Source organism: Cibotium barometz, chromosome 18 (assembly GCF_041138505.1).
Source record: "Cibotium barometz isolate CiBa-2024 chromosome 18, ASM4113850v1, whole genome shotgun sequence".
NCBI classification, from domain to species: Eukaryota; Viridiplantae; Streptophyta; class Polypodiopsida; order Cyatheales; family Cibotiaceae; genus Cibotium; species Cibotium barometz.
Window position 1 is genome coordinate 43117764 of NC_141063.1, and position 144179 is coordinate 43261942.

Here is a 144179-nt window from a genome sequence, read left to right on the forward strand (position 1 = left end):
TCGCATCCATCGGTGAACAATTCTTGAAATTCACAAGATAGCGACCGGAAACTTTACCTCGTACCTTTCTTTCCTTATGTGCCAGTATCTGCTCGAGAATAAGAACTTCATCAAGTTCCTCCACTTCCGTCTGAGCCTCATCTGATACATCCTCGAGCACCCAAAACTTGCTTGCACTCCACCCAAGTGGTAAGCACAAGTCCCTAATGAAGCTTAGTAGACCACCACTGCTAAACATAGAAAGAAACTGTCTTCCGAACCCATGAAGCCTCCGTGAAGATACCACTAGTGACAAAGTGTTGAAAGCCATAGCCTTGAACAGTCATGCATCCATCCTGAAGATAGCATCTTGCTTTTGTTTGTTTTCTGAGGTCTTTTACTTGCTGGCAAAGCTTGATCGGTAGTCTCCCCATCTGCATGGACTTGACCTTCTTTATGTACTTGAAAACCCTTTGGAGTGCTCGAAGCTCGATGGGTCTGCTGCCTATTTCAAGCATTAATATAGAGTAAGGTGTAGTGGTTTTGACTCCTAGGTGTCTTGTGAGGAACGCCTTTTGCATCTTCTCAATGTCATTCCATGTTGATGGTGAGATACGTCCACCCCATACCTCTACTCCGTAAGCACAGTTTGTACGACATAAGCATCAAATAAGATACGTCTGATGTGCCATCTCCTGATGTTACTGTTGCTGCAATCATTCTCAAAGCGGTAATATTTCCCCCATCCAGCATCAATCCTTCTTTGTATGCACTGATTCCATCTGTGGTTTGCTGGAATATCAACTCCCAAATATTTAAATGAGTGCACCATTTCAATTTGCTGACCATTGTACATAATATCTGGAGCTTTGGTAGGCTACAGTGTTTTCACTACCATTATTTTGGTTTTGTCAACATTTACTGCAAGACCACTTTCCTTGCAGAAATTTTGAAGCGTGTGCATCATTCGCTCCATGTTTTCTGCTGTGTATGAGAAGAACACTACATCATCTGCATATAATAGCAGTAATATTGTGTTTTCCAAGAGTTTGGGGCCTTCAATCTGTTCAGCAGATGCTGTTTGCTTGATCATCTCTTCCAGCCTGTCAATGCATAAACCAAACAATGTTGGTGACAACGGGTAGCCCTGTTTAACACCCATGTTGCTGTGGAAAATGGACGACATCCCATTTGTGGAAAACTCAACTGTCACGGTAGAACTCCTGAAGCCTGCAAGACCCTGCATCATGGCTTCTTGTCCACTCGGCATCCACAAACAAATCCAGCCATTGTTCTCATCAAAAGACTCTCACACATTGAGTCTACATACAGAAGCTTTCTCCCATGATCAGGGCTGCCACAACCATCCATAGCCTCTCACCCTATGAACAGCATCACACCCTGACACATCCAGTGCTTCTGCATCACAGCAGAGACTCCCAAACTATCTCCCAAAAGAGAACTCGCATCATAGCACAGCATACCATACAGTCGACACAAATGTACCAACCCTCTCTATCTTCCAAGGACACTATCCATCTCTCTCATGGATTCCTTGTCAGTAGCAAGGCTGTACCAAACATGTGTCCATTCCTGCACCTTATGCCTGCATGTGACCTATCTCCTGGAGTCCTGGAGAACCATAAACACATGCTTCCACATGAAACAAAGACCTGTTTCAGCAAGCATCGGGTGACCTGTTCCCATGAAACATCTGGTCTAGCCAAGCATGAAACCCATGTCATGTTTCCACTTGAAAACATTCTCGGCACATACTCAAGTGTCCTGCCAACACAACACACAAACAAAAGATAGAGCTCTTACTGAATATGTCTAGCTGTATTTCTGCCCCACAACTATGTTGTCATGTGCATCATAGATGCCATGGACATCTTCAGGGCTACATCCAAAAGAGGCAGCCAGATAAAGAGAAGAACCAGAATTTAGGAACCTCAGGTGTAGCATCTGTGGTGGACTTGGAGCAGGGCAAATTGGGATCATGGAGGGGTGATGCAGTCGGCTGGCAGCCAGAAAGGACTGTCGGCTGACATCAGCAGTGCCAGAGATGTGTCGGCTGCAGGACAGGTGGTGTCAGCTGCCCATAGACGTGGTCGGCTGAACCAGCAAATAGGAGCAGCAGCACGCGCGAGGAGGAGGACCAGTCGGATGAATTAAATAGCATTTAAGGCATTTATGACTGGCCGACCAGCAGTCGGCCAGTTCCCCATGTATTCCAAGGGCTATAAATAGGCCCACTTGCTCATCATTGAACTCATTCACTCCCTCTAGGGGTTTGAGTCATTAGTGTAACGGGAGGCGGACGCGTGTATTGGAATCGTATAATTGTGAACAAGATTCTGAGCACTTAACACTTGAGCATTACAACCACAAAGCTGAAAATGACAGTACACCACATAAAGGGGCCGATGATAGGCTGACCCCCCCCCTTTAGGTTATATTACCAAAAGAGTCTGCAAGTACAAGTTTACGGGTGCCTGGGGATTCACCACCAGCCTGCACCTGATTCTTCCAAATACATCATGAATGAATACATTTCAAACAAGAGAATCTGTAGGTACATCCGCCCTACACACAGGTACATCCGCCCTGCACAAGCCTCTTCACAGGTACATCCGCCCTGCACAAGAGTATCACAATCCTCACAGGTACTCCGCCCTGCACAAGATGTAAATGGATCTTTAGGCCCTGTTTCCACGCGAGAAACTGATCCAGAAACCTGTGTTCTCCGCGAGCAAGTGTTCCCAATGCTTGCCCTAAACACCTGGTACACCAAGAATCCTTGAGACACATCCATGCTCACATATTCCATTGCTGTCCGGCCTGTTTTATGCAATAACCAGTCCAAAACAGCAACTTTCCATCGCGAGAATTCCACCTGTAAAGGGTCCTACAGCCCTGTGGAGGTCCCTAGAGCTGTCCTGTACTGTCCAAGTTGGCTTTGGACACCTGTAACCAGCCCAAAACTCGCAATAACCAGAAATTACAGGTCTGAAATTTACCAACCAGCCCTTTAGAAGAGTGTGGGGATCGATATCCAAGCTTGTGTGAGTCCGGGAAGCAAGCAACCAGCCCTGTAGCAACTCCCAAAGCTTCAACCAGCTCTCCAATGTGTTGAGTTATGAATAAAAACAGCCCAAATGACCTCTTGAAGGAGGCGCCTTTCTCCAGTGCCACCTATGGGGCTTGGTGGGTTCACATACAGGCTGACAAGTGTCCCCATAAGGTGTCCAGGTAGGTGTCCAGCCCATAGTGCTCCATTTGTCCTGTTTGTATAAGTTTAGGTCCAACCAAATGGGAAATGGCCATAAGCTGTCCGGACTTCATTAATTTTGGTCCAACCAAATGCGAACGCATTATAAGTTGTCCGGCCACTTATTAATGAGTGTGGACCTGCAAACCAATAAACTTTAGTAGTAAATGAAATAAGCTGTAAATTGAGTGTGGACGCACTTACCACCTGCAAAACCCATAAGCCCACAGTTTTAGGCCCAAGCAGGAGTGCACACACGTGTCCACAAGGTGCCCGGGCGTCCCCGGTCCCTCGGACTTCACAAGCCAAAATAACAAGCATTGTCCAGGCAGCAAGACAATGTCACGCAAAGTAAAATAAAGTTATGGCATGCATCATTTATGCATTGTGCACATGTAAACTTGGAGAACCACCTATCATCATTCTTGTACTTGACAATATTCCGCCTGCCATCATAACACACCATGTGTGCATGGCCGGAATCCACACGGGCACCGCCCGAAAGTCCACAAATGTCCTGCCATGTCCTTGGACTCATATGCATCCACTCATATGATCCATACACATACCCAAGTATAATACATACATGCATCCGCATGTTTCTAGGCCTCACACGCATCCGCATGTCCCTAGAATATAGGGATTTGTGACATCCCCCCGGCTTCTAATCAGTTGACCGCAACTGAAAAGCCTCCAGATAGGCCTTCAAAAGATCTGGGTAATCCTCGAAGTAGGCCTCATCCATTCATTTCGCATCCAAAGCTGAATAATTCTTGAACTTCACAAGGTACCTACGAACAAGTTTGCCTCCCGCAAGCTTTCGTTCCTTGTGAAAAACAATCTGTTCAGGTTGAAGAATCTCTTCCAGCTCATCCACCTCGGGTGGGTCTTCCAAAACCGGCTCAAACAGTGTCGGTCCCACATAAGGCCTCAATAGGCTCACATGAAAAGCATTATGCATGTTCCAATGATCTGGGAGTACAAGCCGAAATGCAACATCATTGATCTTCTCCAAGATCTGAAAAGGTCCATAATACCTGTTGGAAAGCTTAGGGTACTTTCCCTCTTTCCCTGGCCTCTTCCGAAGGCGTGCCTTTTCAAATTTCAGCAAGACCCAATCACCTTGTTTAAATTGTACATCCCTTCTATGCTTATCAGCTGCCTTTTTATTCTTAGTTTGAGACCTCTCTATGGCTGTCCGTACCTGTGCAAATGCAGTATCCAAGTCTCTGACATACTCATCTGCTGCAAAAATCTCATCCTTTGTACGAAGGATGGGTGGTAGTACCACCTTGCCATAGATAATCTCAAAGGGCGCCTTGCCCGTAGAAGTATGTACCGTATTGTTGTAGGCAAACTCCACAAGTGGCAAATACTTCTCCCAATCCGATTTACGGTCGGATACATAAGATTTCAGCAAGTCGAGGACGGCTGAATTTGCTATTTCACTTTGCCCATCTGTCTGTGGATGGTAAGCTGATGAGAAGTTCAACTTTGTACCCATATTGTCAAACAATGCGCGCCAAAATAAGCTTGTGGTTCTAGGATCTCTATCCCCCACAATAGATTTAGGCATGCCATGGTGTTTGAATATCTGTGCCAAAAACATCCTAGCCATATGATCTGGCTTTATTGTCTTGCGCACGGGAATGAAATGTGCCTGCTTGCTAAACCTATCAATAATGGTCCAAATAGCATCATTTCCCTATGGCGTCCTTGGCAAATCCATAATGAAATCCATAGCAATGCTTTCCCATGGTTCATTTGGTATAGGCAAAGGCTGAAGCAATCCAAGTGCTTTATGTCGGTCAAACTTGACCTTTTGACATACCATACATTCACGTACATATGCTTCAATATCCTTGCGAATATGTGGCCAAAAGAAATACCTCTCCAAAGCTTGTGCTGTGGCCAAAATGCCTCTATGACCTGCATATGGAGGAGCATGGCACTCATCCATAACCTTATGGCGAAGGTTCTTTACCACACACATACGATTTTGCATCATGAGATATCCATCTCTTATGACATAAGATGGGACAGCAATACCCTCTTGCAAATCAGCCCATACATGTGCAAAATCCTCATCCAGATGATAAGTATTACGCATATCCGATAAGTCCTCATGGTATGCAACTGTAATAGCATGAACCTGTGGTCGTCTAGATAAGGCATCTGCCACCACATTCTTTTTCCCTGGAGTGTGTAAAATCTGAAAATGAAACATTGAGAGGAAATTTGCCCATCTCATATGCTTCTCTGAGAGCTTACTTTGAGTCAAAAAGTATCTCAAACTTTGATGATCAATTTTGACCATAAAATCAGCCCCTAAAAGATAGTGTTTCCAAATAGTGAGGGCATGAATTACAGCCAACAACTCCTTCTCATAAACCTGTAAGTGAAGCTCTACATGTTGCAAGCGTCTGCTCTCATAGGCAATGGCATGTCCTTCTTGGTTCAAAACAGCCCCTATGCAGTCTCCACTTGCATCACATTCCACGACAAAAGGTTTGTGCAAATCCGGAATAATGAGTACCGGTCCCGAGATGATTGCACTCTTCAACTTTTGAAAGGCATCTCTCTCTTCTTGTGTCCATTTAAAGATTGCTTTCTTCTTCGTTAAGTCATGTAACGGAGCGGCAATGAAAGCAAAATGCTTGACTAACCTCCTGTAGTAAGCACATAAACCAAGGAAGCTCCTCACTTCATGGACTGATTTCAGCTCTGGCCATTCTTGCATGGTTTGTATTTTTGCGGGATCCATGCGCACACCATCCTTTGATACAATGTGACCAAGAAAGTGAATTTCTGGGAGGAAGAATTCACTCTTTTTTGCATTTATGTAGAGCTGACTTTCCTTAAGCTCTTTAAACACAATAGCCAGGTGCTCACGATGTTGGGCTTCATTCTTTGAGAATACAATAATGTCATCAAAGAATATACCTGTGAACTTTCTATGCTTTCTGAACACCCTGTCCATCATCCTGTTGAAGGTAGCGGGTGCATTTGTAAGGCCAAAAGGCACCACCAAAAACTCACAAAGACCAAAGGCTGTCCTGAATGCAGTCTTGTGTACATCTTGAGGTGCCACTCTCACTTGATGATACCCACTCTTGAGGTCTATTCGGCTGAAACATGCCGAACCTTCAAGCTTGTCCAAGATGTCGTCAATGCGCGGAATGGGAAACCGATTCTTGATGGTTATCTTATCGAGGGCACGGTAATCAACACACATCCTGTAAGTACCATCCTTCTTTCGAACAAGAAGTACGGGCGAGCAATATGGCGAGGAACTAGGCCGAATCAAACCCTTTTCCAAAAGTTCATTCACCTGTGCCATAATCTCTTCTTGTTGACTAGCACTCACCCTGTATGGTGGCCTATTAGGTGGAGAGCTACCGGGAATTAGATCTATGCAATGATCTTCCGGCCTCTCTGGTGGCAACCTTGCTGGCAAAGCATTCGCAAAACAATCTTTGAACTCATTCAAAAAGTCAAGCTTGTCTTGATCTAATGTACTAACATCAACACTAGAATGTTCAATGGTATCACGTACAAAAACCAAGTAAGAACAAGCTGATTTCTTTATTGCCTTATTAATTTGTACATGGCTTACAAGAGGTATGGTACTTCCAATAGTACCAACATCTATAGAGTGCTCACGGCCTCTATGTACAAAGCTGATTTTCTTCTCTTTGTAAGCCTTAATAGGCTCTAAACGGTGATGCCAGGGCATCCCCAACAAAACATCACAACCTGTAAGAGGAGCCACTAAAAAGCTCTCATAGTCGAGGTAGTCCTGTATATGTACACGGAGCTTACCAATGACCGGAGTTACATCAACCTGTTTGCCCTCAAAGGCGGCATCTGCATTCATTTGCATTCCCATGTCTTCCACATTGAGACCTATGGCGGCAGCCATCTGTACGGATATAAAGTTATCTGTGGAAGGATAATCAAAAAGAAACAAAGCGGGCTGATCCTTCAATTTGCCCCAAGCCTTGCATATGACTCTACTCTTGGGCTCATGCCCTGTATTACCCTGCACATCGGGTACAACATTCACAAGAGGCTTTTGCACATTAGGCTCAGCATTCTTAGGATTCTGTGGGCATTTAGGATATATATGATCTTTACTGCCACACTTAAAGCATTTTCCAGCCTTCCTGTACTCTTCCAATTGCTGTTTTGAGAGCCCAAAATTGTGGCGTTTACCCCCCGGCTTCTTTTCGGAGTCATCCTTTGCATCTCGGCCATCTTTGGGAGCATTCTTAGGTGGCTGTCCACCCTTTTTCTGGTCATAACCAGCCCTGAATTTGCTCTTGTTTTGACCTGCAAATGGCTTATTTGTGGGAGCTTTTATGTGCAAGTTCTCCGCAATCATGGCTGAGTGTATAAGCTCTTGTATGGTCTTATTTGGGTACACTCCCAAGCTTTGTTGAATGATGTGATGAAGCCCCGATTCAAACTTTCTCTTCTTCTCGTCCTCTCCAATGTTCATGAAGGGAGTAACCTTGAGAAGGACTTTCCAAAACTTTGCTATGTATGAAGCAACGGACTCTCCCTCATCTTGGGACAGCCAGTCCCACTCCTTGCGTACATCCTTTGCAAAGTTTGGTGGTAAGAATTGATCATAAAACTGAATTTTGAAAGAAGACCAAGTTGGGGCAGCACTTCCATCAAGTATTTTTGCAAGCCACCAATCACTTGCCATATCCTTGAGATGCATTCCCACATGCCTGAGCATAGACTTTTCCGAAAAGTCTTCATTGCAAAAAGCTATCTCAAACTGTCTAATGAAAGCAAGTGCTTTGGTAGAGTCCATCCGTCCCTGAAAGTTTTCAAACTTTACATCCTTGTCACCGGACTTGAACTCTCGAGGCTTCTTCCTTCTATATGCATCCCTGTGTACATCCTGTTCATCTGCATGATGATGATGCCGCGATGAAGATTCACGATCCCTCTTCGTTCTCTCTTGAGCCACACTCTCCAAATGAGTGGAAAGCTCAACACGAGAACGGACATGTCTTCTTGGAGCAAAGCGGGAATGAGTAGAGGATCCCTCATCCTTACTCTTCTCTTGACCTGCATCAAGCCTAGCACCAGGGACTCTTGTCCTTTCAGCATTTGGCACTTGCTGTGCTCTTTCTGCTTGTTGTGCATCATGTGCATCACCACGGGCAGCCATGAGGGGTGGCTTCTTGAAAGCCAAACTACCATCTGCTTCGGTGTATACATCACCCTTAACCATTAGGTATGCAAGTGCAAGCTCTCGGGGTTTCTCAACATCCATTTCCTTTGCAATTGCTTCAAAAGTGACTTCATGGACCGAAGCCTTTGCCTTCGCAGCCAACACCCTTTGTACATCCGGGTCATTTTTCAATGACCTAAGCTCTTCGGTTTCAGCCCTATAGCGTCGCAGTTGACGCCTCAAAGATTCCAAATCAGAATGCATAGTGTCATGAGTACCTGCATCTCCATAGACATCATTGCCTGCAGCATCTCTTGCATCCTTTGTACCATGAAATTCACGGTCCTGTGTGTTCTCCACACTGTCAGAAATGTGGCTGTCCATGACACTCAAATCAGGTCACCACTTATGATTCCAAGCCTCAGACCGTTTTCCAATGAGGGGAAAAACTGAGCTCTGATACCAATGTAACGGGAGGCGGACGCGTGTATTGGAATCGTATAATTGTGAACAAGATTCTGAGCACTTAACACTTGAGCATTACAACCACAAAGCTGAAAATGACAGTACACCACATAAAGGTTGCATCCGTACGTACGTACGGATCGATCCGTACGTTTATTTTTTTTTAAAAACCCCTTTTTGACCTTCGCCGTGCGATTTTGGCCTTGTTTTGGAATTTCGCCTGTTTCGCCTACAGCGCTCTGTTTCGCTCCGTCTCTGCACACTGTGCACATTGCAACCAGGTAATTCACACGCTCTCTCGCTCATGGCCTTGGTCCCTCATGATGCATCTCTGTCTCGTACTGTACTCTCTCTCTCTCTCTCTCTCTCTCTCTCTCTCTCTCTCTCTCTCTCTCTCTCTGCCAATGTACTACATGATTAATCTCGTCTCTCTCTCACTCCCTCCCGAGTCCGAGGTCCCTCTCCCTCTCTCTCTCTCTCTCTCTTTCCTCCTTTGGAGTATGCTCTACGCTCTCCCTCTCTTTCTTCCTTTGGAGTATGTACTCTGCTCTAAGCTCTCTCTCTCTCTTTGTTTGTGTCACAGAGCTTCCAGGATCCAATATGCCGAAGCCATGCAACCCCTACTGGCAAGAGCACACGAATGTCATCCGTGTTATTAATACGCCGACCCAAGCTGGTTCTGGCACGCGTAGATGGCAGTGCAAGTATTGCAACTTCGAGCTCACGAGCACAATTTCTCGTGTCGTGATACACTTGACAGGTATTGGCACCACCGGCAATTGTGGTGGGTGCAAGCAGGTGCCGCAGGATATCAGAGACAAGCTCATTGCTGAGAATTCATCAACAGCAAAGGGTTCAAAGAAGGTAAGGGGCAACCAGCACACTCAAGATGCACTTCATGATGCGCTTGTGGGGGAGATGGGTGATTCTTCCACACAGGATAGCCAGTCTACAGGGGGCAGAAAGAGGGCCCGTGTCATGCAGGAGGGTGATGAGGATGATGATGCACATGTGCTGCAACAGAGTACTTTGCCTTCACGTGTGTCATCTCTTTCGTGGGTGAAAGAGAGACAAAAAGTGGCTGAGATGGAGATTGCAAGCACTCTTGTGGAGTGCAACATCTCCTTCAATGTACTGAGGACTGATCAATGGAAGAGAATGGTGAGGGCCATAGCAGAGGTTGGCTACACAGACTCGTGGTCCGGGGTGGAGTATAACAAAATGCGTACCACGATGCTTGAAGAGCAGAAAGCCTTGATAGACAAGGCATTGGTACCTGTCAAGGCAGGATGGCAGTCTTTTGGGTGCACCATCATATCTGATGGCTGGAGTGATATGCGTAGACGACACATTATCAATATTTTGGTGTCCTCATGTCTTGGCACATACTTCTTGCGGGCTGTGGATGCAGGAAAGGCAGGAGAATCCATCAGTGCTGAGTTTATTTATCACCACATCAGACAGGCAATTTTGGATGTTGGGCCAGAGAATGTGGTCCAAGTGGTGACAGACAATGCTTCAAATTGCAAGCGTATGGGTGAATTGGTCGAGGCAGAGTTTCCTCGCATTGCTTGGACTCCTTGTGCTGCACATTGCTTGGACCTGCTGATGGAGGATATTGGAAAGTTGCCATGGGTGCAACCTAATGTTGCAGATGCCATGAAGATTACTACATTTTTCCGAAAAAAACATCAGGCTTTGGCCATCTTCAGGAGCCATAGTGCACTTGATATGGTGCGACCCTCGAAGACCAGGTTTTCTTAAATGTTCTTGGTCTTGCAGAGGCTTTTTAGATTGTGGGACCCACTACTACAGACTGTGGTGGACCCGAAATGGAGGTTTATGCACCATGCACAGACAGAGGCCACTAGATACATTCAGCGGAAAGTGCTTGACGAGGCCTTTTGGACAGAGGTACAGAGCTTGACGGTGGCATTGCAGCCTATCCATGTCCTCCTCCGAATCACAGATATGGAGGGCTCTACTCTTGGACTGGTCTATCATCTCTTCATGGAGATGAAGCGCCATATTGCCACTTGTACGACATTGACGGAGTCTCAGTGAGTGTACACTTGGATATTGTTCTTGGTTGATTATATTAATATTAAATAATATGCACATTGCAACAATGAACAATATGTTTAAAGTTATATTATATAATGACTGTTGGAATGTTGGCTTGTCAATTTGTAGCCGTGGTGACATCCTGGCTATTGTAGAGCGGCGATGGACATTTATGAGCCGTCCCATTCATGGGATGGCTGCATTGCTTCATCCCTTCTACAAGAAGCCAGATCTGTTTAGTGAGAGCACTCTGCTCACGCAGAAAGACCAGTACATCAACATAATGTACGACGAGGATGAGCAACTTGAGGTTGATGCAGAGATGGTGAGTTTTATGAACAATCTAGGACCATCCTTTGCTAGAGCGGTGGTTTTGAGAGAGGAGGCGACAAAATTTCCTCTCACGTGGTGGCAGAGCTATGGAAGACAAGGTCTTCCAAAGCTGACTCATCTTGCTCTCCGAATCCTCTCGCAGGTACTCTTGACTCTTTCACAATTGCATCCATCTTTAAAGTTTGATTCATTAAGGGTTTTGACTCCGAAATCGTATCGTGATTCGTGATCGTAAGATTGTTCTGCTGGTGCTTGTGAGCGCAATTGGAGTGCCTACTCCTTGGTTCACACGAAGATCCACAATCGACTTAGTACCGCTCAGCTGGAGCGATTAGTGTATTGCCGAGCTAACATGAAGCTCGTGCGAGATTATCATGCTTTGAGGGCACCCAAGCAGGTATATTTAAGTTTTAATTGTCGTACGTCTTTTGACACATTTCAATATAAGTCATTTCTTGTGGTTCTGACTTGTCGGATTTTGCTTTTCCACAGGCAGATCCGACCCATGTGAAGATGGTGCCAACCTCTACTGAGGGCGACGTGGAGCAGCGTGTCAGAGACGAGCAGGCAGATATTATACGACTCCTTCATAGAGAGTTGGAGAGCATCGATCGTCGTGTCACAAGGTCACGCGCACGGGCTTTGGCGATACCTTTGCGTGAGGAGGCTGCAGATTCAGAGAGCGCTAGACGGAGGAGCATTCGTCGGGGGAAGCTGCCTGTTCGTACGCAGCGGACTCGGGCGAATGAGGCTGTCACTCTCATTCATACTCAGAGTGAGCCAGGAGATGATGATGTAGCACATGGATCTCATGATACATCTTTCACATCATCACATGTGCCCGTGATGGCAGAGCCTGAGTATGACGACGAGGGCAATGTCTTGACAGATGGGGACTTGCTCTCTTCTGGTGCATCGTCATCATCATCATCTGATGAGGAGTTTTGACTCTTAGATCATGTTTCATTGTGGAGTCTAGACTCTGGACTAGCCCTTATGGGCCTTTTGAGGACATTTCTATGATGTAGTGTTGCAGCTTGCTATGTAGTATGTGCATTGTATTCAGTTTGTTTTGAATCTTGATGCATTTGCAGCCTTTTGACATGGATGAGAGTCGAGACTTTTGTTGTGTGGACACTGATTCATCAGTTTATATAGAGCTAACTTCTAAGAGTGGTGATTGGTGATTGAAGATTGATCTCTGTCATCTGATTGAAAAATGGTTTTGGTATCTGATGTTTGATTTCTGAAGTAACAAGTTTTACAACATGCGGCAAGGGTTTTGTGATTACTAATCAAATGCGTATTAGCAAAGACCTTATTAGATTGTCTTGTAGGTCTCTCTCACAATTTAAAATGTATTTGGATCTTTTTATGTTTATTTTGATATGAAATGCCATATAGATTGATATTTTTTACAATGGTACGTATTTTTACGTACACAAAAATTTTATCTGTACGGAACAACGTACAAATACGTACCGTACATTACGTACAGTACGTACACATCAACCTTGATAGACTGACCCCCCCCTTTAGGTTATATTACCAAAAGAGTCTGCAAGTACAAGTTTACGGGTGCCTGGGGATTCACCACCAGCCTGCACCTGATTCTTCCAAATACATCATGAATGAATACATTTCAAACAAGAGAATCTGTAGGTACATCCGCCCTACACACAGGTACATCCGCCCTGCACAAGCCTCTTCACAGGTACATCCGCCCTGCACAAGAGTATCACAATCCTCACAGGTACTCCGCCCTGCACAAGATGTAAATGGATCTTTAGGCCCTGTTTCCACGCGAGAAACTGATCCAGAAACCTGTGTTCTCCGCGAGCAAGTGTTCCCAATGCTTGCCCTAAACACCTGGTACACCAAGAATCCTTGAGACACATCCATGCTCACATATTCCATTGCTGTCCGGCCTGTTTTATGCAATAACCAGTCCAAAACAGCAACTTTCCATCGCGAGAATTCCACCTGTAAAGGGTCCTACAGCCCTGTGGAGGTCCCTAGAGCTGTCCTGTACTGTCCAAGTTGGCTTTGGACACCTGTAACCAGCCCAAAACTCGCAATAACCAGAAATTACAGGTCTGAAATTTACCAACCAGCCCTTTAGAAGAGTGTGGGGATCGATATCCAAGCTTGTGTGAGTCCGGGAAGCAAGCAACCAGCCCTGTAGCAACTCCCAAAGCTTCAACCAGCTCTCCAATGTGTTGAGTTATGAATAAAAACAGCCCAAATGACCTCTTGAAGGAGGCGCCTTTCTCCAGTGCCACCTATGGGGCTTTGGGTTCACATACAGGCTGACAAGTGTCCCCATAAGGTGTCCAGGTAGGTGTCCAGCCCATAGTGCTCCATTTGTCCTGTTTGTATAAGTTTAGGTCCAACCAAATGGGAAATGGCCATAAGCTGTCCGGACTTCATTAATTTTGGTCCAACCAAATGCGAACGCATTATAAGTTGTCCCGCCACTTATTAATGAGTGTGGACCTGCAAACCAATAAACTTTAGTAGTAAATGAAATAAGCTGTAAATTGAGTGTGGACGCACTTACCACCTGCAAAACCCATAAGCCCACAGTTTTAGGCCCAAGCAGGAGTGCACACACGTGTCCACAAGGTGCCCGAGCGTCCCCGGTCCCTCGGACTTCACAAGCCAAAATAACAAGCATTGTCCAGGCAGCAAGACAATGTCACGCAAAGTAAAATAAAGTTATGGCATGCATCATTTATGCATTGTGCACATGTAAACTTGGAGAACCACCTATCATCATTCTTGTACTTGACAATATTCCGCCTGCCATCATAACACACCATGTGTGCATGGCCGGAATCCACACGGGCACCGCCCGAAAGTCCACAAATGTCCTGCCATGTCCTTGGACTCATATGCATCCACTCATATGATCCATACACATGCCCAGGTATAATACATACATGCATCCGCATGTTTCTAGGCCTCACACGCATCCGCATGTCCCTAGAATATAGGGATTTGTGACAATTAGGGGTCCCATAGGGGACAGATTTTGGTGTGTTACCACCTTTTATGTAAGGCAGCCCATGGCTGCAGATTTAGGTACCTTTTTGTACCATAGAATATACTGAATTTCCAGCACTTCTCTCTCTCTCTACTCTCTCTCTATATCTGCGTTTTTGCATCAGATGGTTTTCAAGAGTGTTTAGGGCTCAAAGAAGACTCCCAGAGCTTCTGCGTGTTACATTGGTATCAGAGCATCAGGCTCAGTCAAGCTAATCACTGATTGAGTCCCAGATGATGGTGTACAGGTCCAAGGTACAGGAAAGTACACGGATTCAAAGCCCAAGGAAAGAACACAGATCGGGAAGAACTCCCAGGAGGTTTGTTGGTGGTGTTCCATAGTGTGCCAGAGGGGATGGCAGTTCCGTGAGCCAGATAGGTTCTCAGGCAACGGTCCCAAGGGAGGTTTATCCTCCAAGGGTGATGTGAGAGTGCCAGACTCATTTCTCAAGAAAGAAGACCAAGACGGTGTTCAGCGTCAAGGCAGGAATGGATTGTGGACTAGAGGACAACCGATGCATAGATCTTCATCAGAGACAGAGTGGTTTGGAGAACAGGCCGGGTTTTCAGAGAAAAGGGTTTGCCAGGGATGGATGATGACAGAGGGACTTCAGGAAAAGGATTCCAGAAGAGGCAACCAAATAAAGAGAAGAACCAGAATTTAGGAACCTCAGGTGTAGCATCTGTGGTGGACTTGGAGCAGGGCAAATTGGGATCATGGAGGGGAGATGCAGTCGGCTGGCTGCCAGAAAGGACTCTCGGCTGACATCAGCAGTGCCAAAGATGTGTCGACTGCAGGACAGGTGGTGTCGGCTGCCCATAGACGTGGTCGGCTGAACCAGCAAATAGGGGCAGCAGCACGCGCAAGGAGGAGGACCAGTCGGATGAATTAAATAGGCATTTATGACTGGCCGACCAACAGTCGGCCAGTTCCCCATGTATTCCAAGGGCTATAAATAGGCCCACTTGCTCATCATTGAACTCATTCACTCCCTCTAGGGGTTTGAGTTATTAGGGGTCCCATAGGGGACAGATTTTGGTGTGTTACCACCTTTTATGTAAGGCAGCCCATGGCTGCAGATTTAGGTACCTTTTTTGTACCATAGAATATACTGAATTTCCAGCACTTCTCTCTCTCTACTCTCTCTCTATATATCTGTTTTTGCATCAGATGGTTTTCAAGAGTGTTTAGGGCTGAAAGAAGACTCCCAGAGCTTCCGCGTGTTACATATGTTACATAGGTTTGCCCAAAACTGCACGTTCCTCTGTTCCTTCCAAGCCAGAAGAAAGCAATCTGCTCCATGGGTATGCAGCCATGAGAGCTTGCGTCGCTCCCATGCCAAGAAACATAACCAGGTGACCTTGTACTTACAGCCAATAACCCATGTACACAGTGTACTCGCAGCCAAGCAAAACAGCCCATAAACAGTCTCAAAACATCCCTATTGCAAGGACGATCAGCACACTTGTGCACCTCTGTCCAGCAGCCACCTATGGGTGAAAGGAGTTGTACACTACAATCCAACTATCAAATCCCCATAGGATCTCCTCGTAGAACGCTCCTGGTACAAGACTCGAAACCTGCAAACAAACCAAACAAACATAAAAGGGGTGCATGCCTAACTCACCTCCCAACCTTGACAGCCGTGGGTAAGCCAACAAGTCTTGGTTGTCCCCACCGAGCCACGAGCTGAGCTAACTAGATGGACGTACCGACCAATCTCTACCTCGTGACGTCCCATACCGCCACAAAGCTGCCCTCGCGGGCCTCGAGACTGCTGCCAGCCTCGGCTGCATAAAGCAGGTGCACGTCTGCACTAGATCCAGGCTCCTGACCATAGAGTTCTCACAGAGACATGCGAGACTCTATGAACTAATGACTAACCTTGGCCACCCTTTTATAGGCTCTTGGCCGGTCATCGGGCGTCCACACTTGGGCGCCCACCCGTCCATACTTGGGTGCCCGTCCGTTAGTCTATCCCTAACTCAGCTCGCCAATCAGCCTACCTAGCTCCAAGCTTTCCCAAACCTCGAAGCTAGTCTTGTGTGCGTGTTGCACACAGTGATACACACTGTGCACATGACATACTCCCCTTCCTCTAAGAGTTCACTCCTGAGCTCACTAAAAAGCCAGGGTAATCCCTCTGAAGGGTAGTCAATGTCTCCCATGTAGCGTCCTCCTCAACACGATCCTTCCACTTGATCTTGTATTCCGTGATAACTGTATTACGCAATCGTCTTTCACGAAATCCAAGAATCTTTTCAAGTTCGTGTGAAACAATTGTCATATCCTCGACATCTATGATTTCTTGAGGAGTAACTAACTGGTCTGTTCCACCCAATACTTCCTTAAGTCTACTGACATGAAATAAAGGATGAACTTTCACATGAGAAGGCAAATCCAATTCATATGCGACTGAACCAATCCGTCGTGTAATACGAAATGATCCACAATATCTAGGGAATAATTTCGGAGATCCACCTGTCCGTAAAGTCTCGGAATCTTTCGGAACTCGCAAGTATACCATCGTTCCTTCAGAGAACTCTCTGGGTGAATGATGTCTATTAAAATAAAATCCATCTCTGTCTTGAGCACTTCTAATAGATTCCTTCGCAACTTGTAACATTTCTTGCATATCTTGCAAAAAATTACGTGCTGCATCATGCTTAAGTCCTGAGAATCCACTGTAACAGGTGATCTAGGTTGAAAACCATACATAAGCATGAAAGGACTAAGACCTGTACTCGTATGCTTAGTACTATTATATGCAAATTCTAACATAGGAAGATAATTCTCCCATGAACTTTGCCTTTTGGATACATATGCTCGAAGCATATCCTCCAAAATCTGATTCACTCTTTCAGTCGGGCCATCAGATTGAGGATGACCTGAGAAACTCAAATTCAAAGTTGTTTCCAACTTTTCAAAAACAAGTCTCCAAAAGTCACTTGTAATCTTAGAGTCACTATCACTGACTATGTCCTGCGATAACCCATAGTCTAAACAATTGCTCAATGAACTGTATTGCTAATTGCGTAGCTGTAATGGTCTTCCGTGTCGGTAAAAATCTAGCCATTTTTGTCAAGCGATCCACGACAACCTAAATAGAATCGTGGCCTCCCATGAACTTTGCCTTTTGGATACATATGCTCCCAGAAAGATAATCCTCCCATGAACTTTGCCTTTTGGATACATATGCTCCCAGGAAGATAATCCTCCCATGAACTTTGCCTTTTGGATACATATGCTCGAAGCATATCCTCCAAAATCTGATTCACTCTTTCAGTCTAGCCATCAGATTGAGGATAATCTGAGGAACTCAAATTCAAAGTTGTTTCCAACTTCTCAAAAACAAGTCTCCAAAAGTCACTTGTAAACTTAGAGTCACTATCACTGACTATGTCCTGCGATAACCCATAAAGTCTAAACAATTGCTCAATGAACTGTCTTACTAATTGCGTAGCTGTAACGGTCTTCCGTGTCGATAAAAATCTAGCCATTTTTGTCAAGCGATCCACCACAACCCAAATAGAATCGTGGCCTTGACTTGTTCTTGGCAATCCAGTAATAAAATCCATGGAAATACTTTCCCATTTATTACCTGGGATTTGCAAAGAATGCAACAGCCCAACCTATCTAAAGAGTTCAACTTTGTTTGCTTGACAAACTTGACACTTGAGAACATAATCTTCTACATACCCCGAGAAGTCCGGTTGCTCGCTGAAGCTCTCGCTCCCCCCAAGACTGCTCGCGCTGACTGCACGGCCTCCCCCCCTTTCCCGCCTTCGCGTTTGCCCCCCCCCCCCCGCCTGCCCTCGCGTTTACCCCCCTCCCCCGCCAGTGATGTAGCGCCGCCGTCCCCCTGCTCCTGCTCCTCTCCTTCGCGCCCTCCCGTCTGTCTTCAGCGCCCTGCCCCCGCTTCAACCGCCGTCGCCTTTTCTTCCCCCCGCCCCCCCTTCTACGCGCTGCTTCCGCCTCCCCCCTAGGGTTTTTTTTTGTCTTTGCCGCCTTACACCCCCCCCCTTTTTTTTTCCTTTTCTGATTTTTCCGTCCCCCCTGGGGTTGCTTCCTTTTTGCCTTCCGCCTTCCCCCTCCGTCCTTTGTGTGCAACTCAGTTCTTGCAAGACTCCCCGCTTTCGCTCCGCCTTCGACATAGCTTCAGACACTGATGAAGACTCCTCCCGCCCCGCCTCAGAGGGACTCCCCCGCAGCCCCCTCGCCCGCCCCTGAGGACACCCCCATCAGGCTTTCTCTTTCGCCAGAAGAGGAAGCGAGCCTCGCCGCAGAGGTGGAACGCCTCCAGGCACATTTCACCATCTGCCGTATAGTCGGCACTCGCCCCAGCAGAGGGGAGATCCGGGATCTTCTCCAGGCCCGCCTTCTTGCAAATGTGGGCAAGATCTTGGACGTTCAGCTACTGGGCCGTGGACATTACCAGATCGAGTTCAAGACAGCCCAGAGCGTGGCCAAGGTCCTAGCCATGAGTCCCCTTGACATCAGGGGTGCTCGGGCTTTCTTCAGACCGTGGCAGCATGGCTTTGACCCAGCAGCGGCCGAGCACGGAGAGCGCCTTTTCCATGTTACAGTTTGCTTCCCTGGACTCCGCCGGGAGTACCTTCCGCTCCTTTCTAGGCTGGGAGCATTGGTGGGTTCGGTGCTAGAGACTGGCCCCATAGCAGCTTCAGTGGTGGCCAGAGCAGCTGGGCTACCTTCAGTCAGAGTTTTGGTGTCTGACATCTCCTCCCTTCCGAAGGTCATTCAGCTACCTAGGATAGGGGGGGGATGGATTGATCAGAGAGTGGAGTTCTCGGGGCTCCCGAACCAGTGCTTTATTTGCAGGCAGGTCGGCCATCTGGCCAAGGCCTGCCCTCGCAGGAGACCCCGACCTTCACCGCAGCACAGCAGGCCCCTGATGGCCCACCCACAGATGCGGCTCGGCAGGCAGCCTCCGGGACACCTGCTCAGGCCACAGAGACCTCGGAGTGGCAGCCTGGACAGGGGCGTCGTCGAGGGAGACAGCCACAGCAGCACGCCCAGAGACCGTTGCAGCAGCAACCACAGTCTCAGCATCACTGGGTTCCCGTGAGGAACAGCTTTGCTCCCCTCCAGGAGGAGACCCCTGCGACGACTGAGGACCAAGAGATGCTAGCACCCCCTCCTCCCCCCCCCCCACCCCCGTCCCCCCCTACTGCCTCGCTTCCACCTTCGCCTCCTCCCGTTCCCGCTCCGGTTTCGGCAGCGGCTCCTTCTTCACCCCCCTCACCCGCCCCTCCTCCCCCCCCCCCCCCCCCCCGCCCGCCTCAGCTCCCCGGGAGGCCCTAGCAGTCCCCTGGCGTTCACCTGTAGTCCGGAGGGCTCTGAGCACCGACCTTGCTCGAGCACCGCAGAGGAGACTTACCATGCCGATTCGGGCTTCACGGATATCATCTATCCGCAGTCGGCTGAGTCGCCTCGGCACTAGACAGCGCTCGGAGGCTTTTGATTACTCCTCCACACGGCTTTTTGGAGCAGAGGGCCCCCATGAGCCAACACCCATCCGAGTTCATGTAGTGATACCTCCGGCCCGCGGGGAGGAGGCACTTGATTCAGCGATGGCCTTCTCGTTCCCTCTCTGTGGCCCATGCGACCAGGAGTGGACTCTAGAGCTCGCTCTTAGCACTTTGAAGACTCAGGCAGTTGAGTTTTCTCACCATGTGAGCGATCTGGAGGTGACAGATGTGATAGGCCGGCTCTGGGAGTTGGCTCATTTTTTCTTGGATCCCGGGAGTGTGGATGCCTCAAGGATTCGTCATTTGGTCGTTCGCATAGTGGCAGACTTAGCACGCGACCCTGGATATGTATGTATACACGAGGTTGCTTTGTCTGAGCGGGAGGCAGTCGCCATGGGACACAGCCAACTGGCGCCTGATCCGTGATTCTTGCAGTACACCGGGTGGGCAGATTCGTAGCCGCTCGGATGGGGACTACTCTCCATCCAAGCCGCTTGCGAAGGCCCGTCGTACAGCTGAGACAGCATCCACCTCAGAAGGTCATCCATGAAGATCATGGAATGTACAGGGCCTTGGCGGAGCACATTATATACGCTATCGTGGCTGCTTGAGACAGGAGCTTCAGAGATGCCTGGTTGGTGGCAGCATTGATATTTTGATGATGCAGGAGCACCACTTGGGTGAGAGCAGGATTCGGAGATATGGTTCGGTGATGCCTGGTAGATGGGACACCTTTTGGTCTGCAGGGTTTGGTCCTTTGGGTGGACAGGGAGGAGTATGCATGGTCATTGCAGATGTATGGCGGCAGGCCATTGTGGATCGAGGGATCATTGTGCCTGGTAGAGCACAGTATGTCATTCTAAGGATGCATGATGAGTTATTGGGCGTGCTCAACGTCTATACGCCCAACCATGCTAGTGCCATAGCAGAGTTCTGGACCCAGGTTACGGATGCATTGCCAGAGGCCGCACATTGGTGCGTCGGGGGAGACTTCAACATGCTTGAGGACCCGGCCGATAGGGTGGGAGGCAGTCATGTTACAGTGCACGGCACGGAGCTTGCAGCTTGGGAGCGATTTTGCATGTCACTGAGGATCACTGATGCATGGCAGCATGGGGCCTTCTCCCGCTCTCAGGACAGTCTTAGCTTCTCTAGGTCGGATCGCCCACAGGGAGGGACTAATCTATCACGGATTGATCGCTTTTATGTGGGCGACTGGTTAGGGGAGCGAGGGGGCTCTGTTGGCATTCTCGCTGGCACCTCATTTTCAAACCATGCGCCAGTTATTTTGACACTTGAGGAGAGGACACGGGAGCTGACTATTGTTGACAGGTTCAGCAAATTTGTGATGCTTATTCCTTGCAGGGCCAATGTAACCGCCGAGGATGTTGCCCAGCTATTCATTCGGCATTGGTACCCGATTGGTGGAATTCCTAGGACCATAGTGTCAGACCGAGATGCCAAGTTTACCAGTCATTTTTGGAGAGCATTGTTTGATAATTTTGGTACTAAGTTGAATTTTTCCAGTGCATTCCACCCACAGATAGATGGCCAGACAGAGATATACAACCAGTTGGCCTTTGATGTGCTGAAGTGTTATGTCCACGATCAGCAAGGTAAGTGGGAATCGTTTTTGCCTTTAGTTCAAGCTGTGTTGAATGACTCTTTTTCTTCAGCTATTGGCAGGACTCCATATGAGGCAGCGTTTGGAAGGCCTTTCCAATCGTTGTTAACCAGGACGTCGTCTTCAGTACCGGAGGCGAACAGAGTGACGGAGTCTTACCAGGAGATACTAGAGTCCGTCAAAGACAGATTGGCTAAAGCGCAAGAGGCCTACACTCGACAGGCCAATAAAGACCGAAGGGACATGAAGTTTTCGGAAGGAGATTGGGTATATCTTCGGATTATGAAGCAAAGATTGAAGCAGGTGGGCAAGCGATGCCCAAAGTTGTCTTTCAGGAGCTTCGGACCATTCCCCATCCGGAAAAAGATTAATGAGGTGTCTATGCAGTTAAAGCTACCTCCGAGTTGGACTATGCACGATGTATTTCATGTCAGTTGGTTGAAGCCATATGCAGGTCCACCCCCTTCAGAGGTCAAAGACGAAGCGGAACCAGACATCATTGATGAAGCAGAAGTAATGGTTCCAGAAAAGATCCTTCTGCACCGTTTCAAGCATGGCTCAGGCCGAAGACTACGACAGTTTCTCACGAAGTTTCAAGACCGAGGAACTCATGAAGCGGTATGGCTCGACAAAGAATTTTTCGAAGACTATCCGGCATTATTGACGGATTATTTGGAGGCTATGCAGCTTCCGTCAAGTTAAGCAGAAGGGGATGTCACGTGCATCCCGCACTTGGATGCCACGTAGACATTTCTGTACAGAAGGTGCAAGACCTGGGATGGTGAACTGGTCCCATGTGAGCCCAGTCCGGGACGAGTCAGCCAGGGATCCATCTCAGTCGTCCGAGGTCAGGTGTGCATTGTCCTGCACATGAGTCCAAGGTCAGGTGTGCACTGTCCTGCACATGAAACAGTGCCAGTCCGCACTGTGAGTCTCCCTCTAGAATGATGTCAGTGGTTCTGGGTATCTGGTATGGTACCGGATGCCAGATCACTGAGTAGATTATGTTTAGGACAAGGGGCCAGCCCATAGGGCTACCCCGGATCTGAGTGTGGGCACGGGAATGGTGTAGAACCACCCCCAGGAAGGCCCAGGCTGAACCCACCAGCCATGGAGGGGCTGTAGGACAGCCCTAGGGCACAGATCAGGCAATCTCCAGGAGATTACAGCCTTTATATGGCTGTAGGGCATGTATGGGGCAGCCCATACAGGCTGCCCAGCCCATAGATTGTGGGCAAAGGCTATGCCCAGCCTTCTAGAAGCAAGCGCCTACCTCCCCAGCTTGCTAGGAAAATTATGCAGAATTTATTAGGATTTATTAGAGCATTTAATGCTGAATTTACTTAGTCGTGAGACATGGACTGTTTTTCAGCTGGCCGACTGCTCATGATGGGAAGTATAAATAGGCCAGCCCATAATCCATGTTTCCATCTCATAATTCACCAAGAGCTCCAAGCAACCAAGGGCCAGGACAGCCAAGAACATTGCTGAAGCAAAGGGGTGAAGGACTGAAGGTCAAGGGCAGGTTTTCCAGCCAAGAAAAGGTCAAGTACTTTTGTATTTGTTTCAGATTTACATCATTCTAATAAAGCAAATACACCATCCGTGGTGGGGGCCCTACAGAGGGTAATTGGGACCCAATACTGTGTCCATCTCCCCCTTCTCTCTCTATTTTTCTGCACATCGTCTTTCAGTTGTGCGTTAATTCCGTCGCGAAAAGAGTGCTTTTTTCTGAGTTTTGAAGTACCGATCCTTCTCCGAAGCCTCCGCATATTACAGTTTTTAATTTTGTTTTGATTCTTGCTTGCATTAGGTCATTCTATTTGCATATTTGAGAAGGGGAAACCCCTTATTTCTTTGGTGATTTTGAAGCCCACGAGGCTTTTGATCTTATTGCATTGAATCAAAAAAAAGCTTAGCATCTATGGTTAGCAGTGTAATCCACTCCAAAAACATAAGCCACAAGCTCCATTGGGTGTGGATTAGAGTGAAAGTTGTGAATTTTGTTCATGCATTTAATAAATTTTTATGCATTGCTGGAATTGGTAGCTTAGAGCATCTAAAACCAACCAAAATCAATATAGAAATGTTGGTGGATAAACCAACAAAGAGTTCGCCTTTGCTTTTCAGTGCAAAGCGCATGGAGGCTGTATTGGGCCATGCGCTCATCATGCAAGCAATACAAATGCAGAACCAGGCTGTACAGCAGGCTGTCAGACAGCCGTACAAGAGAACCATACAGCAGTTGCTGCTGTGGCACTGAGGACGCAGTTCGTACAGACGCTGTGCAAGCTGTACAAGAGCTGGACAGTGTGCCGTAAAGTGCTGATAATGGCTGTACAGGGCGCGCAGCTGACCCAGATACAGCTTGAATTGAGGCTGACTTGTCTCAAGACCTGTCAAGCGTCTGTAGACTCTAGAGCCAAGAATCATGAAATCACATCCACTATAAAAGGAGACCAAGAGGGCCCAGAGAAGGCCACGAATGAGAATCATCGATATGTTCAAATGGACAAATGGAGGGTTCCCTATCAAAAGGTAAAATTCTCTGCCACCTTTGCTTTGACAGAGACTAATCTTGCAACAGGTATCTGGCCAAACTTATTAGTGTTTTCTAGCATTCTCTGAATTCATTTCATTTTATATTTCTTGCTCTGGGCATCTCCGATTGCCAACAGTTAGCCTACTATAGCAAATTCAAAGCGGGTGATAAATCCCATCATAGCAAGCTGTTCACAGTGGACAATGGAACCCACAGTAGCAAACTGTCTCAAGTTCATTTCATGTCGTTTAAAACTCATTGAGAACACGAACTTTTCTTCACCTGTGTGGCTAAGCTCATCTGAGATGTGCATTACATACCTCGGGTTCCCTGATGTCTTCGAAGTCGGGAGGAACGCTGAGAGCGAAGCCGTCGCCCTCAAAGCGGTACCAGTCCTGCGTGTCGTCGGCCAGCGAAGGGGGGACCAGGATGGCGGACGAGGCTGAGGCCAGGCAGCCATGGACAAAAGCATGGCGACCAATCAGGGGTAAAGGCAAAGGAGGAGGTGGGGGTAGGGGTAGTGGTGATGCTGCTGTTGATGAGGATGCAAGGGTTGCACAGGGAGCAAGCCAAGGTATGGACGAGACCGGGGTAGCCAGGCGTAGAAGGTTTAAAGCTATCATGTCGACCTACCTCCCGTGTGGCTACCTATAGCTCGCTCTCGCACAAAACCAATTTGCCATAATAACGTATAGCAGATCACTAGGATGGTCGTACCATTGGCCCTCCAATTTGCCATAAGTATATAGCAGATCGCTAGGATGGTCGTACCATTGGCCCTCCAATTTGCCATAAGTATATAGCAGATCACTAGTTAGAACTAAAAAATAACTATGGTCATACCATTGGCCCTCCATTTTCCAGTCATTCGTTCGTCGATTCTCAAGTCGTTCGTGTTAATGAACTTGGGAAGGTCAGCTAGGGTTGCCAGTAAGAAGTAAACTAGGGTTGCAAGTGATGAGTGAGGATTTCAATGGGTAAAATACGTAAACTGGTAAACTAGAGAAATCAGTAAACTATGAAAATTGATAAACCGGGCAATGGAGTAGACCTTGTAAACTTGAAAGGGTAAACTAAGAATTACTAACTAGGGAGATATGTACCTTCATGTATGTTTTGAAAATTCAATTATTCAATTAAAAATAGGGCTAGCATTAATGACCACTTGGTGAGATGAGATGGCTAGCATGAACATTTTAAGGTAATGCTATGTAGGTCTTGGGTTTGAGTCTCAAACCCAAGACCTAGAAAAAATACACAAGTGGGATTTTTCCTCTTATCTTCAAACTTAAAAGAGGGATCTTATTGACAATGTATGTGCAAAGATTAGGGAGCGATAAGGAAGGATGGAAAATCTGCATAGCGACGATAAGAAAGCCGTAGTTATGCATGAAGGGCGATGCATGGCCCATGCTAATGAAGAAGTAAAAATTATACAATAACATTATGCAAGGCTCAACAAAACTTTATATGTTAGCTTGAAGTGGGGTCTTGAATATGGATGATGGATGGAATCTCATCATCGTTTCCACCATCGGGTTCTAGTAAACTAGGGAAGGTAAACTAGGATTACCAAGGAGAAGTAAACTAGGGTTACTGGTGGCAAACAACTGTGGATTTGGGACAATGAAAAGGTAAACTAAGTTGCTACGCTAGTAATTTTTATAGTTAAAAACTTAATATTTTTCGATTATACTATTTTTTGTTGAGATATCCAGCTCAACTAGTGTGGATATGGGTGACATGCTAGGAGGACAGCTCCGCACTCATGCCACTAGCATGGTTGGTGAGCTTATGGGTGATATGTCGTCAATGGTTTACAATCTATGTAACAATCATTTTGGTTTACTAGTGTTGTGGCATGATAGGACGATTGCTTCGTACTTATGCCACTAGCATGGTTGGTGAGATAATGGATGATATGTCACCATTGGTTTACAATCTGTGTAACAACCACTTTGGTTCACTAATGTTATGGCATAGTTATAGTGCTACCTTATATAGTCAAGTTCACACTATGGACTTTCCCTTTAATGTTTTAGAAGGAGAGTATTTTCCCTTATGATGTGTACTCTTATATTTATGTTATGGTTAATATAGAGAAGAGAAGAGAAGAGAAGAAAATTTAGGCAACCATCTCTCTTATGTGCTTGTATGCTCTTATGTATGTGTGTTTGCTTCTACAAGAAGCTCAGCTCACCCTCTCCCTCGCATTCTTCTCATGGTATCAAAGCATCGGTTTGTGTAAAGAGGCAAGCAAAGGAAATGGTACATGAGTAAGGGTAATTCCACCTCTTTCCCTTTGATTGGAAGCAAATCTCTGTGGTGTCAAGAGTAGTAGGCAGGCACAATAGTAAGGTACACTGTCACATCTTGTCGGGTGAAGCAAAGGGCATTATCAAAGGGGCATTATATTGTGTGGGAGAGGTGCATGTAGGACCTTAGTGTTTTCAAAATTTAGATTCAAGACTATTTTGGGTCCCGTTTTGGCTTTGCCAGTTTTTTGTAGGCACGTGGAAGTATTGATTTTGATTGTGTGTGCCCAAATTCTAGTTCGATGTGTAGGAGAAATTAGGTTGTAAGACATTCTCTGAAGAGAATCTAATATTTGTAAATTTACAAGTTGTTAATAGATGTATGTTTATGTGACTAATTCACATTGATGTACAACAGGTTTATAGTATCGCAAGAGGTAGCGGTGTTGGAGATTACAAATTTGTTGTAGGTGCAAAAGTTTATACTAGTAATGTTGTTAGTCATAACCTCTATGGGGATGCCCATTATTTACGAATGTTTATCGAGGATATTTTGTTCCTGAATGCGTCTTATATTTATATCATTTTCTAGGATTCAATCAACTGTGTGCGACGCTTGTATGATATAGTCAAGATTAATGTGTTTAATCGAATTTGTGCAGTGACTAATATTATTTTGATGTAGGCTAATATTATTAGTCATAGTAGAACATTTGTTGGACCAAAATGAGATATTTTGGAAGAATGAGTTAAGCTTCTCTAGAAAATATTTTTTGTATCTGAAATGTTAGCTTTTGAATAAATCAAATCCTCTCATTCCGAGGTTTTAAAAAAAGAGATTTTGGAAGACATGTGAGCACCTATTATGGTTACATATTTTGACATTAATATTTTTGGAAGGCCAATGCCTCAAACCTTTGTGCATACCAAATAGTATTTATACTTTTGGTAGGCCTAATACTTGATAATTATAGCTTGCTATATCTTTTAGAAGAGCTTGTACGCTTAAAAACTCAAAAAGCTCTTTAGCTTTATTTTTGGAGTTGCCTTTTTGAAAAGCAAGCTTTTAATATATATAAATATGGATGAGTGGTACAATGGGCAACACTCATTTAGGGGAGATTGAACGTGTCGACAATGATCTCTTTCTTACTTTCAAGATTTCTTGTTTATTTTATTTTATTTATGTAAGACTCATGCTTTTAATTTGTTTTATTTTATTTATGTAAGATTCATGCTTTCAATTTGTTTCAATTCTATGCTTTACTTTAATTTTTGTGTTTGAGAAATAGGATTCTTCTCCAAGTGTTATAACGGTCTTGACAACAGTATTAGAGCTTTGGGGACCAGTCAAGGAGAAGAATTTTTTGAGACAAATTCAAAAGTAATTTTCTATGGGGCAAAGGGGGCTAAGGAATCAAGGAATCATTGCACAGAAAGAGGCAAAAAGGCTGCAAGCCATCGTCAATAGGTACATATGAATTGAAAGGTTAAGTTACATGGTTGTGGGAACCTTTGGATAAAGATAAAGGAGTTTTGGACCATTGGTTAAACCTTCTTCACCACCTCATCAAAAGCCACCTACCAAAACCACTCTCAAGCTCCAAAACCACATTTCTTTTCCCTCAACCTCTTCAAGAATAGAGGCTATGGATGCATTTAGCAAGAATTAAACATTACTTTTCTTTTATCAGAATTGTAGAAGCTTCAGAATTGTAGAAGCTTCAGAATTGGGATTCTCAAAAAATCAACAGTGTGAGTGGTGATTTACTTTAATTTTTTTTCTTCAAAAATCCTGGACTGGTTTGCTCATTGTCTCACCGGCTCTTTCTCTTTACGCTACTATCGGTAATTTTCCTTTGCTTTTGGTTTGTGCGCTACTGTAGGCTGCCTCCAAGATAGCATCCAAAGCTTTGTTTGTAATAAAAACTTAAAAGCTTTATTATTTAAAATCTCTAAAAGCTTTAAAGCTTTATACTTTATATGCTTTATAAAGCTTTCATGCTTAACATTTAAAAGCTTTCAACCTTCAAATTCTAAGCAAGGCCATTAGTATTTTTTCGCACATATTATTTTCTTGCTTATCATAATTATTAATTAAATTTTTAATTTTATTTTTCCTTCTCCATTCCTTCATCATGACAAACCCATAACCACCTTCTATTTTGGAGCAACTCCCATCTATTTAAGCTTAATTAAATGAGAAACGAGCTAAGAGAATAGAATTGGAAGAACTGATCTCAAACAAGAAATGAGCTTGGAGTGCTTAACCTAAACTCGACATTCGACATACCATCAAGGAGACTTTACAAGAGCAAGAGCAAAAAAAACGAAAGAAAATTAGTCGTAAAGCTTTCACATTCTAGAATTTTAATGTAAGAAGGATGCAAAGATGGTGTTGTCATAGATTAGATAGCTTAATGATTGTTTTTCTAGGAAAGAATTTTTTGAGAAAGATAAGATTAAAAGTGATGCAAATCATTTAATTGAAAGTGCATCGTTATGGTGGAATGCAATCAAGCAAGGATGAGAAAGGCTAAAAACTTCAAAGGAGTTCCAAAATCTTCTTATTAAAAGGAATTTTTTGCCACCTCAATTTTTATTTTTGAAAAGCTTGTACGTTGAATGCTATTCCTTCAAAGTACAATATTAAGACTACTTTTCAAGGAACAAAGTGTAATTGCACTAAGGAAGTGAAAGATGTAGTTTGATCTATTGCATCGTATAGGCAACCTCACACTTTTCTTGTTACACTTTTGCACTCATATGATGTTATTCTCGGTATCCATGGAGATATGAGCATAATCCTTGCATTGATTATAATTCTCATGACATATCTTTTGCATTCAATGGTGGGAATGTATGTTTGAAAGGGTTATGGGAATCTAGTGGTTGTGCACTCCTTAGTCATACCCAAGCTAAGCAAGCCATGAGAAAAAGGGAAAAGACTTACCTAATCATGGTTAATGAGCTTACCACTTCTAAACCAATTTTCAAGGACACCTCGCATGAGCCATTCATTTCACAATTTTTAATTTTTTTAATGAATGAGTTACCTCCTAGACTACCTAATTCTAGACTGGAAGACCATAGGATAGATATCATCCTTTGTAGTATTATGCCTTGTAGAGCTCTTTATAGAGTAAATTTTCTAGAGTGAAAAGAGATCTAGACTCAGATTGAGGACCTACTTTTGATATGAGACTTATTAGGCCTTGTAGTTCAGCACCTGTTCTTCTAGTAAAAAAGAAGAATGGAATGTTTCGTATGTGCATAGACTACTGAGCTTTAAATAAAAATACTCTCAAGAATAGGTATCCTATCCCACATGTGAATGATCTCTTAGATAAGTTAAGAGGACCTAAGGTGTTTTCCAAATTTGATCTTAAATTAGGTTAGAATGGCCAAAGAAGATGTCTATAAGATTTTATTTCACATGCAAATGGGTTATTTATGAGTTTTTAGTAATGCCTTTTAGACTTACTAACGCCTTTATGGTTGTTTTCTATGATGACATCTTAGTCTTTAGCAAAGATGAAGATGAGCACAAAAAACACTAAGAGATAGTATTCAATCTTTTGAAGGAGAATCAACTCTATGCCAATCCAAAAAAAAGTAAGTTCTTTCAAAAAAAATTGAATACCTTGGACATATTGTGTCTACTAATGGAATTTGTGTAGATCCTATAAAGACTATTAGATCATGGCCTAGACCAAAGGACATTCCTGAGTTGAGATCTTTTCTTGGTATATGTTCTTACTATAGAAGATTTATAAAAAACTTTACTTACAAAGCGTATTACTTGACTGAATTGTTGAAAAAGGCTAAAGTTTTTCATTGGACTAACATGCATGAAAAGTCTTTCAATGCTCTTAAGTATGCACTAACCCATACACCTATTTTAACATTTCCTGATTTCCTTAGACCATGTGATTCATGCTAGTGTACATGGTATTGGTGTTGTGCTTATGTAAGATAATCATCCAATTGCTATTGAAAGTATAAAATTGAAACCATCTAAGCTTTAAGTATAGTACTTATAATAAAGAATTGATGTGCTTATACAAGATAATCATCCTATTGCTTTTGAAAGTAGAAAATTGAAACCATCTTAGCTTAATATAGTACTTATGATTGTTGTTGTTCATACATTGAAAATTTGAAAATATTATCTTATGGGTTTTGAGTTTATCATTAAAACTCATCAAAAATGTAATAGCTATTAAAGATCATTTGGAGTTACTTGTGATATTCTACCATTTTTAGGTACACCATATGTGTGACTCCCTTGTATTTGTGTCTTTTTCTTCTTCTTTTTCTTTTCTTTTTCTTTTTTTTTGGTTTTTTTGTCGCCTTTATTTTTGGCTACCACCTTATGAGCAACAAGTTCTTGTGTCTACTCCCTATTTTAGAGAATAGATTCTTATATTTGTCGTGTAGCTTCTGCAATTATGCTTCTCATCCAGAGAGGGGTGAAAAGAACATTGTGAGTTTGTCTTTGATATACTCATAAGTCTTCGTTGCACAGACGTGGGAATTGAATCTTGAATTTGTGGCTCAAGTGTTGTTGAGGCGGTAGGTACAGCTTCTCGTTAATTGCCATTGGTTTTGAATGAACATGCAAGCTCTTGTATATTTATTGAGTGGCTTGCTTGGTGTTGCTTGGGTTTCCATTCTTGACAAACTTTAGGTGAAGTTGTTAGGGTTGAAGGTGTTGGTGAAGTGTTCATTCCTTTGTTCAATCTTGGTGGCAACCATATGATGGGATTACCATCATAGTATCCTTGTTATTGAAGTGTGTGCACAGGCACCCATCTTTGATGAACATTATAAATTGGTGGCTGATGCTTTTGGTGCTGAGGTTTCTTTCTTTGTGCAAGCTTAGGGGAATTTTTGATGCACTTGGGAATCCAAGCTTTGGTATTTCTTTGGTAGTACCCTTATGCTTGCTGTAATCTTTTTGGTACCCACACTTTGTTGAGATGTTGGAGTTCTTTGAGGAACTCACATAGGCTTTTGTGGATGGTGTTGTGGAGTACTTTAATTTTTCCTTGGCCTCTGAGTGCTGCACTGAGGAAGAGGCTTTGATGATTAAGGCACCCAAAGTGGATTGGTGCCTTTGTAGTAGCCTTTTGTAGTAGCCTTGGGCTACAAGTAGCTGCTTCTCCACCCACATTTTGATACCATTAAGATATCTTGATCTTGGTTGTCATGGTGGAGTTTCTTTTTGGTTGATGTGTAAGGTTTGGGGCCCTCCTTGACATTCGTTGGCACTGAGGTTACGAGATTAAAACTCATGGGTATTATTGATGCTGAGGCTTGAGTCTCTTGTGGAGTGGTGTTGTGGCTGATGATGTCAAGGATTTTAAGCATGCAACCTTCTCCTGTGGTAAGGGTGGTGGTTGAAGAAATATGGGATTTGGGGCTTTTCCTTTGAGGTCCTATTAGAGATAGGTTTTCAAGGCAACCATGGTTGCATGAACTTATTCTCCAAGCAAAGTGCTGAGAGCTCCTTGGTTCACCTCCCACAAACTACACGACTCCCATATATGGACTCACACTCTTTTAGTAGTAATATGCTCATCACATGTGCTCGACCACTCTTGTTAGTGCCCGGTCACCCTTGAGTCCGCGTAAGCGGTCATATTGGCTCCCCTAAACTCCACACGTGCCATGTCCAGACAGTTGAGCTCTCTAGGCTCCCAGTAATACCATTGCCGTGACATAACTCCCCCCTTAAGAGGAGTTTTCGTCCTCGAAAATAAAATTTGGTAACCTCTTTCTGAGTGTGCATACCTTTTTCTAGGTAGAACATTATTTTGGTCTATCCTTCCACTTGACTAAACATTCCTGTCGTACACAGAGTGTCGAGTTCTTTTCTCTTGGAAATCCAAGATTTTTTCTGGTTCGTGTGGTAAGGATGGGGTAAGGATGGTCTATCCTTCCACTTGACTAAACAATCCTGTCGTACATAGAGTGTCGAGTTCTTTTCTCTTGGAAATCCAAGATTTTTTCTGGTTCGTGTGGTAAGGATGGGGGTTCAATAAGTTCTACTAGGATCTCTTGATTGATGAGATTATCATCATCACCCACCTTCTTTTTCAATTTTACTGACATGAAAAAAACTGGATAAACTTTAGAGCTTTCAGGTAAAGCTAACTTATAAGCAACACTTCCTACTTTTTTAAGTATTGTGAATGGACCACAATACCTTGGAGATAGCCTTGGACTTCTCCCCTTTTTCAAAGATTCGGAGTGTGCGGGAACCTTTAAAAACACTTGGTCACCCTCTTCAAAGATGATTTGTCTACAATCTTTGTCTGCATAATGTTAAGCATGGTCCTATGCTCTCTTAACATTATCTTTCACAATTTTCATCATCTCCTGGAGATCCTTAAGAAAATCTTTAACCTTTTGTTTCTTTTCTTTCTCGAGTCCAATTGCCATTGAAGCTCGTGGTTGAAAACTATACATCAACATAAATGGACTAAATCCCATTGTTGGATGTTTGGCACTATTATAAGCAAATTCCAATATGGGTAAATATTCTTCCCAATTGGTTTGCTTTTTGCTTACATATGCTCGTAGCATGTCTTCCAAGACTTGGTTGACTCTCTCGGTTTGACCATCACTTTGTGGGTGGATGATCAACTGTACTCATACTTAGCATGGTGTCCAATCTCTTGAACACAGCACGCCATAAATGATTGTTAAACTGTGTATCTCTATCACTAACTATATCGGCAGGTAAGCCATATAGTCGATAGATATATTCAATATGAATAGCCTTGCTAACTTAAGCGTAGTCACTGTTGTTTTTGTCATAATAAACCGACACATTTTTGTCAACCTATCTATGACTACCTAAACCGAATCGTGGCCTCTGTTTGTTTTAGGTAATCCAACTATAAAGTCCATTAAGATACTCTCCCACTTGCCATTTGGGATCTCTAGCGGACTTAGTAAATCACCTACCTTTAGGCATTCTGCTTTATTAACCTGGCACTTTTGGCATTTTAAGACATAGTCCTTGACGTCCTTACTTAAGCCATATCAATAGAATTATCTCTTAACTAGTGCATATGTCTTCCACACGTGGGCATAGTGCGGATCATTAATGCACTTCCCCTTAAGTGATTCCAAAAAATCACTCTTAATTTGAGTAAAACTCAACTCATCGTTAACCATGGGCATACGACTCGATGAGTCAGCTACCACATTGTAATGTCCTTTTCTATATCTCAGTTGAAAGTCAAACTCCTGGAGCAACTCTGCCCATCGAGCTTTGCATCCTTTCACAACTCTTTTTGACTAGATAGCCATTTGATACTCTCATGATCAAAGACTATCTCAAATTTGGCACCATATAAATAATGCCTGCACTTCTTAAGGCATGAATTATAGCATATAACTCCCTTTCATAAGCTAAATAAGTTTGTTGAGCTTTGTCCAACTTTTTACTTTCAAATGCAATAGGTTTCCCCCCTTGTAAAAGGAATGTGCCTACTGCATCATTACTAGCATCTATCTTTACCACCACAAAGGATTGATTCGGATCGACAACTTGGAGAATGGGAGCTATAGCTATAGCTACATGAAGTTTTTCAAAACTTCTTTGCTAGGAATTCCCCCAAAAAGGTCTTTCCCTTTCCTTTAAGCTGATCTATCATCGGAACAGCTATCTTAACATAATTGCGAACATACTTTCTATAGAATCCAGACAAACCAAGAAAAAATTACAATTGTTCTAAGTTTGTGGGATGTGGCCATTTCAATATGGCTTCAACTTTCGCAGATCCATTTGATTGCCATCTTTCGAGATTATGTGGCCTAAGTATTGGATTTCTTTTACGAAGAACTCACATTTACTCTCTTTGGCATAAAGTGAATGCTTCCTAAGTAAATACTTAAATACTTACCACCATAAGTGTTCGAGATGTTCTTTTTTAGTACGACTATAAAGTGAATGCTTCCTAAGTAAAGTGAATGTTCTTTGGCATAAAGTGAATGCTTCCTAAGTAACTTAAATACTTACCACCATAAGTGTTCGAGATGTTCTTTTTTAGTACGACTATAGATCAAGATATCGTCTAAGAAAACCATGATAAATTTTCCTAAATAAGGTTTCAAGACACTATTCATGAGTGTCATGAATGCGGCTGGAGCATTAGTCAAAAGAAGGGCATGACTAAAAACTCATAGTGACCAAACTTAGTTCGAAAAGGTGTCTTTTGGACATTCGCTTCCCGAATTCTCACTTGATGATATTCGAATTATAAATCGATTTTTGTAAAGTACTTTTTTCCTTGGAGTTAATCAAACAACTCATCTATTCGTGGCAAAGGGTACTTATTCTTAATCGTGATTGTATTCAAACCACGGTAGTCTACGCATAGTCGCATAGACTCATCTTTTTTCTTCACCAATAGAATTGGTGAAGCCCAAGGTGAAGTACTTGGTTGAATGAATCCACTTTTAAGGTATTCCTTCAACTGTCGTTCTACTTCTTGCACTCCCTTAAAACTAAGCCGATAAGGAGGCTTACTTATCGGCTTTGAGCCAGGTATTACTTTGATTGAATGCTTAACATCACGGACAAGAGGTAATCCTTCTGATAATTAATTTGGAAACACATCTTTAAATTGTTGTAACAATTGATTTAAGGATTCATTAACTTTTTTATTGTTAACATGCTTTGATTGAAAAGAAGTCATGTAAACACTATGCTCACTGAAACCACTTATGTTTTCACATGCAGAAAAGTAAATAACATCATCCAGAATCAGGTAGCACACAAAGATGTTTTCTACTTCATTAGCTCGTACAAGGCGATTGAGTTTCATAGAGCATATAAGTGGTGAGGAGAGCACATCATGTTCACCTTGCAAATGCACTTTCTTACCATCTACTTCAAACTCAAAAGAATTATGCAAATAACTTCCAGTCAGAGATGGACCAATGTTATATATAACCACTCACGACCTAGAATAACATTCGCTCGAGTGATATGCACAACTTGAAAATCGAAATGCATCTCATGACCTTGAATGACTAATGGTACATCACGAACTACTGTATCCTAGACATCATTATCATAGCCGTTAATCAAAGAAACCACATACTTATCGTCACTTGGGATTTCTGGCAACTTTAATTCTTGACTAATGTATAGTTCATGAAATTATGCATGGCACTATCATCAATCATAACTCGTACCTTGTGAACCTTAACGTAACCATACATTTGAACCAACTCATGTGGTCGAAATGTTGGCACCCACATCGATGATGTTGTTAGTATACACTCAATGCCCACCTCTTAGCATGTATCTCACTTTGATGTATAGTGCACATTTGGTAGGCCCCCATTATGAGGAGTAGCCATGGTGCATATGTCTTTAGTGGGAACCCCGGCTAAGATGCTGATGGGATCTTTATTATGATCATTGATGATGGTTAGGATATGGTCAGGGGTACGAGCGATGTTGTTGGGGGGGTTCCACGGGAGCTAGTAGCCCCCCTGGCAGGAGTTTGAGGGCGGAAGGAATATTCCCTATAATATTCCCTTGGATACTAGGTCCATCATTAGTGGTGGACAGTGGTCGGTGGGGTCGGTGGGCCGCATTCTTGATACACGGGCAGTGACTGTGTCTATGTAGTGTAACCGCCCTTGTTGTATGCGCGTCTACCACACCGCCTACAATACTATATATGGACATGGTTGCCATGAGCTAAGGTATCAAATGCTTGTGAGTATCCACCCCCTTCTACACCTCGTACATACTCCATTCAGAATCTGTCTAGATCACCATCTAAGCTCTACTTGAGAGTGGACGAGTGGACAGCACCATCACTTGTACCTCTTTGGTATAATCAGAAGTTTAAATTATCTCTATTGTGTACCTATTGCATTGTCTATGTGCTTTGTCTTGCTATCTCTTTTCGCTATGCCATATTCTTATAGATGTGACACAACACGCATGAGTAGAATCAACTTAATAAACTTGAACCTCTTTAAACTTATGAGAAGTCTCTAGAGGGAGCACTTGAATAGTGTGCACTTGCTTTTCTTTACTTTGATGACCATGATGCTTCTCATTTTCTTTAAGTTTATGACAATTTAAGCTAAAAATTAAGCAAAAAGCATTCTTCATAAAACAAAAAAGAGAGTTATTTCTTGCAAAATCACACACAAATCTCTACCAAAACCATGTCTTTTTCATGGGAAACCATTAATCAAGACAATGGGCAATGGGTAATGCATAGATTAGAGGAAAACGATAGAAAAATCCAAGGGATAATTCCTCAGCAGTGGCGTCAAAAATGTTATGGCTCACCCAAAACCCCCTTGAAACACATCCCCAACAAGAGATTACATGGTGAACCGCAAATGTTCGTGAGGATCTTTCCAATGGCCGAGCTTATAACCCTTGAGGTCTCCAAGCTCCACAACTCCTTGAGAAGCAATTCCAATGCGCCTCTCGCGGCGGCGAGCGTTGTCACACTGCCACATTGCACTATGTGTACTTGTCCCTCCTCTCACCTCACTTCACTCACAGACACTCATTGCATGCATTAGAGAGAGAGAGAGATCAGCAAGAGCAAGACTTTATTGCACAATGGGAGAGTTCTTTGTATTATGAGAGATATTCACTTATATACATGGCCATAAGTGTTCACACTTACTTAAACTGTGGGGCCGATCGAGCACTTCAGGCTCATACATGTCGAGGCCTTCCATGGTCTCGTCTAGGAAGCGATCAGCCTCGAGATTATGCAAGAAGGAATCTTCTCCTATTATGTCTTCAGTGTCCATTCACCTTCACTTGTTGGGCTTGGAGTCTTGTTAGCTCTCTTTCTCTTCTCAACGTCTTGAGCTTCTTGAGTTGCCTCTAGTTGTGCTAAGGTGGCCTCTTCATTTCTATCACTCACATCTGTTTGTGGCAATTGTTATTCCACTCAAGCTTGTGTTGCACCAATCTCCATTGAGGTGGGCTGATCTGAAATTACTAAATCACGGAGTGGGGAGAGGTTTTTGAAGACTAACTGTGCAAGGCTTGAAGGCGGTGTGTGCAATGCTGACTCTGGAATGGCACTTGCTATCAAGCTTATATTTTTCCTTTCTTTTGTTTCCTATTGCTCCATAACTTGTTGAAAGGATGCAATGTCCTAGGCTACCTCTTCTTCCAAACACTACATCTCTGATTCAACCTATTGGAGGCTGCCCCGTATCTTTTTTACTTTTCTTTGACTTCTTACCACCCTTCAGCTCTTGAATTAGCTCCTTAGTCTCCTTCAGGACCGCTTGTCCCTGTTGCTGCAGCTCTTCTAGAATGAGGGTAGATGGATCCATGGATCCTTCACCCTAAGGTACCTCTGCCTCTCCTGAGTGCCTTGGGGAATGGGAAGATTAGCTACATGGCTGAGTACTTTGGTTTTAGGAGATAAGGATTACGCACCTTGGCTTGGTGTGACTTGAGGTAATTCTCCATTTCTTGGTGTATATACGAAGCCCAATCCTCCTATTTCTCCTCATGGACCTTTGCTATGCGATTGAGAGGGACCCTTTTATATCTGTCCACATTGACTTTACTTACATGAGCATTGACATTGCTCTGCAAGCTTTCTCATAAACTTCATCCTTTATATTTTCAAACTCCACCCCATTAGAGAAAGGAAACCTTCTTCAGCATGTTCTCCATGGGCATATGATCGATTTTATGGACATGTGCCGGTATTGGGGGGGGGGCAACTATAGAGCGTCTCGTATATCATTTCCTCTATGATGAGAACTTGCTTAGTGGAGCCATCCGACTTTGTGATTGTGACTCACTGGGTGTTTCTATCAAAAGACTTTAGAAATTTCGCACATAATTGTGAGTTGATGGTGCAGGGAAGGACCTCTACCATTCTGCCAGGTCCTACCTTCTCAAGCTTGTTCTTGACATCGGCATCTTCTAAGATCTTCAAACACTCTAGGCTATGATACTAGAACATAATCTTCTTGTGAGCTATCTGAATGTCTTTGTGGATCACGGCACCTTGTAATTTATGTGCAATACGGCCCAGGATAAGTGAGCTTGGTGCTGCATGGTGCTCTTTTCCTCTTTTCTACTAGAAGTGACCTTGTGGTACTAGCCTAAGTACGGTTGGGTTTCCCTCAACCTCTAGGTTAGAAGTAGCAGAGAAGACTATCTATAACGTATGAAAAGAACATCAGTCATTGTGTGCGAGCTCGTAGTCCTCCCTTTTTTCTTGTGTGTGTGTGTGTGTATGTGTGCGTGTGTACATTGATGTTTGATGGGAAGAGTGTTAGTGGGGTGAGCAATGAATCAATAAAGGGTGTGTATTAGTGTTTGTTGGGAATTAGTCCTAATCCGTGAAGTAGCAAGCCATGAAAATGGTCGAGCGTGAAGTAGTTGTGTGTAAAAGGTTAATCCATGAGGTGTTAACCCGTGAAGGGTTAGCACATGAAAGGTTAGTTTTTGAAAGCTTAACCCATGAAGGGTTAAAGCGTGAAATATTAACACGTGAAGTGTTAGTACGTGAAGGGTAAAGCGTGAAGTGTTATTTCGTGAGGTGTTAACCTGTGAAAGATTAACTCGTGAAAGGTTAACCCACGAAAGGCGTAACCCATGAAGTAACAGTCCGTTATTTCATGAAATAGCAGATTGTGGTGTCATGATTATTAGTGTGGAATGAGTGTTAGTGGTAGCACTTGGTATGATCAAATGACTTTAAGCGATCGGTGCATTGTTATCCAAACTGAGAGTTTAGTTTGGACTCCATGAAATAGCAGACTTCTATTTCACGGGTTTATTTCCTTATGTCATGTGAGTGGATTTGGTGGGAGGTGTCATCTTCTAAAGTGGAGGGATGATGAAAACAAGAAGGGAAAGGATATATGCAATCGATTAAGAGTTGTAAAATGCAGAAATGTGTTCGAATGTCACCTAAGAGCTCAAACAATGCTTTTATGCAAATGAATGTAACAATCGAAAGTGTGTGAGGAGCTCCTACCTGAGAATCGATGGTCGCAAGAAATCAAATGAGGATGAACACCAATGACGAGAACACACTCCAAAAAGACGATGAATATGGTGATGTCAAAAAGAAGCAATGGAAGCAGGTCAATGAAAAATACACAAAAAGGGAAAAAAAAGATGATATTTATGATCTAGCCGTCGGCCCCGACGGCCATCTTAATTGGGTATTCCATGTGTCTACCTACGATTCATGGAGGGTTTTTTAATCATTTCATGGCATAAATTGGCATGATTCGATTCATGACGTGAACTATTTTGAAGTGTTTCACAACATGAAATAGTCTTGAGCGTTTCACAATGTGAACTAGCCCAAACTGGTTCACGACATGAAACAGCTTGTACCCTTATGCATGCAAATATTGATACCCTATGGTTTCCTTATACTCAAACACTCCAAGGCCACATGTTATGCATTTAGAGGAGTAGAAGTGTACACGTAAAATGAATGAACATATTTCACGGCATGAAAAGCATACCCCTTTACCTTTGTACCCAGTTGCTTAGAGCTGGGTACCCCTCGTCATCCTCCTTCCTTTTATTCCCACGGGAGCCAATGTTGTACTTTGGAGCCTATGGGTATATGTTGTTTGCAACCACTAAGCTATGAATGAGAATTTTTTATTTCCCTTTCATCTAATGGAGGAGTACATCCACCAAATCCTGGTGAACCTGTTTTGCTTCCCGTGCATGTCAATGCATGTCTTCTTTACCCTAGTCCATGACTTGGTTCAGCTTTTCCTCATTGGTGGATGACATTGGTGGTGTCACACTCCCTTGTTTACTTGGTTGAACTGGTTTCTTTCTCCAAACCAAATTTGGTGCTTCCTTAGCACTTGATTTAGCTGGGACTTGGTCCTGTTTGTGCTTATGGCTCTCTTCTATTCTTCTAGAGGTACATGTGGAATTGGGTTTTGGATTGGTTTTTGGTACTTATACCATTTCCTTTTCTTGATAATAGCCCTATGCTGCTAGTAAGTCTTTTCGGACCCACTGCTGTTGAATGTTGAGTTGTGTGCGGGCTTACTTAGATAACAGCTTCTTGTCCTTGGTTGGATTTCCTTGTCTCTTTTCTTGATAATAGCCCTATGCTGCTAGTAAGTCTTTTCGGACCCACCACTGTTGAATGTTGAGTTGTGTGCGGGCTTACTTGGATAACAGCTTCTTGTCCTTGGTTGGATTTCCTTGTCTCTTTCCTATAGCATGGCTTTTTTGCCTCAATACCCATGAGGTTTTGTCTGTATCATAGTATCCTTGTGCTTGAATCTGGGATTTGGGATCCCACTATTATTTTCCTGGATACTTTTGCTACCTTTTTTGTGGTTCTCTAGAATGGGGGGATGAGGTTTTGACGTGGACGCTTGTTCGGTTAAGTCCTTTGCTTCTCTTGGCATTGGTGATTCCATGTCACATGTCACTGCATGTTTTCCCTTATTCAATGGCTTCCATAATGGAACGGTGATGGTTTCTTTGCCATCATTAAGTTGTACTTCTCATTTGCCCATTGGATGTGACAGTTTTTGTTGGCGCAAATCCAGGATCATCCAAGAATCTTCTCCTCTTCCATGGATCCTACAAGGCATAAAAATTACATTTCCAACCAAGGGATTATTTCTGATAGAGATATTAACATTAAAAAATACCATGGTTTTTGTAGTTGTGATAAATGCACACTGCGAACCTGTGCATTAGTGGCCTCAAGGTGGGGTTTGTCTAGAGCTACCCATGTTTCATAGGGATCAAGTTATGACTTGATTCCATATCAATCAATGCAATGCTCTTTAGTGTGACTATTTTTCATAGAGACTTTTATATTGAGGCGTGTAGGCTCCATGTCCAGGTCATCCTCGTCAAGCAAGGTGAGTGAAGCCATGTTCACATGTAGGATTTTCCCTTGGAGTCTTTGTTTTGCTTTGGCTTCCCTTGCCTTGGCTTCTTCTTAAGCTTGTCTGATTTTTTCCTTAACTCTCTTTCTTTTGTTTCAGAAGATGCTCTTGGGTGAGAATTTCCTGGGTTAGGGGTCCGTAATACTTTTTGAGTTTACTCCCATTGATGTACCCTTCCATTTCTACCCCCTCAATCGTTTGAATTCGGACTGGCCCTTGAGGGGTGATTTTGGACACTCTAAAAGGTCCTAGCGCTCTGTATTTTAGTTTCTTTTTCTTAGTGCTCTCAACACACCACATGAGTACGAGGTCCCCCATTTCCAGTTCTTTATGTTTCAGGTTATGGTCAACCCAATGTTTTTTCCGTAGTTTTTCGGCGGGCGGCCATAAGTCCATGCGGTGCAATCAGTCGGGTTCATCGAGTTTCTCCAAGTCAACCAACCTCTTGAAACACATTTTTAGTGAGCCTTTCATGTACGGCAATTTGCAAGCTTGTAACTAAAATTTCCATAGGCATTACCACATCAATGCATAAGCTAGATGAAAGGGAGTGTACCTCGTCGCTACCTTATATGATGTACAATTGGCCTATTGTTGTACAAGCAGCTTGTGCTCCCAATTCATGCGACTGGCTTCTAGGATTTTAGTCAGGATAGCACATAAAATCTTGTTTGTGCTCTCTGTTTAGCCATTTTCTTATGGGCAATACAGTGATGTTTTTGATCCAGCATCTAAATCGCTATTGGCTCTGCTATTCTTTTTATGAATATTTTATGATTTTAAGAGGTTTTTAAAGTTTTTTTTGTTTTGGATGTTTTTTTATATATTTTCAAGATTTTCACTATAAAATAGTAAACAAAAAGACAAGGAATAAAAATGTGCAAGATGCATATGAAAACAATGCAACTATGAATTTTTCCTCTTTTCTTGTTTTTTTTTCTTTATAGAAGCCTAGTTGGACCGACGATCTGGATTTGGAATTTTTAGATTAATGATTTGAATTGACACGATCCATGATTGAAATTGTAGAGATGATCTGAAAACTAGGGCGATCCCAAGCCAAAACAAATCTAAAAATCTAACAATTCAAAAAGTGGAGAGATTCGGATCCTAAACGATCTAAGAGTTGGATGAGTGATCTAAATTTGGCAACCATTTGGATTTGGGATCGCACAACCTAGAAAGTAACGATCTTAAAGTCACATTGCTAATCCAAACTAATGAGGTAGGATCGATGATCTGAAACAGATAGGGATCGATGATCTAAAACAGATAGGGATCGGTGATCCAAATTTGGATTAGCAATCCAAAAGTGTAGTTAAGACAGTCATTCTATCAGCCTCTATGTGCTTTCCAGGTACATCATAGGTCTTTACACAACTTTATACTCTCTTACAAGAGAATATTTGATTAGTACCTTGACATACGCCTTTTTTATAGCTCAGGTGTGTGGAAATTAAGATCACCCACTTTCAACTTTGGTCACAACGATCTAAACTTTGAATTGACGATTCAAATACTAGAGGCGACAACTGAATCCTTGTGATGATCCAAAAATTATAGTGAGTAGAAAACACTCTTTTTGTGAGGATTTTAGACTTTTCGAGGTATTCCTTAATGTTTTTTTTTTGGGTTTTTGACATGATAGTGATACTTAGCAATACTCTCTAATGCCATGATTATCAACTCAATGCTTCAAAAAACAACAACTATAAAGATTAATGGGTGGTTGAATTAAGCTAAACTTGGAAAAAATATAAAAAGTGCTAATGTACACTAATTTCCTAATTAATCCAAGGCTAATGCTCATGATAATGATGAAAACAACCAAGTGGAAAGATAACCTACCTAAATCACACCCAAGGGCTTACTCTTTATTCCATCACTTTCATGAGATAAATAATAGATTGAATATATCAAATTGATCACACAAAACATAAGTAGGTTGAGGATAGAAAGAAAGCCTACTCTAATCACACAAATCCACTCACAAACACAAAGAAAGCCTACACTAATCACATAAATGGACTCACAAACACACCAATCACACACACAATCACTCAGATAAACTCAACATCCTACTTTAAATTCTCATAAGATAAATAATAGATCAAATTAATAACACAAAACATAAGAAGGTTGAGTATAGAAAGAAAGCCTACTCTAATCACACAAATCCACTCACAAACACACAAATCACACACACAATCACTTAAATCAACTCAATATCCTACTCTATAACATATTCCCTAACCATACACCAAGGATTTGCATCCAAGAGCAAGATAAAGCGAAAAAAATATATTATTTTTTACAAGAAAATGGCTCTACTTCTTTCCCTTGTCCAACACTAGTTTTTCCTGGCATTGATGCCACTTATTCATGTCAAATAACTATCTTGCCCTTTTGCTTTACTTCCTTCCCTCATCTAAGACTAATTCTTCCTTCCCTCATCTAAGATTAGTTCTTTCTTGATAGCGGCACTGTTTATTCATGTCAAAGAACTATATTTCCCTCATCCAAGACTGGTTCTTTCCCCGATAGCAACACCATAGGATAGTGGCCAAGCCACTTATCCTGGATCATGAAAGTGTAGTTAGGAGAGATAAAAGAGGCCAAGACGTGTATCAATCCCTCTTGTTTAATACCTTCCTCTACTTTAGGCATGACAATGTTTAATCTAGGAAGCTTGAGCCACTCTCCTCTCCACTCTAGCTCAATCACTCCCTCACTCAAGCTAGCAAGCATGCACACTCAACACATTCTAAGCACGCACACAAGCATTCACACTAGCTCTATAGTGACCTCCACATCCTTCTTCATGGGGAAAGCTTTCAAGCAATCCTAGATCTCATCTTGACACAAAACCCTTATCAAAAGTTGTATATATACAAAAGGGCTTTGCCCCCCACCCACCAACTTAAGTGTATGCCCATTGCCTATCTCTATTCATACATATAAGCCTTATGGTCAGGAAATTATTACACATTAATGGGTCCCATGGCTATACATAATGTAAAATTCTCTTAGGCTAGAGGTATGGATTTCCTAATGTACGAAAAGTGTAAACACCAGCTACTCCTAGTTTGAAGTTATTGTTTGCTCCGAACAGGGATGCCACACTGAGCATAAATTGGGAGGTTATTTCCGTCCTGTCTAATCTAGAAAACCTTGTTCCAAGATTTTGCATAAGAGTTTCCATGGCTGCTAAGACATCTTGGTTCTCATCTTCACTATCTAACAACTTGAAAATTTTACAAATGTTGCCTAAAGTGGCCACATTAGCAAGAATGTCTTGACGAGTCTTCCCTATATTTAGATTTTTTCCAGGTATGGTTATTTTTGCATATGTAAAAATGATTGGTTTCCCAATCATGGACTAGCCTTAGTTCCCTCATATAAGGTCCTCTGAGAATCATTGTGTATGGCCCTCTTCTTTGGAAATCTATCACCACCATGAATGTATGGTGGAAGCTTAGTCCAAAGGTTTTAACCTTTGCATCTTGCAGGATGCCTAAGGGTTTGGTTGTGTTCCCATCAATAAGCGTAGCCACATGAGGCTTAGCCTCTATGAGCGGTGAGCTTACCTAGGCCTCCCATCAATCCTTGGTGATTATACTAAAATGAGAACCACCATCCAAGATCATGGAGACCATTATTCCTTTGTACATTACATATAACAACTTTTAATTCATCGCTTTAGAAATAGTATCCCAACTTGTTTATGGGTACTTTTGGTTGTCCTTTGGTTTTGGTTATGGAGGGAGGGTGCTCAATGTGGCTTGTTTATGGGTACTTTTGGTTGTCCTTTGGTTTTGGTTATGGAGAGAGAGTGCTCAATGTGGCTTCTCCTCTTCCTCATGTTCAAGTTTGACTATGTGGGCTCTTAAGTTCTCATTCATCCAGTTTGACTATGTGGGCTCTTAGGTTCTCATTCAAGTTTGACTATGTGGGCTCTTAGGTTCTCATTCATCCAGTTTGGTAAGTTTATCCAAAGTTGAGAATTTCTATTAAATCTCAAGCTTCTGAGGAAAAGAAAAAGCATGTGAGGCTAGCTATCTCCTGTGGGGAAATAATCACGCTTTCTTACTCACTTTAAGGTGGTGCGCTGGACCACTTCGCTAGGAGGTAATACCTTGAAGGGGATGAAATGAAGTCATTTGCTAATCACCTCCTATGGTGATCCTCCTTCACCACATCTATCAATGTGGAATATGGTTAGAATGAGAGGCAAAGGCTCCAGAACTAGCTCTTTTTACGGCCTCTTGAAAATGGTTATGGGCTTAGATCTCTCCTAGGCTCTATGATTGGCTCTGGTACAAGGTCTAGGATATGCTCAGGTGGGGTCAATGGTCCACTTGCTCAAGTACCGACTCGAATTCAACCTGCACCTTCCTCACAAGCTTTTGGGCTTGTTTTATTCTCTCTTTCTCTTTGGGATACTTCTTGAGTTTCTTTGAAAGCTTTTTGTAATCTATGGACTTATTTTCTTCGAGAATAGTAGGTTTGAGCAGGAAATTACTTGTTGTCTGAACCACTTCGATAGTCATGACATTGTTATCTTTGATTAAATTGATCATGCATTACCGTTTTTGTGTGCTCTTGAGCTCTTCTTCTTCTAGACCTTTGGTTTTAGTTCATTAGCTTTTTTAGGGGGCTACTACAACCTTTTAGGGGCTTCTTCTTTTAGACCTCTAGTTTTACTTCGTTAGCCTTTTTAAGTGCAAGCCCTAAAGGTTATTACAGCCTTTTGGGGCTTGTGCCTCAGGTGTTTTTGCTACATGCTGCAAAGTTGAAGCTTGAGCTTTTTGCTTATTGGGGTAACCTTGGATGTTCCCTTGAATGTTGCCCTCCTTTTATCTAGTTGGAGACTTGTATTGGAATTAAGTGGAGCTATATATGAATTAAGTGGAGCTATATATGAATTAGTCCTCCTTGTAGCTTAACAGGTTAAGGCTCATGGAAGTAGGAACTAATGCTTCTGGCACTCGGGTGAGTCACTCTATTTTGGTGAGTGACGAGTCTTTTTGTGAGGATACTCTCTACACTGTGATGTGGGCCTTTGCATGCTTGAAAGCATTGCATCGGTGGCCTACATGCCATGTTATTGAGGTCTATTTTGGTGCTAGATCTTTGTGAGGACAGTTCGTAATATGGTGCAGACCTTTATATCGAAAGCATTGCATTGGTTGCCTACATGCCATATTGTTGAGGTCTCTTGTTGCACCATTGCTTCAAATAGAGAGGCATATGGGTGAAGCCCATTCAGGATACCCATAGGGATTGTATTTGGTTGTTCATAAGACTCATAACTCATGGGTTTTGGTCTTTGCAAGTAGAGCCACCGAGTACAATCGTAGTAGTGTAGTTCTTAGACAAACAGGTTGAGGTGGTAGTACAACTGAAGGTGGATATGGCAATTGTGAGGGTCTATACATACCTCTCGACAAAGGGTTTTGATATGGAGGGATTGAGGCTAGCACGGCTAACGCTTGCCTTGGGCAGTGGGAGCATCTGTCGTGGTGCCAGAGTCCACCCTAATAGGTCTCCTTGGTACCAACAATGAGCACAAAATTGTTATTATCTAGGCCTCAACATTGGAAATTCCGTACTTGTATGATTTCGGTGGAAAATTACAAACCAAACCATATCTGTTTGTGGAAATAGAGGAACTCACTCTGAGGCTAGCCCTGAGATTTGCCCTTGGGGTTTAGCCCTACCAATTGGTTGAGCAAATTTGCTCTTGAGATCAAACATAAAAATTGATTAATGTCATATAGTCTCTCACGGGGACTGCATCTCATGTGAGCAATGTAGTCTTGCATTGTCTCTCCCTCCTCTTACTCGAGGTTATAGATTTGTGCAATGGGACTCCTCCATGCAAATCCCATAATAAATGTGTGCCTGCTTTGCATTCAAGGGGAAAGTTTGAATGGACAGACATTGATGGGATCATTAATCCCTTATGCAAGTGGGATCAGAGACCTAAATCACTAGCTTGCTTTGCTTTTAAGGGAGAAGTACGAATGAGTAGATCTTGGTGGGATCATCAATCCTTCCCATCGCCTCACAAATTTGATTGAACTTCTCTAGGTATTAGATGGGATCTCCAATTCTATTAGATTCAATCATCAGCCTTAAGATGTGGATTGGCTTTGTTTTGCCCAACTATGAGCCTCTGGATTTTATGTTTAATCCCCCTTCCCATTTTAAAAGCCATCTCATTTATTTCTTTTGAGATGTGGAGTGGCTTTGTGTTGCTCCCCCCTCCCATTTTATAAGCCATCCTATGTATTTTTTTCAAGATATTCACCTCACAGCGGAACGTAAGGGAGTGGTTACACGAAACCTTCTATTTTAGGGTGTGGGATTTTTTACCCTATGGGTTTGAGCTATGTGGTTTCCAATGGAACTACACCCTGGCTTTGCAGAGTAGCTACAAGCTCACTAGTTTGACACATTATGTGAATACCCTTGTGGATCCTTTGGGTTTGAGGTAGTCCCAGACATTGACCCGTTACCCTTCTCCATGTTCCTTGTCTAAATGGATCCCTTGGGTTTGAGGTAGTCCTAGGCATTGGCTCTTTACCCTTCTCCATGTTCCTTGTCTAAACGGAGAGGAATGGAACTTGGGTCTATGGTGAAGCTTCTAGAAGTAATGGGGTTTTATGGAAAGTGGGACTCTTGCTTGTACTTTTGTTTTGCACTGTGTGTGCTTGATGTTGGGTGTTTTATGGAGTGTATTATTCATAATGATACAACAAAAGAGACATGCCTTGAATGTCGTAACTATGGTCGTTGGGCTATTGTTAGCCATGGTCAGCTTAGGAAAATCGACACTAATCATTTGAAATATTAAGGGGGAGCTAACCTTGAAGCTCATGCTCTTGCTCTTGCTCCTACTTTTGTATTGGATTTTTGCCCAAACATATTGGTTTAATGCCCTTTTTCACTAAATTTGTGGTGTTGCTTAAAGCCAATTTGGTGAATCTGGAGCTCGGAGGACTGTGGCAGCTCCCATTTCCAGGTGTTTTGTTGTTCCTTCGCACACATCTACGTTTAGTTAGCTCGTCTTCTCCCATAGCTCCTCCCCACTTAAGATGGATCCGAAGGAGTTCTGGGCACTCTGTTGAGTATTGGCTTATTGGGATCGAAGGCTAGGTGGGTTTGAGGACGTATAGTTTGATGCACTACAGTCAATTGTATTGCCACTTCCAATAATAAGGTTAAGATTAGGTTTAAGGACGTGTGGTTTGATGTACTAAGTCAGTTCTTAGTCCAGATTAGGTTTGCATCACATTTTTCACTTTGGTTTGATGCATCTGAAACTAATTTTAGGCACATGTATTTTTCTCAAGCTACAAAAAAGAAGTTTCTTTAAAGTTGGGTTTTTTTACACACTAGGCTTCTAGATATGGGCTTCTACGGGTTTTCTTTACTTCCCATTACCTCATGCACTTTAAAGTTATTATATGGATTATCGTGTGGTGTGATGGTTTGGGTATAACGTTCAAAGACTCATCTCATGTGTGTGTGTGTGTGTGTGTGTGTGTGCGTGTTTATGTGTGGTGGAAGGCATGATCCTAAGTTTGCATGCGGGCTTGATTACAATTGATAAGACTAAATGTGTAGGATGTTCAAGAAAGGAGCACTTGCAAAGCTAGGAAGATTGGGGGCTTGGACAAAGTATTGCAGATTCATAGTGGGGAAACAAAAGGGGGTGGGCACATTGCCTTCAAGGGGTATGACCCAATAAACACAACTCACTTCATACGTGTGTTTATACGTGCGTGCATGTGTGTGAGGGCACGATGTAAGGCATGTTCCTACTTTTACGTGTGGTTTGGTCCAGATTAAATGTGCATGGTGGAGAGTGGAGCAATTGTAGAATGGGAAGGAGGTAGGGTGAATTAGTGAGCCGCAAAGCAGGGAGAGAGAAGGTGTGGGGCAAGTTGCCTTCAAGGGGTGTGGTCAACATTAACACAACAACAACAACACAACTCCATGTCAACATGGTGGTTCATGTAATTTGATAAACCCAAAAAAGGTTAAACTTAACTTTTATGCCTCTTTACCAACTATACCATGTAAAAGTTCAATTCATTATTAGTTAGTGGAGGAGCTACCAAAACTTACATCCCAACCATTGGTGTTGCATAGGCGAGTGTAAGGCTAAATTAATACTAGGCTTAAAATGGTTACGCATGCCTCTTGGACTATAGCCCACCAACAAGCACCCACACCTCTCAAAGTGGAGGAGTTGGGTTTGAATCTACCCACTCTCCAAAAGTGGAGCTGATGGCATGTAATTTCAATGAATACTAAAAATAAAATAAAAAGATGGATGATTACACACTGAGCAAGTGCTCAATTCCTAAGCAAACATATATGAAGCAAAATGTAGGGATGGCTAGCACAAAAGGAAACGATCTACATTGCTTTTAAGTGAGCTATGCATTTGAGCAAAGCGCTTAATGTTAAGCAAACATGTATGAACCAAAATGTAGGGATGGATAAAGGAATTGATCTACATTGATGAGTTAAAGTGACCTATGCACTATCTTTGCACTAGAGAGATTGCCCACCATCGAGTGTACACATAACAATTGATCCTATATCCGGATGGTGAAGTGATGCCCATCTTTGCATGAGAACGATCACCTGAGCCAATATGACTTCAATTTCACAGATTTTACAAATTTGAGATAATAAAATTTGCAAGCTCAGATGCAAACCTTGATAGTTTGCTAGTTTTTTGAGTACATTGTGCCCATCCACCAAGGGCACTTACTTGCAGCTAAGTCAGCATGGTTATGGATGGGTGGAAGTTAGAAAAAAACATTTTCACTAACAAGTCAAAATGCCTTTTTCTCTCTATTCTTTCCAATCAATATATCGAAAGCTTCCTACCAAAGCACGCAGGTGGGAGCTTACCTTTGTCGATTTTTCCTTCAAAATGTTGCAAATCTATTGGTTTTTTTTGTTGACTAAAATTCTCAAAACCTTGGCCATTTATTTAAAAGTTTCAACCAAATTTCCAAAATAAGTACACTAAAGGATGGTTTTTTAAAAGGGTTGAGGAAATTGTGAACACTATGCCACGCTGGATAATACGAACACAGGCACTTCCCGCCTGATGGGAGGTAGAGAGCTTTGGCCCTGTTTTAGGGTTTATATCGAAGCACGCATTTTTAATGAGAAGGTCTTTCTAGGGTTCCGTGGACACATGTTGCCCATGGCTTAAACTGCTGCTGCTCCGTTATCTGCGAAGAAACCATGGAGGACCATCAGAAAGGAGCCAGGCCATTGCTGCACGATTCCGATTTTCAACAAGCTTGTCAGGATTTCCTCCAGAATCATCACAAGCGGGAGATCGAAACAATCTATTTCGCCGAGGAAGACACTCTCAACTACGCCATTGTCATTGAGTAAGCCTATTATACCATTCGCGGTAGGATTTAGGATCTAAAGCTGGGATTTTAGGGTTGAGAAGAGTGCTTACATTTCAGGGTTTAGGATTAGGGCTCAGGGTTTGAAGACTCAGGTTTTAGGGCTGGGGTTCAGGTTTGTAAAAGGGTTTAGGATGTAGGTTTACGGTGTTTAAGATGTGTCAAGGTTGCAGTTTTCCAAACCATGCCTTTTTATGATTTAAAAGCAATACATTACCTGCCTGTCGTTAGGGTTAGTGTTGGGGTTCAGGTTTGGGATTAGAGTTTAGGATGTAGGTCAAAGGTATGTGTTTAGGAATTAGTGTGATTAGGGCTTAAGGTTGCAATTTCCCAAACCATGCTTTGAGCTTCGATAATCAGACATGCCAAGCTCGGGGTTTATAATTTAGGGATTAAGGTTACCTCTTTTATCATTTAGCAAGACATTTTGCCTTTGTCAAATCAGATATGCTGATCTCTTGGATTTTAAGTCATGGGTAGCAGAATGTCTGTATTTCCGGCCTTCAAAATTTTTGCCCCTTTTCGATGATGCAGTCCAGATGGCACAAGTAAGCTCATATATGTCCATCTTCTCTCATTTTTTTGTCATGCATGATGCAAGCATGAATATTTTGGCAAAAAAAAGGCTTCTTTACACAGGGTGAGATAAAGAATATATACGAGAAGGGTAAGAGTCTTCAAGATCCTGAGATACCGATCAAAGAAAATGTGCATATTCGTCTCAACATTCATGGCTCTGCTGCAGAATGTCCAGGTATTTTGCTTCCTCTTTTCTATAGGGTTAACACCAAAGCATTGCAAGCTACCTACATTCATGAGGGTCAACAGTGCATGTGGCACATGACTAAATGAATAACGATATGTTTATGTATGTATGTATGTGTGTGTGAATTGTTTGTATATTCACACGTATGTACATATGTACTTATGCATGTACAGTGCATGCTGATTAAGAAATAATTGCTTTTCAGAGACTCAGCCCAGTATAAGCAAGATAAGAGTGAAAGACATAGGTCGTCTTATCACAATCAAGGGAACGGTCATTCGATCCGGAGCTGTAAAGTTGCTCGAAGGAGAACGCTTGTATGAATGTAACAAGTGTAAGTTCAGGTACAACAAGGGAAGGGTGGGCTGGAAACCTATCACTGAATTGTGTATGTTCAGGAAAAACTATATTTTGCTGCACTGGAAGTTATCCAACATTGAGTGTGTTTAATTTTGCTATTATAGATTCAAAGTACATCCCGACCTTGAAACTGGCAATTCTATTCAGCAATCAACTTCCTGTCCTTCCCAGGTTAGCCATTATCACGACTGACTTGATTCAAATTTTTCCTGCCTTTATATTTTAGAACACTAATTGCTGTGGTAAAGCATTCAAGTGTTTGTTATTATGCATGCCTTTACCATTTTGCAAGACAACCAACATAAACCAGGTAGTCTTTAATGCACTTATGCCACTGCAAATGAGGTTGCAGCACTCTTGTATCACTTGCATATCACTAATTTTTTGGTTCGATTTGCTTGCAGGGGGGACACATTTGATCGGCCTCGTGCTCTATTGCTAGCCTTTATTGGGCCGAGTATGTCCTTCACTGTCATATGCATGAGTCTTTAGATGCATGTGACAAGGCAACCTAAGGACATTTACACAGTAGATTAGATAGGTTTTAGTGACGGACCATTGTGAGCCCTCATCAGAAGGGTCAAGGTTATTGAGTGTGTGTGAGGCTAGGTTAGAGTTTGCACAGGGTAGCTTAGGTGCAGGCCTATGAAGCAATCAATTAAGTTAATTAAATGGCTTCTGCAAGCCTTACTTGACTTGGTATTTAAGCAGGGCTTGGAAATTGGGATTTTGAGTTTTTTTAAAACCTTTTGCGGAAAGAAGTTTGAGCATTTGTGTGGTTAAATTGCTTTTGGGGAAAAGACCCCATCCATGACTAGGCTTCTTTGTGCAAGGAGGACGTGACATCCTTTTTGCATGAGGATGAGGGGGACGGGGTGCTTACCACAGGGCCCCTGCTGACCATTCAGATCTCGACCCTGACAAGTCTTCATCTGATGCAAATGATGGCTCTGCACATGTAGATGATTAGTCAGATGACTCAACATAGGAGGATGAGCGCAGTGAAAGGGAGGCTGAAAGGAATGATCTCGAAGCCAAATTGGATAAAGAGCACTTATAGCAATGAGATTGCAAAGTCCGTCTAGCATAGTTGGCCATCTACCAAGTCAAGGAAGAAAAGACTCCAGAAAGATGTTGAAGAATGTCAAAAGATGAGGTGAAGAAGCTAGCTTAGACACAAAGAAGGGGTGTTTTTGGGATGATGAAAAAGCAGCCCAGAGGTGGCGCTTGAAGGAAAAGAAGATTCAGGGCCTTGCCATCAAGGCACTGATTGAAAGCATGTTGATGACGTTAGATAAAGTCAAGGTGCTCAACTCTTCTATATACATGGTGGGTGATGTAAGTCACATGGAGGCAGTAAGAGGCAGAGCACACCACACTTCCAAGGAGAGCTGACTACACTTGGGCTTATTTATGATCAACAAACAGAGAGAGATGCGCCCAAGTTGACAACATAATGATGTCCTTGAGTCGTTGGCTGCTCCTTGCAGATCCTTGCCTTCAGATGCAGGCTCGGCCTTGCTCTTGACTGCTCAACAGCTTATGAAGGCTGATTGTGATGAGCATTCTTGTGGGGATGGGTGTGCCTATTTATAGGGTCCGATGGGCTGGTCGGCTGGTATATTTCAGGTTGTGGGCTAACCAATTAGTAGAAATCTCGGGCTGCCCTCTGGTCTTCAGAAGCCATGATAAAAGCTGGAATTTTGGGATCACAAAGATATCCAAAACTGGTTCTTCTCAAAACCAGTTTTGAGAAACCATGACAGAAACCGGAATTTTGGGATCACGAAGATATCCAAAACTGGTTCTTCTCAAAACCAACAATGCTCCATTGATTCTACTCTAATCAAGCAGGCAACACACATAGGATGATAGAAAAGTTAACTTTGTAGATATTGTAGGCTTTGAAACCAAATGGAAGATTACTAGTGTAGTGAAAGTGTTAATAGAGAATCACAACGGAAAACATATGCACATACACAAGTATCTACTCCAATCCTGGTGTAATTCTCAAGAACCCAAGCTTAATTATACAACATAATATGTACAATGCTGTCTAGGTGATACGAAGTGGTCAACAGCCAGGTAAACGTGCCGAGGTTGATGTCCTTCAATTGCTGTCTGTTCTTTGCAGATCCTCACTTTCAGTTGGCTTGCTCTTGATTGCACGACTACTGATGAAGGCTGATTGCTCGATGATGATGCTTGAGGTGGCCAGGCACTGGGCAGCCTATTTATAGGGCCCCACGGGCTGGTTGGCTGCTATATTTCAGGTCCTGGGTTAGCCGATTAGCAACAGCCTACTAACTAACACCACAATTTTGGCAGCCTGTCCTCATGTGGGTGTCCATGGCTGTTAGCTGGCCTGAATCTGCCCTACTTGCTGCACTTGCCCGGAACTGCCCACATTGTTGGACGACTTGCTTCTACCTTGTACAACATGTTGCAGAATTGGCGTTAACACAGTGCTATCTGTTTTGTCCATGCATGTCTAAAAGAACGAGTCCTCTTCTTTTGAAGAGTTCCAGGATCAGAATCCTCAGCTTAGTAAGGAGTCTAAAGTACCGACTAGAATCTTACCTCCAGAAGAAGTCAAAGCTAATAATTGCTCGTAAATGGGATGTTCAAAGAGAGGCTGCCTCAAATTCCAAGACACCCCTTAAAACTTTTCCATCGGGACACTCGTCCTACTTTTCCCTTGACAAAAGGTCTCCCTTCATTGCCTTGGCAAGATAGATGGGTGTTGGGTAAGGCTTAACCCTAATGTGCAGGAAATGGGGGCAGAAAACAGCAGAGGGAGAGAGAGAAAGCAAGAAAGAAAGAGAGTTACATTAACATCTTCAAAAGACCCAAAGGGTCCATGAGACCAAAATATGAGAGAGAGAGAGAGAGAGAAAGAAATAAAGAAAGATATATTAAGCGTCTACTAAAGACCCAATGGGCCTATGAGACCAAAGTGGTACAATAATGTCCATGGCATATCTCATCATGGAATGGAAAATAAAACAGACTGAAAACATAAATATAGCTATCTCATTGGGTGATACAAAACTGTCCATGGAAACTCATCATGGAAAACTAAGAACATAAAAACATGGGAGCAACATCAGCTCCGAGTAGATGGTATACCACTCTCCAAAATGTCAAGCATGGGGTTGACGAGTATGGCCGAGAGGTCTCCCTCAGCTATGTCACCTGGAAAGGTAGCTCGATGGCGGTGGAGCATGTCTTGGCTCTGGAGCTGATGAGGTGATCGTGGTTGACGGGGGGGTCGAGGGCGTCGGGCACGTTGGAGTGCAGAGGCTCGGTCCGAGGTAACTCCTCTCGGGGGAGGTAGGTCCAGAGCAGCTCGTGGAGGGTCCACAAGATCCACTATGTCGGTTTCCTTCACCTCTTGGGTCCGGAAGAAACTGGTGATGGTTGGCTGCTGAGGGAGGGGACGGGGTGGCTGGGGCCTGTGTCTCAAGGAGGTGTCCCTGTGTCTGCGGAGCTCAAGCAGGAAGAGGCCCAGGCAACGCTGGTCTTGGAAGTCAATGATCCTGGAGAGTGGACCGAATCCCTCACGAAATAGACAGTGAAACCTCCCGCAGATCTCATAGTATACTGGGCAGCGGCATATGTAATGCTCCTCTGTCTCGACCTTTGTGTGGCATAGTCGGCAGATTCTCTCCTCTCTGGGTGTTCATACGAGCTTCCCGGCTCTGAAGATGCGCTCAGCTCTACCTGTCTCCACTCTGAGGCGGTGGGAAGAAACCCGTATCTGGCCAATCACAATCCGCATGGCATGGGACATGTGAACACTCAAGTAGCCCGGTTGCTGGATGAATCCATCCTCAGTGAGAGTGAGGAAGTGGTCTCTGTAAAAGTGCATCTTCGTGGGGAGCTCCGAGGGTGTCATCCATGTGCAATGTGTGTAGAGGATAAGAAGATCTGACCGGATAACCCGGTTGGTATCCTTGCGAGACAGTCGGAAAAAAGGGGAGTCCAAACTGTACTGAAGGGGGGGTAGGCGGTCCATGCAGAGCCCGTATACTGAGAACCAAGTGGAAACCTGTGCATACCATACTCCAGAGTGCCCCTCAAGTGCTAGCTGTCTGGAGGACTCCAGGGCAAGCCTCGGGTACCTGTGGGGATCCATGTGACTGATGCGATGAAGGTACGTTACTGTTTGGAAGAGTGTCTCCACTACCATCGGGGCTGCAGCAAACTCTGCCTAGATAATCTGGTGTGGGACGGATGGTTTGCTGCGGATCATACGGGAGAACATCATGACCTGGGGCCTCTCAACTCGCTGCCAATCCTCATCGGATAAATCTGGCCCCCAGAAAGTTGCTCCATATAGCAAGGCTGGTGTGACGAGGGTGTCAAAAAGCCAACCCTTCGTCCTGGGCTCTTGGAAATGTGCTTGGAAGCATTGCCGCTCAAGTAAGCTCAAGGCTGCATATCCCCGCGTCACTCTGGCATGTGCTGTGGGAAGCATGGTAAAGCGTGGGCCACTCAAAGTGACACCAAGGTAGACATAGGATGAGACAATCTCCACAGGATCCCCTCTATATGTGAAGCTCAATCTAGATGTGACGGGGCGGGAGGTATTGAAGACCATTACCTTGGTTTTACCAAGGTTAACAGAGGTCCTGCTGAGTGCAAAAGTCATGTAAGGCATCCAACTGTCTCTGAAGCCCTTTGGCTGAGTCTGAGAGGAGGACGATGTCATCTGCATAAAGTAGTATGGGGATCAATATGCCTGCCAGTGTGGGACCAGCCCTGCCTAATCCATCAATGAAGCTCGAGATCTCGTCAGTGTAGAGGCCGAAAAGAGTGGGTGATAGAGGGCAGCCCTGTTTCACCCCAATGGTGCTGGAAATCTCTTGTGATGTACCTCCTGGGGCTCTCATTCGTCCAGTGACGGACTCATAGAGGGCGATGATGCTCCAAACCATGTCAGATGGGACTCTGATCTCTTGAAGACGGTGTAAGAGGCGGGCTCGCGGTACAGTATCAAAAGCTTTGCGGAAATCCACAAAGCAGCAGTAAATCCTCTGGTGCCGTGCTCTACCCTCCTCGACGATGGCACGAAGGGTGAAGATGTGGTCAAGGGTAGAGTAGCTCCTCCGAAAGCCAGCCTGTCCTGAGGCTCTGCATCCCTGGCTCTCTGCAAATGAATTGAGCTCCGCCTCTAGCACTGATCCATAGAGCTTGGCCAATGTGTGGCCAATCACGATCGTCTTGTAGTTATTAGGATCAAGTGGATCTCCGGCTTTGAGGATGGGGATGATGGTGTTGGTGGACCAACAGGGTGGAAATCCTTCACAAAGGGCTCTATTGAATATGTAGGCTAGTAGGGGTGCTAAGGTATCATGGGCATGCGAGATGTACTCGACAGTGAGTCCCTCATGATCTTGGGCTCGTCCATTGCATAGTCTACGACTGGCCTTGAGGACCATGCCCTTTGTGAAGAAGGTGGAGGTGGTGGGGGTAGGGGTGGCTGATGGGGGATATGATATATATATATATAGAGAGAGAGAAATATTAACGTCTATAAGAGGCCAAAGTGGCCTATGAGACAAAAGTACCAATACATCCAAAACTCAAGGAAACTAAATGTCCCGAGTAGAAAATGAAAAGCATAAAGTGAAAAACAACTAGCTATAACGTGTGGCCAAAGAGGAACTAGTGGCTTGATACAACTTCTAGAAAAAGGCATATATGATAAAAGTGTGGAATTGGAAAAATGGTAGGCTATGGGAAGCAGCTAAGATAGACTCATCCCATAATGTCTCGCATAGGTTGATCCACCATAGACAGGCTGAAGCGTCGAGGTCGTGCCGCTTGACGTCGTGCCAAAAAGAGAGAGAGAGAGAGAGAGAGAGAGAGAGAGAGAGAGAGAGAGAGAGAGAGAGAGAGAGAGAGAGAGAGAGAGAGAGAGAGAGAGAGAGAGAGAGAGAGAGAGAGAGAGAGAGAGAGAGAGAGAGAGAGAGAGAGAGAGAGAAGAAAGAAAGATATATTAACGTCTACGAGAGGCCAAAGTCGGCCTATGAGACAAAAAATAATACAACTGTGTTCTTTTGGTCATGCGAAGAAAAGAAAGAAAAGAAAAAGTGTGCATGTGTCTGGATACAACTGTGAATCATCATGGATCGGTGGAGCCCATATACAAACAATATAAGGGGGGGTGGGGATGTGGATGGAGTGCTAAGGCAAGATGCATCTCTATATGCTGAAGGGGTAGTACAAGCATGCTATGCAGATCTATGTCTAACTCCATCCAGTGCCATAAGAGGGATATAAGATATCATACATCGCCGATGCTGAGGCTGTGAATGGCGTGAACATGTACCTTGAGTCTGAATGAAAGCGAGCTAGCCTCTCCTGTGTCTCCATCTGGTGTCTCATTCGGATAGCTGCTATCTCTCGGTGACGAAGTCGGGGTGCTCTATGTCCAGTTTGTCTAGGTCTCCTCCTGGCTCTCAATTCCTCTGCTCTCTGTACGGTCACCCCACGTGGTACATCAGCTGGCACTGGCATAGCTCTCTGGAAGAAATCTGTGAGCTGGGACTGTCTCCCACCCCTAGTGGGAGCGGGTGTCTGGAGGAGTCTCTCTCCAGAACTATGAAGCTCTAGTAGTAGTCTGCCAAACTGCCGCTGGTCCGAGGCCTCCATCAACTGATGTAGTGAAGAGTGCTCCTCAAACAATCCTGCATATCTATCTTTGACCCCCTGGTGGGCTCTACATCTACATACAAAGTGATCCTCAGTCTCCACCTCCTCGCGGCACAATCTACATATCCGCTCAGCTCTGGGAACCCCGTGCGGCTCTCCCAGCCTCTATCTCTAGCTGATGTGATGAGACTCGTAGCTGTCCAATAGCAACGCGAGAGCTGTGTGGCATGTATACATCCATGTACCGCGGTCGATGTATATGCTCTGCATCTGCATACATAATGCTCCTCACTCTCCACCTCCTCTCTGCACAATTTGCATACCCTCTCCTCTTAGGGGATCCGTGCTGCTATGCCAGTCTCGATCTCCAATCGATGTGATGAGACTCTAAGCTGACCAATAGCTACTCGGGAACCATGTGGTAAAAAGCCCTCCATGTATCTAGGCCTCTCTATAAATCCATCATCAGTGATACTCATGAAGTGATCTCTGTAGTATAGCATCTTCGGTGGAAGAGGTTGTGTAGGTGATATCCATGTCTCTCGTGTATAGAGCTGCCATAGGTCGTGTCTCAATACTCTGTTCCTCTCACTATGAGAGACGGATATGTGGTGCATCCTTGTCATACTGGAATGGTGGTAGATGATCCATGTCTAGGCCATGCTGTGAGAACCAATGTGTGACCTGTGCATACCATAATCCTCTGTCTCCTGCCTCAGCCAGCTGTCTAGATGCCTCAAAAGCTCTGTATGACAATCTGTCCTATGGCATCTCTCTGAATCTTTCTAGCAGGCATATAGTCTGGAAAACGGCCTCTACCATCATAGGAGGCGCAGCAAACTTTGCTCGGATAATGTCATGAGGTATTGACGGTTTGCTGCGTATCATGCGTGCCATCATGAGGGCCTGTGGTCTCTCTATTTGTGTCCACCAATGGGTAGCAAGTCCTGGCGCCCATACCGCTGCTCCATACATCAGTGCCGGTGTGACTAATGTGTCAAATAGCCACCCTTTCGTCCGGGGTTCCTGAAAATGCGCCTGGTGGCACTGTCTCTCTAGCATAGCCAATGCTGCATATCCCTGTGTCAATCTGGCTCTGGCTGCTGAACCCATGGTGAAGCGCGTGGCTGCTGCAGAGAAGGTAACCCCTAGGTACACGTATGATGTCACCACCTCCACCTGGCGTCCTGTGAGAGTGAATGTCAGCTGACTCCTGCCCTGTCTCGATGTATGAAAGACCATAACCTTGGTTTTCCCAAGGTTCACAGCAGTAAGACCCCTCTGTGTGTAGAAATCATCGAGTGCATGTAGATGCTACTGTAGACCTCTTGGAGACTAAGACACTAATACAATATCATTAGCATAAAGCATAATATGTACTGAGGTACCTACTAGATCAACTCCATCTCTGCCTCCCCGTGTAATGAAGTTAGCCACCTCATCAATGTATAACCCAAATAGCGTGGGGGAAAGTGGGCATCCTTGCTTCACACCAATGGTGCTAGCAAGAGTCTCGGACATACCTCCTGGGCATCTGACTCGCCCAAAAACCTGCTCATATAATGCATAGATGCCCCATGTCATATCTGCTAGTATGCCAAGAGACTGCATGCGCTGAAAGAGCCTCTCTCGTGGTACTGTGTCAAATGCCTTGCGGAAATCCACAAAGCAGCAATAGAGCTTTCTCTTCCTCACTCTGGCCTGATTGTTGGGGTAAAGGCATTATGCTCACCCTTATAGTGTGTACTAGCCCATAAGTTCTATAGTACATAGTACACTTAGTACTTTTAATGTACTAAGTGCACTATGTGTACTTGAGCAAATATACATGTGTGATAGGGGAGTCACACACTCATACATTGAGTTGACTTATCCCCACATGTCTCTCTCTCTCTCTCTCTCTCTCTCTCCCTTCTTCTCTGTGTATGTCTCCCACATGAAACCCTAACACTCTACAGCTGAGCTTCCATAGCTCCTTCAACTGGTATCAGAGCCATGGCGATTGCAACTGCAGCATTTGCTTGAAGAAGCAGGGGTGTGTGTCTACAGGCATTTTTTGACGCCAACTGCAAAGGCCACCGGTTTCACCTCTGTAGACTGTGGAGGTAGTAGCTTTCGCTTCACACACCATATCCTCCAGTGCAAGGCAGCGCACAGCATTGAAGAGCCACGGGCAGGGTCGCAGCGTTCTTCCCCTTCCTTCATTGGTCGCTGGTCGCCTGTGCGCAGAGCTGTTGAACCAGTCGCAGGCAGGTGGTCAATAAGCGCACGCAGGCGTTGGGCGGATACGCGCATGCAGGCAGGCGGGCGTCCATACTCAGGCGAACACGCCTATGAGCGAGCCGTCGAAACCAGGCTGGGCGAGCACAACCCGCCACCATCTGTGTGCAGCCCGCCAGCTTCGGTGAGAGCAGGTGCCTCCGACAGTGCCTCTATAGCGTTGGACTCGTCCATCGCCAGGATACCCCGCCCACGAGTGTTGCCGTGTGTGGGTCTGATTCGCCACTACCTGCCAGCTCATAGCCAGCCCCCCTAATCAGCGCTGCCTGTCTACGCCAACCTGCACGAATACAGTTGCCCTCTCAATACCTGCACAGCAGCAGCAGCATCATCAGTTCACGAATCAGAGCAATACGACTCCTCCCTTTTTGCAACAGAAATCAGCTGATTTCAGAGGTATTTGCCTTCAATTTTGGGATTTGCTTGTTCATTTTCATCAATTGAGCAGGTACAGGTCCAAATGGCTCAGATTTTGAGCAAAATTGGCAAAATTGGGTGACATTGGTCACATTCCGGGTCAATTTGCAGGAAATTGGGTGTCAAAATTTGGGGCTTTTGATGTAATTGTGCCATTGGGCATTCATACATGCTGTATGATGTGAGCAATCTCACATTTGGGGCAAAATTGCAGGAAAGTGGAGTGCAAATCAAAGGGCTTTTGTGCCAATTGGGTTGATTTGCATGCAGGCAGCACTGGCATTTGATGCTTTGGGCAATGTGTCAATGTGCCATTAAATCAAGGGGCTTTTATGTATTGGATGTATATGTGGCTAGGGGGAAGCATTGTGAAGACTCTGGATGCCTTCATGTGCATTAATGTACCATGCATGATCAGAAATTGATCTTGAATCAAGGGGTTTTTCAAGATTTTGTGCTTGTTGAGCTTGGCGAAGCAGCAGGGAAGACTTTTATGCCTTGAATCCTCAGAAATCCACTTGCAGTCAAGGGGCTTTTGCTCAATTTCTGTCCGGGACTGTTGTATGCAGTGGTAGGAACTGTCAAGGTCTAATTTTCACTCATTTGGACAGCCAAGAGAGCATTTATTGTTGTTGTACTTGTTGGTACAGATTTGGTACAACTTTGTACAAGTTTTGGCATGGTTGTACATTGATTTGAGTGAGGAAAAGGTTCATTTTCAGCTGCTGTACTTGCTGGTACAGATTTGGTACATCATTGGTGAGCACTTAGTACTGTTGTACAGTACTTTGGAAGGGAAATAGAGCACATCTAAGGTGCTGTCATAAATCTGTAGCAACCAGATTTTGGTGATTTTATCACATTCAGTGGGAGGAGAGTTGCATTCGTGCTTCCGGAGTGGGAGATAAACTTTGGGAGAACAACTGTGAGCACTTTGTGTGCTTTTGGTGCAGTGTTTGCACATCACTTGATGCCCATTCACTCCTTGCAGGAGATGGTCATGGTATGCACTCATGGATCATTGATTTAGGTGCCTCCTTTCATGTCACAGGTTGCAGAGACTTGTTTGTCAGGTATACTGCTGGCAATGAAGGAGTAGTTTATTTGGGTGACAACCATGCATGCAAGATCCTTGGCAGAGGTGATGTGAGGCTTGTGTTTTCAGATGGCTCACAGCTTATGCTCCATGATGTCAGGCATGTGCCTGAGATCAAGAAGAACCTGCTTTCTACAGGACAGCTTGATGATGCTGATTATGTTACCACATTTGGTCGTGGAAAGTGGAAGATTAGTAAGGGCTCACTGGTTGTTGCCAGAGGCTCTAAGGTGGACACTCTTTACTTCATGCATGCTGGTGTTTGTCACCATGCTAATGTAAATGCAATCGAGCTGCCAGAAATCTCTATGTGGCATAGTCGGTTGGGACACATGAGTGTCAAAGGAATGGAGCAATTGTCTCGTTTTGGTTACTTGCCTTCTCTAAAGTTCTCAAGTTTTCAGTTTTGTGAGCATTGTATATATGGCAGGCAACTCCAGTGCCCCCACAAGAAAGCTCTTGGATAGAAAGATGCTCAGTTAGAGCTTGTGCATACAGATGTATGTGAGATGCCTCAGCTTTCTTTGGGAGGGGCAAAATATTTTGTGTCTTTTATTGATGATGCCACACGCAAGGTGTGGGTTTATCCTCTTCGTTTGAAGAGTGATACATTCTCAGTGTTTGAGAAGTTTGTTGCTCATGTTGAGAATCAAACTGGCAAAACACTGAAGGCTTTGCGTTCCGACAATGGTGGAGAGTATACGTCCAAACAGTTTCAGGACTTTTGTGATGCTAAAGGCATCAAAAGGGAGCTCTCTACTCCTTATGATCCTCCACAAAACGGGACAGCAGAGAGGATGAACAGGACCATTCAGGAGAAGGTCCGTTCTATGTCGTCACATGCTGCGTTACCTCATGGTTTTTGGGCTGAAGCTGTTATGACAGCCGTTCATCTTATAAACAGGTCACCTAACACGAGGCTTGGTGGGAAAGTGCCAGAGGAAGTATGGACAGGGAAGTCTCCGTCCTACAAGCACTTGAGAGTGTTTGGTTGCGTTGCGTACGTCCACATACGCAAGGAAATACGCACCAAACTTGATCCTAAGTCTCACAAATGCATATTCCTAGGATATGGTGACAGAGGTGAAATGGGGTATAGACTTTGGGATCCAGTGAATAGAAAGATCATACGCAGCAATGATGTCATTTTTGATGAAACATGCATGTATAAGGAGCCTGGCAGAGTCATCTTTGATGATGATGGACATCATGGACAACAACCAAGGGCTGTAAATCAGCCATTACAGCAGCAAAACCAGCCCTTAAATGGTGCTGAAAATGGTCCAAATGGACAGCCAGAGATGGCAGAAGATATCCCTATGGATATCCCACAGTTAGAGGAGATACCGGGCATGATCTTTCAACCTTATGGCATGGAACAGGAGCCACCAATAGGTGATATGCAGGCTAGACAGCAACCTGCAAATGATGGTCATTGGGTACGGAGGTCCACAAGACCCTCCAGAATCCCTGACAGGTTTGTTCCAGGGGTTGACTACTTGATGCTCACTGACTGTGGGGAGCCCTCATGTTATAAGGAGGCTTTACAGAGGGCAGACAAGGCTCTTTGGGAGCGTGCTATGAAGTCAGAGATGGATTCTCTGCACAAAAATGGAACATGGAAGTTGGTGTATTTGCCTACAGGCAAGAAGGTTTTGCCATGCAAGTGGGTTTAGAGGCTCAAAGTTGCACCTGATGCAAAGCCAAGATACAAAGCCAGGTTAGTGGCTAAGGGCTTCAAGCAAGAATATGGTGTGGACTTTGATGAGATCTACTCTCCAGTGGTCAAAATGACCACACTTAAGAGCTGTATTAGCTTTGGTTGCTCATGATGATCTGGATTTGATTCAGATGGATGTGAAGACTGCTTTTCTTCACGGTGATCTCCATGAGGAGATATATATGCAACAGCCAGAGGGTTATGCAGTGAATGGAAAGGAGAAGCTTGTATGCAAGCTGAAAAAGAGTCTTTATGGGCTCAAACAGGCACCAAGGGAATGGTATCATAAGTTTGATACATTCATGAAATCCCAGGATTTCAGGAGAAGTGACATAGATCACTGCTTATACACCAAGAAAGCTTTGGATGGCAGTCTATTGATCCTCATCTTGTATGTTGATGATATGTTGATTGCTTGGAAATCTCGTAAAGAGATGGATGCCTTGAAGAAGAGGCTGCATCAGACCTTTGATATGAAGGATTTGGGTGATGCAAATCACATTTTGGGTATGCGGATACTTCGGGACAGAAATCAGCATGTGTTGTATTTGTCTCAGAAGGAATACATTGGCAAAGTTTTGCAGAGGTTCAATATGGACGGGGGGAAGAAGACTAGTACTCCTTTGCCTCCATATGTGAAACTCAGTGCTAAGGACAGCCCACAGTCGGACAGTGACAGGGCTGATATGGCCAAGATTCCCTATGCTTCAGCTTGTGGCAGTCTCATGTATGCCATGGTTGCTACTAGGCCGGACATTGCATTTGCAGTGGGAGTGGTTACTAGATACATGGCCAAACCTGGCAAGAAGCATTGGGAAGCAGTGAAAGGTGTCATGAGATACCTGAAGGGCACACTGGATATGTGCATATGCTTTGGCAAACCGGATGCATTAGTGCATGGTTACACGGATTCGGATTCGGATTATGCCGGTCATCCAGATAACCAGAAGTCTACTACCGGTTATGTGTTTACATTCAAAGGAGGTGCTGTGTCATGGATATCCAGGATGCAGAAGTGCATTGCCTTATCTACTACAGAGGCCGAGTATATTGCAGCCACAGAGGCTTGCAAGGAGGCATTATGGCTATCTCGGTAAGTGGTTGATTTGGGTTATACAGGGGATATTCCATTGTTGCATTGTGACAGTCAGAGTGCCATCCAGTTGGCAAAGAACCCTGTCTTTCATGCAAAGACGAAGCATGTGGATGTGAAGTATCACTTCATCAGAGAGGTGATAGAGAAGAAGCAGATTCAGCTTGTCAAAATTCATACGGATGACAACCCGGCTGATCTGTTGACAAAGAGTTTGCCTCCAGAGCGATTTGCTCATTGCAGACACTTGATGGGCATTGGATGAGGCCAGTTTCAGCCTTGATATGGCCTTGTATATTATGATGTACATGCTGATTTTTCTTTTCCTTCATTTAAGGGCACTTTGCCTTTAAGTGGGAGGTTGTTGGGGTAAAGGCATTATGCCCACCCTTATAGTGTGTACTAGCCCATAAGTTCTATAGTATATAGTACACTTAGTACTTTTAATGTACTAAGTGCACTAGAGCAAATATATACGTGTGATAGGGGAGTCACACACTCATACGTTTAGTTGACTTATCCCCACATGTCTCTCTCTCTCTCTCTCTCCCTTCTTCTCTGTGTGTGTCTCCCACATGAAATCCTAACACTCTACAGCTGAGCTCTTCAGAGCTCCTTCACTGATCAATTATACATCTCAAAGTGAATACATGGTTAGTGGTAGAGAAAGCTCTCCTGAAGCGTGCCTGCCCTGATGAGCGTAAACCCGCTTGCTCAGCGTATAAGCTAAGCTCTTGCTCCAACACTGCACCATAGAGTTTGGCCAACACGTGGCCAACCATAACCGTCCTGTAGTTGCTCGGATCAAGCATATCCCCTGTTTTGTGGATCGGCACAATGGTGTGCATCGTCCACTTTGCAGGCAAACCCTCTGCTAGTGCCCTGTTAAACAGGTGTGCAAGAAAAGGAGCCAAAGAATCTAGTGCATATATGAGATGCTCACCCTGTAGGCCCATATGGTTGGCGGCCCGTCCATGCTGTAGGCGGCGGATAGCTTCCTTTACCATGGAGTGGGTAAAGAAGCTAGCTGTGGTAGGTCGAGGCTCCTGTGGCTGAGGTATAGGTGGCTGCTGTGGGGCGTGGTATAGGCCCTCTGCATATGTGTGCCATGTCTGTGGGTCTGCAATGGGTGTCGGTGTCCGGGGCTCTCTGAAGTGCCACCATGAGATAGGGCTATCTCTACTCATGAAGAAATGAAAGATCTCTAGCTCCTGTATCTCTGCGAAGGCCCGCCTTTTGCGGCGAGTAAGTCTCCTCATCTCTCTCCTCGACTCCTGCTCTGTGATGGCTCCCAAGGCTCGCTGTATGCGGAGCCGTGAGTATAGGGCTCTGCACTCGTCATCATACCATCTGTTCTGGGGCATAGTCCCAGATCTCGCAGGCTCTCCTGAGTGGACACGATGTGGGAAGCTCTGTAATGCAGCCGTGTGTAGGAGTGATGCCAGCTGGGCTGTAATAGTATCCATAGGTGCCAGGGGATCCATGAGTAGGAGCCCATCCTCTACTCTGCCAGTGTATATGTCTGCCATGTCATGTGTGAAGTAGATGGTAGTGTGTGGCGTCGGTATGTGGGGGGATGGTGATACTGGTGATCCGGCTAGTGAAAATGCCAGGTATGTATGATTTGCCCCAACAGGACAAGGTGGGATGGAGAATGAGGTGGGATGGAGAATGAGGTGACAAGCTGTGATGCCTCCAAAGATCCCATAATGTAGTCCACCACCGTGCCTCCGGTCCGTGTATGACCCCCATGTGGGAAGCATGTCAGCCCTCTTGATCCCGGCCACTGTAGCATCCCGTTATAAATAACGAGACAATGCCTGGCTCCCAACTCTAGTAAGTGGTCCCCATAATGTCCTCTGTCTGGTCCAGTGTCCTCTGATGCCCGACTAGCCCCTATCTCCTTTGGATCCACAGGGTGGAGGATCTCCATGTCATCATAGTCATACACCTCACACTGTCTGCCCTGTGTGTGGGCATTGAAGTCACCTGTATGAAATACTTTCCCTAGTGTAGAATAATGCATAATCTCCTCTGACAGACAAGTGTATGGCGAGGCTCCTGTCTCCTCCTCTTGTGGCATGTCCTCTGTAATGACATAGGAGGATCCTGATGGAGGAAAGTAACATAGGGCTATGTATATAACCATGTCATGTGAGAGCTGTAAGCTGATCCACATGTATCTGGCCTCTGGATCCTGTGCTACCACTCTCAGTCTCCCCTGTAGCTCCTGTCTGAATAGAACTGCTACTCCCCCGGACCCTCTTGAGGTACCCTGGTGTGTGGTCCTCCTGTATGCTGACTCCCACTGGAATCCCTCTACTCGTCGAGGTAGCCCTCTCTCTGTGCTCTGATGTGTCTTTGTCAGAAGTATGATGTCTCTCCCCACCATAACATGCTCCAGTCGTCCAGGCTGCACCCATAGTGAACCATTACAGTTCCATACTGCCATGTGTATCTCTGTCAGTGGCTTGGTTTGTGTCCCATAGGGCCCAAACCGCTAATCCATGGGCCGGCCATCAATGATGACCCGACCATACTATTTTCTGGGATACTCAGAGTGCTATTGCTCTAGCACATAATCCTGTGATATGGGGACGATCCAAGCATATTGAAGTGCATTATCATTTTGTATGCGACTAGGTCGAGTTGGTGGGCCTTCTTCGATTTGGCCTACCAAGGACAATGTGGCTGATCTCTTCACCAAACCACTTTTGAGAGCTATTATGGAGGTGTTACTTCAGCACGTTGGTATTGGACCGCCCCTTTGGCGTTGAAGAGGAGGTGTTGGATTATATCATCTCCAGAGGGTCTACATCACCTTTTTTTTAATGCTTGTATTGGCCATTTATGAGGCCCTGCATTGGCATATCTTAGTAGAGATTATTTAACATTTTTCTACTATTTTTTTTTTGGGTATTTTAAGGTCTTTTTATAGCATTTTATGCTATTGTCTTCGTGTCGGCTTGCTACAGCTGGCCGACTAGCACTCTGTGGGAATATGTAAGGGCTGACTCCCTTTCCCCCAGTTTATTGAAGCCTCTGCTCCAAAACAGAAAACGCAGCTCTCTTCTGTTCACAGGTCAGCGTTTTTCTCTGATAGCATATGAAAGAAAGTGAAGCAAATAGAAAACACAGATGTAGGCCTAGGTACAAGACGTGTAAATGCTGGAAACTGATGTTTATTGTTGAAAACTGAGCACGAGGGAAGCCCGTAGGTGCTGTACAATGATAAGAAGCAGAAGTAGCTGCTAATGACCTCAACAGGATGCAAAAGATTGAGATGAAATGGGGGAAAGGGGGACAACCCTTATATTTTCCCCAAGAGAGCTGGTCGGCCAACTGTAGTAGGCCGACAGCTCCACAATAGCATAAAAATGCTATAAAAGCATAAAAAATAGAAAAAATACCTAAATAAATATGCACATGCAGGGCCTCATAAATGGCCAGTACCAGCATGAAAATGATGCAATAGACCCTCTGGAGATGATATATAATCCAACAGTATTCTATGCATTTAGTGTTATTTTCACATATTTTATACAGTATACAGGTTTTTATATCAAAGGATTACTAAAGTCTTAGAGATGATTTTGGGGAATTTTTGAAACCTTAAGGATGGATATGAGATGAAGTTGAAGGTCTAAGAAGGGTGTGGGTTTCCGTGACTTCTATCATGGGTAAGATCTAATCATATGTATGGATGTCAATGAGATATCCTAGGATTCTAGAGCAAAAGGGATTACCATGCTGAAAAGCTTAGGGTTTGACATAATTAATGTTTACAAATCTTTTTCTTTCACTTTATATTATTTGTGAATTGAGTCATTATTTGACTTGGCCGGTGGTACGGGGTGAATTCCATGCTAAAAATTGTGGAGTTTGTGGGTGCCACACGGGCTAGAATTCCATGTGAGTTGCACCTGAGAGGTGGCTCATGTGATGGCGGTTGACATCGGGACTTCGAACCCTCACGGTTGGGTGTGGGTGAACTTCCGGTATGTCTAAGGGAGGAACGGGGTAGGTGGTCTCTATAGAAAAGGCATCGTAGGGGAATCTATCCTCCACGATGTTGTGGCAGCAGGCCATTCCAACCATTGGCAGGGAGTGGTACGATCTTGCAGCCATTAAGGGTTGAGAAGATGAGACCATTGGCGGGGAGTGGTACGATCTTGAAACCATCGAGGGTTGAGGATATGACCTACATCCCTACCAAAGGGTTTCTCATTTGGTGAAGTGTGTTGGCTACACCAAACAAAAGATCAGAGGCCTGTCCTGCTGCCATAGCCAACGTTTGGAGGTATTGTGGGTATAATTAATTAAAAGCTTAACCACTTTGGTTTAAGGATTAACCCAAGATTAAGTGCAAGTGGTCTGAGTTTTTTGAAGTATTTTTTTGTGGCAGGCTTGCTCAAATACCCATTTGCGTCCATGAACCCATGAGAAATCATAGTTTAGGTTGCCTTGTAATGCCTATATTTCACTAGTGGATTCCGTCTTTGATGTGTGCTATACGTCTCATCATTGATATGTATGCTACCAAGTTGAATCTTCTTGCAAATCAGTAATGAACATGGCATGTATGTAAGCATCTTCCACATCAAGGCAAGTGGTCATAAGTCCTTCGTTTGCTAATCATTGTAAAGGACACTACCATTATCCAGAGTATCACCGCATAGACGGGGACTTGGCAAGACCCCCTACTCATCATGGCACACGATGAAATCATCAAGTTTAGTGGTATTGGATTCCACACATGGCAGTCAAAAATCATGTATGCGCTCATGAAGAAAAATCTTTGGGGAATAATCCAAGGGAGGGACACTCACGCAAGCTTAGGAACTGCATGGAATGAGAAGAATGAGAGGGCCTTGGGACTCATAGCACTTGCATTAGATGATGAGGTCATTCATCATATCAGTGGGATTGAGAAAGTCAAGAGGAGTTAAACAAATTGTTTGGTACATAGGCAAACCATTCTAAAGTTCATTTACTCATGCAATTGTATTAACTCAACCTAGGTAATAGCCATGACCTAACAAGTCACATCAACAAGTATAAAAGCATTAAGCAACAGCTTGCCACCATTGGCAAGATACTTGATGATGATGAAGCTAAGGCTATCTTGCTTGCTAGCTGTGAAAGGAAAGAAGAGTATGGTAACATAGTTGAAATCTTGTCTAACAACTCTACACTAACCTTGAATGATGTACAAGCCTCATTGCTTGAACATGAGCAAAAGATGAAAAGCAAATATGATCAAAGGACTTCGCACTTTATGCTGGTAAAAGGGAATTGAAGCCAAGATGCAATCATTGTGGCAAGTTAGGCCACACATTCAACACATGCAAATTCAAAGATAAACCAAAGCTTGAATATACGGTGTGTGGGAAACTCGGACACACGGAAAGCAACTGCTGGTCAAAGAATCAACCTCAACAAGCGAATGTGATGGAGGCCTCCTTTCCAAAGGAGGATATTGAAGTACTTTTTTGAAGCTATGGAGTTTAATCTTGTTGTATTGTTTCTACCCCCTGGCACCGATGATGTAGCCATGGTAGAATGATGTAAGGCCAAGATGCCTAGTTGTATGTTAGGTCAAGATGCCTATGATGTGTACCTCACACCTAGATGTGCCCTAGATGGCACCAAGGGGGGGTGTTTTAAATGTGGTGCCTAGATGCACAAGGAGTATGTATCAAGCGGGGGTGTGTGAATGTGTGTGAACAGCCTTTAGTAGAGAGGAGATATTTGAAATATTGTGGAGTTGAAGTGGCATCACTAGTGTCCACTTGATTTGTAACCCTTTGGCTATATTAGAGCCACTTTGGAATGAAGAAGATATCTCTTTTTTGGTCCACCAAGTCGTGATCACCTCATTACATACTTGTAGTATCATTAGTGTATTAATCACCTCTCCCCCATGCCCTAAACCATGGCTATCCTCATATTCCATCCACCATAGCCTTCTCTTTGCACATGCATTCATCTCCAAAACCCTTATCTCAAGTCATTGTGAGCCCTCAAAAGAGGGGATGAGGTTGTTGAGGTTAGGATTTGCCTAGGGTAGCTTAGGTGTAGGCCTATGGTGGGATATGGGTATCCCTCAAGCAACTTGCTTATGAGAAGGATGAAGCTGGGAACCAAAGTGAAACTGAACATCGGGTGTTGGACACACTTGGACATTTGCGTTCATGGAGGCTATGGACTCCTGAGGATGACTGCAGGAAAGCATTCATGAGGACTAAGTCAGGGTGGAAGCAGATGTAGATAGGATTCAGGGTGCTTGTGGGCAGGTTTTTGGGACGAAAGTCCTTGGCATGGGCAACCAAGTGGGGGAAGGCCAAAAGGGTGAAAATCAAACCTTAGTAGGTGATTTCACCCCGAAAGGCTGCCTGACTGCTGGTTGGATTAGCGGACAGGCAGTAGGAGATTAGCGGACAGGCAGTAGGATAGGAAAATCAACTCGTAAAAGTCCTCTTTCCTTCACTCATCACCAGCCAGCAAGAGGCTTCACAATCCATCATTGCTTTCAGCCAGCACTGAACCAGCCTGGAAGTGCAGCATATAATGTCGCCCATCTTGAGCATTGGATTGCTGGAAATGGGGTAGAGAGGGTCAAGGAGAAGGGCCCAGTTTGTTAACACACATGAAAGCATGGTATAGTAACAATAGAGTTCATAGCCATAGCCTTTTGTATTATCATTCTCATATCAATAAAACCATTACTTCATGCAAGGGGCTCAGGGCCGCGCGCGCGGGGGGGGGAGGGGGGGGGCTTGCTGTGGGACCCAGCGCTAGTGTATGTGTGGATGGTGATGCAGTATCCCATTGCCTATGTGATCAAACCTCTATTTAATTGAGTTAATTTGTATTTGCAAGCCTTACTTGACATTCACCTCCAGAGATTTGATAGACTCAGCATGGTGGTTTACATATAAGTTCTGCACCAGGGTGAACATGTCTTACTACATAAACTTGCACCTATTTCTTGGGCATTGACGATCTGAGCAGAGATTCTATAGCTGCTAGTCTGTGCCACTAATGAGTCCAAGGTCTGAAGCATTGTCAGTGAGTTATCATGATGCTAAGATTGCACTTTTGTGCTAGTTGCTACATGTACACCTCACAAAAAATTACGTCCTGCTAGGTTGTACTGTGCTTTGTTTATGTATGCACGCCAAATAAAAGAGTTGTTTATGTATGCACGCCAAATAAAAGAGTATGTGTGGATGGTCATGCAGTTTTCCGTTGCCCATGTGATCAAACCTCTATTTAATTGAGTTAATTTGTTTTGGCAAGGCTTACTTGACATTCACCTCTAGACTCTGCATGGTGGTTTACGTTTAAGTTCTCCACCAGGTTGAACATGTCTTTATACATATACCTGCACATAGTTCTTGAACATTGACGATGTGAGCAGAAATTCTATAGATGCTAGTCTCTGCCACTAATGAGTCCAGGGTCTGAAGCACTGTCAGTAGTTTCTCATGAAGCTAAGATGTACACCTCACACAAAAAATTATGTCCTGCTAGGTTCTAATGTGCTTTGTTTATATACTTTTCTTGATGAATGTCCTTTTTGTTGAGAACAATGGGGGAAAATACAAAAAGATGAGGTGTTTATTTTGTACACAGCATATCTCCCTTAAAAACTTATGTAAATGCATGCTTAAAACCCTTTTTGCTTGCTTCTAGTACACCAATGTGCTTGTTTGAATTCCTGTGTCCTTTTGCAGCGCACTAAGCCATGCCCTGGAACCAGTTTTCACTCTGTTGAAGGGACGACAGTGTGCCATGATTACCAAGAAATCAAAATACAGGAGAATATGCAGATGCTTGGTGTAGGTTCAGTGCCAAGGTCCATATCTGTAGTCCTGAAGGATGATCTGGTGGATACAGTAAAAGCTGGTGGTAAACTTCTACATGCTTCGAACATTCAAGAAACAACAAGAACGAACCTTATGGTGTGGTTTTTGGCTTTGATACAGTTGATCTTAAGGAGAGAGTTAGATACTATGCATGTGTGTTACATGCTCTCTGATGCCTCTCTGAGTCTCGTTTCTGGCTTTGTAGATGATATCGTTGTGACAGGGGTACTTTTTGCAAAATGGCGCCCCCTTGTAAAGGATGCCCGCTGTGATCTGGAGCTAATGTTACTGGCCAACTTTATCAGGCAAGATGCAAAGAGCACATAAGAGTTTCCAGTATAGTAATAAAAAGAGTGTAAATAATTTACATGTATGTAGACATTTACACGCGTGCGCCAATCTGTAAAACTCTACAAGTGTGCTTTATTACAATCACACAAGGGGAAAAGTTACGGGTGAGTGGTAGAAGCCTAAGGGGTGTGTGATACTTGTCTATGTATTACCTTCTTGGCAAGTATTTAGGCAGAGGAAGGTGCATATGTGTTTGTGCACAAAGTCTCCCCAGGAAATTGAGTCCATAACAACTCTCAATGATGATAGCATACATGTTTTAAAATGAGAGTGGTTCTTATGGTCAATATTATACACAACTCTATGCTTGATTTTTTAATGGCTCAGGAAATCCAATGAATTTCGCTTAGCAGAGGACATTTCAGAAGAAGTTCTAGGACAGTTTCAACAATTCTGGGACCGATACCAGCAAAATCCATTCAAGGGTAATTCAAAGGCTGTACTTTTATGAGGACTTTTGTCTTAAGCTGAGTTGATTGATAAGCTTGGACAATGCTTTCAAGTGAAATTCTGCCGATGTGCAACAACCTTATTAAGCATTGAGCTAATGGAAAAATTCAAAGGGGAATTATGGATTTTTGGGGCTTAGCATACATACTGAATGGCTTAAACGAAACTCTTCTTTATGATAGAACCTGCATTCTTATAGATGTGTTTACATTTCAGAAAATAATAAAGTGACACCCTTTAGCTTCCATGTGTTACACTTACGATGAGATTCAAAGTGGGGACATTTAGATCATAGTCAACAGAAACAAGAAACGGGAACCGAAACGTTCGAGGAATGGAAAAGGGGAAACGAGTTTTTAGGGGTGGAAAAGACCGTTTCTTGTGACAATATCACTTGGGAAACGAGAAACGGCCATGGAAATGGATGGGGTCCTGAAACGGGGAAACGCGTTTCTAGGGCTGAAACGTCCATTTCCTGTGACTATGATTTAGATACCAGTTTTGTTCAATTTGGAGCATCACAGAAATGTTACCCCATCATTGCCACATTGCTATTTTGCAGACTATCCAAGTATATGCAACCCTGGACTATTTAGTTAATGAGAGGGTTCTTCCAGCGTACTATTTTGTACTAGGTTTACTCAGCAGTATGTCAAAAGATAGCCTCTCTACCAAATCTCTTCAACAGATGAAATTTGGGAAGTCAGAAGAGGCTCAGAGCTTAGACTCAGCAAAGGAAGCCTTCACATCTGTGACTATTCTGTGTGCTGCAGTTTTAGGAAGACAAAGGTGACGTTGCATTGGTTGCTTGCAAGAGCACAGCCATAAATTATTAGTCATGTTTCATGCCTTAGCAAATGGCATCAAGACCACCATGGGTGCTACCCCAGTTCTCATAGAAATTGAATCTGGACATGGGCTCTTTGTGATTTTAAAGAAAGGACTGGACAGGGCAAGGAGGAAGGTGAAAAGGCTAATGACCTGCACCTGTAGCAAGAAATTTTAGATGGTTCCGAATGAGGTGTTTCAATACGTATGGTGGGCGTGCACATTTTATGAAGAAGGAAAACTTATCATGGACTCTGTAACAAAAGCCAGTCGCTGAAGGGCTCATCCCTATGTGTGGTTGCAGGTAGGAATACTATACTGCAGAGCATCTGCCCTCAAATATATGGGCTCTACACTGTAAAGCTTGCAGGTAAAACTTGTGGATAAGAGGCTGTTTTGTATTGGGCATTCATGGCACCCCATGCCAAAAGATGTAAACAATCCATTTTCTTCTGTGCAGTTGCATTGACTCTTATAGGCGGAGTACAGCATGTAGATGCCTCAGGGACAAGGGTGCGAGGAGAGTCCCATCTTTTACTGGTTGGCGACCCTGGTCAGTAATCTTAAACTGCTAAAAAATGTGAAATTTAGAACTTTATTTTCTGTGTCGTAAAGATATTTGGCTTCTCTGTTGGCCTGATGACATTCATTTTGATCTTATTACCTGGCTTTAAGGTACTGGGAAATCCCAATTTTTGAAGTTTGCTGCAAAGCTGAGTCATCGTTCTGTCATGACAACCGGCCTTGGAAGCACCAGTGCAGGGTTGACTGTGACTGCAGTAAAGGATGGTGGTAAGGATAATTCAGGCAGTGCTGCTTGGTAATTTTTATAAAGCTTGGTTGTATCTTATTAGTGAGTGAACATGCAGTGCAGCAAACAAACAGTCTGCTGGTCTGTAGCCTATTTGAAAGGTTAAAAGCTATTGAAGTAGGTTCTTATAAAAATTTGAGGGAACCAACACGCACATGCACATAGACAAGGTATGGAAAGCAATTGACAATGCATCCACTCAACCATAGGCCGATTTGCTCGGCACCACCCCCAAGCACAGGGGAGTTAGATGGGATGTAACGGTTGAGTATGAGGCCTCCAATTACTGGACTATGCTACTTGTGAGCAAGCATGAATTACATCTTGTTGTACTATGTACGGTAGCCGCCCTCATATTTGTCAGGTACGAAAAAATGGTACTGGTATAGGACTTTTAAATTTTTAAAAATAAGTTCGATTGAGGTACGATCCACTTTTAAAAACACTTGAAAAAAGGATATTTGTACACATTTAGATATGCAAACTCTAGAGAAGTTGTAACTTGTCATAAACTAGAAAAAAGTTAAAACAATAGTACAAAAACTCAAGAGTCATGAACAATGAACACTGAACATGCCATAAATAAGACTCGTGGCCCAGGACCTACAATAGGAAATACAAAAAAGTGTGTTGTGACTAGTCACAACACTAAGTACAAAAATGTCTAGAGTCTAAACTCTAGACTCTAGTTCTCCTCCTCAGAGAAATCACTAGGGGAAGGAATGCCCTTGCTAAAGGTGCTCCCATCATCAGAGGCCAACCCAAAACTGCCCTTGCTAAGGACATTGCCCTTGTCATTGTACTCGGGTTCTCTGATGCTTGCAATAGGAGCATCCTCTTCTTCAACAATAGGTGCTAAAGTGCTCCTCGAAGTTGAGCCGGAGGCACGCCTCATATATGTAGCCATTGCGGTCGAAGTAGGTTGTCGAACAGTGCATTCGCGGCCTCCTACTCGTGTGCCACTTCTAGTTCTGCGACCTTTACGAGTACGAGAAACTCGACGGTCAATCTCCTCTAGCTCCTTGTAGAGACCGGCATGTATGGCCTCCTTATCTTGATCTCGCTTCTTGTGGTTACTCTTAAGAGTGTCCACTGTCAACTTGAACTCGTCGATATTCACCTAAAAGCAAAGTTCAAACATTTATAAATTATTAGTCACGACTCATCATTCATGACATGCTATAGCCTATGAATCATCATTAATGAGTCGAACTTTGAACTCTGGAGATCTCTACTTGTTTTGGAGATCTCCATGTCATGCATCTTCTCCGCCGTGCGCATGTTAGCACGACAATATACAAGCTGCTCTAATTGCATGGTGCTGAGACGGTTTCGTATCTTTGTGTGTATGAGTGAGTAGGAACTCTAGTTTCTTTCACATTTCCCCCAAGAGCAATCCTATGAAAAAATAAGAGAGTTAGAAATTAGAATATAAAAACTAATTAGTAGTTACTACTCTAGAGTATGTATAATAAACTTTAAAGTTAAAAGTCGTAAATATTCAATAGTTACTTGTGACAAGACTTTCAAAGCCACTTTTTGTATGTGAGCCATTTGATAACCAAATGACTCTTACCAAAAAAGTGCCCGGACCATTGACTCCCTACTCGAGCAAAGTGGGTTCATGAAAGCGTCTCCCCTTTGATGATTATGCCGAATGAGCTCTTGGAGGAAGTCTCTTTGCTTGTGAACGGAAAGTATCCCTTGCAAGTAGGCATCGCGATTCGAAAGTAGCTCCTCATTGGTGAAGAGCCTTGGTACTTTGTAGGCGGGATGCAATAAAGCTGCAAGACAATGGATAGGTCTATGCATCCATTGCCACCTCCTCTCCACAAGCTCCAGATCGAATCGCGTTGTGGAGTGGGTGGAGGCTCGGTGGAATCCCGAGAATGCAAAAAGTTCACTTTAAGGTTAAGCCTTTAAGGAACGAGAACGAGATGTGAAAACGAGATTTGAAAACATGGGACATGGGTTTACCTAATCCCCTCCATAGGAATGTTGGGGTCCTCCTCATCAAGCACGGGAGTCGCATGAATCTCCGCTAGAGCCTCTCGCATGAAGTGGGTTAGTAGCTCCCATGCGGAGCCCTCCATGTCGGCCATGCGCAAAACCCTATATAAGGGAGTCACCGCAATGACAATGGCACACACCACGTGCCAAAAGGACTCCCTCATGCATAGCCGTTGAACGGCTCGGGCCTCGTCTGCACTAGTCACCATCTCCTCTCTTAGCCATGTGACGAAATCCGGGGAGACCACGGTTGTCTGGAGCTTCGCTTGCTCGTCGTATAGCCTCTCTAAGAGAAGCCACATGTAGGCAAACCGCGTGGAAGAGGGCTTCTTAAGCTCCAAGTTGCTTTCTCAACTTAAGTTACTTTCTCATGAAACATAGCGAGTACCTTTATCTTCTTTGTGAAGAAATTCACAATGGATAGGCCTTGTGCAACCACCCTCTTCACCCACTCTAGCTTCCCCCACATCGTCCATGAGTAGGTCTAGACAATGGGAGGCACAAGGAGTCCATACAATGAATGGAAACTCCGCCTCTACCAAGCGCCCCATTTTGCGGCAATTGGACGCATTGTCCATGATGACTTGAATGACATTTTTATGCCCGATCTACGTGTAACACAATGGACAATGCAATGACATTCTTAGAAGCTTGAACATAGATACTAGAGAGTCGAGACTTGAGAGTTAAAACTTAAATCGCAATGCACATGTGACATGTGACATGTGACATAGTACATATCTCTATGATGGCTTGTTGCATGTGACGATAGATAAAGTTCCCCGATGTTTTTTGCCTTGCCTTTCTGGTATCCATGGCGCGTAAGAAGTATGTGCCGAGAGTGCATGAAACAGGGATATTCATGATACCCCTCTTCTTCCGATCATCCATCGGAGAGGATAGAGCAAACATACTTCACCCATCCTTCTCGCACGGGTGAGTTTGTTGTTGATCCTTTGCCTCTTGTCATCAAGTGCGGTGGTGCGCATCTCATGGTAGGTGATACCATGCCATTCGCCATGGGATGGTCCCACCTCCGCAATGGCCTTCACCATTTTGTGCCATTGTGGAACCTTGAGCACATGGAAGGAGAGATTGCAATTGATGACCGTGCGTGCAATCTCCTCATTTGCGGCTTTCATCTTTGCCTTCACATAGGTGAGGTTGTTTATGTTTGTACCGATGGCAGTTTGTCTCATTACCGGAGAGCTCTTCTCCCTTGGCCTTTTGAGTGGAAGTTGGAACCGCCCGAGGCGGAGCCGGATGGGACGGGCGAAGGAGTCACGGATGCGGAGGTACCGGACATGGAAGGTTCCCCACGTCCACCTTTGCCTTGGTTGCGGATGAGTGAGTACTTCTACACTATACCATCCGCAATTTCTTGGGGAATCTCCTTGCACGGCACCACTTCCCCACCAAGATTGGACACATGTGCAAGGAGCCTTGTGGCACTACTTGTGTAACCCTTCTTGCAAAAGTTACACGTCCATTTCCATGACCCCGAATTACTGGTAGGTTTCTTGCCGGTGGTGGTATATAAGGCAAAAGCCTTATGCTTTTTTCTTTCCTTCGGACCTCATTGTCTAAAGAGAGAGTGAGAGAGAGTGAGTGAGCTTGAGAGAGGGAAAGAGAGCTTGAGAGAGAGAGATAGAAAGAGAGGCTAGAGCCTAGGCCCTAGAGGGCGGGACTCGAGAGAGAGAGAGAGAGAGAGAGAGAGAGAGAGAGAGAGAGAGAGAGAGAGAAATGAAATGTTATATTAACGTCTTCAAAAGGCCAAAGTGACCTATGAGACCAAAGTTACAACCATGTGACATTTGATACACTGTTTGGAAAAGAAAAGAAAGAACTGAAGGTAAGTATCTAGCCCTACAATACAGCAGTAGGGAGCATCCGGAAGTAGCAACTAGGGAGAGTGGGAAGCTAATGCTACTAGTCAAAATGGGGTATATGAGCACATGGATACATGAATACATGAATATGGGGGAGTACACAAGTGACAGTGAGTACAACACTATATGGCTGGAGTGGTAATCATCCTAGGAGCTCTAGCATGGGTCTCTGCCGGATGACCTGGATATCTGCCATAGTGAGATGCCTAGTTGGACGAGCCAGATGCCTCGCAATGATGTTCTGAATCCTCCGGTGTAGGCACCGTCTCCGATGTGAAGATCCGCGAACCCTGGGGCGTCTGGATTTGCCCAACTGGATAGCTCTCTGAACTAGACTCCCACGGGGTCCCTGTTGCTGGGTTGTCGGCTGTGTCCCCTCCTGGGTAGTCCCTCTAAAGAGTCAGTAATCTGTCTCTGTGTGGACTCCCTGCCAATCGGGCGTCTGCTCCTGATAATGGACTCTTTGAGCCTGCGGATCTCCAGGAGATAAAAACCCAAGCATCTCTGATCACAATAGTCCATGACTCTAGCTGGTGGTCCAAATCCCTCTCTGAAAAGGCAATGGTAGCGCCCTCGAATCTCATAGTATGCTGTGCAGCGACAGATGTAGTGCTCGTTCGTCTCTGGCTCTGTCCGACAAATCTGACAAATCCTGTCCCCTGGAGGTATGCCTCTAAATCTTCTTGTCTCTATCTCTAACTGATGTGAAGAGGTGCGGATCTGCCCAATGGCGCATCTCAATCCATGAGACAGATGGGTATCCATGTAGCTCGGTCTAAGTATAAAGCCATCCTCAGTGGTGTAGAGAAGATGGTCTCTATAGAAAGCCATCTTCGTCCCCAACTCCTGTGAGGGCTCTAGCCATGTCCTAGTGTCCAATTGAATGAGGTCTTGTGTCTGATGACTCTACTAATCTCAGAATGTGTCAAGGTGAGAGAGGGTGCCTCCAGAGAGTATTGGAAGGGTGGAAGTATGTCTAAACTAAATCCATATGAAGCTCAAACCAGTATTGAAGAGAGAGAGAGCTTGAGCCTTGAGAGTTGAGACTCGTCACTCGAGAGAGAGAGAGAGCTTGAGAGCTTGAGCCTTGAGAGAGAGAGAAAGGAAATGATATATTAACGTCTTCAGAAGGCCAAAATGACCTATGAGACCAAAAAGGTTACAACAATTGGTGGATCTGAGACAATGTCTGTGTAAGAAAAGCTAAAAACAACTAAACAACTAACTGAAATTGAAACAACTATGAGGAAAAGTACGGTACTAGGAGCTCCTAATGGATAACATCTGGGAGGAAAACTCCAGCAACAAAGGTAAGCATCATACACATCATTATCCAAAGATGTCTCTCATCGGTCGATGGTGGATACCCTCAATGTCCTCCATGGTGAGTACTCTGACTGGACGTCTCCCATGCCGTGCTAGTATGGTCCTGATCCTCTGTTGTAGTCTCTGCCGGTGTCGAGATGGGCCTCTCATCTTGGGGCGCCTGGACTGCCCCAGCTCTATAGCCCGATCAATCAGTGTACCTCTAGTGCGGCTATACTTTGGGGCTAGCTGCAATGCCTGCTGGCTTGACTGCTCAATCTCTGGTCGAAAGAAGTCTGTAATCTGCCTCTGTAGGTGTCTCTCCCTCTCTGATCCCCTCCCTCTCAAGAGACCCTCTCTATGTCTACGAAGCTCCAGCAAGTATAATCCGAGGCATCTCTGATCCTGGTATCTCATGACTCTAGAAAGTGGTCGGAAACCCTCTCTAAACAGGCAGTGAAAACGGCCTCGTATCTCATAATATACTGGACAGTGACATATGTAATGTAACTCTGTCTCTGGCTCCATCTGGCATAGCTGACAAATCCTGGCCTCAGCTGGTACTCCTCTGAATCTGCCAGTCTCAATATCTAGCTGGTGTGAGGATGTGTGCATCTTCCAAAAGACCGAACTCGGCCTATGAGGCAAATCAGTGTACCTGTGTGGGGTATCCTCTGTCATCCCAACAAAATGAAAAAGTACTGAACTAAAAAGCTGAATCTGGGTGTGCAATGAGTACAATGAGTGGGGGAGGGGATGGAGCTCTACTACTAGGAGAATGCAAAGCTATATGCATGGAGTATACAATCATGATATGCAACCTAGCTAGCTCCATCCTGTACCATACTGGGGGTATAAAATGGTATACATCAATGAAGGGGGTGTCCACAGCTCCCTGAAGAACATGCCTGGGTTTGCTCTGAAGAGAGAGAGAGAGAGAGAGAGAGAGAGAGAGACTCGAGAGCATGAGAAAGAGAGTGCTTGAGAGATCTTATACAAGCACGGTGCACCAAGGTGAAGCCACTGTGAAGGGAGCCTAAGCCATGCCCCAAACGGCTACAACAAACGGGTGAAAAAACGAGCAAAAAAAAGGATAAAAATGGGTAAAAAAGGGCACAATCTCTCTCTCTTTCTCTCTTTTTTTTTTTTTTCAGGTTTGCTTTGTTGTTGTACCGTACGAAACACATGTTTCATTTCGTACGTCAGTAGCGAAACGCCAGTTGGGGGAAAAAACGTTTCGGCGTTTCGTTCCAGTCGTTTTGGTTCGTCCCATACTTTACATGCAGTTGCTGCAGTATGTTCCCCGCAGACAACTATGGGGTCCACCCTAGGTTTGAAAATCCATAATTTGCTTGAAGGGATAAAATAAAACTCAATTCGCACACTGATGGTGGTAAACACATATGGCTCCCTCATATAGGCCCACTAGGCTTGTAATAATCATGCTTTTATGTACATCCATGCCAAGGAGCTTGTATACCTTCTCATATCTAAAGGGATGAAAATGGAATTATCCCCTCTGGGTTAGACCTACTTTCCTGAGAGTCGCAGTACTTAGAAGATATTCCCTTCTTGTGAGATACTCATTCGGTTTTGGAGCGGTTTGTTGTCCCTATCAACACTTTGCATCCACCATTGAATGGATTGGTTTGCAGTAAGTCTACTTACACGAGAGATTGGATCTTGGACTCTCTCAGTAAAGTCTTACTCACAGCTCACTGTTTCACTTACATAAATCGTAAAGGTTCTCATACAATCTTTTGATGGCTTGATACCTCTGAGTCTCAACGCTCAACGTAGAGACCAATAAATTTACTCTCTGTACTATACATTATGGCGTGTCTCACACTAGTAACAATATCTTAGATGTGCCTAAGGTGTACCTTCGATCGAGCAACAACGACCATGTATCTAGTGATTTAGTGAGCACCGTTTGCCAAAAACTTTGAAAATTGGCTACCTTGCAGAGAAATCTATTCCTCTATCTTTTGTCCACAGGAATTCGGTTCTATAGTCCAATCATCAACATGTACATGCTTGGATCAGAAGCCCACATATAAACAAACTCTATTAGAGATAGTTACCATTCTCAATTAGTCTGCAGGATACCTATGCCCTTGACAGTCTCATTGGTGCTATGCTGCATCCTGTAATATCATTTGCAAGGAGGCCAGCACTAGTACAGTGACCTCCATCGGAAATTTCGATGACTAACCCAGTTTGAAACCTTTGTCTCTGTAGTGGTGGCCACAATAAAGAATTGCTGTAGGACCTAGGGAGTGGGTTAGATACTATCATACTAATGACTATGTTTTAGGGCCTGCACTTGGATGCTGTCCGGGAAGGGTCAATTGAGACGGCAATGTTTTATGATAGTGAAGTTTGGACATTATGGAGCTCTTAGAGGAGATCATAGGTCACAAATTTTGTGGCCATAAAAGCCCCTGCTCAAGTGAGGTGCTCTCTTAGAATATGTGGGGATCATGTGTTCTCTTCAAAATCAATTTTGCCTTGTCTAGTGGGCCAGGTTGGTTTGTCTGGTATTCAAAATGTGGATGTGCACCCTATATTTCAATCACCTCAAAACTGAAACCTTCAGAAGGCCCAACCTCAATAACATGCCTGCACATTAGTCTTTGTACATAAATTTTGCTTGATTTGCATTGGTTTTGGGTGTTTTTGTTTGGCTTTTACCTTTTTAATTGTTCTGATCAGTGTAGATCTTATCCTTGTCTAGGAGAATGGATGCTAGAAGCTGGCGCCCTTGTGTTAGCAGATGGTGGTTTATGTTGTATTGATGAATTTGACAGGTTTGCAATCAAGTTACCCTCCCATTCACCACTTCATATAAATGCAGTTTTAAATAAAATGGAAGTTTATAGTGTTCTTTATGCTTTTTGTGTCAGCTTTTTTATGTTGTGTAAGTTAAAAAAACATGAATCAAGACCGCAGATTGATCTGTAATTGCTTGAAAAGCTTGCTAAAGATCATCTCATTTGGCAGCATTCGAGAGCCAGATAGAGCTACAATTCACGAGGCTATGGAGCAACAAACGATAAGTGTTGCAAAGGTAAGACCCTTGCCTGTATAATTTGCTACAGCAGCCGAAAATTTCAAATTACCTTGAAATGTTAAGGACCTATCTTAACAAATCACCAATATGTATGTAACTTAAATTGAGCTAAGGTACCATTAAAAACTGGGATTTTGAAAACCTAAAGGGACTCTTGAGTCTAGACTTTAAAACAAAGTCTTCAATGTTCATGCCACCTGGCTGCAACTTGCTCTTTTGCTGCATTGAAAGCAAAGCAGTAAGCGCTCAGTCTTTTGGTGATCTTGCTGTTTGCTAGGCGGAAACTAGTCAAATTCAAATAAAGAAACACATAAGAACTAACTACTTCAAAACAGCTAGCTAAATTTTAAATTTACTAATATTAATAGTAACATGGTGCTCAAAGTTAAAAACAGTGATCTGCCTCAAACAGTTGGCTTTTGCCAGATTTAGTGCTTTGTGCATGTTTGGGCTTGCTACATCAGGACACCCTTAAGCTTTCACAGAATTTTATCCTTTCTTGATCTAGACTTGTGGATAACTCATCAGAAAAATCCCTAATTCATCAGGTAAACCAAGGTAAGTAGAAAACCCTTATTTAAAAGGTAAAACTGGCCTGTTCTAATATCAGCTCTCCCTCGTGAGCCTTTTCTCACGTGCGTAGCTCTACAGTGCCCACCTCCTTTTCTCATGTGCATAGCTTTACAGTGCTCACTGCCTTCACCCTCTAACAGGAGCACCTCTATCTTCTCTTTCCCTTTCAGTGCAAGGCATTGCTCTTGGGACGAAGGAACAAGTTATGTACTACTCCCAGTGCTCTAAAGAACCTCTGGATCTCAGACATGTTTCAAAGTGCCTGGCCTGAAGACCAAATGCATCTTGATTGTTCGTCCTTTGACGAGAACAGCCTTATCTTCTGGTGCTTTTGTTGTCTCAGTAAACTTTTGTGTAAAACCTGAGACCTCATGATTCGAGTAAACTATTGTGTAAAAATATCAAGTGGGGAATTATATAGGTGCGAAGCCCAGCTAACACAATACCTTTCCGCACTTTACCTTTACCCCGTACAAAGAACATGAGTCATAAACATGTCAATGTCTGCTGGTTTGTCAAAGCATGGAATGTTACACATACACATACATGCATGCATGCATACATACAAGCAAACATTATACCCACCCACCCACACACATACATATGCATGCATGCATGTATACATAGCTGTCTGACTCTTGTAATTGGATTAGACATCACACAAACCTTTTAAAACATTGCCAGTGAGTTTTTTGAGTGTCGTTATCAAAACAGCACGTTATTCCTTTTGTCTTAACAACTTTGTCACTGACAATTATCAGACTATTAAGTGAAAAAACATGCAGATTGGTTATTAACCATCTGGCATCCTCTTAGAAGTGAGAATGCACATCAAATGGTAGTGTGCCAGTACTACGGCTCTGAAAGCCCTCTGTTTGCACATGTTTTATTGACATGTCTTTTAAAAAATTAATGCATATCTTGGAATATAGAAAGGGTAAGGAACTAGCGTGTAACCTTAATTTTAGGCATGGAAGTTGATTGCTTTGCTTCACAAACTAGACAGATGATATCACAATTCATAGAACATTAGTGGGTTGGCTTTCTTCTTCAAATGCTTTTCAGCCCATGCTTTGATCCAGTCTAGCCCTTATCTAAGTGGTTGCCATGTGGATCTCTTCGACCATAGGCTTCATATACATCCTTAGGGTGTTCATAAGATAAATATTAATGCCTTGAGCTGACCCCTTCGCTTCTTACCTTTATATTGGAATTTGGGCCTCAACTCAGATGTCTGAGCCCCGGCCCCCTTGCATCAAGTGTCAGCCCTTTTGGTCGTCCCACTCACATAACCACCGCAACAAGAATTCGTTCATGTCACGTGCACCCGCTGCACTAAGTTGCTTGTACAAAGTGCACAGATCCATTAACTTTTTGGAAGTTTACTTATGAGCACTAGGCATTTTGTGAGCCCTAGTTGTTTACGTCCTAACATGCCTAGGGTTAGGGCTAGGTATGTGGACTAACCGAGGTTAGGGTTAGGACTGCTGTTAGCAGTCATCTCCTGTCTGTACAGTTAGGGCCACTGTTGTGGGTGTGCACGCCCAGAGCCTTTCTCATTTTTCCCCACTTTTGTCCATATTTTCCCTATTTTTTCCTGGTCGTGGGACAGTTTTTTGCTGGCCAACTGATGTTGTGTTGGCTGACTGATGTTTGTGTCTTGGCCGGCTGTGGATATGCTGGCCGACAGCATTTTTCACAGTCATGGACATCAAGAGCAGGCTGTCAGCTGTTTTGACCTGGTCGACCAGCACTTGGGGGTGGTATAAATACCACCCTTGCCCCCACCTATTTTGTCTTCACGTGTATATAGCAGAGTTTATAGAGCTTCACTTTCTCTACACTTCTGTGCTTAGTTCTCTACAGCACTTGTCTTATTTTTCCGCCGTGCATTCCGACATGGTATTAGAGCCCCAGGTGGCTTGAAGCTTGGAGACAGTGGGAGCTTGAGGGTTTGCGGATTTGTGGTGCTGATTGGAGATTTCTTGGGCTGTTCGGGACTTGGAGATCGGGTAGAAGGCGGCCATTACTGTTGGACAACCACCTTGCATATTATTTGCAGCCTCTTCTTCATTTTTTTTTCCCAACGACCCTCCCTTCACAAGACCTTGCGAACCCTTGAGATGGAAAATTTGCTTGAGATCCCTGAGAAGCACGTGAAGATCCCTATCCCCACATTCCCGATGGATTGACAGTTGGACAGGACCAACTACAGCATCTGGAAGGTAATGATGGAGTGACGAGTCTGTCTTGCGGTCGTATGACTCGGCTGATTTCATTGTGGTTGGTGTTCCATGGTCGGAATTGGAGGACAGGGAGCTTTTACCCTCTACTCTCGTAAAGAATGGGAGGCTCATGCACAGTTGTGGGATCGTGTCAATGCTCGTGTGCGTTCTTTCATCTTCCTTAATTGCACACCACAGGTGATTAATCATATCAAACATATGACGCTGGCCAGAGGGATTTGGCAACATTTGGCTTCTCTGTATAACACAAGGTATCACCCATGAAGCGGATTTCCTTGGAAGTGCAAATGCGGGTGATGAATCCTGCAAAGTCTTCGACAATGCGGGAGCACATCAACAAGTTGCTGTTAGAATATGCAGTGGAGATGATGACCAAATCTAAGAACACGAGAGAAAGTACAGTGCATAAAATAGACAGCAATGGAGAAGGAGAGAGAGAGGCATGTAACTCTGCTCTATATAAGAGTCCCATAACATTGAGATGCAATCTTGCAATCAACAACATACAATCTTGTAGGGAAATTTTTTTGGCTCGCTGAAGCTCCGCGCTCCCCCCTTGCTCGCGCTTCTGTCTGCACTCCCCTCTCCCTGCCCGCCATCGCGCTTCCCCCCCTCCGCCTGCCCTCAGGTTTGCGCCGCCCCCCCCTTCGCCTGGCTTGCCTGCGCTGAAGCTCCCCCCCCTCCACTGCTCTTCGCCTTCGCCCCCCCCCTCCCGTAGCTCTTCGCCATCGCGCCCACCCTCCTCCTCTTCAGCGCCTCGCCCCCCCCCCCTTCGCTAGCTCTCGCTTCCCCCTCTCTCGCCTGTTCGTGCTGCTTCTGCCCCCCCTCCCCCTTGGGATCCATCTTCGCCGCCTCTGCCCCCCCCCCCCCTCCGCTTCTTTACGTTTTTCTCCGCTCCCAGGACTTTTTCACTCTTTTTACTTTTCGCCTTCCCCCTCCTTCGTGCGCAGCTCGGTTCGTGCAGGTTCTCCATCTCCGCTCCGCCTTCGACAGAGCTTCAGACTCTGATGGAGGTTCCTCGCGCCCCACCTCAGAGGGACTCATCCGCAGCCCCCTCGCCCGCCCCTGAGGACACCCCCATCAGGCTTTCTCTTTCGCCGGAAGAGGAAGCGAGCCTCGCCGCAGAGGTGGAACGCCTTCAGGCACATTCCACCATTTGCCATATAGTCGGCACTCGCCCCAGCAGAGGGGAGATCCGGGATCTTCTCCAGGCCCGCCTTCTTGTAGATGTGGGCAAGATCCTGGACGTACAGCTACTGGGCCGTGGACATTACCAGATCGAGTTCGAGACCGCCCAGAGCGTGGCCAAGGTCCTTGCCATGAGTCCCCTTGACATCAGGGGTGCTCGGGCTTTCTTCAGACCTTGGCAGCATGGCTTTGACCCAGCAGCGGCTGAGCAGGGAGAGCGCCTTTTCCATGTTATAGTTTGCTTCCCTGGACTCCGCCGGGAGTATCTTCCGCTCGTCTCTAGGCTAGGAGCATTGATGGGCTCGGTACTAGAGACTGGCCCCACAGCAGCTTCAGTGGTGGCCAAGGCAGCTCGGCTATCTTCGGTCAGAGTTTTGGTGTCTGACATCTTCTCCCTTCCTAAGGTCATTCAGCTACCTAGGATAGGGGAGGGATGGATTGATCAGAGAGTGGAGTTCTCGGGGCTCCCGAACCAGTGCTTCATTTGCAGGCAGGTCGGTCATCTGCCAAGGCCTGCCCTCGCAAGAGACCTCGACCCTCACCACAGCACCAGGCCCCTGATGGCCCGCCCACAGATGCGGCTCGGGAGGCTGCCTCCGGGACACCTGCTTAGGCCACAGAGACCTCGGAGTGGCAGCCTGGATAGGGGCGCCGCCGAGGGAGACAGCCACAACAGCACGCCTAGAGACCGCTGCAGCAGCCACAGTCTCAGCCTCACTGGGTTCCCGTGAGGAACAATTTTGCTCCCCTTCAGGAGGAGACCCCTGCGGCGACGACTGAGGACCAGGAGATGCCAGCACCCCCTCCCTCACCCTCACCCTCACCCTCACCCTCACCCTCACCCTCACCCTCACCCTCACCCCCCCCACCCCCGTCCCCTCCCACCGCCTCGCTTTCACCTTCGCCTCCTCCCATCCCCGCTCCGGTTTCGGCAGCGGCTCCCTCTCCACCCCCCTCGTCCCCCCCCCCCCCCCCCCCGCCCGCTTCACCTTCCCGGGAGGCCCTGGCAGTCCCCTGGCGCTCACATACAGTCCGGAGAGCGCTGAGCACCGACCTCGCTCGAGCACCACAGAGGAGACCTACCATGCCGATTCGGGCTTCACGGATATCATCTATCCGCAGTCGGCTGAGTCGCCTCAGCATTAGACAGCGCTCGGAGGCTTTTGATTACGCCTTCACACGGCTTTTTAGAGCAGAGGGCCCCCATGAGCCAGCACCCATCCGAGTTCATGTAGTGATACCTCCGGCCCGCGGGGAGGAGGCACTTGATTCAGCGATGGCCTTCTCGTTTCCTCTATGTGGCCCTTGCGACCGGGAGTGGACTCTAGAGCTCGCTCTTAGCACTTTGAAGACTCAGGCAGTTGAGTTTTCTCATCATGTGAGCGATCTGGAGGTGACAGATGTGATATGCCGACGATGGGAGTTGGCTCATTTTTTCTTGGATCCCGGGAGTGTGGATGCCTTAGGGATTCGTCATTTGGTCGTTCGCATAGTGGCAGACTTAGCACGCAACCCTGGATATGTATGTATACATGAGGTTGCTCTGTCAGAGTGGGAGGCAGTTGCCATGGGCCACAGCCACACTGGCGCCTGATCCGTGATTCTTGCAGTACACCGGGTGGGCAGATTCGCAGCCGCTCGGATGGGGACTACTCTCCATCCAAACCGCTTGCGAAGGCCCGCCGTACGGCTGAGACAGCATCCACCTCAGTAGGTCATCCATGAGGATCATCTCATGGAATGTACAGGGCCTTGGCAGAGCACATTTTATACGCTATCGTGGTTGCTTGAGACAAGAGCTTCATAGATGCCTGGTTGGTGGCAGCATTGATATTTTGATGATGCAGGAGCACCACTTGGGTGAGAGCAGGATCCGGAGATATGGTTCGGTGATGCCTGGTAGATGGGACACCTTTTGGTCTGCAGGGTTTGGTCCTTTGGGTGGACAGGGAGGAGTATGCATGGTCATTGCACATGTATGGCTGCAGGCCATTGTGGATCGAGGGATCATTGTGCCTGGTAGAGCACAGTATGTCATTCTGAGGATGCGTGATGAGCTATTGGACGTGCTCAACGTCTATGCGCCCAATCATGCTAGTGCCAGAGCAGAGTTCTGGACCCAGGTCACGAATGCATTGCCAGAGGCCGCACATTGGTGTGTCGGGGGAGACTTTAACATGCTTGAGGACCCGGCCGATAGGGTGGGAGGTAGTCATGTTACAGTGCACGGCACGGAGCTTGCAGCTTGGGACCGGTTTTGCATGTCACTGAGGATCACTGATGCATGGCAGCATGGGGCCTTCTCCCGCTCTCAGGACAGTCTTAGTTTCTCTCAGTCGGATCGCCGAGAGCAGGGAGGGACTAATCTATCACGGATTGATCGCTTTTATGTGGGCGACTGGTTAGGGGAGCGAGGGGGCTCCGTCGGCATTCTCGCTGGCACCTCATTTTCAGATCACGCGCCTATTATCTTGACATTGGAGGAGAGGACACGGGAGCCCAGCTTGCAGTTGAGGATCCCAGAGATGGTACTAACAGATCCCAGTCTCGCGGAGGACATTGAGAGGATCTGGCATGATAGTCAGTGCTCTGACTAGGATGCAGCAGGCCAGTGTGCCCAGGGACTCATCGAGCTTAGCTCTTTTCTGCACGCTGCAGCTTTGACACGGCTGGGAGAGATTCGCGAGCGGGAGCATCGGCTGAGACGCAGCCTTGCTTCGTTGTAGCACTAAGCTCATCGAGCTTAGCTCTTTTCTGCACGCTGCAGCTTTGACACGGCTGGGAGAGATTCGCGAGCGGGAGCATCGGCTGAGACGCAGCCTTGCTTCGCTGCAGCGCCTTCAGGAGCAGCAGCCTGCATGTGAGTGGGTGGCGTCACAGCTGAGCCAGGCACGCCAGGAGGTTAGAGAGGTAGAGGAGCAGAGACATGAGTTTTACTATCGTCGTTAGGCCTCTCAGTGGACGCAGCTTGGTGATAGAGTGACTCGGGAGTTTTTTGAGATCACTGGACCCCGCCATGCTCGAGCAGGAGTCCGTCAGCTTGGTAGACCGGATGGATCGGTAGCTACTGAGCCCGGGGAGATCAGAGCCATTGCCACTGCATTCTATAGAGACCTGCTTTCAGCGGAGCCAGCCACTGAGGATCGAGATGCTTGCAGACAGACTGTGTGGGCCCATGTACAGAGGAGGGTCTTAGATCGTATGCGTACAGTCTTGGTGCGCCTCTTTCAGAGATTGAGCTTGCCGAGGCCTTGAGGGTCCTGCCGCGACATAGTTGCCCAGGGGAGGACGGACTGACGCCGGCCTTTTTTATGCGCTCTTGGGACCTTTTGGGGCCAGGCCTCCGCAGGGGCTTTCAGTATGTTTTGGACACTGGGGCGATGCCACAGAGCTTTTCAGAGGGCTTGATCTTTCTTATCCCCAAGGGGGAGGGAGTATCAGATGATATTCGGCATTGGAGGCCTATTACGATCCTCAATACTGTCTACAAGGTCTTAGCAAAGGCCTTGAGTTTGAGGATCCAGCCCTTCTTGGGGGAGTTGATTCATGCTACCCAGACAGGATTCGTCAAGGAGCGTGTATCCTTGACAACATCTTTACTTTCTGGGAGGCGACGGCCCGAGCTAGATTTCTTGGCGAGGACTTGGTCGTGATGCTTCTCGATTTTGAGAAGGCATACGATAGAGTTGATTGGGGTTTCTTAGAGGGCACTATGCTTCGCCTGGGCTATGAGCCAGGATGGATCAGAGGCGTGGCGGCTCTGTATTCCACAGCTCGTAGCCAGGTGTTGATTGCAGGAGGACGGGGGCCGAGTTTTGAGCTGACCAGATCAGTCCGTCACAGGGGTGTCCCCTCGCTTGCAAAATTTTTTCCAAGGTAGTAAGCATGATGTGTTGGAGCAACTATTCCAAGGTGCGATTCAAGATACACACAATGGGTTCCTTCAAGGAAGAAACATCTTTGATAGTATCTTCTCTTTTTAGGAGGCGTTTGAATGGGCTTAGGAAAGCAACCAGCCCTTAGCCATCTTATTGCTAGTTTTTTAGAAGGCATATGATAGAGTTGATTGGGATTTCCTTGAAGGAACTCTTAGATGTATGGGATGCTCTTAGGAGTGGATCAAAGGTGTTTCATGCTTGTATTGGGATGCTCACAATAGGGTGCTTGCATATGGTGGTAGAGGTGATTGCTTCTAGATCTTTTGGTCTGTACGAGAGGGATGCCCCTAGCCCCCGTATTATATGTTAGTGTTGCTAAGGCTCTGAGCATCTTTCTTCGCTCATTGCTAAATTTCTGGTTTGAGTTTGGCCTTGTACAATGAGGACAAGCTTTTGAACTCCGAGTTTGTTGATGATATTGCTATGTTCCTTGATGCCTCACGCATATGTTCATGTTCCTCCGTTTAGTCTTAGATGAGGATTGGACAGGGAGATCTTGTGGTTGGAATCTTGTACCTCCAATAATTAAGTCTTAGATAAGGATTGGACAGGGAGATCTTGTGGTTGGAATCTTGTACCTCTAATAATTAAGTCATTCCTATAGATGATGATGACCACAATCCCCTTATCACTCTTTCGCACATAGCTTTATACTGGCCTAGGTAAGAGGCAATAGACTTGAGTAATGCTATGGACGTGGATGTCCGGATCTAGGGATTCACTTACATAGGCTTGTCTCCTTATGCATTCACGAGGACGTGAATTGAACAAGAGGACATAAGTATGGTACGTCCCGATAGGCCTAGGAAAGTGGAATAACCTAGGTTAGGGTTAGGAGTTATCTAGGGCATGGGGACCTGGAGGGTTCACAAGTGGGCTAAGGTGCTAGTAGGATGATGTCTAGATTGGTTAAGAGCTTATAATTAGTAGCCTAGTGCTAATAATGGCTAAAAGCTTATAAATAAAGCAAGGGTCAATAATAGCTAGGTTATTTCTATATAAGTGACCTTGGGGCAATTTTGAATTATTTAGGTATCCACACGCTAGTAGACAAGAGGGCTACCACGGGCATGCAAGACCTCATGGCCATGAAGGTACAAGGTGGGTGGTTCGGCCTAGTGGTATGGGACACTAGGTTGGGGCCATCAGTACCAAGCAGGCTCGCGGCCAACAAACCTTAAGCTCGGGGGTGGTTCGAGGTACAGAACCTATGGTTGGGTGGTGAGTCACTAGCCACAATGTATTGCAGTTGTGCAATTCGTACGATGTCCGGTCTATGAAACCTCGTTAGGGTTTCGGTTCTAGGTTAGATGATCCTTGGGCATGGTCTATGGAGATCTATGGAGACCTTACACTAGTTTAGGGACCAATAGTCAATCGGAATCTAGATGAGGTCATAAAACAATCAGTCAATGCATTGTCCCACACATAGATGTAACCCACCTCGATTGTAAGTTGTATAGATGTCCAGGCACCAGGGTGTGTTTTTCTGAACCCACAAGACAGTTTACAGCCCATATGCAAATAATGGACACCATTGCGGGGTAGAGGTGGGCTGATTCAGGGCCCAGGCAGACTAGGCAGGGCAGACAGCAGCTGGGGAAAGTCCATACAGGGGAATGTGCATGCTGGACAGCAGGTTGGGCTGGTCAAGCAGCCCACAGCAAGTTGGGAAGCCAATTAGCAGGTTGTGGCGCTGGTTAAGCAGGCTGACTGATCAAATTGTGCCTATAAATAGGCAGAATGCCCTCTCATTCCTCATCTCTGAGATATTTAAACATAAGCAGGTTGTGGTGCTGGTTAAGAAGGTTGACTGCCCTAATTGTGCCTATAAATAGGCATAATGCCCTCTCAATCCTCATCTCTCAGATATTCAAACACAAGCAGATCGAGCCCATTGAAGCAGCAGAGGTCACCAACAGAATTCATTGGCCCGGAAGGAGCAAAGTGTCCAAGATCTTCCAGGGCTCAGCAAGCAGTCTGTGCACAGAACCAGCCTGGGTGAGCACAGTCGTGCCTTGGGTCCAATGTGGAACTCAGCCCGCACTCAGTCCAGAGGTCAATAAAGATGCCATATGCATCATCTTTATCCATTATTTTACTTCATTTACGTATCCAACAATACAAGCAAATACACCACAAGGTTGGGCTCCTTAAGTGGGATAGATTGGACCTAGTCAGGTGTACTTGTCTCACTATTGGGCACTGATGACGTTAGTGGGGATGTTGTAGTATCTAGTTTATACTATGCATGATGGAGATGATGGTTTATTTTCTTGTGGATGACCACCATGAGGTTATAAATTGCACTTTCTTATAAGGTGAATTTGGGCATGTTCCTGGATTCATCTAGCTATATCTTTATGCTGTATTAGCGGACATGCAAATTTCACATTGTGAAGTTTTCGTCCAAGTTGCAGCCAGTTGATATTGTGTTAATTCTTTCTATCCTTAGTGGTGCATATGCTCTATCAACTACCTTTTTGTTGTAATAATTCTTTCTATTTGTTATGATCCTTAGTTCTAGGCTTCATTATGGTTGAGTCTGCCCTGTATCTCCGGAGCTCTGATAGAAACTTAGTACATAGACCTTTGTATAAATTTATTCTCTTATGTGTGTGTGTGTGTGTGTGTGTGTGTGTGTGGGAGCATATATTAATACCAAGTTCTACACCCACTATTGGGCACTCATGACGTTAGTGGGGATGTTGTAGTATCTAGTCTATACTATGCATGATGGAGTTGATGGTTTATTTTCTTGTGGATGACTAACATGAGGTTATAAATTGCACTTTCTTACAAGGTGTATTTGGGCATGTTCTTGGATTCATCTAGGTATATCTTTATGCTGTATTAGCTGACATGTAAATTTCACATTGTGAAGTTTTCGTCCAAGTTGCAGCCAGTTGATATTGTGTTAATTCTTTCTATCTTTAGTGGTGCATATGCTCTATCAACTACCTTTTTGTTGTAATAATTCTTTCTATTTGTTATGATCCTTAGTGCTAGGCTTCATTATGGCTGAGTTTGCCCTGTATCTCCAGAGCTTTGACAGAAACTCAGTACACAGACCTTTGTATAAATTTATGCTCTTATGCGTGCGTGTGCGTGCGTGCGTGGAGTGTGTGTGTGTGGGAGCATATATCAATACCAAGTTCTACACTCACTATTGGGCATTGATGACATTAGTGGGGATGTTGTAGTATCTAGTCTATACTATGCATGATGGAGTTGATGTGGATGACTACCATGAGGTTATAAATTGCACTTTCTTATAAAGTGAATTTGGACATGTTCCTGGATTCATCTAGGTATATATTAATTTCACCAAAGTATCACCTTAAGCAAAAGACTTCTGCTATGCGTGAAACATTGGTATTAGAGCGTAGGCTTTGATAAGGCTATGCAAGATTGTAGTGGAAGCCAGTAGGGTGCCAGAGATCTATTAAGAGGTTTTGGAATCAGTCAAGACAAGGTTGGCCAAAGTGTAAGATGCCTACACGCTCTAGGCCAATAAACACAAGCGAGATGCCAAGTCGTCTAAAGGGATTGGGTTTATATTAGGAGCATGAAACAAAGGCTGAAGCAAGTGGGAAGTGATGCCCAAGTTATCTTTTCGGAGCTCTAGACCCTTTGTGATCATAAAGAAGATTAATAATGTCTCCATGGAGCTCTGTCTTTCGCCAAGCTAGACAATGCATAATGCGTTCTAGGCTAGTTGGTTGAGTCCTTGCAGAGGACTCTTCCTTCGGCAGATGAGCCTCAACCAAAATTAATCAATGAGAGAGAAGTTTTGTTTCCGGAGCTAATCGTCCTCTATCGTTCCAAACATTGTATTGATATTTGAAAGCACTAGTTCATGACCAAGTTCGGGTATGGGGCATCCATGAAGTAGTATGGTTGGATGAGAAGTTTTTTGAGGACTATTCGGCATTGTTGACAAATTATCTTGAAGTTGTGCATCTTCTGTCAACAAGCTAAGCAAGAGGGGATGTCACGTGCACCCATTGCACTAGGGTGCCATGTGCCCATACTTGTAAAGAGTGCAACATAGAGTAACCTTTTGGAGGTTAAGAGATGAGCACTAAGCATTTTATGAGCCCTAGTCGAGAGACTAGTCGCTAGTCACCATGAGGGTGTTGGAACATATAATGTGGCCTTGCCTCCATGTTCATACTTATTAATAGTGGCCAGACCATTTTTAACTTTGGCCGGCCTATTGTGAAAACTAGTCACTTGTATATAAGTCATTTTTCACACTAAGTAATATAGAATCATTCCTTGGTATAATAGAATACTTGTGAGCTTCCCTTTGTGTCTAGTCTTGCTTGCTTGTGCTCTATGAATCTTGCATGCTTGATGGATGCTTGCTAGATATGATTGTTTGTAGGTTTTCTGCTTGCATGAGTTTCCAATTGGTCAGTGTGTTGTCCGGCACATGGATGTAACCCGTTTGCTTTTAATTTGTACAAGTGTCCAGGTAGCTTATTAGGCCAAGAGCTGAGCGCCTGATACAAGGGTGGGTCTGCATTTGAACCGAGAGGATAGTTTACACCCATATGCAAATACCGGGTAGTGTGTGCACCATTCCGGGTAGAGATGGGCTGATTCGGGCAGTAGGCCAGGCTAGGCAAACAACAGCTGGGACATGGCATACAAAAGTGTGGGTAAGCTGGACAGCAGGTTGGCCAAAGCAAGTTGGAATGACAATTAGCAGGTGTTTGCATTTGGAGTTGCGAAGAGGTCAAAGGTCTGGGCCCTGGCAAAGATTTGTCTTTTTATAATTAATCCAAAATAAGATCCTTCCCTAGTCATAAAAGAGAAACATCCGTAGAAAAGCGAACTACAAAACTAGCAGCCCTTGGGAAAGCCTGCTGTGTACATCCCTCCAAAGGGGTAAAAATATAAAAAACAAGAGGGGCTCCTTCTCTGGATGGCTGCTCTTGGAGGGAGGCCACATTAGGGGAGGGGGAGGGAAAAGCCACACAGGGGGCCTGTAATGCCAAGACAGTCTATCGCCCTCTCTAGCGAGGAAGGGGCCAGGACTTCAATTGTGTAGGAAAGAGGCCCAACACCAGTGTCACATGGAGCAGATGGAACGGGGGTTTGTTTTGCAACGGGAACGGGAACCCGGAAAGAAAATGGGAACGACATGTCATCACCATATGGCTACCATTTACAAGCTAAGGAGATGCAAGGGCATATATTGCCAAGCCTTTTAGATGCAAGGTCATACACCACTCTCATATGATATGATATGATCATAGAGAGATACAAAAATTCTCATTTCCTCAAAAATTATACCCACAATGCCTTCATCCAAGGATGCACATTTGCGGAACAGGAACGACAGAGGTTATGGAATGCGTTCCCTCATTCCCAAGGCTATGGAACTGCGTTCCATGGCCATATGCCCGGCACCGCTTTATCTGCTCTGAGTCGCCTGTGAGGCGCTTCTAGCATCCTCGTAGAGTGTGGATGATGTGTAGCCAAATGGAGCAGATCACCTCTGCCCGCGCGGGGGCCTGGGGGGCTGGGGGGCCACTCTGCATCTCGCCTGCTAGATATGCCAAGCGGTCATACTGCTGTTAATTTCCCATCTCTTACGAACTGCAGTCCTGAGATCCACTGTCTAACTTGGACCACTGAGGCTAGGACGGCCAAAATCTGAAAATGGGTGAGATGAAGGGCAAGGCAGGTGCCGTCCTCATAAAGAAGGGTTGCACCCTCCTCTGTCGTCCAAGCGACCGCTCTCCATGTTAATCAGAGGGTGCTTGACTTGGATGTGAGTAGCCTAAGAATCCTCCTCCAAACCTGCTGAGCCTTTGGGAAGTCCCAAAGGCAATGGTGCCGAGTCTCCACGGGGGCGCTGCATCAGCTGCAGTGGCTTTATGTGCACACTGCATGTAGATGAGGTTCTCATTTTGATGTAAACTTTGGTATCACTTTATCCACCTCACTTATGTTTGGACTAAATATTGGCGATTTTGGCTGGCCTCACATCCTTTGAAGTTTGGTGTGACATTGCCCACACATTCTAGTCAGGATATGGTGCAGATTCAGGTCTATTTGCACAAGAGGGCCGCAGTTCTGGAAGCTTGTGACGACTGCTCTGTCTTTCATCTTCTATTGGACATTATCCTAGTTCCACTTCTACATACAAGATCAAATCTGTGTGTATCTGTTGCTTGACAAATTATGCTTTGTGAGCGGCAACGTTAGTTTTCCCTTGCAGCGAACAATCTTTTATTGTGGTTTCCCAGTATGTGGTTTAGGGAATGGAGGTGTCAAAGGTTTTTGTTTAAATTCCCAATAATTCCACATAACTTGTATATATCTTGAAAAGCAACCAGACATGCTAAGCCGGGTGTACACAAACCATTCAACACTTGCCAGTTAAATGCATGCATTCTCATTGATAACATACATACATCAAAGGCCAGGATGCAGAGAATCTGAACTGTTGAGAAAAACTACTTAGGCAGCTGTGCATATCTAGTTGTACTACTGTTTGTACTTGTTTTTTTCTTTTTTTGGGTGGAATTCCTATGACAGAAATTGTTTTCCTTTGTTTTCAGGCTGGCCTTGTGACAACACTGAATACAAGAAGCACGGTCTTTGGGGTCACAAACCCCAAGGGAACTTATGATCCTTATCAGCGTATCTTTTTGTGTGCGTGCGTGCGCACGTGTGTGTGTGTGTGTGTGTGTGTGAGAGAGAGAGAGAGAGAGAGAGAGAGAGAGAGAGAGAGAGAGAAGAAAGAAAGAAGAAAAAAACGTCTCCCATGCCGTGCTAGTATGGTCCTGATCCTCTGTTGTAGTCTCCGCCGGTGTCGAGATGGGCCTCTCATCTTGGGGCGCCTGGACCGCCCCAGCTCTTTAGCCCGATCAATCAGTGTGCCTCTGGTGGGGCTGTACTCTGGGGCTAGTTGCAATGCCTGCTGACCTGAATGCTCAATCTCTGGTCGAAAGAAGTCTGTAATCTGCCTCTGTAGGTGTCTCTCCCTCTCTGATCCCCTCCCTCTCAGGAGACCCTCTCTATGTCTACGCAGCTCCAGCAAGTACAATCCGAGGCATCTCTGATCCTGGTATCTCATGACTCTAGAAAGTGGTCCAAAGCCCTCTCTGAACAGGCAGTGAAAACGGCCTCGTATCTCATAATATACTGGACAGTGACATATGTAATGTAACTCTGTCTCTGGCTCCATCTGGCACAGCTGACAAATCCTGGCCTCAGCTGGTACTCCTCTGAATTTGCCAGTCTCAATCTCTAGCTGGTGTGAGGATGTGCGCATCTGACCAATAGCACACCGTACCCCATGAGAAAGATGAGTATCCATGTAGCTGGGTCTAATCACAAACCCATCCTCTGTGAGCTGGAGAAGATGATCTCTATAGAAAGCCATCTTCGTACCAAGCTCGTGTGTCGGCTGTATCCATGTCCTCCTAGTGTCCAGCTGAGTCAAGTCTTGCCTGATAAGTCTGGTAATCTCTGCCCGTGTGAGAGAGAGGGAGGGTGCATCCAAGGAGTACGGAAATGGAGGTAGCCTGTCCATACTAAAGCCATATAGTTGGAACCAAGCTGTCATCTGTGCATACCAACATGATCCGTCTCCCTTTGATGCCAACTGTCGTGAAGACTCCAGGGCTAAGCGAGCATATCTGTCTCTAGGGAGAGCCCAAGTGCTATGTATAAAGGAGACTGATCGAGTGAGTGCCTCTACCACCAATGGGGGGGCAGCCATCTTTGCACGGATAATATCATGTGGTACGGAGGCCTTGGCCCTAATCATCCGGGAAATCATAGAAACCAAGGACCTCTCCATACGTCTCCATCCATCAGTGCTACCAGCTCGGCTGTGGTGATCCATTGAGGGTCCCCATATCTCCACTCCATACAGCATGGCTGAAGTGACCAAAGTGTCAAAGAGCCAGAGCTTTGTTCGAGGTTCCTGAAACTGAACCTGCGAACACATCCTCTCTAGTCTCCCCAATGCTGCATAAGCTCTAGTCAATCTGGTCTCCGTTGCTCTCCTCAAGGAAAATAGTGGGCCACTAAAAACCACACCAAGGTAAGTATATGCATTTGTATACTCCACTGTCTCCTGACCATATGTAAAGGTGGGCATTGACCTCCTAACCCACTGTGCTGTGGTGTTAAACACCATCACCTTGGTTTTACCAAGGTTAACAGACAATCCACTGTCCTCTGCAAACATGTGCAATGCATCCAAATGACGCTGCATCCCCTCTGGAGAATCTCATCATTCACACTTTTATCACTACTTGAATCATTAGTGCGCTTTCCAGAATAAGATCTGGACAATAAAGGAACCTGGCTATCAGTGATCAGTGAAGGCTTTCCCCAACACGACTCCATCAGATGGAATTCTCTCTGATACATATCCACCTTCATTATTAGCTTGTGTAAAATTGAGCCCACTACACTTTGGTGGCCAAAAGGAATTAAGTGGTTCCAATACCGGGCATCCAGATGTAATTTCTGAACTTCCATTCACATGGGCAGCATGCAGAAAGCAAGCATTGGGTGCTTTCTCAAGACTTTTGGGTGTGCTTAAATAACTGTAAGTATCTGCAGTAGTACTCTTCTGCAAAGCATGACCTTCTCTACCGTTTTTGCCGTCATCAAAGTCATCAGCACCAGCTACCTTATGCTCCCTTACACATCCAACATTGGCCTTACCCACAACTTGACTGCTCCTTGATACATACCACCCCCAACTAGGATTTCCCTTGAATCTTCCAGCTTGCCTCCTGCCTGAGGAGGACAAATGGCGATACCTTCCCTTGGATGAAAGGGGTTGACTAGATAAGACTGCACTGTCATCGTCATCAGCTTTATCAGCAGATGCTCCTTTAGATTTTTGTGCATTTTGCCAGCAGCGTGCAAGGTATCCTGATCCTGCAGCAGCCAGGAGAATCCACACTTCCATCTCTGAAGGGCTGTATCCTACTTGCCTCAATCTCAAGTTGGTGTGATGACACTTTGAGCTGGCCAATCGCCACTTGGGCACTGTGAGGCATGTACACATCCATGTATCCAGGTCTCTGTATGAGTCCATCCGTTGAGATACGCATAAACTGATCTCTGTAGTATGGCATCTTCGGTGGTAGAGGCTGATTGGGTGTAATCCAAGTCTCTTGAGTGTATCGTTGCCATAAATCCTGCCGAAGGACTCTGTTCCTCTCACTGTGAGAGAGTTGCATGTGTGGTGCATGTATATCATACTGGAAAGGTGGCAGGTGATCTATGTTGAGCTGAGTGAGCCACTGTATCATCCGTGAATACCATGATCTCCTATCTCCACTCTCTGCGAGCTACTTGGACGCCTCAAAAGCTCTATGTGAGAGTCGATCTGATGCATATCTTTGATCGTCTGTATGAAGTACTATGTGAGAGTCGATCTGATGCATATCTTTGATCGTCTGTATGAAGTAGATCGTCTGGAAGAGGGATGAGACCAAAATGATGTATACATAGTGTTCATGAAATCTCGTCATGGATGAAAAAAGAAAAAGCAATAGTGAACTAAAACTGGAAGCTAAGATCTCAAACTCTAAGATTATACAAGATGAAAAATCTAAATCCTACTATGCCAGGCATGGGGTACAATAAGTGAATAAAATTAATCAATCAACACTGTATGCCGGGCAAGGTCTTATTTAGGATGTCCATCATGGGTGATACAAGAAGGCTAGAGATGTTCATGGTTTGCTACAAGGTTGGACCAAAACGTATGTACGGATCCAATCCGTACCGTACATCCGTGCCGTACGGATCGATCCGTACGCGTTTTTTTTTTTGGCTTTGCTTGCCTGCGATAAACGTTTCGCTTGCGATTAACGTTTTTTTTTTTGGGTTTCGCCTGCGATAGCGTCTGGACTCTGTACGGCGCACACCTTCCGGTAAGGGCCTCTACAGTCGCTCTCTCTCTCTCTCTCTCTCTCTCTCTCTCTCTCTCTTCGCTACTGTCGCTGCCGCCTTCCTTTCGCGTCGCCTCCTTCCCCACCCCGTTTTCCCCACCCACCCATGCACCCACCCACGCACCCTTGCTCAGGCCCCCAAGGCAGCAACATAACTCTCTCTCTCTCTCTCTCTCTCTCTCTGGGTTTTTTTATCCAGACATTGTATCAGATCCACCATGATGTAACTTTTGGTCTCATAGGTCATTATGGCCTTTTGAAGACGTTAATATAACATTTCATTTCATTTCATTTCTCTCTCTCTCTCTCTCTGAGCCTTAGCCCACCCTCTGTGGACCATGCATAGAGCTCTCAGCCTCTCCCTCCTTCAAGTCTCTCTCTCTCTCTCTCTCTCTCTCTCTCTCTCTCTCTCTCTCTCTCTCTCTCTCTCTCTCTCTCTCAGCGGAGCTGCCCACTAAATATTATGCATTGCATGATTGCTGAATCCTGACTGAAATTGTATGGCATTGTGCATTGAATTTGTCAGAGCAATCATGCATTGACTTGTGATTCTAATTTCTCACTTTTGAATTAGTAGGTTTTTGACCTTGTTGTGTCTCTATTTTGAAAGTTTTATATGTCAATGTGGACATGGATTGAAATTTTATGTGGGTGGCTGAAATTTCTGAGATTTTATGTATTTTTACCAATGGTACGTATTTTTACGTACCTTAAAATTTTTTTCCGTACCAAACAACGTACAGTACGTACGGATCCGTACAGTACATAACGTTTGGAACCACCTTGGTTTGCTATGAGGATGAGGTTGCACAATGGTGGGCTAGGATCACTTGAATCTGGGGATGATGAGATGGGGGTGGCCGGGGTCCGATGGGACGAGGGTGTCTAGCTCTCTAGAGTATGTGCCTACTTTGATGGGACTCTCATGGGCCTGTTGCAAGGGGGCACTATGGTATAGGCTCCTGTATCACTGTGGTGGGTTTTGGTGCCTCTGTATCTCCCTTCTAGGCTGGAAAAAGCTGGTGATGGCAAGCCGAGAGGAGTGTTGGGGGCAAGGATCTCTAAGTAGTGACTCTCTATGTCGGTTGCGCTCCAGTAGGAGTCCAAGGCACCTCTGATTTGGATATTCCATGATCCGGAATAAGGGTCCAATGCCATCTCTGAATAGACATTTAAATCTCCCTCTAATCTCGTAGTAGACTGGGCATTGGCAAACATAGTGCTCCTCTGACTCTTTGAATAGATAATGAAATCTCCTTTGATCTCATAGTAGAGTTGTCACTGGCAAATTTTTACCATAGGATGGACTTACTTAGGAGACATAAGGTCATTGACCATGAGAGGGCTATCAGGCGTAGGTGATCAACATTACAGAGGGAACATGAAAAGCATGCCAATGCCCAATGGATTGCAAATACTATGTATTGTTAGGACTGAGCTTTAACATTACCTGGAGTAGAGAGGGGAGTATAGTTACCATGTCTAGGAATCATTTTGGGCCCCAATGGGAGGCATATGCAATAAACACTTTTTTGCTACTCATGGCCCTTCTTAGAGTCCTTTGATACCATGGAGTAAGAAGTCGTTGGGTGAGTTAATGCAGCCTATGCGATTTATGTTGTGGAAAAAGCAGGGTGATAGGGCTGGACATACTTGGGTCTCCTGGATGCATATTACCACACCTAAGAGATTAGGGGAAGGAGCTTTGTTGGATGTGTACATTCATCTTCTAGTTCGCGATTGGTCCTTGTTCCAAGACTTGTGTCTTCAGACGCAGCCTTGGGTATATATGGCCCGCAAACTTATTGCAGGGTATTCATCAGGGTAAGACAAGAATTGCTGTATCATGGTGGGAGATTTTGAATGGGGCACAGACGGTCAAGGTGCCTGCTTTTGAGTTGTTTTCACATTTGTTGATCTCTTGGCAAGAAGTCTTATCGCATACTTGTTGGAATCCACCACAGAATAGGCTTCTTGCAAACTCCTGGCAGGGAGAGCCTTTTGTTACCACACGGGTTGTGACTTGGCCAGGGAGGGATGATTCTCGTAAGTCAGTTGAATCGTATGGCTAGGTTGCGCTTGGTGCGGGTGGCTGATGCATTGATACCGAGGCGGGGTCGGGTTTTCTCTTTCCGTCGGATTCGTCAACATTTCAGGGTTCCTAGGTCTTATAGTTCACTGTGGAGTGTGATTAAGGAGAAATTATGACAGTGATGCTTCTTTGATTTTGAGCTCTTCTCTATCAGATTCTTGGAAATTGGGACGTTCAGTTCGCCAGGGTTGTCCGCTTAGTTCCCTGTTGTTTGCTATTGCCACACATCCTTTTCTTTGCTACTTGGATTTTTTGCAAGCTACTGATGAATTGCATGGCTTACAGCTTCCTGCTGGGCATACTTTCCTGGCTCAGGCTTATGCTGATGATTCTTTTTTTATGCCCAAGAATACGCAACAAGATCTTCAGAGATTAATGGAGGCTTTGGAACTTTTTGGTCTGGCTGCTGGTTTGAAAGTAAACTTCCGTAAGTCTACCTTGCTTGCGCTTAATGTACAGCAATGGCATCATGTATTGTGGCCCGGTGGAATACCTCCTGGTGGACATATCGTTCGTCATTTGGGTTACCCTTTGGGTTGGCAGATGTCATCTTCACAAATGATTCAATGAGTTATGCTAAAATTGAATCGCAAAATTGATTATTGGCAGCTTTCCACTTGGCCTCTTCATGTATGTCTCAGGATAGTGCAGGCTATTGTAATGGCTTACATACAGTTCTTTCTTCCATTGATTATGTGGAGGAAAGCTGATATAGATCGGTTTATGTCTCTGGTAATGGCAATTGTGTGGAAAACTCAACATTGTAAAAAGGGTCTTCGTCTTTTGTCAATGCCAAAGTTGTGTTCTCCAAAGATACATGGTGGCTTGAACATATTGAATATTCACTTTCATGTGCTTGCTCGTAAACCCACTTTGCTGTTGGAATTTGTACAACAGCGCCAGCCATCGGCTATTATGTTGGGTCATATGTGTATGTCAATGTCTTCATCTGCTTTTGGAAAGTGGACTGTTACGTATTGGGATGCAATTTTCAGCCATTTCGATGGAAAAATTGTCGGCTGCCCTCTTTCATCTAAGTTGATTTCTGCCTGGAAACAGGTTACGCAATATCTTTTTTGGAATCCCAGGCTTAATGGGCAATCTTCTTCGCTTCGCCTTGAGAGTATTCATTGGTCAAAGGCTTTTGATGTACCCTTGGCTCTACGTGAGCCTAGGAAGGCATATTTCCTTTCAAAGAAAGGAGTTTATCTTATTGATGATGTTTTGGATGCTGGTGGCCATGTGCTTTCTTTTGTGGTTGCCGCCAGAAAATTTGGTCTGGGAATGCATTATAGAACAATCTGGCAGCTTATTCGAGAGCTTCTTGCTCCTTTTGAACCAATTGCAGATTTGGATCGTTCTAATCGTTTGGTTGATTGGAGCCTTAGAAGAGAACAACCTGCACGAGGCCCTTTATCAATGGCTAAACTTTCGGTTCGTTCGATATATCATCTCTTGTTGCCTGCCTCTTGGGTTCAAGAACATGCGAATCAGATTTGGCATCTTCATAAAAGTCAGACTTGGTGGAAACAGCGGCTTCATTCTCTTTGGAAATGCAGTCTGCCTTTGAAAAGTAGACTTTTTTTATGGAGATGCTTGATTGGAGTCTTGCCAGTCGGGCTTTTCTTGGCTAGGCGACATTTGGCACCTTCAACTTGTCATAGTTGTGGTGCTTCTCAAGAGACAGTCTTTCATCTTTTGTGGAGTTGTCCTCTCACCAGGACTTTTTTGGATCTGATTGCTGCACGTTTGAGAGCCTGCTTCCGACAGGCACCCTTTGGGAAATACTTTTGGATCTTCGGTCTTCTCCCATCACCCCTTAGATCCTATAAAGTCTTCTTTGATTGGGTTCGTTATTGGGCTTTATGGACTACCTGGCAGTCTCGCCAACAGGATAGTTTTTGCTGGGCCTCATTTGGATGCTTACTCATTCTTCCGTTCCTCTCTTCAGCAATCTTTATATGACTGTCTCTCTCTTCATGAGATTGACTCATCTCTGTATGCTCTTTTTACAGATTGTTTTTTAGATGTTTAACTATGTTCACACTGAACATAGTGAACACTCTACTAGTCTCCCTTGTAAATGGTCTTTTTAGTGGGTTTTCCTTGTTTTGAGGTTTCCCACCTGTAATTAATGACGTGAAGCTTTACAAAAAAAAAAGATTAAGGAGAAATTAGATTCGTTTGGGAATATTCCGGCCCTCGAGGCCACTACACCATTGGGCTGATTGGATGCTTAAAAAACTTGGGGATCTTATGCTAGTGTCTGCTAACCAAGTCTACCATTTGTTGGTTGAGGATAAGAGGTGGGTTACTGAAAAAGCTAACAAAGTTTGGCAGGTAGTTCGAAGACGCTCGTGGTGTAAGCATACATTGATGGGTGTTTGGCAGGTGTTGGTAGGAGGTTTGCCTACAGGGGATCAATTGTGCAAGAGGAAGCTTGTAGCAGGACTTTGTGTTTTCTACACCACTTGCCCAGAGAATAGCTGCCATTTATTTATGCATTGCCTGGTTGCTAAAAGTGTTTGGGATTTTGTTTCCCGAGCTTGGTAGTCCATTGCACACACACATGTTTCGGTCAGGGATTGGGTTTTCGGCAATCTTCCGGGTGCAATAGTGGAGGTTGCACTTGTGGATTTGTTTCATTTCTTTAGGTGGATTGGCTTGTGGCACAAATGGCTCACCCGAAATGCATTCATCTTTGATGGCCAATCGAGTTTACAAAGCCATATTGGACGAATTCGGGGCTGCTTGTGGCAGCTTTTGGCCATGGCTTCTGCGCATGTGATAGGCCGAGAGTTGGCCGCTGCTTTGATTCGGATCGTCTGCACAGGTCCATTGCGTGCATAGTTGATGGAGGGTTTTTTCCGGCGGCATCATCACTGCTCGGGAAAATGTATCAGTTGTCTGGACTATCTACTGTCTACTATTTCTGTCCCCCCTCCCCCCTTTTTTTGAGCTTGTTTGTGTTCTAGCCCAGCTGGTGGCCAGGAGGCCTATGTACATTACCTTTGCATATTATTACGTTCTTACCTTTACGAAAAAAAAGAAGAGAGAGAGAGTTATATTAATGTCTACAAAAAATCCAAAGGGTCTACGAGACCAAAAAGTGTAACCATAGTTCCATGAGATATCATGATCATGGAAACAAAAGAAAAGCGAATTAGATACATCATCATAATGGTTACCATGTGTGTGTGTGTGTGAGAGAGAGAGAGGAGAGTATTTGTTATAGTTCACGGGGTGGTCCTCAAGCATCTTCCTTAACTACTCTTCGCTTAAGCTCTAACTGTTAACACGACGCTGTCTGGGCCACTGCTAAGCCGTTTTGACATAGTATTGGTCCTTCTGGACACCAAGAACCCAGAGTGGGACAAGATTGTATCTTCTCATATCCTAAACGAAGTAAGTTCTCGCAAGTAGTTTTCAATAATGTTTTTTTTTTGGGTGAGGTTTGGGGGGGGGGGGGGGGGGGGGCTCAAGACATGCTGCAAGTAAATTATATGGTTTTTTCTTAAAGACATTGTTTTTTATTGGTTCATACAGCATTCAAAGCACCAAGACAGCAGTGGTGTAAATGACTCGAGGGGATTTTGGAACTTGGCAATGCTAAGAAGGTAAGGTATAGGCAATTGTCCTTCTGAAAAGGTTCTGAAGTGGCTGCATTCTGTGCCTGTTTTGAAGCAAAGGCTTTGATCAAATTATGGGAGCCTCAACTTCTCTTGTAGGTATGTTCGATATGTGAAGGAGCATTTCCAGCCTGTATTGACTAGTGAAGCAGAGTCCGTGATAGTGAGCTACTACCAATTGCAACGCCGATCTGGGACACAAAATGCTGGTGAATGCTTTGCTTAGAGTGAAAAGTATTCTGATCTCGGATATTTGATTTTGGGGTTATTTTAGCAAGCTTTATTAGGTTTATGCTTTCAATAGAAAGGTTGGGTGCCATTATCACCATAAAGCCCTTCAGTCCTCTTAAACATCAACCCTTGATGCATATGAGTGAACTCAAGGTGGTGGTGGCCAGTTGACTGGTTGTCTGGACCATCAAGGTAAGAATTATCTACACATCCAACTCGTGCATGCAAAGGGATTCTCAATCCCTTGTTTGCACAAGTATGAGGTGCCCCTTCCACTTGATGCCTCAAAAGGGTTTTTTGGAAAATGCATGCCGCATTTTTGTAATGGAACCCGTAGTTCCTCCCATGAAGTAAAAGTCTATAACACAAGCATAATAGGTGTTCTATTTAGATATCCTATTCCTGTTTGAACAATAATCAGTTCAGTGACATTAAGCAGTCCCCTCACCAGTTCTTGCTTCACCAATAAACTACTATGTGTGAGGAAGGAATGTTAGGATCCTAGATGAAGTGCCCACTAACAATCAACTCAGTTCATTGGATCGATTAGGTTTTGTTTTGTATTAATTAGACGAGTGGGAGCTTCCAAATTTGAGAAATTGCTTGCATAATGAGATATAGCAAAATCTTTATGTCTTATCTTTGTGTCAACCTAGCTGAAGTTCTTATATAACTATATACAAGGAAAGGAAATAATAGTGAGGAGAGGGATTGAAGGAAGACATCAAATAGTGCAATCAGCACACACAGTGTGGCATGCAATGGAAAGGAAAAATCAGCTAGAAGAGTGAGCAATGAGGGCATACATCCAAAAATGCAGCCAGTATGTATGCATAATAGCATGTAGCAGGTAAATTTGGCAGTACATTGAGCATGCATAATTGCATGTAAGGGTTTGAGCGGGTAATCTTCTCACTTACTACAGAACCCATTCTTCCCCCCATGAAGTAGAACAGCATTGGTCAAGGTTTGGTAAGCCTCTGCACGAGTTCTTGCTTAGCTAATAAACTACAATGTGAGGAAGGAATGTAACATAGGGTCCTAGATGAAGCACCCCACTAACAATTAAGTTGGTTCATTGGATTGATTTTTCGGTGTTTTATGTTGATTAGATGAGTCAGAGATTCCCAATTCATGAAATTGTGCGCAACTAACGAGTAGCTTGCAACTAGTAATGTAAAGGCAAAAATAGCTAGGAGAGCAAGGGATGAGGACATGCATCTGAAAATGCAGCCAGTATGCATGCATAGTGGCACTCATCATTTAGTGTATACTAAAGGTAAGTATAAAAAAGCACTTATCATCATTTTGTGTCGTAGTATCTACTTCATACTATGCATTATGGAGTTGATAGTTATATAGTCTTGTGGGTTGACTACCATGAGTATATAACATGCACATTCCTAAAAGGTGAATTTGGGCATGTTCCTGGATTCATCTAGGTATATATAGCCTTGTGGGTTGACTACCATGAGTATATAACATGCACGTTCCTAAAAGGTGAATTTGGGCATGTTCCTGGATTCATCTAGGTATATAAAAAAGCTAAACATTAGTTAGCCACATGAGTTATAAATAGAATCATGAGTTGAAAGGTTGTGATGCGTAAAGTAAAAATGGGCTCATATAAATTAATGAAAGCCCACATGGCATAGCTTCGAAGCTCTTATCATTGGTTGAAGTAAGGGATACCTCCTGCGTATAACCATGCATCATCTATTCATGTAAATTTGCAATGTTTACCTCCATGTCGAGGAGTAGCAGCAAATTGCTTCCAAATCATGTTTGTGTGTCTCTGTGCTTGGTTCTGGGACTGAGGCATCTGCTCTTGATCCTAAGCTGCGGCCTCAATGCTGACCGTAATGGGTGGTTGTGGAGATGTGCTAAAGAGAGTAGCAGTGGATGCACAAATATCGTGTTCTAGTTGTCTTTTGCCTTTGGTTGTTTGGTCGTCCAGACTCCAGAGAAGTTCTCTTGGTATACCGTGGAGAAAGGTTGCGATGAGTCTTTGTGGCTGGATTAAGGGTCTCCTTGGCTGTTAGAAGCCTATCTCATATGATTTGACTTGTGTCGAGGAAGAAAAAGGCAACATATTATTGACTGGGCACTATATTGCTTAAACGTTTTAATTTTTCTATAATATTTCTAATGAATGAATGGGACCACGACATCTGTTATCATTTAATGACTAGGTTGGCAATGGCATTGCAGCAAGGACAACTATACGGATGTTGGAAAGCTTGATTAGGCTAGCACAAGGTATGATGATTGTAAAGAAGATGCACATACGGAAAGGAGCGTAAACAATGGAAATCAAGTAAAGCAAGATCATGAATACCATGATTACTCCAATTCAGCAGGATTCTAACCAGTGGTATATATATGCAACAGCTCATGCCAGGCTTATGTTTCGAAACAAGGTCACAAGGGTGGATGCGATTGCAGCCGTTTTCTGTGTTGAGTCATCCATGACAACCTCTGCTATCCTAGATAATGTTGGCAATGCCCTTCATTCGAGTTTTGCAGACAACCCAGATGAAGAGTGTATCCTACTGTATGGCTTATGGATTATCCTCTTTTTGACTCTTTAGTCATCTTGTTGAACTTTTATGATGCTCTCTCTCACCATGCTGTCTTTAACAATCTACAAAGATGCAAAGCAAGAGAAGTTGATTTTAGAGAAGTTGAATCTGTTGAATAGCAATGAGGTATCATCAGATCAGTCAGCAGGCCTTTCTTCTCGCGAACAGGAACTACTACAGACTTTAGACAGCCGAATGCAAAGCTCTCTAAGTAGTAGGACATGGACCAGGTCCTTGGGTCAAGGAAATGCTGCTCAGTCAAGGCCAAGCCTTCAACCATGCACGACTCAGTCTCGAAGATCAAAACAGCAGCAGCCACACTTGTCCGGCACGTTCACTGAGGAAGGTCTTTTACATGCGAGCCAACAGGTGCAAGTGGATGCACCTTAAAACATTCAGTGGGGTTCACATCTGTATGCCTTGAAACCTGCCTTTGAATTGGATGCTGCTATTTTTGCAAATGCTTTTGAGTAAAGTAACTCGCTGTCCTGATGCATGCTTTTGAACGTTTGGTCAAGCAATCATGATAGTCAAGGATGTGAACAAGACAATCTGATTCTGAGTGCATCTAAATGTAGATTATTTTCCTTATGTGGTGGGCACACCAGAGCTAAAGTGTTCGGAAATCCACATGATGATGCATAGGACCATGTATTCTTTTCAAGCTGATTAATGGCTATGTCTCTGTATGCTGTGTAACCCTGCTTTGTTTTGTGAATGCTTTTAACTACAGCAACTCACTGTCCTGATGCATGCTTTTGTAAGGTGTATCAAGCAATCGTGAGGGTTAACGATCTGAGCAGTTATGCAGCGGGCCACTTGGTGATGCATAGTAATCAATGAGCTTCTTGTCAAGCCAATTGATGGCAATAAGCAGGTTAAATGTTGATTCTGTTGTCGGCTATCTTTGGCTTGTTATGCTATGCAATGTATTTTGTTGATTCTTTTGTGTGGTGTTATTCTCATTCTCTATCTTATTTCCCGGGTTAGGTTGCAAGTTCAAGTTATCCCAATCTCAATTCTGAGTTCTAAGGACAAATTTCGTGCAAACTTGCAATTCTTTTTTGTGTTTTGAACCGGCATCTTAAAGTGGTAACAACAGTAGACTTTGGCACTCAGTAAACTAGCAGGAGAGTCTCTGTCTAAAAAGCAGGGAACCCTAGATCTGTAGCGAATTTTGTTTGCAGTGGTTTTGAAAATAACTTTTTTTTGGCCCCCACAGCCTCTTTTTTAGGGCAGGGGTACAGATAGTGTTATTCTTGTTCGTAGGGGCATAGATCAGAGATGTTCGCTTCATGATATTCCCCAGCTATTATACACACCATCTCCGTTGTGTATTGACGCTACCTGGGATATTATTGCTAGTATCAGGGCATGGCATATCTGGAAGACCAGACGTTTCGAGGCCTTCCAGGGTATTCATGTTTATGACACCCAGTGTATCTGCTGTATGGAGTTACATCGTTCAATTTCTTTTGGCCACTTGGGCCCGTATACATGGATTTTCTAGAGCTGCACAAACAAAACACAACAGATTTATGAGAGTGGAAACATGGTATTTTCTTCTTCTCCGCTCCTACAGGGCTTTTATAGCAGCATAGTGTCCCTGATTGGTTGAGATCTCCCTATCTTTTGGTTTGAGATCTCCCTTTGGAGAATTTTATTACTCTATAGAAGTCTCTTTTCTGAAAAAAGATCTTTCACCTCCTACCTCTCTTGCTTCTTTGCCTTTGTTAGCATGCGGAAAAGTTTTTACTAATACAAGTAGGCCGCTCACCCTTTGATTGGCAGTATGGCTTTTGCCCAAGCCAATCATCCTCCACCTCCACCAGTTGGGAGAAGATCCTTTTCTCCAAAGTCAAGCTTAGGACCTTAGAGATAGATTTTGATAAAGAAGTCGAGTCCACACTCAATGGAAAGATTTTTGTGTCTCATCCTTCTTGTTCTCAAGCTATGGATTGGATCATGGAGGCACTTTCCACAGAGCTTGCATCACAATTTATTGATGCTTGCTTACTTGGAAGGGGCTTCTTCCAAGTGGATTTCGATTCGACGGAGGCCACCAAATAGACTCTCAAGACTTCAACCCGATGTTAGACAACCACATCTTTTGTCCCATCTTCCTCAAGTTCCCTGGACTCCCACGGATTTATTGGCTTCCATTGGATTAGCCTTTGTACAAGTTCTAGAAGGCACTACTCTTCCAAAGACACCTTCAATGGCTGTAGTAGTTATCATGTCGAGTGTTGATGGGATACCATGAGTCATGATACTCGTTAGTGACCTCTGTTTTACAGACGATCGTGTGATGCTGCCAGGACCATATGAGTAGACTGGATGAGTGCCGTGTTTGCAGCCAATTGGGCCACATTGCCAGACATTGTCCAAGAAATGTCGGCTTTTATAGACTAGTTGTCAGACATGTATCCACTCCTAATCCACTTGATGATTATGTGAGATATTGGGACATTTGCAATCGTTGTTGCATCAGCTTCATAGCAAGATTTATTGTATAGGGATTTAGCGCATGAGGATGTATTACATGGCAAAGTAAAACAGTGTGTGAAGGCATATGAGTTGGATGTACACGCCTTGCAGCATCTTGGTAATCATGTCCATTTTGACAGTGATGCTGTATTCTCTTTGATTTTAATCACACTTGAAAACTTTCTGCCCCTTGTAGGGGTAGTGCAGACCTATGAGAGGTGCCAAACTAGATCTGGCACCATGTTTTTTGCCTCTGTACCATAACAGTTGTCTCATGGAGTGTGCAAGGCCTTGGTGGCGTCTCTCCTCATCGTTAGAAGCAAGTCATCTTGAACGAGCTTCACCCTTTAGTGTATGGATGGTGCATGGATATTTTGCTTGTGTAGGATAAGCTTGATGTTGGCCAGCGCACTCAATCTAGCAAGCTTTTATTTGGGCACACTTTTTGGTTTATTGCAGATGGAACTAAAGGTGGAGTATGTACTTTAGTGACAGCTATTATCCTTGCCAAAGAATAATGGATTATGCTTATGTAGGGTGGATTGAAAATTGGTGCGCGTAGAATGTGTATGCTCCTAACCTCAGAGGAGAAATAATTAATTTTTAGAATACCATCGTGGACTCTCTCCTTCGGGTAGATCACTACGTCGTTGAATGCGACTTCAACATGGTTGAGCAACCCATGGTTAAGAAGGGGGGACTTGAAGGCATCATTCATCCACTTAAAAGGGCATTATGGGAGTGATTTATCTTTTCCTTTCATGGTAGGGACTACTGGTTAGAGGATGACTTCCAAAGGAAGCTAGAGATTCACTCTTTTCGTGGAGTAATCACAGGAGTGGTGCAAGTCGCATTTATGCTCACTTGGACCCCTATTATGTTAATGATCCAACACTTGATAGAGGTTGCACAATCTTCATTGTCCCAAGCACCTCAGAGTGATACCATCGTCTTGTAGTTTTGTGCTTTAGAGATTTACTCTCCTCCTTGATTATGCACAACATATTCAGTTGCAAAGTTATCATGGTAGGTGATGGATGTTTGGAGAGCTTGTGATGCTTTTTACTCTGGGCAAAAAGTTGCTCTTTCCTTGGAGAGTGTATCATAATGTGCCCTAGCTAGGAGGAAAGAGATCTTGGATAGAGAGAGAGCTATCAGACGAAGATTGTGTGCTTTGTATAGGGAACTTGGGAAGCACCCTAATGCCTAATGGATGTTAGATGCATCATGCACCATCAGGGCTGAGTTACAAGACTCTTTTGAGCAACGTGCAAAGTTTCATTATCATGCACAAGAGTCATTGTGGATTTAGATGGAAGGTAGTGTAACACGCATTTCTTTGCTACCCATAGCCTCTCCCGTATAACAAGGAATGTATTAGATAGTTGCAAGGAGTGCTCAACTCAGAGCTTGACATGGCTAATATGAGTGCATCTGATTTTTATTGTCGCTTGTTATCTGCAAAGGCTCACTCCCCTCAAAGAGATAGGGAAAACTAGAAGGTTTGGGAGTCCCTGCCTAGGCTCATCTTGGATGATTTGTGCATTACTTGATGCCCCATTTTCAATAGATGGGCTTAGACATGCGTTTCAACCATTACTCCATGGTAAATGTCTTGGGAATGATGGCCTCTTTCCCTCGTGTTTAATGAAGTTTTGGAATGACATTGGGGATGAGATCACGATGGCATTATAGGATATGTGGAGCCCGGGCTATATGCTTTTTACCAAGGGTCATCCATCTCATCCCTAAGAGTGCTGATAAGATTGCCCAGTGGAGGCCTATCACCACATTGCTTGGGATTGCATACAAAATTCTTTCCAAGGTAGTGAGCATGAGATTGTCAGTGTTAAAGATAGCATTCATAACACATAATGGATTCCTCCAAGGAAGAATCATCTTTGATAACATCTTTATGGGAGGCGGTAGAGTGGGCCGAGGTAAGTAATGAGCCCTCGGCAATCTTGCGGCTTGATTTTGAGAAAGCCTATGATAGAGTGGATTGGGACTTCTTGAAGGGTACTCTCACAGGCTATTGCTTAAACAAAACAAGAGAGAGGAGGCAAGACAATTTTGAGAGTTTGAAGGGCTATAGAGAAATTGATATTTTGTGCGTGCGCGTGCCAGCGGGGCGGGGGGGGGGGGGAGGGAGGACACTATGCGTCCAATGCAATGTATTGATGTCAATATCCGAGAAGTTAATTAGGAGTATCCAACAAGGGTACATAGTATTCTCAATCCGTCTAAGCGTTTCGATTAAAAGTTAGGACACACGCACGCATGCATGCACGTGTACATGTGCGCTCACGCACGCACACACACACACACACACACACACACACACACACACATGCACATACACATTTATATAATAAATCTTGAACTAATAACTAACCTCTTTTATGCATACTGAAATTACACACACCCTCTCCTTCTTGTAAACGATATTGTAATATTGATTTTTTTAAAGTAAAGATATCAATATAATACTAGTTTAAATCAATTATAGCTATTAGCCTTAACATTACAACTACCCTCTTTCATGTACTCACCCTTCTTACTTTTTTAAATGGTTTTTCTAGAATACCTTTCAACCTTTCCTACTGCAAGGGTTTCCCTAAGGTTTTTCTACAAATATAAGCTAAAATACTACTCTACACCATTCAAACCACCAATTCCATAGCCTACATGTGCCTACTTTTACTAGGATGCACTTTGCAGCTAAAATACTACTCTACACTATTCAAACCACCCATTTCCCTAACCTACATGTTCCTACTTATTAGAATGCACTTTTCACAACATTGAGGTGAATAAAGCTTGCAACATTACATCCTCTTTAGCACTTCCTCCCCAACCTACATGAGATGCTTATGCTTGGAAAAACTATCTAAAATGAACCTTTTCAAATCATTTCATGCATTCAAAGAACCACTTATAAACCTTGGGATTGGAAAAATAAAGTGATCCTATCTCAAGACAACTCATGAGATGCTTATGCTTGGAAAAACTATCTAAAATGGACCTTTTCAAATCATTTCATGCATTCAAAGAACCACTTATAAACCTTGGGATTGGAAAAAGAAAGCGATTCTATCTCAAGACAACTCATGCCATACACAACTAGTGATCTATTATGCTTTTACGAGGAAACTAAGCACCATCGCATGATTGTGTGGCATGCTTACGTTTTACACATTGTCATGCGATGGTGCTTAGTTTCCTTGTAAAGCATAATAGATCAGTAGTTGTGTATGGCATGAGTTGTCTTGAGATGGGATAACTTTATTTTTCCAATCCCAAGGTTTATAAGTGGTTCTTTGAATGCATGAAATGATTTAAAAAGGTATTTTAGATAATTTTTCCAAGTATAAGCAAGAGCAGGTAATTGTAGTATATAAATATTTACAATAAGAATCTTAATATGGCTTTTCTTTGTAAATGGTAGTTTGTTATAGAACATGTATCTAAATTAGAATACATATCTTAATATGAATTTTCTTTGTAGATGGTAGTTTCTTGTAGAACATGTATCTAAATCAGAATATGTAGAGGCTACACTCTGTGAGCAAGACAATCCCATGGGTATGGCACATTATTGCTTTATTAATTTTTGGTGTTGGTTTTGAGTTGGATATAAAAATGTTTTTAAATGGGCTACTTAAATGGACGACCTCTTGAGATGAGTAAGTGGCATCTCTTTTGTTATTCCAATATTATTTTAATAAAATTATCAGAGTGAATCTTGTTTTCAAGAATTATGATGGAATATTTATTTGTTTAAGAAATAAATCTCAAAGTGCGCATCTCTCGAGGTGATATTTTGGCGCTTTCATGAAGGATCCATTCTTCCCGTCTTCTTATAGCCCACGTTGCCTCGAATCCAACGCTTCAGTCAGATCATAAATCGAATCTTGTTTGGCCAAGTTATGAGCAAAAAACTCTTAGGTTGGAACCACCTCTAAGAGCCAAAAAGCCCTTACTAAAGTCACCGCAAATGGGGGGGAGGTGTCCTTAAACTAGATTTTCAAGAAAGAAGATTTTACCTTGAGGGAGAGAAGGGAGAGTCCTCCCTTAAGTCTATTCACATGGGGATGAAGTGGGGGGGAGCAATTAAGGACACTGCACCCACAAGGGTGAGATGAGGTTAAAAATATTCTGCAAAGAGCTTACTTGGAGATAGGCAAAAATGGCTTGCTAGAAGAGGAGTGTAGAGGACTATCGGGTATAGTCTCGCACAGAGTTTTGGGTACGGACGGACTGTTGGCACAGTAGAGTGTCAGGCGCGCGGGTAAGGGCAACACAGAGTGTCGGGGTACTGGCCGTGGGAGTACTGGGGGGTTTATATAGGTACGGGTGCAGGTGCAAGGAAAGAGAGTTGTTTTGGATATACCTTCTTCCTTGACTCTAATCTAGTAGTAGCCAGATCTCAAGTCTATTTTTTAGAAAACTTTGGTCCCATGAAGCCTGTCAAGAAGCTCGTCAATGCGAGGGATAGGATACTTATTCTTGACAGTGACTTGATTTAGCTCTCTCGATAATCTATGCAAAGACGAAGAGTGCCGTCCTTCTTCTTTTGGAAAAGAACGGGTGCTCCCTAAGGAGAGCTATTGGGGCATACAAATCCTTGCTCAATGAGTTGGGAAAGTTGCTTCTTAAGATCAATGGCTTCATAAAGAGACATTTTATAGGGTGTTTTTGAGACAGGTTGAGCACCAGGGATCACTTTAATTTCATGATCGCGAGGAGGCGGTAGCCCTATAAGCTCATCAAGAAAGATGTCAGAGAATTTTTGGAGCCAAGAGGGTTCTGATTCTTTACTAGGTTCTGTAGCTTTGTTGAGCTTAACTAGGAAAACTTTTTGTCCCTTACGTGCTCCCTTGAGAAGATGCTTTGCCTTGACTACCCTAGCCTTAGATTTACCTATCCTCCCCTGAACTAATACTACTTGGCCATGCTCATTTTTAAAAGTGATACTCCCCTGGTTACAGTACTAGCATTGTTTGCAATTAACCAGTCCATCCCAAGGATCCCATCATAGATTCCTAATGGCAGGACTCTAAAATGGCTATGAGTTTGCTCACTACCCAATTCAAAATCAAGGTTTCCTAAAGAATGTTGAGACGCTACTTCCTTCCCCCACTAGCTAGTTCTACAACCATTCTTCTAGCTGGTTTTTGACCTAAGTTTAATTTTTGTAACACCTTGGAGAAATAAATGAATGGGTACCAACAAAATCAATCAAAAGATGGAATGGCTTACCGTGGTGATGAGTGGCTGGGGTTTGAATAAGACCAAATTGTTGATTTGGACCTTGATGTTCTACCGTCTTGTGGATGGTGGAAAGTTCTTCTTCAGCCATCTCCAGAGTTGGTTCTTCACTTATAGTACAGGCGGTGTGAGCAACTGCTCCGCGGCCTCTCCCATGTCCGCCACCTCTTGCAGCTTGGTGGATGGGGGTTCCACGACTTTGATTTGCTCGACTAATTTGAGGAAGAGATGATGCTAACTTTGGGCAGTTGACCCTAAAGTGTCTCGACTCATTGCATTCAAAACACAAAGGGGACTCTCTAGAAGAAGCAACATATGAGCAGGGAACAAAGGAGTTGGTTTGCCACCCTCAGTTGTAGTAGGGAGCATTCTGCTGGGACTTTTTGTAAGACTAATCTTTAGGGTTTGCTTAAGGGGGTAAGATCTCTTCTGAGGCTTAGCTTTACCAGACTTCAGCTCTTTCACAAGAGGTTTTGCTCATATAAGAGCATCCTGCAACATGCTTGGCCTCATTGCTTCGAGGCAAGAATCCAAGGGTTCATTCAAGACTTGGCAAAAACAAGCCACTTTCTAGGAAGTGGAAATACTTCCGGAGAGTGATGAATTAGATTAGGATTCTTCTAGGGTTAAACTGAGCTGCTTGAGACTAAAAAACTCATTCATCTTGATGGATTCATGAGATGGGGGAAGATATCATTCCTTCACATCTTGCTTGATATCCTCCCATGTTTAGGAGTGTTCAATGACTCCCTTGTCTCACGACGGCACCATTGCTTCCACTAGAGTTTAGCATCCTCGGTGAGATGAAATCGTGCAAGCATGGACTGGTTTGCCACTCCAGTACTAACAGCTGAGAAATAATCATCCATTACTTTGATCCAAACCTTGATATCCTTCTCAATCTTTGAACCTTCCCCCTTTAGGGAGGGAGGTTTCATTTGCTTGAGTAAGAGCTTCTTCTCCTGGGTAGCATCTGTATATAGTGCATTGGGGAGTGGAGGCTGATCGTCCTGGCCATCATCGTAAGATACAATTTTAGGATTATGAGATTTATACTTTACATTATGCTCATGCTTTTAAAAGTAAAACTTTTTAAATCATTTTATTTCTCAAATATTTATAACGACAAGTTTTATTTACAAAGATTTGAGACTAATACAATTAGTCTTATTCATCATAAAAGAACATCCTAGGTTCAACTAAGACATGAGACTAGAGTGGTCCACATAGGTGAAATATGGAGGTTCTGCTGTAGTTTCTAAGACACAGAAGACTGATGGTAAGGGTGGTAGATTCAGGATTGGGTTGTGTCCCATAACAGCTACTCTATTGGGGGGGCAGGTAAGACCTACATTACTTTGTCATATACCCAGTGGTCCTGTGGTATACGATTCCCATCTATGGTCAAAGAGCTGTCAAGTCTGGGAGTACCCATGAACCAAAATAAATGGACCATCTTCAGCTTTTCAATCCAACGAATCTACTTTAAATTGGTGGTGATGTTCCCAGTTCGGTCCGCTCTGATGAAAAAATAACTCGGCCCGCGATTCCAAAGGTGATCTCTACCCCACCCTCTTTGGATACGAGAGTTCCTTAATTAATGGTCTTACACATTGTTCATTTAAACAGTCTTTATCAATGATACAACAATGCTTACAAACAAAGGATTTAATAATAAAAAATAGATACAATGTTCAAAATTATCCATTGCCAAATCGAGGCTCTTTACTTTATTCTGCCGATGATCTAGAATTCGGTCTTCCAGCCTCTATAGATTGGGCAATCCCTCCGTACACCTCATTGTTGACAGCTGGCGGGGACTCAAGTTGGCTTGTCAGCCTCTCAAGCTCCAACGCTTGATCCTCCTGCCCCCCTCAGACAGATGTCTACGCGCTAGGGGAAGGCTTATTCACCACACTAGCCTGGGCCCCTAGAACTAGGCAGCATCACAATAGTTGCCTCAATCGGCGAACCTCATTTTCCCAATGGTATGAGGGATACCTTGGGTCGACTCTCCGGGCCTTGCTAACGTCGTGCGTGGCTACACAAGCACGGAAACGGGATTAGCATCGAGGTGGGGAGAAGATGTACTTGTACTTTTTAACTTAATCAAGATGAATATGATAGATAACATCACTTTCTCGAGAAAACAACAATTTCACAAAAAAATTTGTATAAAGGAAGATGGCATGTTATTTCTTAATTTATTAACATTAAAGATTAATTTAAAAAAAACCTCTTTTTTTAAACGATGACCAAGCTAACCTGGCCATAATTCCTTTGCGGGGCTCCCAAAAGGGGAGAGTTGGAGCCACATCTAGAGCAACCTCTCTAGGCTCGTAGTTGTGCGCATCTCTCGAGGCAATATTTTAGCGCTTTCATGAAGGAGCCATTCTTCCCACCTTCTTGAAGCCCATATTTTTGCGAATCCAAAGCTTCAATTGGATCACAAATCGGAGCTCGTTTGCCCAAGTTATGAGCAAAAAACTCTTAGGTGGGAACCACCTCTAATAATAACCAAAAAGCCCTTACTAAAGTCACCGCCGTAAATGGGGGGGGAAGATGTCCATAAACTAGATTTTTAGGGAAGAAGGCTGCACCTAGAGGGAGATTAGGGGGAGTCCTCCCTTAAGTCTATTCACATCCGAGGGGGGAGGGGGGCGGGGGGAGCAGCTAAGGACACTATACCCACAAGGATGAGATGAGGTAAAAAATTTCTACAAAGGGGTTACTTGGAGATGGGTTGGAAGAGGGGTGCAGAGGGTTGTCGGGTACAGTCCCGCATAGAGTGTTGGGTAGTACGGAGACAAACCGTCAATACAATAGAGTGTTGGGTACATGTAAGGGCAACAGAGAGTGTCAGGGTACTGGCTGTGTGGGGGTATTGGGGGATTTATATAGGTACGGGTGTAAGAAAAGGGAGAGCAAAGCGGGGGTGTAAAGGACGGTGTTGTACGATGAAAGTACATCGGCATGTGGCTTGCATGATCACGAGAAAAGGAATGGTACCCGTACACGGGCAAAAGCTGAGGTACACACGTACCTTTTGGTTCAGTTGGCAGCATGGGCGTCCACATGGCAGTATGTGTGGACCGTACTCTAGGGTAGTTGGCCTTTGGTTCTTTGCGTGGGCGTTGTACAGGCGCTCAGGTGTGTGTATGACATATTTTTGGAACAGGGACCCCTACTTGCGTGCTGGAGCGTTTGACGGTGCAAAAAAAAAAATTCAACGAAAATGTTCGGGGTGTCTTCTTAATCGTAGAGGTGCAAACTGTCCATCAATCGGACACCCAGTTGTGTATTTATTAAGGTTTAAGTTTATCGAATTTTAAACTTTAAATATTGTATAAGCTCGATACAGTAGCTCGATACAATGTCTGTTTTGGATGTAAAATCCTATATTAGGGTAAAATTACGCGCATATTCCAAATTTGGACTCATAATTTTAATATTCTAAGTGGAAATGGCTCATTTATTAAAAATTTAATTTTTACACCATAAAATATCATAAATTCATCTATTAAATGGGCATATATTATTATTGAAGATGGGCGTGTTACATGAGCAATCGAATATCATTTAAGGGGCGTGCGCTTTTTAAAGGAATAAATGAGGAATGATAAAGCCATGAGAGACAATGGCATTTATTTGGGATAGAATATGGAGATGAAAATTCTTCAAGGTTTCTTCAATTGAAAAAAGTATATCTTTTTCTTTTATGGATAAGGTTTGCACATCAAAGAAGGGTTATAGTGTTATGTCTCACCTAAAGTGAAAAGAAAATTACATTTGAAATTGAATTCCTTTTTTATTGTGAGTATCAATGATGCGAAGTGTGATTTTTATCTTGTTTTTCTAAGATGAATTTACTAAAGGATTTATTTATTTAGTTAAATTGTAAAGAATATGATAGATTGGGAATATATTTGAAGCATACAGCACCAAAATTTTGTTATATGCTTTAAAAGAAAAATAATTGAGAGCCTTATCAATTTTTGTTTGGAGGTATAGGCTTTAAGTTGGACTTAAATACACACAAGGAGTTTCTTACAAGATAAAATTTGTAAAATAACAAAATAAGGAAAGGCTAAAGAAACTTAAGGTTTAGATATTAATATAAACGATAGATAGTTTCACCTAAAGATATCTTCTTTGGAGTGACTCACTTAGGTTCATTTAAAGCTTAAAGAATTTGATGAGTAGAGTGATTTTTAAATTCTTTGATTATTGTGCCCCAAATAATGTGTCGAGTGTAACATGGTGTAGAAGTATCACATCCATCTATATGATGGATGTATATGTTACCAACAATGCTTTCTCATCTTTGTTAAATTTTATCTTGGTTTGCAAGTGTGGAAACCATAGCTTTCAAATTTATTATCCTTGAATGAGTTTGCCATGTTTTGGTGAAGTCATACCACTTAGCTTATCAACTTAAGGGTAGTGTCTCAATCAAGATTTGAAGAGTTTCTTAAAATCCTCCTTCACCATACAAATGCATGTGAGTGGAAAGAAATTCAAAAAAAACTAAATTGTTTGCATGAGAGTAGTAATGGAGTTTGGGTTTGGTTTTGGATTTCTTGACTTAATGTACTTATCATTGGATAACTCATAGGAAGAAGGCATGCTTTACTAACACTAATTAGCTCAAACTCTAGAGATTAATCCATCATTAATCACTAATTAGTGAGTAGCTCATTGTTTTGGAGAGCTAAAAATAGAGCCCATTTGGAGTATAAAATTGATGGCCTTCTCAAACACGCATTCAAAATGCTTCAAGATAGAGATATAACAGTGTGTCTACATGAGTTTAAAGCCTATAAACATATCATTAGCGATTTTAATCATACCTTAATCACTATTATGCAACAACTACCTTTTGTAGAGTTCCCATAACTAGAAGAGCTAGTAGGTGATGTTTTCTGTCAAATATGATACTCTAGATGGATTCTCTGTGTTGAAAAACCCATAGGGCTACAAGGAATTGCTCCAATTTGATGTGTGTCCTTAAATTTGTTGTTTCTTTTGGACTTCTTTATCAATATGCTTTGCGCATGTATCTGCACCATTGAGTTCTTGGTGGTGGGCTGCGCCTAGAGCTTGGGGAGAGACTCCAACTTGAAGCTTGACTTTTGGGTATGTCTCGGATGAGAAATCAAGACTTTTATGTTAGTGAGTTATGGAGGATAAGACCTAAATGACTTAGATGATTAGATTATATCTAATTAAGATTATAATGATGAACTGAGATTGTTGAATGCACCAAGCTTGAGAATCTAAGTTCTGATACCATGTTCAAATCATGGCAGCTTGAATGGAGTGATTAAATGATAACATGAATATAGAGAATGAGTGTTCTCTTACATTTGATTAGAGCCTTTAAATAGGCATGAGGATAATGGACTAAAAGATGATTAAGAACTAATCTCCTCCCATAATCTCCCTAGATTTCAGCACCATAAAAAAGAGCACCCTTTGTCTATATTTGAGTGCAAACAAGGTGCTCCACCCACTAGCTTTTCATGAGTTTCTCTAGCTACTTTAGAGGGCTAAATAGACCATATTATCCCTTGGTAATATTGGATTTTAACCTTAGAACCTATTTTCCTTAGCCCTAATGTCGCATACATGAGTATTTTGATGTATTATTTCAATAGAGAATGTTTTATGCATGTTCCAAACTATAACAAGATCAAATGCATCTTCTAGGATAAACTATAAAGTTAAAGGTTTCTTGATTTTATAAGCCAAAGGCAAGGAAGGTCGTGGTGGTGAGCTTTGGATGTGGTATATTTTTGAGCAACCATGTTGGATGGAGGGGTTTCCCCTTCTTTATCAAGTAGCCAAGAAGTAATTGCCTAGCCAACACAACCAGTAGAAGCACAAGGGTGGGCTCTCTTTGTAAAGGTAGAAAGGATACTTGTACTCATTCCATGGGAGGTTAAATCTAAGAAGGAAGATAACAAGCCTATAGGACCACAAATGTCTAAGTTACCTCCTTATTAGCGGAGGATCGAGAATCTCTTCAATGGTGAAGAACCTCTAGCCATTGTAGATGCACCTTTTCACATATGTTAATCAAAGAGAATAGAGTAGATGTGAGGGCCCAAGGTGCCCTTGTCAATTCTGTACTCAGCAGAGATTATGAAGGTGCAAAAGCCCAGTGGTCTTGTTGAGGCACAAGTAGGATGTTAACCATGTAGCTGGAGAATGATTCTAACTACATGGATACCTTTCGATTATGTAATCATGGTAGAGATCATGAAGGTGCATAAGCCCACTAGTACAAGTAAGAGGGTAGCCATGTAGTTGGTGTATGGAGGTGCAAAAGCCCACTAGTCTTATTGAGGCACAAGTGGTAGCCATGTAGTTGGAGTATGACTTCATCATAAAGAACTATGGAGTTAGTAATGAGGCACTAAATAATTTTAAACAATTTAAGGTATTCCTTCAAAAGTTGTCATGTATGTTTGCAACTTAAAAAGTTGTGGTATTACTAGACTTGTTGATGTCTCCCCATGTTGATGTCCATGCTCACACTCTATAGTCCGTTTTGTTAATGGAGCTAATGTCATTCTTTGAATATTCATGGTGTTCATCCTTATACTGCTATTGTTGTGACCATGTTCCTCTTATTAGTAAAGGTGTTATTGTTAATGCTATATGTGCATTCTTTCTCTCACGATACAACCTATATTGGTGTTTATATAGGGGTGGTTTCTCATTTTCATATAAAATATTCTTGGCAAGCATGTGAAAAAGGTTTTTTTCTTGAGAATCATGTGAAATAAAAAAATCAATACTTTTAATACTCGTTATGTTAAAATGCATGAGAGAGAGAGAGAGAGAGAGAGAGAGAGAGAGAGAGAGAGAGAGAGAGAGATGCTGCCATATATATATAGGCAGTGATGTGTGTGAACACACTTAGGACTGCCGGGGTACTTTTTCCCTCTTTAGGAGGTTTTTTCCCCCGGCTTGTATATACGCCCATCCTTCTAGGGCTAACTTATCTTTTGTACATTGACACAATCTAATACATTGTGTGTTGTGTGCATTCTTGCTTCTTCTTCTCCAAGCTTTGTGTGCTTTCCTGCAACCCTAATTCCAACAATTGGTATCAGAGCAGGCATCAGCTCCCAGGGCTACGCCGACAGCACCCTCCGACTCACGTTCTCCGATTGAGGTGAGCTTTCACGAGCGCTTGTAGGTCCCTATACTCTACAAATTAACCCGTAGGGCTTTGCATTCTCAAAAATTGCATCTGAGGTCGTTTCGGGCTCCGTTTTTGCATTGCAAGTTCTGCACAGGTGTTTTCGTCATTTTCTGTAGAAATTCTGACAGTGCGATTTTTTACAAAACAGGCATACGTATTCTATTTTGATCGTGCTACATAGCACGAGTTGTTTTCTGTTCAGTCTTTGCTTCATTACAGGCAGCTTTTGCATCAGTTTCAGTCAGTGGCCATGGCTGATAACAGTAATGATGTATTTCGCATGTTATCTGCTCTGCTGATGACAAATTGGATGGAGACAGCAACTACCCACTTTGGGCATACATGATGCAGCATGTTTTGGTTGCAAAAGGAGTGTGGAACATTGTGCAGGGTATGGATGTACGTCCAGGTTCTGTGGATGTAGGATCTGTTGAGGATGTTGCAGGTTCTAGCAGCTCTACTGTTGCTACTGTTTTACCCACTACTGAACAAGCTCGTTGGGATGATAAAGATGCGCAGGCTCATGCCTTGATTGCACTTTCTGTCAAACGTAACATCACCCCACATATTCGTTCAGCTAAAACAGCAAAACAGGCTTGGGATATTCTAGCTGGTTTGTATGCAGGTCGTAACGAGACAAAAATCTCTTACCTGCATAAAGAGCTAGAATTGAAGATTATGCAGGAAGATGATGACATGAATGTTTTTCTTACTGAGATTAAAGATCTCAAAGAACAGTTGATTTCTGCAGGTGAGATTATTCTTGATCATTCTCTTGTGCAGACTGTTCTTGATGCTTTACCTGAGACATATCAGACTTTTGCTTCCACGTAGAGACTTCTTACTGAGGACAAACCAGATGCTATCAAGTATGATACTTTAGTCAACAAGCTCTTGCAAGAAGCGCAGTCCAGGCAAAACAGGGCCAGGCAGCGTGCAGTTGATCAAGCATTTATTGCTGCCCAGCAACAGAAAAGAAGTGGTAAGGCAGCCCCTTCCACTGTTTCTTCTCCTATTAGTAGGTCTGCAACTTCTTCTCCTTCCACAGGTAGCAACAATAAGTCTGAGAAGGCTCTTGATAAAGGCAAGAAAAAGATCAGGTGCAACTATTGTAAGGCAACTGATCATGTCATTAAGAATTACCCTAAGCTAAAGGCTAAAGAGGCAAAGAAGAAAGAGTCAAATGCAGCCACAATAGCGGATGCTTCTACAAATGCAGATTCTGCAAATGTTGTGCAGGATACAGAATGGGCGTTTAGCGTGTATTGCCAGTATGACCCATCTGTACATGATGCATGTTTGGCAGTTTCTGTTGACTCTAATGTATGGTATTTTGACAGTGGTGCTACAAAGCACATTACCTCGCATCGTGATATGTTCACTTGTCTTGAGGCTGTCTCTAATGGGAATATTGTCACATGTGCCAATAATGCTTCTTACCCAGTGAAAGGCATTGGTAAAATTATGCTTACTGCTGCAAATGGCAGCGCTTTCACACTTTCAGATGCTTTGTATGTGCCAGGGATAAAGAAGAATCTATTGTCTGTCTCTGCGCTTGCTAGACTTGGACTTGTAGTCAAATTTATGGATGACAGATGTACTGTTCATGATTTGACTTCTGGTGATACGATTATTGCATCTGGCACCTTGTTTCGTGGGCTGTATAGGCTCAATTCTTATGACAAGTGTGTGGAAGATTCAGCAAATGCAGTTTCTGATGAAAAGGCAGTTTCAGATGCAAAACTATGGCATGCTCGTTTTGGTCATCTGAACTTTGCTAGTTTGCTGCGTTTGCAGAAATTTGATATGGTTGCTTCATTGCCCCCTCTTAAGGCACCATTGAAACATGTTTGTGAAGGCTGTATTTTGGGCAAAATGCAGCGTTCTACGTTTCCAAAGGATGGTTCTGTGCGGGCCACTCGCAAATTGCAACTTGTACATAGTGATGTATGTGGGCCTATGCAAACTCCGTCATTTGGTAAACACTTGTACTTCGTGACTTTCATTGATGATTACTCAAGGCATGCATGGGTATATCCACTGAAGGCAAAGTCCGAAGTGTTTTTGTGCTTCAAACAGTTTTTTCTTATGATTGAAAATGTATCCAATTGTACTGTCCGTTCTGATCGAGGGGGGGAGTACTTGTCTAAAGAGTTTGATGCATTTCTGGCTAGTCATGGGATAAAACACCAATGTACAGTGCCGTATACAGATGGCACGATGTATGGTAAGAGCCAAGCTTTGCCACATGCGTTTTGGCTTGAGGCTGTCATGTGTGCTGCACATGTACTCAATAGGTGTCCCACTAAGGTCTTGCAGTCTATTACTCCATACGAAGCTTGGCATGGCAGGAAGCCTTCTATTGGTCACTTGCGTGTCTTTGGTTGCTTGGCCTATGCTTTAGTACCTGTGCAACAACGCAGAAAATTGGATGATAAGGCTGTCAAATGCATTTTTGTTGGTTACAGTGCTAAGAGCAAGGGTTACAGATTGTATCATCCGCAGTCAAAGCGTATCTTGATTAGTCGAGATGTTGTTTTTGTGGAAGATGCTGTGCAGCCTTTGTTATCATGTACCAAAGAGACAGGTGTGAGCTCACGGGATGTATTTGATACATTGTTGCCTCTGTTTACAGGTGGGAATTCAAATGTAAGTCCTAATGAGGCAAATATTCAACCTATGCAGATTTCAAACGACATCATAGATCAGCCTATTTCTGATGCAGATTTACACGGCGTAATTTCTGAGGATAGGGCTGAAAATGAGCAGGCTAGAGGTATGCCTAAATGGCTGGTGCAAACCTTGCGTGATAGTAAAATTGATGCACCTATATCTAGTCGTACTCGTTCAGGTTTTCAGCATGCCTCTTATGCATCAGATTGTTATGCTTTGGCTACGTCTAGTATGTGTGAAGAGGAAGAACCTCTTTCATTTGATGAGGCACAAAAATCAGAAAATTGGTTGGCTGCAATGCAAAGTGAATATGATGCTATAATGAAGAATGGTACATGGTCTTTGTGTGATTTGCCTATTGGTAAAAAGGCCATTGGATGTAAGTGGGTTTTTAAGTTGAAACGAAAGCCAGATGGCAGTGTTGATCGCTATAAGGCTAGACTTGTTGCAAAGGGTTATGCTCAAGAAAAGGGCATTGATTTTGATGAGACCTTTGCTCCCACTTGTCGTATGACTACCATTCGTAGCATTTGTGCATTGGCAGCTCATAATGGTTGGAATGTACATCAGTTGGACATAAAGACTGCGTTCTTGAATGGAGATTTGCATGAGGAGGTGTATGTATCGCAGCCTCGTGGTTTTGTTCAAAGAGGGCAGGAAAACAAAGTGTGCAGGTTGAAAAAGGCTTTATATGGTTTAAAGCAAGCTCCACGAGCTTGGTATGAAAAGATACATGCATATTTGACTGCACATGGTTTTCAGAATAGTCCAACAGAAAGCACTTTGTATGTTAAATGTGTGGATGATGTACATCTAATCATTGCTCTCTATGTCGATGACATGTTGCTCACAAGACCAAATGAAAGTCATATTGCTGATTTTAAGGCTGATTTGAATGCCTCTTTTGAGATGTCAGATTTGGGGCATTTGCATCATTATTTGGGGATACAATTTAAGTAGTGTGATGGAGGTATTGCTTTGTGTCAGACAAAGTATATTGAGACATTGCTGTGCGGAGATTTGGCCTTGAAGACTGCAAGCCTATTGCTACCCCAATGGAGACAAGTTTGAAGTTGAGTCTTCATGATGCTGGAGATCACTTTGATGTCACACTCTATCAGACAGTTGTTGGTTGCCTCATTTATGTATGCATTATGAGGCCGGACATTCAGTTTGCAGTCTCACAGGTGAGCAGGTTTATGCATAGCCCAGGGTCTCAGCATTGGAAGGCAGTTAAACGCATCTTTCGCTACTTAAGTGGCACCATACATCTTGGGTTGTTTTATCCCAAGGGGGGATCGCTGCCGCCAGATTTACATGCTTTTTTGAACTCAGATTGGGCTGGTTGCTATGACACAAGAGTGTCCACAAGTGGTTTTTGTTTCATGCTTGGTAGCTCATGCATATCTTGGTTGAGCAAGAAGCAACCTACTGTGGCCACTTCTAGTTGTGAAGCTGAGTACAGGGCAGCTTTCACAGCTACGGTTGAGTGTGTGTGGCTCAGACGGCTTATGGCTGACTTGGGTGTTGGACAGGAGTCTGCCACCTCTATCTTCACTGAGACAGTCAGAGCGCATTGGCAGTTGCGAGAAACCCAGTTTTTCATGTTCGCACAAAGCACATTGAGGTGCATTATCACTATATCAGGGAAAGACTCTCAGCAGGAGAGATCAGCTTGGCCTATGTGCCAACATAGGACAACCTCACCGATCTTTTCACAAAGGCGCTTCCTCGTGAGAAGTTCGAAGCTTTCTGCAAAGCTTTGGGCTTGCTCCCCTTTGTGGACTGATCTACTTTGGGCATGGCACTCCCCTATACATGAGTGCCAGCTCTCGTTCACACCATCACTCCCAGGGGGGATTTGTTGCCATATATATATATAGGCAGTGATGTGTGTGAACACACTTAGGACCGCCGGGGCACTTTTTCCCTCTTTAGGAGGTTTTTTTCCCCGGCTTGTATATACGCCCATCCTTCTAGGGCTAACTTATCTTTTGTACATTGACACAATCTAATACATTGTGTGTTGTGTGCATTCTTGCTTCTTCTTCTCCAAGCTTTGTGTGCTTTCCTGCAACCCTAATTCCAACAAGAGAGAGAGAGAGAGAGAGAGAGAGAGAGAGAGAGAGAGAGACTTCATGTATTGGAGAGTTAAACATCAGCTCCTTGTCTCCCTAGTTATTTCCCCTACATGGCATATCTATTAAAGTAATAATGAGCATAAAAAAATATGACTATTGTCACAAATACTGGATTAGGTACTTGTCTCTAGGTGTAGTAGCATTCTCTTACGTGTCTTCATGTATTGGAGAGTCAAACGTTCCTTGTCTCCCTAGTTAGTGCCCCTACATGGCATATCTACAAAGATTGCGAACTACATATGGAATTGGATTTTATACTTCATAAGCCTTTTCTCACTAGGACATCCAATAATAAGTGACTCAAGGGTGCCCATTGCTGGTTTATCCCTAGGCTTGTGCTTGTTTATTGATTTCCTCATGATACAAGCTTGATACCCAAGATGTATAGACATCCTTTAGTAGAAGATTCAATAGATGTATAGATATCCTTTAGTAGAAGCTTTAGTAGATGTATAGACATCCAATAATAAGTGACTCAAGGGTGCCCATTGCTGGTTTATCCCTAGGCTTGTGCTTGTTTATTGATTTCCTCATGATACAAGCTTGATACCCAAGATGTATAGACATCCTTTAGTAGAAGATTCAATAGATGTATAGATATCCTTTAGTAGAAGCTTTAGGAGATGTATAGACATCTACTAAAGCATTAGTAAAAACTTGTTGATGTATAGACATCCTTTAACGTAGATTCTTTAGTAGATGTATAGACATCCTTTAGTAGAAGCTTTAGTAGATGCTTACAACATGGCAAAGAATCTATCAACAACAATATAATTGGTGATAGATAATATAATATAGATCCTTTAGTAGTTCCTTTAATAGATGCTTACAACATGGCAAAGCATCTATCAATAATATTGGTGATTGTCCTTTGGCTACCTTGGAGTGGAATTACTCTCAAGGATGTTGACATATTTAAATTCTTGAGGACAGTGCCTCTCATGATTCTATCTTGGCCCAACTTGTATAGTTGTCCTGCAATCAATTGATAAGGGGCTACCTTTTTAATAAGGCATCATGCTCTATCACGATTGAGGGGTCTCTCCTAGAGGTTTACCTATGATGGTTATGTGGCACATCACTATGCATACATGGCAAAAGTTGTACAGGTTGTAGAGCCCACGTGCATTGATGAGGCTGTTGGAAATGTGTGTTGGGAGAAAGCTATGGATGAGGAGATGGATGCACTATATGGAAATGAGACTTAGGATTTAGTGCAATTGCCTGAAGGCAAGAAAGCCATTGGATGCAAGTGGGTATACAAAGTAAAACATAACAGTGATGGAAGCATAAGCAGGTACAAGGCTAGATTGGTAGCCAAAGGATATGCGCATACATATGGCATTGATTATGAGGAGGAAACTTTCAGCACAGTTGCCAAGATGGCAACAGTGAGAGTTGTGATAGCAGTGGGGCTGCGTCAAAGCAATGGTCTTTACATTAGATGGATGTAAAGAATGCATTCTTGCATGGGGATTTGCAGGAAGAGGTGTATATGTTGCAGCCACCTGGTTATGAGGATGAGTCACCCGAGCATGTTTGCAGGTTGAAGAAAGCCTTGTATGGCTTAAACAAGCACCAAGAGCATGGTCTGACAAGATTTCTGAATATCTTGTCACTATTGGCTTTCATGTAGCTAATGCAGATTTCTCACTATATGTGAGACCCAGTGATAGAGGGGTTGTGCTTGTTGTTATCTATGTAGATGACGTGATCATTACGAGGGACCATGATGCAGAGGTCTTTGATGTAAAGATCTTGCTTAGATAGAAGTTTGAGATGAAGGATCTAGGGGAGCTCAGATATTTCTTGGACATTGAGGTGATTAGGTCACCACATGCTGCAGAGACAGTATGGCTTGGACATGTTGTCCAAGTATGGTATGACAGGCTGTACGCCTCTCAGTGCCATTGGATCAGAATGGCAAGTTGAGTGTAGATTCAAGAGAGATTTTGGAGGATCCTACTATGTATAGGCGCATAGTAGGAAGCTTGATCTACATGACGATCACTAGGCCAGATTTGAGCTATGCTGTTGGGTTAGTGAGTCAGTTTATGCAGGTTCCTCGGAAGCCACATTTGGATGCATTGAGACGCATACTGAGGTATGTGAGGTCTACTTTGCATTGTGGACTATTTTATGAAACTGGGACAGAGATATGTGTACATGGGTACACAGATGCTAATTGGGCTGGTAGTATCTCAGATAGAAGATCTACTAGTGGCTTCATGTTTTCTTTGGGGAGTGCTGCTATGACTTGGAGCAGCAAGAAGAAGCCTATGGTTGCTCTATCCAGTACTATACAGAGGCCGAGTATAGAGGTGCTACTATGGCAGCATGTGAGGTAGCTTGGTTGAGAAAGCTACTTGCAGATTTGGGTCTATCAGTGAATAGACAAGTTGTCATTTTCTGTGACAACATTAGCAGTATACAATTGGCCACAGGAACCCAATTTTTCATGCTCGCACAAAGCATATAGAGGTCCACTACCATTTTGTCAGAGAGAAGGTTTTAGCAGGAGACGTTGACCTTGTTTATGTCAGCACACAGGATCAGGTCGCTGACATCTTCACCAAAGCGTTGGGTACAGAGAAGCTCGCAGATTCAAGGCTTCGCTTGTACATGAGATGGAGTTGAGCTCGAGGGGGAGTGTTGAGATATCAAGCTCATCTAGTGATGCGGTGGACACTGATGACCCGCCTAGGGGATAGGCCCCACACTTACACCACTAGCATGGTTGGTGAGATCATGGGTGATATGCGGCCAGTGGGATGACAGGCTGTGTGACAGCCATTCTAGAGACTGGCATAGTTATAGCGCTAGCTCATTTAGTTGGGTTCACAGTATAGAGAACCCTAATATGTATTTGGTTGAGTACCTTTTCATATTGTGTGTACTCTTATCTTTGTATATGGGTGTTGAGTGTTGTGTGAAGGAGAAGAAGATTTTCAGCCTCTCACCTTGTGTGTTCTCTTTTAGGGTTTTGTGAGTGTGTGTGTGCTTGCAAGAGCTCAAGCTCTCTTCTCCCCTGCATCTTTTCACTTAGTTCATCGTCGAGTTCATTGTGTTCAAGAACTCTTGTAAGCAAGACATCCTCTGTCCAGAGTCTGCTGTCTAGATCGCCATCTAAGATCCTTACGGGTGGGTGGATGCAATCAGTTTGTAATCAAGTCTTTACAAGCGGTAATATTGTTTACTCTCCACTTCTTTTTGCAATTTAGTGCTTTGTATTATGTTGATCTATCTTCTTCTATTGTGTATTCTTAACAAGGACAAAACAAAGCATTATGCCAAAGAATACAAGATGAAGCAAGAATAATATAAGGAACAAGAACCCGATGGATTCAAGAAATGCCACTATGGCTAGCTACCTCTTCTTGGTTCTTAAGGAGATTTGATAAGAATTCAACAAATTAATGGAAGCCAATTATATGTGTATCTCATAACAAATGACCGATCATCATCAACAAGACTAATATTCTACTCTCTTGCCTAGGGTGTGATATGATGCTTGGCAATGATACGAGATGCGAGATCAAAGGTAGAGGAAAATTATGTTTTCCAAAGTTCTTCTTTAGATCCTCTCTATTCCAAATTTATACAAGAATCTCTTGTCAATATTGGCCAAAACTAATAACAACATGCACGTTCATTTTAATCAAAGGGAGTGAGGAGGTGTCATATTGGATAAGAACTGCAAGATGGTTGGATAGAGAACTTAAATTTATACATGTTTGTCTCTTTATCCATGATAAGCCATGTTTGTCTCTTAAATTTATACACAAAAATCCATGGTAGACCTCAATGTTCTTTGTGTGAGCATGAAATATAGGAGGATTTTTTGCAATCATCATTAGCTCTAGCTATCACAATGCAAATTTATTGGCTCTACTTAAATGTCCCCCAAAATTCTTATCTACCATGCCTTGCATATAGCAAAGTAGGCTATCTTATACTTACTCTTTATAAATGAAAGGCTAATCTTTAAAATCTAAGGCACACTTCCTAGACCAGTCTAAGTCACAATAGTTGATCAAGGTCTTACTCAAAGTGTTGATAATGTTATATTGCATTTTATTTTTTTGTATCACAATTGTAGTTTCTAGACTAGGTTTATACAAACCTATTACATAGTAATTCAAATCACATCAACACATCAAATTATGTGCCTTGGAGTTTACGTCTAGACACTTGGGAGCTCAAAAGTAGGTGTGTTTTTTGAAGTGAAGGGAGCATCAACATCATTTAAATTAGCATCTTCATCAAACCCCAAGCTAGGTTGACAAGGTACATCATGTATAATTATGTATTTTCCTTGTCTATTTTTACATATGAATGGTTTTAATCCTTTTTTCTATTGGGTCAATTACTTGAATAAATAATTCTCTGTAAATATAGTGCACTGCACCTTAGACAAAGGCTAGAATCACGATAGCACAATTTTTTATGAGGTTTATAGAATTCAATTATATCAATTAGACCTTTTTCCCAAAGGACAAATAAAACTTTATAAATTTAAGGTATATTTTTAATTTTTGGGATTAAATTGAAGTTCTGCACAAGACCCCAAAACAGAGAACCCAAAGGATAAAAATATTTAAATAGACCTTAGAAAGGTTTTTAACCTTAAGTTATCTTATAAATTTACTAGTTCACTTCTAGGCCTAACATAATTCAAAGCATGGATAGATTAACTAACCTAACCCTAGGAAATTAATAATTAATGTAGAAAAGTGTAGAGAGAGAAGCATTAGTACACATGCCCAGCTTATCCTTGTAATCTTTTCATGTGCATAAAAAGATTTATTAATTCAAGGATAGAACCTTAGAATGGCTTTTAGATAGTTGAACTTTCATTTGGCAAGATAAAATGAAATCTGTGTAAATTTATTAGTGAGAGAAACTCCTAAAATTTCCCTTTAATTAAGGGGAAAATTTATCCTTTAATTAAGGGGGAAAAAGTGCTAAAGATTGCCTATGAGAGTGAACAATTCCCTTGCTCATTTAGGAAGAAAAGAGAAATAGTTATCCCATGTGAACTTAATTTATCCCTAGCGAACCCCGTTGACTTCACATTTTCTCTCTCTAGAAAGTAGTGAAGAAAATGATCACACCCTAGGAGAGAAAAAGGAATTGGACCGATTAGAGTAAAATTATTAAGCATGGAGTCATAAGTGAAAAATGTTAGAGAGAGAATCCTTAAGGAGAAATAGGATTAAAATCTAGTAGACCATAGTGAAGTTTAATAGATAATGTAGTTGTCAAGATGCAGGAGACATAAGAGAATGAGTCCTTAAAAAAGGGAGGAAACTTGAAAGCAAGTCAGGGTAAGTTATTTGAAGACAAGATCAAATACTGGAAAGTGGGTGGCAAGGTGGACCCGCCTTGCAGGTACGTTCCAAATTGAGGTCAAATTGAATTTTAGAACGAGAACTTGAGACAGAGTAGTCATGAATGGGTGTAGCAACCGTCGTCGTATTGGAAGGAGAGCCCAATGTTTTGCTCTAGTGGTGTATGTGTTGTCTAGGTAGTAATCTCCTTAATACTTGATGAGTTCTCTATCCAATGTTGGTGCTCCAAGCCTTACCATATCATGGTTCACCACAGCCATCCTTGCTCTAGCTGTAGTTCATAAAATTGATGACCCTTTGACTTCATGTTATAACCTAAGAATATGCTCTTTTGGCTATTTGGATCCCATTTGCTTCTCTTTGATTTTGGAACATGCACAAAATACTCACTTCCAAAGGTTCTTAAAAAATGTACAATTTAAGTCTTCTTAACAAAGTGGGCTCATTGCCATCCAAAGTAGCAAAATTGGTTGAATGCCCTTGGCGGAGGGGGGAGGAAGGTGATGCATGGGGGTGGTTAAAACTTTCTCTTTAAGCATACTCCAACCTATTTCATAGATTACTTATTTTAACTTTCTCTTTGAGCGTACTCCAATCTATTCCACAATTTACTTATTTTAACTTTTTGCTACTCCATGGTAAGTTACCTTATTCCACACTCTTTGTAGTTGGCCAAGAATTTATTATACATGAATTATCCACCTCATGTGTGCAAAAAGAATTCTATTGACATTACTTGTCTCTTAGCCTAGATAGACGAGGATGAGTGATAGAGTGCAATGATAGGAGTACTAGTAATATTGTCACCACCTTCAGTTAGGCAAGGCTTTTCTTGGTGATACAAAGCAGATGGAGAAATGGGTAGGCCCAATTAACCATCTTAGGCCTCGCCCAAGCCCCACCACAACACTTTTGGCTAGTGTAGATGCCCTCGTGATTAGTGATTGCAAACCCCAGAAGAAGACATTTGTGACTAATGTAGATGCTCTCGTGGCTAGTGATTGCAAACCCCAAAGAAGACACTTGTGGCTTATAACAAGCAGATTAACATTACCTTGGGCAAATACTAAAGGACATGGGAGTGCAAGAGCAACAGTAGTGAATTGTGACAACCTGCAACTCTGGATGATTTGTTGCCTTGTCTAAGCATTGTATAAGCACCAACAAATAAGAGCACACATTATAAACACATGGTCTTTTATTTAAGAAGGTTCATGTAACACGCGGAAGCTCTGGGAGTCTTCTTTCAGCCCTAGACACCACTTAGAACATGTTGATGCAAAAACGCAGACAGAAGGGAGAGTAGAGAGAGAGAGAGAGAGAGAGAGAGAGAGAGAGAGAGAGAGAGCTGGAAATTCAGTATATTTCATATAGTACAAAAAGGTACTCTAGATATACAGCCCTAGGCTGCCTTCCTGAAAAGGTGGAACACACCAAAACAGTCCTACTACTGGACCCACTCCATATAAGGGAGTGAATAAGTCCAACAATGAGCACATGCGCCTATTTATAGGCCTTTGGGCAAAGGAAGCGCTAGCCGACTGGGCAATAAATGCAACTTTGCCTCACGACTTGTGCCCCTCCTGTAGCCAACAGCATCCATCTTGCTCTTCTACGCATGACTGGTCCCCTGGGTCCTTCTCCTAGTCCAACGCTGGCCACTACTGCACCTCATGCTCCTAAATTCTGGTTCTAGTCATCTTTTCTGGCTACCCCTTCTGGATATGTCCACAAGCAAACTTACACTTGACATCCCCCTCTGCTAAACTTGATGACGGGATTCCAACCTGTTCTTGGATGACTGTCATCATCCCATTCTATTCCCGAAGTCTCTCTGTCATCCCATCCATCTCTAGTACCCTTCTGTTCTGAAAACCTAGCCCGGTCTCCAAAACCACTCTGACTCTGAATAATCTCTATGCATCTGTTCCATCCAGTCCCCAATCTGTTCCTGCCCTGACTCTGAACACTGTCTTGGTCTTCATTCTTGAGAAATGAGTCTGGCACTCTCACATCACCCCTTGGAGGATAATCCTCCCTTGGGACCGTTGCCCGAAAACCTATCTGGCTCACAGGACTGCCATCCCCTCTGGCTTTGTGGAACACCACCAACAAACCTCCTAGGAGCTCTTCCCGACCTTGTGTTCCTTGCCTTGGGCTTCATATCCTTGCACTTTCTTGTACCTTGGACCTGTACACCATCATATGGGATTGAAACAGTGTTTAGCTTTGCTGAGCCTGATGCTCTGGTACCAACGTAACACACGGAAGCTCTGGGAGTCTTCTTTCAGCCCTAGATGCAAAAACGTAGACAGAAGGGAGAGTAGAGAGAGAGAAATAGCTGGAAATTCAGTATATTTCATATAGTACAAAAAGGTACTCTCCTAGGCTGCCTTTTTGAAAAGGTGGAACACACCAAAACAGTCCTACTATTGGACCCACTCCATAAGGGAGTGAATGAGTCCAACAATGAGCACATGCGCCGGCCTTTGGACAAAGGAAGTGCTGGCCGACTGGGCAATAAATGCAACTTCGCCTCACGACTTGTGCACCTCCTGTAGCCAACAGCTTTCCTTGCAGCCGACAAGACTTCTAGAACAGCCGACAGCATCCATCTTGCTCTTCTACACATGACTGGTCCCCTTGGTCCTTCTTCTAGTCCAACGCTGGCCACTACTGCACCTCATGCTCCTAAATTCTGGTTCTAATCATCTTTTCTGGCTGCCCCTTCTGGATTAGCTTCTGGATATGTCCATGGGCAAACTTGCACATGACAGTTCAAATCTTTGATTTGTACAAGTAGACATGCCAAGGTGCGCTACCACTTGGACTCGTATGGTCACCACTTTCTGTTTGAAATTGCTCTCTTTGATGTGCACTCGCATGCTTGTCACAAGAAACAAAACCTCTATCTCAAGTCAAGCAGCAAAGCATACAAGTTCTAGCATTTTTTCGGCATTTCCTAATCCTTGGTTGTGTATCAAGCTCTTACGGTATCAAATAAACTTACCAAGCCAAAACAGCATTATCCAATAGATGCTTGGCATAAAGCAGGGAAAATTGATCAAGGTTCATGTAACTCTATGTATAGTGGAGTTTATCTTTTAAAACTTTCCAACCCTTTCTAACTGGCCTTTTAAGCCCATTAGTAGACCTCACTGACCACTCTGCACATTGACCTGTAAAATGAGGGCATTTAAATAATGCAGAATGTTAATAGAATCTGCCCATGGGCTATGGATGCAAAATATCAAGTAAGGGGCTTTGACACTCATTAAAAGACCTCAAAAAACTAAGCTCTTTTACAAGCGACTCCAAAAGGGAACTGCCGAAAATTAACGAAATTATGTGAAAACTCTGGAAAATTCGAAGGCTTGCGTCTAAAATTTACAATACACTACTACAAATACAGAAATATAGCCATTGCTTGTCGATCATTCTGATCCCCTTGGGAAGCCCACTTAGCACTTTGACTATCGAACTGATTATGTTTTTGCTACTGTACATTAGCCTGCATAGCCTTAGTACAAAAATGCCTCTCCTCAACCCAACTCCAAAAATGCGTGGTCACAGAGTTTATTGCAAGACTAGAAGTTTTAGCCTTGGCTTGCAAAGCATTCTCTGTTGGTCTTGTTCCTGGGAAGCAAACCATAAGCCTATGCTCAATCCTGAAAGAGCTTGCGTGGGAGAGAAAACTTGGGCTTTAAAGTGTCTTTTCAATGATCAGTCAAAAGGAGTTTGATCACTCTCAAAAGAGGCCAGCACGGATTGGGCAACCTCTATGATCAATGAGCCCCTTCTGCTCTTCTCAACAATACGCTTGATCAACAGTTGACCTAATTGTTCATCCAAATCTGAAGAGCAAGAACTGTCTTCAGACACACTCCAGTCCAACGCAGATCCAAACTGTCCATGACTCTCAGCTATATCTATGACATCCTGAGCACAAACGAAAAGCTTATCTTGACTAGGGGAGTTTGATCTAGCATGAAGCAAAACTTCTCCATTCCAGTCAAAATTGGGGGAGCTCTTCTTACTGCTGTTGGCCTCCATCTCTACTTTGCTTTCTAGCTGGTCATCAGTGTGACAATGAGCTCCAGTCTGCACGTCCATGAGTTTCACTGAACAAGGAGTGCTACCCGGAGTATCATTTGCTGTACCATCTGATAAATCAGCTGATTTGGAGCTACCTGATACCTGATCAGTTTCTGGATGGCTTACAACCATGAGATCAAAATCTTCATCTTTTGCAGATGCACCCTTGAGAAGCCAGTTTTCAGAGAGAGGAGAAATTTCTGTGTTCCTATTGAAAGAGGTAGCCACAGGAGGTCCATTGGCTGCATCACCCCAAACTCTAGAAAACTCATCACAAACTTCATTGTAGGCAGCTAATGCCTCATCTCCCAACGCAATAAATGTGGTACCGTTCTTAGGTTTTGGCACTCTCTGATGCAATGAGCTACTCCTATAGGCAGTATGCTTTGTAGCATTGGTGAAGGAATGTCCATTGCATACGGGAGAATCGGGAGAAACATCAGGTGGATGATGCATTGTTGGGCTCAAGAAATGCTTCTCCACTTGCATGCTTGAGAGCACCCTTTTCTTTGTGACTTCCACATGATTGTCTTTCTCATGAAAGCTTGGAAGGCTTGCACAGTCATCACCTAATGCAAACAAATTCCACCACAGAGATATACATCAGTAACTGTTGAGACGTAAATGATCTTACCCATCAGCTAGCAGCAAAGTATTGTAAACCAAGATTAGGGCTACCTGGCAAAATACCAAGTGACCTCTTCTTCCACAAATAAAGTTCATCTTCTTTAGCTTGCAACCTGCTGCCCATAAGCTTAACCTCAGCTTCAAGTTCCAAAATCTGCTTCTCCTGCCTGGCTTCCAACACCTCATGCAAACGCATTGCTAGCTCTCCAGGAGAGACAGCACAGTTGCCAAAATGAAGGTCATGCAAGGAGTCGCAGCCATCTCCCTCATCTGAATCTGCTTCAACTTCACAAGGGATACCACTCACGGAAAGCTCACCCTGGACTAGACTTCCAACATCTGCATCGAGCTGTTCAAAGGCCATGTAGCTAGTTCAAGCTCAAAAAATTCCATGATGCATTCTGATCTTCCTAAAGAAATTAATGTAAAGGACTGAGTAATATGGACTTGCGCAGCTAATGATCTGCTGATACTAACTTACCTCACTCAAGTTAGAATACCTTCGGCAATGCTTTGAAACATCACCATTGTTCAGATTTATTTCCATTCTCTCAAACTCTGCTTCTAGCTCTGCTTCCAACTTAGCCATTTCTTTTGAATGCATATGATCACTGGCTGAGACAGATGCGAAGTCATCAAATAAGGACACTCTCACACTGTTAAGCAAATCTGTAGCGCTCCTCACTTTTCTAAGCATACTCCTAACACCGCGTCTTTGCTCCACCAAAACATCTTCCATAGGATCCTTCTTGTGATCACATTCAAACTTTCCACCTTCAAGCTCAATTTCAAGGTCTTTAAGTAGACAATCTGCCTCTTTAAGAAGCCTGTTTAGCTGCTTTACTTCACACATATTTGACATGATTGTAAACATCATACCAATGCCCACTCCAAAATTGAATAATAGACCCTTCAATGAAGTGTTTGCAATTCCTGTCCATGTAAACAGAAGAGCAGGAACAACAGAAGGTTAAAAGCCATTTTTCAAAACTCGTTACTCATAACCCAGTCTTCACATCTTTGACTCTATCATTATCAAATGGGCTTGCCCTATAATTAGTTACAAACAATTGAAAGCATGAAGCCAAGGGTTGTCAGCTCATCACAGACATTGCATGATAGCGTAACCATGGTTACATCATAATTCCACTCCGAGAATCCAACTATTCAGGGCTTTTGCTGGAGTAGAGTGATAAGAGAGTAAGGTTCCGTATTTCTTATGGTTGCTGGCTCAACGAAGCCTTGCGGTGGGCACCTGGCTAGCGATTTCGGGGTGGCCCAACTGCTCGTCGCACAGATGCACGGTCCCAATAAGTCCCAGCGACACTGCCTTTGGGATTGTCCAAATGCCCAGCAGGTTTGGTGGCACATTCTCCACCTCCCCACTTCAGACCCTGCCACTGCCTGCACCGTTACTTGGGGGCCCGTTGCCTGGCAGGCTGAGGCCGGTGCAACACTCTTCTACGAGGATAACGAGGTGGGCTGGCTCTTGTACTCTCACACCGCCACATTCCAGTGGCGACAGTGGCCACAGCCGGACCCAGAGACTGGCACATGCCGGCATTGGGAGCCCATCTGCAGCCTTGCTGCCTGGCACGTCATGCGAGCGCACTTCAGTGAGACTATTGCAGGTGCCCCCGCAGAGACCATTTGAGCTATCTGGATTGATCTCATTCACATCGTGCACCGACGCCTAGAACGCCTGTTGGCAGAGAACTCATTCACAGACAGCGAGCTGCTTTCTTCTGCACCTGGAGCACCGGACCCTTCTTCACGAAAAAGGAGGGCACGGTCATTTGGCATTACAAGGCACCGGTTTGGCCAGCCCCCCACACAACACTCCCCCCCCCCACGTAGTCTCCCTCCTGACAGCAGCCAGCCATGGAGGGAGCCCCCCTTCATTTTTCTTTCTATCATAGACAGTGTTGTATCGCGCCTCTTGGCAGATTTTCTTTTAACTTGAAGGATCTATTCTTGGGAGATTAAAAAAGAGAGTAAGAATGTGGTGAAAACCAATCATTTGATACAATTACGTGAGGGGAAAGAAGGCATGTGATTCATCTCCATCTACATACAGGGTGTTCTAAGAAGGCATTAGTTGAGAAAAAACATATTGTTTAACTAGGCAAACATACCGCGGCACCTATGCATATTCAAAAGTCATATAGTAGGCAGACCTCTTATGTAAGTTAAAATTTCAAATTCAATAATAGCATCAACAAACTTGTGGCTTGGATCTGATGGTATGATGGTAGCAACACAACAAAGTTTCAGCGAAAAGAGATGCAACAGTATCCAACGTTCTGGTGATACCTTGCAAGTGGAAGCTCTGTCCACCCAGGGAAGTTGAACACTCGTTACATTTTCTCCATGCATCCTCCCATCCTCTGACGTTGCCCCCAGAAGGTTCGTAAGAAAGTTTTTGTGAGTTTCCTTCAGAAGGATTGCACACCGTTTCTTGATATGTAGCTCTCCCAACCAAGCTCTTGATTTTCCTCATCTTGTTCAAACACTTTCTGGAACTCGATTGCCTTGGCAATGAAGGCAACCCAATAGCAAAGTCTACATTAGACAATGCAACACTTCTTTCACCCAGAAAGCTGTCAGAGTTAACAACTTTGAGTGCCTCATTGCCCAAGTGTTTCACACAGACACCTACAGGCTGCTCACAAGCATATTTGCTGTGTAATGGGAAAAGTGGCAGGTCACCACCTGTTAGCAGCTGGCTGTAGTCTTCATCCAACTGAGCGGAAAGACAGCTCTCTAATGAAGTCATTCGCTTCCGAGTTGCAAGGCTTTTCCTTCTGTATGACAAGCCTCTACTTCGCCCACTCTCATTTGGTGTCCTTATTTTCCTAGCGTAACTTCTCCTACTACTGCTGTCACCGTCTTGCTGCACAAGTAAACTATATGTATCTAGAACAAAGGTACCTTTGGAGACATCCCAAAAACCCGGCATCCATGTTCCACCAAACACAAATGCTTCCTTCTCACTAAGCATATAGTTGTCCTCTGCATCCTTAATGCGCTTTCCTGAGTATCCATCTTGGGTTAGAAATTCATCATTCACACTTTTATCACTACTTGAATCATTAGTGCGCTTTCCAGAATAAGATCTGGACAATAAAGGAACCTGGCTATCAGTGAAGGTTTTCCCCAACACGACTCCATCAGATGGAATTCTCTCTGATACATATCCACCTTCAATATTAGCTTGTGTAAAATTGAGCCCACTACACTTTGGTGGCCAAAAGGAATTAAGTGGTTCCAATACCGGGCATCCAGATGTAATTTCTGAACTTTCATTCACATGGGCAGCATGCAGAAAGCAAGCATTGGGTGCTTTCTCAAAACTTTTGGGTGTGCTTAAACAACTGCAAGTATCTGCAGTAGTACTCTTCTGCAAAGCATGACCTTCTCTACTGTTTTTGCCATCATCAAAGTCATCAGCACCAGCTACCTTATGCTCCCTTACACATCCAACATTGGCCTTACCCACAACTTGACTGCTCCTTGATACATACCACCCCCAACTAGGATTTCCCTTGAATCTTCCAGCTTGCCTCCTGCCAGAGGAGGAAAAATGGTGATACCTTCCCCTGGATGAAAGGGGTTGACTAGATAAGACTGCACTGTCATCGTCATCAGCTTTATCAGCAGATGCTCCTTTAGATTTTTGTGCATTTTGCCAGCAGCGTGCAAGGTATCCTGATCCTGCAGCAGCCAGGAGAATCCACACTTCCATCTCTGAAGGGCTGTATGTATTGAGTTTGTCAGCACATTCAACAATTAAGGACACAATCAGCTATGGCACTCCCAGTCGTGGTACCTTCAGCGAACAGGTCTTCCAATCACTGCAGATTCAGCTGCCTGGTCTTGACGCACACTCGGCTATAGCATGCACGGTTGTGAAACCGTTGAATATAGCATCTCTGATCATGAAAGCTCAGCTGCGGCATCACCATTCGGATCCTGAAATGCAATGCCACATACAGCTATGACAGTTCAAAGCCTAGATTACAATTCGGATCCTGAAATGCAATGCCGGAGCAATTTTAATTCAACCATATTACTCTTCTGAGCCTAAAATGCAATGCCACATTGAGCCTTATCACAATTCTAATATGGCAATTCCAATCTATAATGGAATTCAGTGATGCCAGTTCCAACTGCGAAATGAAATGCCACATTTAGACTATGAAAAGTCCATTAGGACTTTCCACACCAAATGGTTCTACCATGGTACGGTTCCAACGCATGTACGAGGTGTCATTCCACTAAT

The 144179-nt window shown here is 43.8% G+C and overlaps 5 protein-coding genes across 9 annotated transcripts in view; 3 read left to right on the forward strand and 2 right to left on the reverse strand.

The window, feature by feature from the left end:
- The window catches only part of LOC147629382 (tagatose-6-phosphate ketose/aldose isomerase, putative (Mog1/PsbP/DUF1795-like photosystem II reaction center PsbP family protein)), a 54389-nt gene extending 29668 nt beyond the window's left edge, over window positions 1-24721 (reverse strand). For 2 of the 3 annotated variants that reach the window (XM_086812620.1, XM_086812622.1), the window contains exon 1: window positions 24325-24721. In XM_086812620.1, the coding sequence (XP_086668746.1) occupies window positions 24325-24627 (303 nt within the window). In that variant the 5' untranslated portion in view covers window positions 24628-24721. The remainder of the gene's footprint in view (window positions 1-24324) is intronic. The other variant, XM_086812623.1, reaches the window with a different exon arrangement.
- Window positions 9495-12407, forward strand: LOC147629385 (uncharacterized). 2 transcript variants are annotated; one of them, XM_086812618.1, is made up of 2 exons: window positions 9495-9770; window positions 11796-12407. In XM_086812618.1, exons 1-2 carry the CDS (start codon window positions 9507-9509, stop codon window positions 12249-12251), a joined length of 720 nt encoding a protein of 239 aa, XP_086668744.1. In that variant the 5' UTR covers window positions 9495-9506; the 3' UTR covers window positions 12252-12407. The 2 variants fall into 2 exon arrangements, with proteins under 2 accessions (XP_086668744.1, XP_086668745.1); XM_086812619.1 differs by lacking the exon at window positions 9495-9770 and adding an exon at window positions 11609-11700.
- LOC147629386 (uncharacterized) lies at window positions 9825-11583 on the forward strand. The gene is made up of 3 exons (XM_086812663.1): window positions 9825-10640; window positions 10689-10966; window positions 11100-11583. The coding sequence occupies exons 1-3, from the start codon at window positions 9825-9827 to the stop codon at window positions 11530-11532; spliced, it is 1527 nt and encodes a 508-aa protein (XP_086668789.1). The 3' UTR covers window positions 11533-11583.
- Window positions 24722-50258: 25537 nt separating the features above from the next.
- MCM9 (minichromosome maintenance 9) lies at window positions 50259-110738 on the forward strand. The gene is made up of 20 exons (XM_086812624.1): window positions 50259-50615; window positions 51082-51184; window positions 51276-51390; window positions 51608-51746; window positions 51867-51933; window positions 72768-72942; window positions 73105-73204; window positions 73578-73675; window positions 74833-74898; window positions 74989-75081; window positions 75204-75320; window positions 83281-83353; window positions 83547-83613; window positions 98140-98221; window positions 106881-107002; window positions 107144-107214; window positions 107326-107435; window positions 109669-109716; window positions 109849-110001; window positions 110110-110738. Exons 1-20 carry the CDS (start codon window positions 50464-50466, stop codon window positions 110427-110429), a joined length of 2271 nt encoding a protein of 756 aa, XP_086668750.1. The 5' UTR covers window positions 50259-50463; the 3' UTR covers window positions 110430-110738.
- A 27737-nt stretch (window positions 110739-138475) lies between these two features.
- Window positions 138476-144179, reverse strand: part of LOC147629388 (uncharacterized) — a 6474-nt gene continuing 770 nt past the window's right edge. The window contains exons 2-6 of one of the 2 annotated variants that reach the window (XM_086812626.1): window positions 143727-143869; window positions 142211-143611; window positions 140379-140830; window positions 139949-140246; window positions 138476-139839 (exon numbers count right to left, since the gene is read on the reverse strand). In XM_086812626.1, the coding sequence (XP_086668752.1) occupies window positions 138899-139839; window positions 139949-140246; window positions 140379-140830; window positions 142211-142898 (2379 nt within the window). In that variant the 5' untranslated portion in view covers window positions 142899-143611; window positions 143727-143869 and the 3' untranslated portion in view covers window positions 138476-138898. Of the gene's footprint in view, window positions 139840-139948; window positions 140247-140378; window positions 140831-142210; window positions 143870-144179 lie in introns of both variants that reach the window. The other variant, XM_086812625.1, reaches the window with a different exon arrangement.

What these genes read in the sequence shown, in the direction of transcription:
- LOC147629386 (XM_086812663.1), top strand. Translation starts at nt 9,825, where the DNA reads ATGGGTGATTCTTCCACACAGGATAGCCAGTCTACAGGGGGCAGAAAG. An exon ending in GCCATAGTGCACTTGATATG is followed by an intron (nt 10,641 to 10,688) that starts GTGCGACCCTCG and finishes TTGGTCTTGCAG; the next exon opens with AGGCTTTTTAGATTGTGGGA. An exon ending in ACGACATTGACGGAGTCTCA is followed by an intron (nt 10,967 to 11,099) that starts GTGAGTGTACAC and finishes GTCAATTTGTAG; the next exon opens with CCGTGGTGACATCCTGGCTA.
- LOC147629385 (XM_086812618.1), top strand. Translation starts at nt 9,507, where the DNA reads ATGCCGAAGCCATGCAACCCCTACTGGCAAGAGCACACGAATGTCATC. An exon ending in CAGCAAAGGGTTCAAAGAAG is followed by an intron (nt 9,771 to 11,795) that starts GTAAGGGGCAAC and finishes GCTTTTCCACAG; the next exon opens with GCAGATCCGACCCATGTGAA.
- MCM9 (XM_086812624.1), top strand. Translation starts at nt 50,464, where the DNA reads ATGGAGGACCATCAGAAAGGAGCCAGGCCATTGCTGCACGATTCCGAT. An exon ending in GGATACAGTAAAAGCTGGTG is followed by an intron (nt 72,943 to 73,104) that starts GTAAACTTCTAC and finishes CTGGCTTTGTAG; the next exon opens with ATGATATCGTTGTGACAGGG. An exon ending in AGACAACCCAGATGAAGAGT is followed by an intron (nt 110,002 to 110,109) that starts GTATCCTACTGT and finishes CAATCTACAAAG; the next exon opens with ATGCAAAGCAAGAGAAGTTG.